The sequence below is a fragment of the Peromyscus maniculatus genome, chromosome 20 (genome assembly GCF_049852395.1).
Source record: "Peromyscus maniculatus bairdii isolate BWxNUB_F1_BW_parent chromosome 20, HU_Pman_BW_mat_3.1, whole genome shotgun sequence".
Lineage (NCBI taxonomy): Eukaryota > Metazoa > Chordata > Mammalia > Rodentia > Cricetidae > Peromyscus > Peromyscus maniculatus.
This window is the reverse complement of record NC_134871.1, coordinates 70,944,707-71,084,540: the sequence shown is the minus strand read 5'-3', so window position 1 is coordinate 71,084,540 and position 139,834 is coordinate 70,944,707. Positions and strand designations below refer to the sequence as shown.

The window sequence follows — 139,834 nt, the reverse complement described above, 5'->3', positions numbered from 1 at the left end:
CACTGGGGGTAGGGGAAGTGAGTAACGTGGGAAGTCCAAAACTAAAGATGAACACCTGAAACCCGCGGAGGGCAGGGAGAAGACATAACCACTCTGCCTGCCGACAAAAACCAGTGCTGACCAGTCAGGCCCACACCAGGGCCCAACCTACCGATGCACATCATCACTCGGCCCTAGGCAAGGTCCTTCGGCTAATTCCCAGTACCAGTTGCCACCACAGCCACAGGCACGCTGTTCCTCTCCCTGCTGGAGTCCTGCCTGGCCTCTCTGACTTCAGCTCCTGGGCCACCCAACTCCCAAAAAGCCTTTTCCCACTGGTGTAGGGAGGTAAGTCCAGGAACAAGATACTAACCAAGGACCAGACTTTGGGCCAAGATACCGCACCTGAATCCATTCATTCAGCCCTCTTCCTGCCCCAAGCTTGAAATCATAACCTGCATTTTATAAACAGATCCTCTAACTCCTGTTTTATGCGTATGCTGACTTGACCCCCGAGTCCTGTAAATCCACCGTAGAAGCAGTTACAGGTGTCTCTGTGGGTGTCTTCGGTGGGTCTGGAAGCATGCCAGTTCCTGATTCAGATGGTTGGGCCCCAAGTGTGTTGGCTCGAGGGGTCTTCAGACTACACTCCCAAAGCTTTTACCCTATGACAGCAGTTCTCAACCTGTGGGTCACGACCTCTTTGGGAGGTCTAAGGGCCCTTCCACAGGGGCTGCCTAAGACCATCGGGAAACACAGATATTTACATTACGATTCATTAACAGTAGCCAAATTTACAGCTATGAAGTAGCAATGGAAATAACCGTATGGCTGGGGGTCACCACGACACGAGGGACCGTATTGAAGGGTCGCAGCGTTAGGAAGGTTGAGAACCGCTGGTTTAAGTGGATGCAGCTGCAGCTGGACCTGACTGAGTTCAAGTTCAAGTGTATGTTTCTGAAATCATAGTAGCTGTTTCTCATTAGACGTGTGTCCTGTCCACGGTTGCTCAGAACAGAGGGAGCTGGCACGAGTTGCCCCGTATGACCTTAGGAAAGCATGGTGGTTCACATCTGTAATCCTAGCACGCAGGCAGGAGAATCACCGAAAATTCAGGGGCAGCCTGGTACACATATCCAGACTCGGTCTCAAAAAGCAGGATGAGGAGAAGGAAAACAGTATGACAGGGAATCAGAGACTCAAGCTCAGCCCCATCCTGTGAGGATCGCACTCTCCCCTTGCAAAGGGCCTTGGCTCTTCAGTGGTAAGTAGCCTGAGCTAGCAATGTCGACCATCACTCCTCAGCCGAGTTGGGTAAACAGGGAATAGGGAAGTGGACTCACACAGCCCTTTCCCACGATGCCCCTTGGGCTGGGCCCCACCCTGTAAGCCGGAGGGCAGGAACCTCCCCCCTCTTCTACTAAGGCGGTCCCCACCCACGGCCTCCATGCTCTTCCCATGGGGTGGGTCCAGGGAGGCGACCTCGTTTCCTCCCACCGAGAAGTGGCCCCGGGAGCTTCCCCGGCTCAGCCCCATGCTGCCAGCCCTGACCGGGCCACTTCCGCTTCCTGCCCTGGCAGTGGGCAGGGGATTTGTGTTGTGGGCAGAGAAGTGCTACCTGTGGCCTCAGGGGCTTCCCATGGCAGCTCTGTGAACCCAGGTGAAGGATCAAGTCCAACTCTCTGGCTCTCATCTCCTGGTCCTTCTCCAGGCCCTGCAGTGACCTTATATTTTTACCCCCTCCTCCCCTCCCCCCCAAAAAACAGGTTCCCAGGTTAGCCCATAAAACATGTCCCCTGCTCCCTCGATACAGGTAAGCTCTGGAAGAGCTCCAGGCCAGCAAATCTCCTTGTAGTGAAACCTGGCCGGGTCCCATGGCCCTTCGAAACCATTTCCCACGAGAACATCATAAGTTCCATTGGTGGGGAACTCAGTTCACTGGGGAAGGGAAAGGCTGAACACGCCAACAGAACACTTGGACCGGGATGCCAGGAACCTGCAGGGAACAGGCAGGGACAGGCAGGGACCAGGGTTATAGTCTCCCTCTCTGAGAACTAAACAGTAACCCCCTCCCCTCTGAGGGGCTGGGAGAAAACAGAAGATGCAAGAAGCTCTATACAGCACAGAGAAAATTCCAGGCTCACTATGCAGCAGGTGAGGGGAGCGGGGAGGACGGACAGATGGACGGACACAAGCTGATTACCGAAGGAAGTCAGCGTGGCCACAGAAGCTGCCTGCAATCCTGCAATTTTTCTACCCCATCTACCTTCCGGGCAGAAGAAATTAATACACAGTATATAGAAATAAGGTTAGACCTCAAGAAGAACTGGCAGAGAGAGCAGGAAAGCTCAGAGGAGGTCACAGTCCTCGGGAAAGACTACCTCATTTCTCCCTCCTCACAAGCTCTTGGGTGCATCGCCCCTGGCTAGTTCTCCATCTGGGAGGGGTCTCCCACCTTACAGGATTCCCACATCCACCAAACTTCCTTAGCCCTACCCAAGGTCTCCTCCCCACCCAACCTCCTCAGCAGAAAGCCAAATTCAAAATAAAACCTCCCTGATAAGGAGCCTCAGCCGGAAGGCCGCCACACTTTCCTATTGTTAAAGTATTTTTAGTGGCAGGCTCTGGATTCAGTTAGGGACCCTGTTCAGAAGGGGAAACTTTTTTTTTTTTTTTTTTAAGAACTGACGAGGAGAGAGTGTGGGAGCTTCCCACTTAAGAGGCTGCCTCTGGCCCAGGTCCCAGGCAGCTGGCTTCACTACAGCCTGCTTCTCAGCAAGGAGAGTGGGCAAGTCAGGGATTAGCAGATCTACCCCTCAGTCCAGCTGCCGGTTCCTACAGGACAGGGAACCTGGACAGAGAGCAACCTTGAGATAGCCCAACAGGACAGGGGGCCTGGGTCCCTAATCAGCAACCCTGAGATAGCCCACAGGGCAGGGAGCCTGGGTCTCTGCCCAGAAAGTAACCTTGAGATAGCCCCACAGACACCTAGCTTACTGCTTTCTCTGAGCAACCTGGAGGCCTCCACCTGGCCATATGGACAACCTGTGTGCAGTCTCTGAGGAAGGAGAGGGCAAATCTGTCCCCCATGTCCCCTCTGTCAGTCTTGAAGTATTCTCAAGTCTGATTTCCATCAGAGAATGTGCAGCAGCCCGTTCTCCATTTCCAGGTCTGCCTAACACCCTTTTCTTCCTCTTCTGCCCTCCCTTCAAAACCAAAGGATTCAGCATGCCATTCAGAGTGGAAACATCTGGCAAGATGGGCAGAGTGGGGGGAAAAAATCCCAAGAGCCCAGTTTTGATTTTTTTGTGCCTCAGTGTCCCTACTCCCCAAACTTACCAGCTCTCGTCCCCACAAACCCAGACGACAAAGGAAGAATCCAGGGTTAATGGGCTCTTTCCACAGCCTGGAGAAACCCAGTTGGGGACTGTGACAGCCTGCCCTTCCCAGCTGAGGCCATGTACTGGCTGAGCAGTCTCTGGATGGGAACTGTCTCCGAGCCAGTGTGTCCTCTTCTGTTTATATAGCAGAAACCAGAGCTGGCCTCTGGGGACGGGGAGAGCCGCCTCAGGGCCCTCTTGGCTGGGGCCTGACTTTGGCCCAGGTCAGCAAGAGCCCAAAATAGTCAGCTGACGGGAGCCCCAGAGTGAGCATGACCCTGGGCCCGTGCCCAGGCCTGGCAAACAGGTGCCCACGTCACAAGACTAGCAGCTCTAACACTCACGGGGCGCTGGCTGGCAGCCCCTCAGGGTGGCACTGGCAATATATTTGACATGGGAGTTCCACTTGGTCACGTCACCCAGACAACAGGGCAAATAAGAATGCTGCCCCCAATGGGAAGGCTGGGTGTTTAGAAAGCCAGGTCAGGGCCGGGGGGTAGAAACACGGGCCAAGAGGAGGGAGACACCTGGCCATTGCAGCCGTCCTGACTCACGTGCTTCCCGAGTCCAGATCTCCTCTGTGACCAGGGCCACCTACCCCTTCCACTTACAGTAATTCTCCTTGTCCCCAACCCCAGCTGGTGTTATGGAGCCTGCTGCCTGCCAGCAAGAAGCTGGCTCCCAGGTGCACACTCAGCCCAGCTCCCAGGAGCCACTGCCCAGGCCTCCCCTGCCTCCCCCGAGGCTGACTGCACACCCTGTCTTTTCCACTCCATCTACCCCCATGAGATCCTGCCCCCCAATCACCAGCTCTGCCTGAAGCAGCAACAGGGCCGAGGATGCTGAAGGAGCCAGCGAGTAGTCTTACAATCATCCAGAACCGTGGTTCTCAACCTATGGGTTCCGACCCCTTCGGGGGCAAACAACCTTTTCACAGGGGTCGCCTAAGACCACTGGAAAATACAGATGTTTACATTACCATTCGTAACAGTAGCAAAAATGACAGCTATGAAGTAGCAACGAAAGTAATTTTACGGTGTGGGGGGGGGGTCGCCACATCACGAACTGTGTTAAAGGGTCGCAGCGTTAGGAAGGCTGAGGACCACTGCTCTGGAGCATCCCAAACCTGAGGGATTGCTGCTTGAAGATGGCCCTACGTCCCAGGGAAAGAGGGAGGGCACCAGGGCCTATGGCCAGGACGCCACGTTGAGTCCCAGCTCCCCTAGGCATGGTGACCAAATCTTGAGTTCCCTTGGCCTCATCCCAGAGTCTCAGGTCTCAGGGACCCTGTAAGAAAGCCCACCCCGTCCCTTCCAGGTCCCCCATCTGAAGAAGGCTGTCCTCCTCCACCATCAGCCAGCCTCTGGGCTCACGGGGAGCCCCACGGACCTGGAGTCTCAGCTTCGCTCCACACAGTCTCCCTCCCCACAGGGCCATGAGAAGCTACTCCCCTATAACCCTCTCACAAGTGGAAGGGCAAATTAGATGGCCAAGGACACCTTGGGGGTGGCTACAGGTTTGGGACTTTCTTTCTAAGAATATCGGGTGAATAACGCCATGTTGACAGGGGTGGTCCCCATGCTTGGCAGGTAGAGTCCAGGACCGGTACCTCCCTGGTGCAGTACCTACACCCTGGAAACAGGCCAACCCCCAAACCCACACGCCCCTGCCATGCTCCCAGCCCTCAGCTCACCCGCCCCACCCTTCAGCTTCCTGGAACCATGCACAGGCCTGCCTTGAGAGCTGCAGTCACCTCCCTCCCTCATCCACCCATGAGACCAGGCCCCAGAGCCTCCAGCCCAAACTGCTAAGAACATAAGGCTTCCCCATTCCCCACCCCCGCATCACCCCACCTCTGAAGAAATCAGATGTTCCCATGCTTAGCAACCTCGCTCGCTCGCCTGCCGCCTCGGCAGGGCTTCCCCCTCCAGCCCCCCAGACCACATCCTCTCCAGGCAGCCCTGCCCCCAGCCCTGCCCCCATCCTACCCCACCTGCTCAAGGGCCCCAGGGGTGCACCAAGGACAGCAGCAGTACTTACCACTCTGGATGGGCCGCCAGGACTCTGTCAACGTTCACACCATCCCCTCAGCCTTCAGGGCCCAGCAATGCCGCCCAGTCACCAGGGCGGGGCGGGGGCTGGCCTCTGTCCATGGTGGCCTATGGAGAGAATTAGCGTGAGTGAGGAACAAACAGGGATGTGCTCCTGAAATAACAGAGCTGGGAAGCAGGGAGTCAGAATCAGGGCAGGACCCAGGTCACAAGGGTCAGAAGGCAGTCCAGGCAATGGGCTCTGGAGGACATGAAGGTGGCCAGGAGCTATGGACAGCATCTGGGTATGTCAGAGCCAAGAAGCCGCGCTACCACCACCACTGTGGCCCTGCTTCCTGCTGCTCCTGCCCGAAGCCCCTGGGAACACAGGGATGGGTAGCAGAGAGAAAGTGACCCCTGTGAGGACAGGCAAAGTGCCTGTCCCTCCTTACAGGGCTCCAGCTCAGCCCCAGAGTCCAGAGGTCTCCTCCTTTGTCTCAAGGAACCCAGCCTTCTAACCTAAGCAAGGAGACTCTCACCAATTCCTATGGCGGGAACCCAGTCCCTAACAGGAAGGTCAATTTCTAGTAACGAGGTGAGGGGTCCCAGGCTACCTATATTCAAATTGTGGCTCCAGCACGTAGTCCCTCAACAAATGGCAGCCTCTCCCTGCTTCTCCTTCCCCAGTGAAGAAATCACCATCTCTAACTGACATGCATCTCTAAAACTGGCAGCTGTAATTGGGGTTAAAATGTAGAGGGTTTACAAACGAACAAGCTGGGAGGCACAGGCAGGGGGATCTCTGTGAGTTCAAGGCCAGCCACGACTACACAGTGAGACCTATCTCAGAAAACAGATCCAAGCACACATATGGCGATGTGTCCTCCCTGGGACGTCTTAAATGAACACATACAAAAGCCAAGCGGGCCTCTTAATGCAGCCTGGAACCTCCAGTTTGTCAGGAGACTGAGACAGGAGAATTACAACCTCAGGGCCTGCCTGGACTACAGGAAGAGTTCAAAGCCGCTCTGGGCATCTCAGTGAGAGCCTGTCTCAAAACAGAATGGATAAAGATCATGGTAAAGGGCTTGCTTGGCAAAGCAAGGCAAGGTCCTGGGTTCAACCCCCCAGTACAGGAATCAAGAAGAGGTGGGAGACGGGGCGAGGAGAAAGATGGAAAAGGAAAGGCTAACTCCAGACCCCGGCTCCATCCTAGACACTTCTGGGCACCCGGCCTCTGCTCCCAGAGCAGAAGGCAGCTGTGGAGGCCAGCCCTGGACTTTCTAGCTCTCCTCTAGCACTGGCTATTGGCAGTGCCCACACCACACCCCCCCCACTCCTTTCTCTCACTGTGTCCTCATCCTCCCTCTAGAGCCCGGAGTGAGGGTAAAGCCGAGAATGTCTTCACAGCTATTGGACCGGGTTGCAGGCCAGGGGGCTGGGAAAAGAGAAGTCGGTGTTTCCACAAAAGTGGGTGGAAGAACCCTGACAGAGGAAGGCCCCAGGGTGGGTCACATGCTCCCGACCTCTGCCCCGAGGTCACCAGCTAAGGGACACTCCTGTGGCTGAGACACCCAGATTTTCCCTCAAGGAACTGCCAGCAATGGTAGAGGACCTGCCTACGGACACAGAGTGCTGGATTTGATCTCACACACACACACACACACACACACACACACACACACACACACAGTAACTGTCATCCCTCACATGTCTGGGAGGCTTCAAACCTGCTTCCCAAAGGGGCTGTGCTATTGCCCTCCCTGAACTAGAAACAGGACAAAACCTCCTGTCATCACAGGGTGGACCGGGCCCCAAGGTCTTCTCTCTCTTCTCGACACAGGGGCCAGAGCCTGGCACCTTGTACCTAGAAGTTGACTCACAGCTCTGGTGAACAGATGTCTTATCCCATCTCCTGTCCCTGGATCAAAATTCCCTCCTAACGGTCACATAGTCAGCGTTCCTGAACTACTGTGAGCGAGGCAGCGTGCCCAGAGCAGGGGAAGACCCAGGAGCCCTCGAGGTCTAGATCTTGGGCAGGCCGACACCCTGGGCCCAGCTGCACACGCAGGATTGAACCAGTCACAAGCCCCGTGCAGAGGCCAAGGCTGAGGCAGTTCAAAAGAGGGGAAGGTGGTCTCTAAGGAGGGGTACATTTCAGTACCAGCCCCCCCTCTTCTCCTCACTCAGCCCTCCCCCACGTGCTCCAGTCACCTGGGCCCCCTTTCACCACCCACAGCCTTGGCATGGGCTGTTCCCTCCACCGGGGAAGTTGCTGTCCCACATCTGTCTGTCTGTCTGTCTGTCTGCTTCCTCCCCAGGCACCAGGTTTCCATTCCATCTAACCTTCTCAAAGCCCTCTGCCCACCTCCCCACCCCCACACTAACCTGTCTTCACTCCACACAGGACGGGTGCAGATTTCCCACTTGTCTATCACCTGCCTCCCTGCTAGAAAACAGTGTGGTCAGCTCGGCACCATGGCATTCAGTTTGAAACAGAGACGGGCAGGTGCTGGGGCCTGTGGGTGTGGGGGACAAGGGATGACCCACACTTGAGCTGAGGGGGAAGGTCAGGTAGGTGAGGGGACGTTTCAGCTAAGGAGCCTGTCCCTTCCATTTGGGGACAGAGCCAACAGGAACATGAGTTTTCCTCCTGGTTGAACCACAAATTTGAATCAGAAAATCTTACCTCGAGGGCTAGTCAGCCCCTCCGGGGACCCACCAGAAACCTGCTGGCCCTTTCTACGGAGCATTTGAATGTTTTCTTAACTAAAATCTCCACTTGCAACAGGGCATGGACGGCAGCCTTCTGAAGCCCTTAGGGCTCTGCACACAGCTCCCCACTGGACAGTGGGCACAAAAAGCTACGGCTAAGATCTTTACTGGCATTCTCTCAACGCAGCCTCACAGGACTACAAGAAAGGGATTGTTTTTATTATGCACTGTGCAAGACCAGACCTTAAAAAGGTTCAGAAACTTGTTCCTGGTCATACAGCTTGGAACTGGCAAAGCTGTGGTTAGAGCCCAGGTCCCCAGATCTGGGAGCCGTGGCCAGGCATCCATCCCTTTTGCCGGCTACTTAGACCTGGGCATCTAGAACCTGGCTCCACTCCCTGGGGTAGTCTGAGTCCCTCCCAAGGAGCGGGTGCGAAGAAGCTCTGTGGCTGCGCATAGGTGAGCACCGGGCCTGAACTCCTGAGCTGGGCAAAGAAAGGCTCACCATTTCTTATTAGAGTGGTGTGAGCCATCTGTCTGCCCAACCGACACCATCATCGACATCATGGCCCATAGCACAGTGCATTGTTATTCTTCCTAGCCCTGGGTCACCACAGAGCCAGCTGGCTTCCTTGTCAAGTCTTCGCCCAAGTCACTGACACAAACATCCCCCTTGGTTGTGATGCCCCGGGGCAGGAGCGTCCATCAGCGCCTTTTGGGAACCTGCCAACCACAGCATGCCCATGTCACTAGCCCCCCATTCAGGTCACAACTTTCCATGAGACCACCTTTAGATCCTCCGGCCACTTATCAGAAAACGGACGCGTAAGGAGGGGATGTGTCCATGTCGGGGGGCCGAGCCCTGCATCCACGCAGACCACCCTCTGGAGCCACCGCTGTCCCCAAGCCCCAACAGACTCCTGGAGCTTGGTGGCGCCTCCCAGGCCCGGGTAGCCTGGGCTGCTGGTCTGGCTCCCGCGGACCGGGACGCGGAGGCATGCCCGGGGCCTGGCCGCGTCCAGCGCCACTCGCCCGCCCAGCCGCACCCGGGGCGAGCCGGAGAGGACGGCGGCGCTGACCCCGCAGCAGCTCGGCGGACGCAGGTCCCCGCCGCCCCGGCCCCTCACCTGGCCCCGCGGGCTGCGCTCGCGTCTCCGCCCGCGCCTTCCGGGCTCGCACCCCGCTCGGGCCCGCAGGGTCGCCCATGCCAGGCCGCCGCCGCCACCGCCGCCGCCTCCCGCTCTCGCCGCGCCCGCCCGGCGCCCCCGCCCGCGGTTCCGGCCGCGCCCGCGCCCCCCGCCCCCAACTCCTCCCCCGGCGAGCGGCCGGGCGGGGACCGTGACGCGCGCCCATTGACGTCTCCGGAATCCCGGCGGCGGCGGCCGACGCAGCCTCATCAATGGGCTAAAAATAGCGGCGCCCGGAATAGCCGCGAGCGTCCCGCCCCCCGTCCCCCGCCTCCCAAAGCTCTCCCGCCGCCGCTGCACACCCCGTTACATAACGGGCCCCGCCCGAGGGCAGGGTGGGGAGGTGCTGTTTCCAGGTGAGCCCTCTCGGGCCTCCCGGACACCACCCCGACATCCAACTCATAAATAAATCTACCCGGGACTTCCCCTGAGCGCTAGGTGGAAAAAGTGAGGCCCAGAGGGGTTTGGCTGCAACCCAAAGTCACACAGCAATTAGGCTGCTTGGGAGGTCAGGACCCCAGCCTACCTCTGAGCCTGTGGGCACCCCAAGGTGGCATGAGCCTCTCAGCCTGCGGGACCGTGTAACACCCCAAAGGCAGGGAACCTAGGTAGCAGGCAGGTTACAGGGCTCCCACGGGAGAAGGCAGCTAAGAAAGAGGACTTCTGAGAAGGTGACGTGTTTCCTGAAAAACTACTTTCCGAGGCAGGGGCATTCACCGATCTGGCTGCTGCCATATATATACCTGGGTGACCCGGGACAAGTCACCTAGCCTTCTGAGCCTCTACTCTGCAGCCACCTTTTGCAGTGACCAGACCCCAGCAGCTGTGGAGTAAGTGGTCTTCACACAGTAGGCACCCAGGGTTTGGTTTCCCCCACTCCTCTGGGGACCTTGTGACCCACAGTGTGGCTGCCTTCTGTCCTCTCCCCTCGGGATGAGGGGTCAAGGAGGTCCTAGGCCTCTGAAAATGAGACGTCCACCCTGTCCTAAGCAAGCCCTCTCCCCAACAGATGCCCATTCCAACAAGCCACACAACAGTTCCTGGGGAGACACAACACACACGTCTGCTCACCCCAGACAGACCACAGTACAGATACAGCCAGAGTCCAACTGGGTGAACTATGAGTTTTACTGGGGTTACTTGCAGGAATATGGGTGAGGGGTTACTCACAGGAGCAGATGTGACCCAAAGACAGCTGCATCACCAACCTCCCAACACACACACACACACACACACACACACACACACACACACACACACACACACACACGGCTGCTCCGGCGGGTTGGAGAGCGTCCTTTCCAGGTGCCCCAGCTGGTCTAAATCTCTTCCACAGCTGATCTGGTCCCAGCCTTCTTTGCCGTTCACCTCGTGTGAGTGTCTTCTTGGGAGCTCAGCTTCACTTCCTCTGAGCTTTTCTTGTGTCCTCGGGCATGGAGAGACCTAGTGCATCTGGTCTGTTTCGGGTACTTCCTGAAGCTATCTTGAGCTGTTTCCCTTTCTACTTCGAGAGCTTCCCTGCAGGGTGCAATGTTTCCATCTCAGAGGAAGCTGCTCCACAATGCTCCCTCCCTTCCTACGGTTCCTACATTCTCTCTGTCCCCTCTCTGCAATGGTCCCTGAGCCTCAGAGGGGGGTGACCGCAGATGGCCACCTTCGGCTGAGAAATCGGCCCCCATGCCTCCATGACAACCTTGTTCTCAGGAGCTTCACCAGTGGTGAGACTGCGAACTATCGATCTATGGGCGTAAACAGGCAGTTTGACAGGCGCATCCCATCCATCTAGTAAAACCATAGAAGCTGCTTCCCATTGGGACCGATGACCTCCCCAGTCACAGGTTTTTGTCCTAGATTTTGTACCAGATGTGAACTCTCTCTTGAGGAGAGGGCCCTAAATCCAACTGGAAGGCTGCTGGTCTTACTCATGACAACTGAGCCACTGTTTCATGAGCAGGCACGTCCCGCCTGGCATGTCAGTACTTCGGCAGGCAGGGTTGATAGTTAAGTAGCAATGTTGGTGAGAGTTCCCCACCAGCAGCCTGCGCGGCCACCTCTGGCCGTATGAAAGCCAGCCAGCACGCCGGGAGTTGCCCGTTCAGTCGCAGCTTGATTTCTCCACGTCCTGCAGTCAGAGCATGCACATGGGGTGTCGTCAGCAAGGGGCTTTTACCGTCTAGTTCTGGCACACAACCAACAGCAGTAACAATAGTCTTGATGGTTTGTGGGGCCTTGAGGGCTTCCCTGGCCAACAACTCATAGGGTAGCCTGCCCCTGGCACTGGGGTTTTCATTCAATAGCCATCGGCCTCTGGGAGTGTCCTTTTGGATTTTTTTTTTCCTTTCAATTAACCCAGCCCCAGTAGGGTTGTAAGGTGAGCAGAAGCACCATGGTACCCAAATGTCTCTCCAATGGCTTTCCAAATGTGCAAAACCCTCAGAGGTTAGCATTGCGTCATCTATATAACAAGACGACGTTTGCCAGAGGGTGGGCAGCCCAAGGCAACATCCCGAACCCCTATCCCGTAACAGTGGGGTTACAAAGGTAATCTTGGCGAAGCACTCTGAAAGCCTGTTGTCACCTGTTCTCACTGCCAAGTGACCCCAGAGGTTCAAAACGATATACTAAAGCAAACAGAAGCCAGCGTCCAACACGGCCTGGGAAGGTTCCATCCACCCATATCAACTGCTTCCTCACTGACCAAGGCTGCATAGGAAGCATGGACAGGAGGCACTAACTTAGTTAGCTCCCTGTAATCCTTCATCATTCCCTCTGAGCCGATACATTTCCATATCCCGGAGCTCTTCCCCGGAGCCCCCCTACATTTCTCCACACCTGATCCGCTCAGTGGGCCTGACTTAATTTTCTCAGACCTACTCAGGCTCAAGCGGGGAGCAAGGCCATGCTCTCTCAGCTGCACCTGCTGGCTCCGGGGGACACAGTCGCCCTGGGTTGGCATTGTGGATGTAGCTGTAACTGTTGCCTCTCCATCCACCACAGCTGGCTGTTGGGGGAGTCCCTGATTGGGCAAACCATCTCTACCCCTAGTATAATCTTTGCTGGAGGGAAATGCACACTCCTTGGTGTGTGTGTGGGGGATAACGACTCGGCCTTGGGTCAGGCGTGATGGGCTTCACCTGTATTGTTCTGCCACGCTGCCATCTGTGAACTGCTCCTCAGGCTTCACAGCCACCCAGAAGCTCCTCAGCACACAACTTGGCTTCTGTCAATTTTCCCCTTAGGAACCTCAGCTTGACACAAATCTTGCCACATTTACTGAGTAATGCACCCAGACGGTTTCCTCCGCTTCACCTTTTTACTGCCTCCTCTAGGTTGCTCTCACTTTACAAACTCTCGTTGCAGTCGAAGCCACTGAGATCTGCCAAAGCCTTTCCTGTTTATAAAGATCTTGTCCCACCAAAGGGCTCAGCAAAGTCACTAAAGCTCCACACCTGCCTTGAGGTCCCTGCTGGGTCAGCCTTTTCTTTACCTCCTCTGTGAACACAGCTCGACCTGGCCCAGGGAACAGGTTCCAACAGGACTTCTCTAATTCCTAGTTCCCTCAGTAGCCTCTGCCCCTCCTCTGTGGCCCTCCAGCTCCTGATGTTTACAGGGACTTCAGACCAAGATAACCAAATGTGCCTAATGGCTCTGATAAGCCAGTGCATCAGGGGCTGATTTCCCTCACAGGAGGCAGGTCATGCAGCTTTGGCTTTAAGGAGGGTTGGGAAGTTACATCACTCAGTTTTCCTGCGGCCACAGTCAGACTGATCCCATCCACTCCCACGTCCCACAACCTCACAAGCCAGCCGGAGACAGGATCCTCGGTGGCTTGTTTAAAAGTCTTCCCTAATTCCAGCAGCTCGAGGGCTGAGTATTTCTTGATCACACTAGGTTTTTGCATTGGATCATGGTTAATGCCCTGCATGCTGGATTACACACAGATTTCCCCTCATTCTTTACAAAAAGGTAGGGCTTGAGGGGCATCTTTTTTTGTCTTTATCGCCCCGATCTCATCCCCTTGTCTATCTAATTTAGTTGCCAATCTGGGGCTGACTTGGAGGAAGCTGACCACACTCCCCTTTCTTGTTGCAGCTGCCTCTTGACACCAACAAGCTCCCCCTTGGCCACCATCTCCGCCTCGGGCGCATTTCTAACGACACACAACCTCTGCCCCTGTTTACGGCTGTCCCAACTCTTGTCCGCTAATCTCAAAGACTACGACATTTCCTCCCGACCTGTAACTTTCTCAGGGCATCTCCATATCCACATGGTGGACCCCGATCATCAAGCAGCCATGCCACCCACAGCACACAGGCGAAGACTGCCACGCTTCAATCCTTCCCACGGACCCTCGCAATTCTGAGGGCTCAGCCTTAGTTGCATGTCTCACTATCCAGAGTAGGAACCATGCAACCGCTGTCCTAGCACAAAGGCACACTAACACACACACAGAGCAAAGGACGGCTCTATCAGTTTCCCTGGGGGATGCTCCCCCTCGGGCTCCTCAGCCTCAGGTACATGCCTTGCCAGCCATAGTCAGAACCATGCGCTCACCCCTCCCCAACTCATCTTTGGTTCTGTCGTGTCCCTGTTCAGGTGCCAGTTATGTTGTGTGACAAACTTTTCCTGGGGAGACACAACACACACATCTACTCAACCCAGATAGGGATCCCACGACAGACCAAAGAACAGATACCACCAAAATCCAACTTGGCAAACCAATGAGTTGTATTGGGGTCACTTACAGGAGTGTGGATGTGGGGTCATGTACAGGAGTGTGGATGTGGGGTCACTTACAGGAGTGTGGATGTGGGGTCACTTACAGGAGTGTGGATGTGGGGTCACTTACAGGAGTAGAAATAATTCAGCTGTGTCAGCAAGGCCCACCCCAGTATGGATGCCAGCTCCCAAAGCTGGGAACCCGGAGCACACTGCACAGCTGTACACAGCTCCATGGGTTGGCAAGCGTCCTTTCCAGGGGCCTCAGCTGGTCTCTTCCGGGCGGCCTTGACTGGTCTTTGCTTCTTCCAGACACCTCCGCGTGTGGGAAACTCATCTTGGGAGCTCAGCTTCACTTCCTCTGAGAGGAACTCTCAGCTTTTATTCTTTACTCTGGAAGGGAGGGGGCCTAGTGAATCTGGTCAGTTTCAGGGATTTACTGAAGCTATTTGGAGTTGGTTTTCTTCCTACTTAACGATCTGACTCTACAAGATGAAACGTTTCAATCCAAGGATAGCTGAGGGGTGGTTTTGTGTCTCTGCCCTACCCCTGCTTGACGGGAAGGAGACAGGGAGTGAGAACCCATCCAGAGATCCTGCTCTGTGCCTCTTCCACCAGCAGCTAGCTAGGACCCATGTGGCCGAGAATCCCTTCTGCATTCAGAGGTTTCCCTGGGACCTCAAACTCCAGAGGAATCACTGCGGGGTCACAATCTTCTCCCACCCCCCAGAAGTCCTTCTCTGGACCTGCCCTGCTCTCTGGTAACCCCAGGGCCCCTTCCTCACCTGCCTCACAGCCAACCCTGGAACCTCTGGTTTATCTCAAAATTCCAGAGTCAGCTCTGCTTTTCCCATAGTCAACAGGAGATCCATTTGCAAAAGAACAAGACAGTGGTGAGTGAGGGAGCCTCAGGCTGCCCCCCCCCAGTGACTAGAAGTGAGGGAGCCTCAGGCTGCCCCCCCACAGTGACTGGGAGTGAGGGAGCCTCAGGCTGCCCCCCCCAGTGACTGGGAGTGAGGGAGCCTCAGGCTGCCCCCCCCCAGTGACTAGAAGTGAGGGAGCCTCAGGCTGCCCCCCCCCAGTGACTGGGAGTGAGGGAGCCTCAGGCTGCCCCCCCCACAGTGACTGGGAGTGAGGGAGCCTCAGGCTGCCCCCCCACAGTGACTGGGAGTGAGGGAGCCTCAGGCTGCCCCCCCACAGTGACTGGGAGTGAGGGAGCCTCAGGCTGCCCCCTCCCTTGCCTTAGCAGCTCCTTTCCAATGGACTTTGGAAAGAGAGCACTGCCCTGCTCCCTCTTTTTATTTTTCCACAAGTCTTTTTGAAAATACATTCTAAAATATTTGCCAGTGTAGGAGAAATACATTTATTTAGACAGGAATGGAAAAAAATGCTGTTAGCAGTTTTTCCATGGAGGCTTCCAGCCCACAGAGGTCTCTCTAAAAATACTCTTACCCCAACCTGCCTCAATTATATATTAAAATAAAGCAGACAGCAAAATGTGAAGTGCTAACACTCTTGGATGGCTTGAAGAGACTGGCTGAGACGGGGGGGGGGGGGGGGGGGGGGGGGGGCTGAGGTCCAAGTGGCATGTGGTGGACACGGGTCACTGAGAGATCTAAGCAGCTGTGGGAGAATGGGGGACACAGAGGGCACCCCTGGACACGGATGGCATCCCCTGGACACAGAGAACACCTCCTGGACACAGAGGGCACCCCCTGGACACAGAGGGCACCCCCTGGACACAGAGAACACCTCTGGACATGGAGGGCACCCCTTGGACACAGAGAGCACCCCCTGGACACAGAGGGCACCCCCTGGACACAGAGAACACCTCCTGGACATGGAGGGAACCTCTGGACATGGAGGGCACCCCCTAGACACGGAGAGCACCCAGACTTAGCTCTCCTTGTTCTTCCCCAGGAGTCAGCCTCTCTGGCCTACCAGCTTCTAGCTTTCTCCAGATGTGGGATCTCAAAGGAGTGACTGGCCTGCTCTGAGCTCCTGTTTCCTCCTTGGAGACACAAGCATGGCCGCATACCTGTTTCCTCACACCCTCACGAAGACAGTGTCTTTGATAGCAGACATACAGCACACAGCCGTGGGGAGCAGGCAATGGCAGGTCTGCCGTCCATCCAGGGAGACTTGAGGGAGTGCCAGGGCTAGGATTCCTGTCTCGGAGCTGCTGCAAAGAGCTTGGCCTAGCTTTGCCCCGCTGGTGTTTATTTGGTGGTTCTGGGGGAGAGGGGTACACAGATAGGGCAATGCGACCTCTTAGTGTTCTAACAGATACCCCACAAAGAGCCCCACTGTGGTTCCCTTAACTGGCTTCCCCAGTTAGTCAGTGGCCAAGCAGCCCCACAGGCTGGTTTTCTAGCTCCCAGAAAGCACTGTCTACTCACGATGGTGTCCGTCGCCTCATCCTTCTGCCCAAACCCCAGAACCACTTCCCAGCTGCTCGGGTAGGCAGGAGAGCCAAGGGAGCAGGTGGGGCACTCACTCCTTTGTTAGAATTCACCTCTAGGAGCAGGTAAGGACAAGCACAGTCCTCACCAGTGCTGACCCACATTCTGGAGAGTTCCTAAGACAGGAAGGCGAAGTCCCGAGACAAAGAGCTGACTCTGCCGTGATGGTTGTCTGTACAGTACAGGCAGAGCTGCCAGAAGACAAGACACCTCCAGCTGACATGCACTAAGGAGGGGTGTGTAGAGGGTCAATCCCAGGGCCACCCTGGAGGAAGAGAATGTGGGGCACACCATGAAAAAGACAGACCTAGAAATGGAGAAAGAACATCCCATGGAGGTTAGGCTGTCCCAAATTTCAAGGTATGAAGGTCACAATAAACCATGGTGAGCCACAAGGCCTAAGGCCACTGACCACATTTGGTGGCCTGGATTCAGGCACCCATAGCTGGGGAGTCATCACCTCACTTCCTCCCTGCCTGGGTGAGAGGATATGGAGGGGTTAACTAACCTGCTGGGCCCAGAAGGGACTCCCCTGCCCAGGTCTCACCCAGAATTCGCCGGGGGCTGGAAAGGGGAATCCCCTTCCTAGGTCCCTTCCTGGTTCTTAGGATCCAGAACTACTTGGCTGGGGTGCCCCCACCTCTCCCGACACCTAGACAGGGTTTCCCCGGGGCTATCCCAGGGTTCAAGAAGGCCACTGGCAGAACGGTCTCTGTGAGTAAAAGGCCAGCCTGGTCTACAGAGTAAGTTCCAGGACAGCCAGGGCTACACAGAGAAACCCTGTCTTGGGAAAGAAAAAAAAAAAAAAATCCCAAACAAACAAAAAGCCACTGGAATAGGGTGGGAGCTAAGAGCCTCCTCGCTTCCAGGCGCTTCATCAAGTGTTTCCACATTTGTTGTCCTTTTTTTTTTTTTTTTCTTTTTTTTTGCCACTAAGGATCATCCGGGCATCCGGGCCAACATGAGAAAGTGGCCCAGGTCACCAGGCCGGAAACGGAGGAAGTTCATGCAAGATTTCCCACAAATCAAAGCCAGGAGGGCTCTTGATGAAAAACACAGCAAAATCCTCTGCAGCTTTAGAGTTACAAAATCGCGCTCGCTCCTGTCAACAGAAGCAAAGGTTGCAGGGCTGCGTCGCCTGACAACGTGACAAGCCCGTCATTGCACTCACTACCCGGGGAGCCGGGGCTCGGTCATCCTCCGGGGTCAGATGCCAGATTTGTCACCTCGCCCGAGGCCGGATCTGGCCCGAGCCCTCCTCCCCGGGACCCGCCGCGGGAACACCGGGCCGGAAGGGACACGGCGGTCCCTGCAGCCGCCGCAGCGCCGAGCCCGGGGCGGGCCAGGCCCCGGCGGCCCGCGCCAGGCCACGCTCGCCGGGTGCGGCCGGGGAAGCCGCTACGTCACCGCGCAGTCCGCCGGGAGCGCGCGGGGCCAGCCAGGATTCCATTACATCACCCGGGCGGCCGCGCTGCAAACACCGCTGCAGGCCATTGGCTGCCGCGCCGCCCTCCCAGCCAATAGCACGAGACTATGCAAATCGTCGCTGAGCCAACGCTTCCTTTGGCTCCGGCGTATGCAAACAGACGTCATTGCCTGGGTGGGGGTGGCCTGGGCCGGGGGAAATGAGGGTGTGTGGAAATTTGCAGCAGGGTTGGTTTGGAGACTTGGCATCCCAGATCTGTTCCAGCCAGTCCAGTCCCGAGGGGGCACGGAGTGCGATTAAAGGTGAATGCCCTCAATTCTGAGGCCCTTTTCCGTTAGGCCCATACAAGCAAGCAATGGTGCAAAAATGAAGTTAATTGCTGGGCGTGGTAGCTAGCACACTCGTCTGTAATAATCAGCATTTGAGAGCTGGCTCGCCTGAGTTACAAGAAACCCTGCCTCGAAAAGAAGCAAAACAGAAGGGCTGGAGAAATGGCTCCGCTGTCGAGAGCGCTGGCTGCTCTGGAAGAGGACCCGGGTTTGGGTCCTCACAATCGTCCTGGACTCCCAGGAGCTCCAACGCCCTCCTCGACCTCAGCGGCCACCAGGCATGCACGTGGTGCACATACATACATGCAGGCAAAACTTCCACTCATATCAAATAAGTAGATGTTTAAGGTTTGTTCGTTTTTTAAGGAAACAGCAAAAACTAAGACAACTTGGAGGTAGGGAGGAGAAAGGAGGAGAGATGACGAGGTACGGAAAGCTGGAACATGCTTCCGAGAATGCTCAGGTCAAAGCCCTGTGAGAAGACACTGCAGAGAACAAAAGAGACCCCTCTCTGCCCAGGAAGCAGTCAGAGCTCAGTTAGAGAGCCTGGTGTCGGGAGTGCCGTCTCGTTGATTAGGGCTTCTCCAGAAAACCAGACGCCATAGCACATAGTCAGATGTCCGGAGGAGCCTCACTGTCACAGGGGTGGGTTCCAGCGTCTCGGGAAAACAAGACAAAACTACACCTGTTATGCAGAGAAATCTTTTTCTTGTCACTATTCCCTAAATAATTTAGTATTACAATAATTCACATAACATTTGCAGCCCTAGACATTATCAGTACGCAAAACTTTAAAGTCTAAAGAAGAACCAGGTGCGGTGCCTTGTGCTGGTAATCCCAGCACTCAGGAGACTAGGGTAAGAGGATCTTGAATTTAAGGCCAACCTGGGCTATACAGTAAGACTGACTGTCTTAAAACCTAAATAATTATAGGAAAGAATGTGTATATGATATACATAAATATTACACTGTTTTGCATAAGGAACTTGAACGCCTCAGATTCTGGCCTCCTCGAGAGTCCTAGGATAATCCACAATGGATAGTAAGGATCTCTGGCTATAGAGATGTAGAGAGATATCTCTGGAAATTGGGGAACCAAGAATGCCCAAATCTACTGTATGCAAACGGGAGCCCCAGAGAAGCCAGGGGAACAGAGAACATCCCAATGTGATTCTGGAGAACCAGGAGTTCCGTGTGGAATGTGACTGCCTCGCTCACGATGAAGGTGAGCTCCTGTTGCCCACACACTTCTGCTCTGTTCAGGCCCTCTGTGGATCAAGTAATTCATATCTGCTTGCTGAATGAAATCTTATTTTTATTTTATTTATTGTTTACTCATTTTTATTTCATGTGCACTGGTGTTTTGCTTGCATGTATGTCTATGCGAGGGTCTCAGATTCCCTGGAACTGGAGTTACAGACAGTGGTGAGCTGCCATGTGGGTGCTGGGAATTGAACCCAGGTCCTCTGGTAGAGCAGTCAGTGCTCTTTACCGCTGAGCCATCTCTCCAGCCCCTTATTTATTGTTTAAAGTACATGTATATGATGTATGCAAAATAATTATGAGAGGAAGAGATAGGGAGGGAGGGAGGAAGGGAGGGAGAGCTAGGGTGTGTGCATGTCACAGAACAAGTGTGGAGGTAGGAAGACAATTCTTAAGAGTCAGTTCTCTCTCCATCCACCTGTGGAGACAGGCTCTCTCTCTCTCGCTTCTACCACTGAGCAGCATCCTCCAGGCTTGCGGGCTGGAAGGCTTCCTTTGGCTGCTGCTGCTGCTGTTTCTGCCTGCCGCCTTGCTGTAGGAGGGCTGGACTTACAGAAGTGTGCTCCCTCATCCGTCTTTGCACATTGATTCCAGGGACTGAACTCGGGTTCCAGGCTTGTGTGGTGAGCGCCTTTACCAGTTGAGCCATCTCACCAGCCCACTGAAGGCAATTTTGACCCAGTCTAGCCATCCAATGTGGCTGCCTTTCAGAGTCACCCTCTTGCGTGCCCAGAAACAATGTTTCACTAGCTCTCCAGCCATGCCTTAGCCTCCGGTCAGGTTGGCACATTAAAATTAACTGTGGTAACAATAAGAAGAAAATAGAATGTGGAAGGTCAATGAGACATTTAACTGGAAGTTGTTATTTAGAGAGGGATACGAAAGCGTTCCTCTGCTAAAGCTGTCTGTTGCTTGCTTCTACAGGATCTCTCTATGTAGCCCAGGCTGGCCTCGAACTCATAGAGATCCACCTGCTTCTGCCTCCCAAGTGCTTCTGGGATTAAAGGTGTGTGCCACCATGTCCAGCCTGAAGCAGTTTTTAAACAGAGGGGAAATTTTCCAATTCCAACCAGAGGACACAGTACACGAGAAAACCGGAGGTGGGACAGAGCCTAGCTCCTTGAAGCAGCTGAATAAGACAAATGGCTAGAGCTTGGTGACAAGAGAGAGTGACGAGAGACCTACCCCAGGAGGGTGTCCTGCTGGACCATGCAGGACCTTGTTGTGCCTGGGAGACCTACCCCAGGAGCTGGACCGTACAGGGCCTTGTGCCCGGGAGACCTGTCCTGCTGGACCGTACAGGGCTTTGTGCCCATGCTGGGCTGGCGCTTCCTTGCATCCTTCTTCTTTCACCTGCCCTGTGAGGTGAGCACTGCTTTGGTATTTAAGGAACTGTGCCCCCAAGAGGCTGTCACATCCTGAGAAGTAACAGGGCAGGGTTCACATGCCAGCCCCTGTGGTCTCATGGGCACACTGTGGCTGCTGTTGCCTCCCAGAGAGGAAGCTGAATTGGTCACTTCTGACTTCCATGTCTTACTACAGAGCTGGGGTCAAAAAAAAAATGTAATCTTTGCTCTGTAGGTGTTACTTGTTATTATAAGACCTCTGGCTGACTGGAGAGATGGCTCAGTCATTAAGAGCACTGCTGCTCTTCCGGAGGACCCAGGTTCAGTTCCCAGCACCTGCATGGCAGCTCACAACTGTGAGTACATTCAGTCCCAAAGGATTCAACGGCCTCTGCATAAGTTGCGTGCACACACATTCAGGCTGTCTTAGTTAGGGCTTCTATTGCTGTGATAAAACACTGTGATCAAAAGCGACTTGGGGAGGAGCTGATGCAGAGGCCATGGAGAAGTGCTGCTTACTGACTTGCTCCTCATGGCTTGCTCAGCCTGCTTTTTTATGGCACCCAGAACTGCCAGCCCAGAGGTGGCATCTCTCACAAAACACTATTCTCCCCCATCAATCACTAATTAAGAAAATGTGCCACAGGGTCGCCTATAGACCATTCTGGTCGGAGTATTTTCTCAACTGAGGATCCTTCTCTTCCCAAATGACTCTCGCTTGTGTCAAGTTGACATAAAAGCTAGCCACCACCTCAGGCAAAACACCCACACACACAAAAAGTTAAAATTTGAAAGAAAAGAGAGATAAGAGGGTAGGTTCGTAGCACATTGGTATGCAAAGTTCAGCACATGCGTACGCGCGCATGCACACACACAATTTTTTTTTTAGCTGGCGTAGAAATGATTCATGCCTCTGGCCAGCAGGGGGCACTCTGGAGGCTGTGGAGGACTGACCTGCTGGCAAAGGTGATCTTGTGTGCTGTCCCGGTTGCCAGGAGATGATGTTCCTACTGCTCTCGGCCTCGGGACCAGCTCTGGTTACTGCTGACAGGCCCCACCGGAGAGACTGCCTGAAGAGTCAGGCAGGCAGGAGCGTGCCAGAGGAGACAAGTCCTCCCGGTGCAGGCAGTGTGGTGTTCCCCTCAGGGAACCTGGGTTACCGTCAGTCAGTCCTCGGAAAATCCGGGACCCATAAACTCCCAGGGAAGGCACAGAGTACTGCGCAGTGCCTGAGCAGGGGCGGGTCTGGGGCTGAACGGGTACAGGAGATGGGAGAGAGCCCTGCGCTCTACCAACGGAGCTACTTCCCCAGCCTGGCTGGTTTGTTTTCTGTCGTTCTGGGGATTACATCCAGGGCCGCTCACGTTCTAGGCAAGTGCTCTACCTCTAAGCCATATCCCCGGTCTTTTTATTTTCCACTTTGAAACAGAGTCTATACAAGTTCTGGAGACCCGCATAGAGCTCACTCTGCAGCCCAGGCAAGCCTTAGATTTCCAATCCCCCTGCCTTGGCTTCAAGAGTAACTAGAACAACAGGCGAATATCACCGGGCCTGGCAGATATTAAAAGATACAGAAATAGGTAATCATAATCATGTTTTTTTTTTTTTTTTTTTTGGTACTGGGAATGAAATCCAACTCACCTTGAATTTAAGACCTGATGGTCTTTAAAAGTTCAGTCATGGGTCTCTAAGGAATAAAGGTTAGCACCTGACCCCTAGAGGGTGTGTTTGGCTCCACCCTCTCCAGTGGGCATCAGTGTGTGGGTACTTCCTTGTGTCTGGGGGGGGGGGGGACTATATCAGCCAGGATCCCTTCGCCCAGTTTCTTAGGTTCCCCTTCCGAGAGGCCTTGGCAGCGGACCCCGAAGAGCAGAGTGCCCAGATGTGCTGATGGCGTGGAAGTGCTTACTGTGGGGAAGACCTGGCCGTCAGCACCAGGAGGCTGCCGGTGGACTGAGCAAGGTGATCCGCCAGGCACTCACACCATACATGTCCAAACGCAGAGACACTTTAGGACTGTTTCCGGTAGGCCAGGCAAGGCCACCCTCCCAGGAAGGGCTGGGGAACCTGAGCTATGGCAGGCCCTGGGGTCACTTCAGGAGCGTCTGGTGGTCAGCTGATGGTCCCGGGGACCATTCATCATGCTCCCAGCCCATTCTGCTGAGCCCTGACTATTTCCAAGTGTGGACAGAGAGCTGGTTATGTAACAGGCTAAAAGCTAGAAGATGAGATGAGGGGTGTCCTGGCAGAGAGGGACCTTCCCCAGGCAGGGCGGCACCTCAAAGGTGTGGGAGGAGGTGCGGATCTAGAGGCACCACTGAGGACAGCTGCACAGCCAATCAGCCTGCTCACATGGCCCAGCCTCCCCTTCGTGAATTGGAGCCCTCAACCCCTAAGCTCTGCCTTGCTCCAATCTGCCCCTGGCTCTCTGGAAGAACCCGGTGCCAGTTCCCACAGCCTTCCTCCTCCTGTGGGTATGGGAGGTAGAGCTTCAGGGGTATGGTGTGGGCGGTGGGTAGTCTGGACTCGGATACGCTGGTTCACAGTGTGTTTCCAATGAGCTTTACTATTTGAAGTGGAAGGATATATTCTTCGAGGCATGGCTGTGAGTTAAGAGCATACTCCAGCCAGTCGCTCTGCTTGCCCCAGTGGTCTGCAACCAGTTACTTAAGCACTGCGAGCCTTACATGCCCGTGTAGAAACAGATCAGGGCTACCGCCTTTCTCCCTGAGTCATGAGGATCTGAGCAGTTTGTATGCATGAGGCAGTTAACCAGCTCCTGGCCCGAGGTCGGCCCTGTGTAAGTGTTGGCTATAATTAGACAATATTTGTGGATCGCTTTCCTCAGCCTTGGCTCCTAATAAGCTCTTGGTGAAAGGCACTGGTTATTTTTAACTTCTTTCTCCCGCACTCCCTTGGCCTTAATCCTTTCCATAAACCCACCTTCATTTAGCCTTGCGACGGTGAAAGTGTGTGTATCTTACAGTTCTCTAATGTTTATACTTGCAAAGCATTTCTGTTCCGACCTCGCAGCAAACCCGTGAGCTAGCAGCGCATACTAAAGCCATTGCTGTCGCTGTGCAGAGCCAGGGACAGGGTGTGATCTGCCTAGAGGCATCAGCTGCTAAGGGGTGTGTCCAAGCCACCAGGCCGGGTACTCTGACCTGAGGCACCAGAGCTTGCTTCTGAGTGATATGGCCAGGGCATGCCAGCTCCAGGCTGCCAGGACAGATTAGTTGGGGGAGAGAGGGTTCCAGTACTGGGAGCAATCATAGAGTGGGGAGGAAGAAGTCTATATAATATTATAATTATCATTCTTTCTAGTGCCTAGAGGCTTCCCAGGAGCTGTGTTGTAGTGCCCTCTACTGGCCATGAGTGGCACTGTTGACTTTTAGATGAGAGAAAGTTTATATGACTATCTATTCATAGTCATATAAACTACCCAAGGCCTATGGGGTGCCAGATCGTCTCCTAGGGACCAGAGAGATCAAACAAAGCTCCCAAAAAGCCCTGCACATGGGTCATGGGGGAGATAATTGATAAGGAGACTCAACATTGACCTCTGGTCTCCACATACACACACATGCAGGCATGTACACACATGAACATGCACACATACAAAGCACTGAACATGATGATATGTGCCTATAATCCTAGCACTCGAGAGGCATAAGAATCTCTGTGAGTTCAAGGCCAACTTGGTCTACATATCACATATTGATTTCTGGGCCAGCCAGAATTACACAGTAAGACAGTCTCAAAAAAGAAAGAAGGAAGGACTGGAGAGATGGCTCAGCGCTTAAGAGCACTGGCTGCTCTTCCAGAGGTCCTGAATTCAATTCCCAGCAACCACATGGTGGCTCACAACCACCTGTAATGAGATCTGGTGCCCTCTTCTGACCTGCAGACAGAACATTGTATACATAATAAAAAATATATATAAATCTTTAAAAAAAAAAAAAGAAAGAAAGAAAGAAAGGCCCTGGTCTTTCATGGAGATACATTCACATTCTGGGAAAGGAATCCAGACATAAATATATATGCCAGATTGCCATTTAATAAAAAAAAAAAAATTCAACAACCACAGTGGGGAGGGAGACCATGGGGAGTGGCAGAGAGTACCAGAGATTCAATGACTGAGGACGACATGGCTTATAGGAGGCAGCCGAGGATCAGGGCCTGGGTGACGTGCCACTCTGGACAAAGGCCACGGGGACAGAGGAAGAGTCAGAAGACGCTGCTGGGAAACCTGTGGCCAGGTGCGCTGGAGAAACAGTGTGTGCCGGCTGGGAAGAGAGCCAGGTCGAAGAGGCGGTGGCCTCCCACCACTTCCTTCCCTGGATGACACGTGAGGGCCAGGTGGCTGGAGACCAGTCCTGCTCGGGACAATGACCTGGAACGGCACAGATGGCACCGTGTGCAGGGTTTCACCTCAGCCTGTGCTGTGTGCAATCCTTCACGGCTGTGCTGAGGAAGGTCCTCGGGGCAGACATAATGATTTCACAAGGACTCGAGCCCAAGTTGGCCTGGCTTCAGCGTGCAGGCTTTAGGAGAGTGAAAGACAAAAGGCAGGACACGAAATGGCATTTAATACAAATGGCCCCACTTACCTTATTTTTGGCTTAGAAAATGAGCTGCCAGGGTTGGCGAGATGACTGGGGGGGGGGGCGGGTACTTGCCACCAAGCATGGCAACCTGAAGTTGATCCCCAGGACCCACATGGTGCAAGGAGAGACCTGACTCCCACAGGTTGTCTTCTGACCTCGACACGCATGGTAAATAAGTAAGATAATAAAAATTTTAAAAGGAAACAAACTGAAGTCCATATATTCTGTGGTGGTGTGGTGAGGCCCAGTCTCAAAAAAAAAAAAAAAAAAAAAAAAGGAAAAAGAAAGAAAGGGAGGGAGGGAGGTCAAGAAAAAGGGACTGAAGCCCAGAAGCCAGGGGCCGGGTGACAAAGGGAGCAGTGCCCGAGTGTGCCAGCAGAGGGCGACACGGCCCTGCTGCTCTGCTAGGCAGCGAGGACCACAGCTCTCGCTAGGCCCGGCCCTCGTGGCCAGGGAGAGATGGGTGCCTCCAGGCTGGGGCCTGGAAGTGGGAGGGAGGTTATCCCCTCAGGGGAACGCGATGCATGTGCAGCAGGAGGCCAAGCCCAAGGCGTGGAGTGGGGTGGACGTGGCCAAGGAGGGCCCGAGTGTGCAAGAAGGGCCTGGGTGTGCAAGAAAGACGAGTGTGCGAGGACCCGGGTGTGCAAGAAGGACCCGGGTGTGCGAGGGCAAGAGGCGCAGCAGAGGCGGAGAGTCCCTGTCACATCTCTGGGCTGCCTGAGAGGTTGAGATCGGCTGCTGCAGGGCGGTGGTTACTCACTTAGGCTCCGCCACCTGCTTCCCTCCCAGCTCCCAGTGAAACACAAGGCAGAGTCCCCATGTCCACCCACACCCCGCTCGCGGCGGCTCCGCCTCCAGGAGAGAGCCTGCCTCTGCAATTCAGCCGTCAGCCTCTCAGCCCTAGGGTGGGCGAGGGTGGTGAGGGCGATGCCCAGCTGACTCTCCTGGGGTGTCGCCTCTTTATTCCATCCCACTTTAACCAAGTCCAGAACTTGCATGTCAGCCCTGCAGTCTCTCCCGCAGCTGCTGGGGCGCAAACCTCCGGCACCAGCCCGAGTCTGATTTCTTTCTCCCAGCGCGCGTTAATTGTTGATCTACAGATGAGCCCCAGCTGGCTGCATCCAGACTTCCTGCAGGTCCCGCAGATAGATTGTGACCACCAAGCATCCAACTGGATGGAGATGCCGGTGTCTCCAAAGGCATCCTAGCCTCCCGAGAGCTTCATCCAATCTGTGAGAGAGGAGGGTTCTGGGCCAGTGGGAGGCATAGGTCCCCTGGTGCCCCACTTCCCAGGGCAGATACCCCACTAGTTCCGTCAGTACTTACAGTTCACGGTGTTGGTGGGAATGGGTTCAGAGACCTAGTGTAATCTACATTTAACACCTATCAATACATTCTTACATAATGGTGTTTTTTTTTTTTTTTTTTTTTTTTTTTTTTTGGTTTTTCGAGACAGGGTTTCTCTGCGTAGCTTTGTGCCTTTCCTGGAACTCACTTGGTAGCCCAGGCTGGCCTCGAACTCACAGAGATCCACCTGGCTCTGCCTCCCGAGTGCCATAATGGTTTTTTTTTTTTTTTTTTTTTTATTCTCTTGGTTTTGATTTTTTTTTCCCCCTTGCTTTCTGAGATAGGGTCTCAACATGCAGCCCAGGCTGATCTCAAACTTGAGATCCTCTGGCCCCAGCCTCTGGAGTGACGGGATTGCTGTACGTGGCCCTGCTCTTTCTCCTTCTCCTCCCCACCCCCATCCTCAGGGATCTTCCTACCTCGCCCAAGCTGACTGTAAACTTCCCTGCTCCTGTGCGGGCCTCCCAAGAAGCTGGAGTGGCAGGTGCCCACTGCTCTGCTCAGCCTTGGAGTGCCTTGAGAAACACTAACGCCCTGGTTCTACCCAGAGCGCCTGGACCAGAACGGCAAAGCAAGGGGAGGGGGAGGGGCCCACGAGTGCTGTCAGATGCCACCCGCTGCGCTTTACCCACCAGGCTGGTGCTTGTTTGACCAGAGAAAGCAGGGCTGGAGCTGACCTTCCATAAAAGAGGCATCTGGAGGGTTCCAGACAGTACTGTGCTTGCTGTGTAGGTAGGGGCTGTCCCCCCAAGAGCTTGCTGAGAGGACCTGAGAAGTCTTGTGAGACTCGGGGGAAAGAGACTCAAAGGCAACATTTGTATCGCTTTTACTTTTGGTACAAATGTATGCATGTTCTCTTTTGAAGGGCCAGCTTCCAGGAGGGAAAACTGTCCACAGGTGAGGTCTCCCCAGGGTAGAAATTCCAGTGTCTGGCAGGTGGGGTGAAGTTTGGGAACTCTCAGCCCCCCGTTCTGTTGGTGGAAATCAGGTACGTTCAGGGTCCTGGGTTTACTATCCGCTCCTCCACAGGGACAGAGCTCCCTCTGATCTCTAGCGTTGGGTCTCCCACTCAGTGCCAGGCCCTGAGCGAGCAGGAAGCAGGGGTGGATGGAGCAGGGGTCTCTCCCTTGGTAGCCTGTGGGCTGAGACACAAGGAGGGGCAATGGGAACCAGACAGGAGACGTCAGAGTGATTCCCATGAAAGACCAGCGGACAAGGAAGGCTCCGGATTCTTGGAGTGTGGAGCAGGACAGTGGGGGGGAGGGGGCGGGGGGGCAGGCAGGGACGCTGGGTGGGCAGGGCCCAGAGGTGCAGTACTCCGAGGTCACCATCAGAGATCAGCACCGTGCCGTGTGCCCGCAGTGTCTCACCTCGGTCTCCCTGTTCAAGAGCTCTGTCGCCTCTCCGAGGGCATCATTTCCTCTTTAAGGTCATTTCATCCACTCCTTCCTCTACGCAGGACCAGGCAGACTTCAGCCAGACAAAACTTGACGTCTCTCTTGACCCTGGGGAATCCCGTATGGCTCTCATCTCTCTAGCTCCACCCCCCCGCCGTCTGGTGGGCAGAAAGCACCTCCTAGGTCTCTGCCTCTGCTCTGGCTGCCACCCTTCTTAAGTCCTCTGGGGGAACCTGAAGCACTGAAAAATTCTTCTTCAGCAGAATTTTTCACAGGTGCCAACAAAGACCCTTTCCATACCCAAGGCCCTTTTATGCGCCCCCGGACCGCGTTTTCAGAGCCCACCCCTCTTCCCCACCTTAATGGGAGTGTTCTCATTGACGTCGAACTCGGGTCCCTCTTAACTGGGTCCTTCTGTGACCCGGCCCATCTCGGACCCGGCTCTGCCAAGTCTCACCTTTTGTTTGCCCCACCCCCACCCCTCCTCCACCCACAGTTTTACAGGCTCGTCCCAATCCTCGCCATCTCTTTGACGACGCTGACCTCATAGGCCCCTCCTCCAGGAAGCCGCCCCTCTCGGGGCCCAAGGTGTGTGTGTGTGGGGGCAGGACCAGGAGATACAGGGATGAGTTATGCAGGGGAAGATGGGGCAGGTGCCCAGCTCTGTGGGGACCTCGGACAGAATCTCATCTCAGGGGCTGTATCTTTTCCCACCGTGTGTGACACCTTCAGTGGAGCCCACTTTCCTCCGCGGAATTTCACGGGGGGGGGCGGGGGCAGCGGGGGGCGGGGCTCCTGGCCTGGGGCAGAACAGAAGGCTGGTAGGAAGGGGAAGGAGGTAGGGCAGGGAATGCCCACCACACAATATTGCAGTCCCTGCTCCTTCCCCGCACACCCCCACCCCCTCCGCCAAACACGATCCCTGGGTTAATTTTTAGCAACACAGCTCGCACATTAGTCACTCCCTGTCACCCACCTACACGGCAGGAGGCTGGTGCCGTCATCCATCAGCTGAGAGGTGGGATCTGGCCCCACCCTGGGCCACTCTCCCCCTCTCCTGGGTGTACGAGACCAGCTGGGTAGGAGCCCTTTCAGCCTGGGCGAGGGGCACTGACATCACTCCCGGGACCAGCTGCACGGCAGGGCAGGGCGGTTGGGAACCTACCCAGGGAGGAGGAAGCCAGGGAGGCTCAGGAACCCCGGTGCACCCAGCAAGAGCTAACCTGCGCCAGGCAGCTGGTCTCCTGGCAGTCTCTGGAAACAAAGGTGTGAGGGGCCTCCTCCTCCTCCTCTAGACCTGAGCGCTGGGGATGCTCAGCCCCTCTGCAGAGCAGCTGTTCAAACACAAGAGCTTCCTCATCCGATGTCCTCCCTTCCCAAACCAGAAAAGCCACAGTGGCAAGGTGCAGGTGCCACCATGGCAGCCACCGCCCGGCCCCAAAGGGACGTTGTAAGAGGAGCCCATAGGTGCCAGCTGCAGGTGGAGCAGAGGAGGGACCACCTGTCTCCACCCCTGGGGCTGACAGGTGGAGAGGCAGTGTTTCCCCTGATCCAGCTGTGGTCCCAGAAGACACATGACCCTCTTGAGCTTGTATTGAGCATTTGCTGTGGGTGGGCCTTGGATGGGGCCCTTGGGGGCAGCTGTGATAACTGACTCACACGTTGGTTTTCATCTTTATTATTTATTGCCGTGATGGGGACTGAACCCAGGACCTCACACATGACGTCTCTGGCACTGAGCCACGCCACAGCCCTGAGGTGCAACTTTGAATAAGGCTTTGTACCTAGCCCAACCATGGCAATACAAGAAGTCAATACGACTCCCAAGCTGGAGAAAGTGCCAGAAAGAAAACAAATGCCTCGAGGTAAAGAATAACGGGGACAGAGACCGATACCAGTGGGCCCAGAAAAATCTTTGAGGGGGTGTTGTTAAGTTGGGACCTCAGGACAAAGAATCAATCCAGAAAAGCATCCAGGCAGAAGGAACAGCACAGGCAGAGAGGCCAGGGGCCAGAGGAAACGTGCGGAGTTTGGGATGGGAGCAGAGAGTTTAGTTTAAATACCAGGGCCATGAAAGGGGAAAGAATTTGAGGTTGCAGGGAGAAGATTCCGTGAGGTCTAATGCAAGCCATCCCAAAGAAGTATGGATGGGTTTGTGTACCACACAGGGGTTCCAGTGGCTGAGGGACTGGGGCCATGCTTTTCTGTAATGTGACTGCCTAGAGTGAGGCAATGGGCAGGCCATGGTAGAGCTCAAACTTCATGCTTTTCTTCCAGGGGAAGCCGTGGTGGGTTTGAAGCCGAGAGTTGAGATGTGATTTTTTTTTTTACTTGTTTGTTTTTTGTCCTGAGACAGGGTTTCTCTGTGTAGCTTTGGTGCCTGTCCTGGATCTCACTCTGTAGCCCAGGCTGGCCTTGAACTCAGAGATCTGCCTGGCTCTGCCTCCCAAGTGCTGGGATTAATTTAAGTGTGGTGGCACATGCCTGTAATCTCAGCACTCAGGAGGCAGAGGCAGGAGGATTAGTGTAAGTTTCGGGACAGCCTGGTCTACATAGCAAGTTCCAGGACAACCAGGGCTATGTAGAAAGACCTTGTCTCAAAAGTTTCAAAAGAAACTTTTTTTAATTAAGAAAATGTGTATTTTTATTGTGTGTGTGACTTATGTGTTTAGTACAGTTGTATTTGTGCCACAGTATCGGCGCGGTGCCAGAGAACAACTTTCAGGAGCTGTTTCTTTCCTTTTATTGTGGTTCTGGGCATCAAACTCAGGTCGTTAGATGTATATACAATGAGTGCTTTTACCCGCTGAGGCATTTACCCAACCCTGATTTTCTTCCTTTTTGAAACGAGGTCTACTCATGTAGCCCAGAGGTCCACTCATGTAGCCCAGGCTGGCCTAACTTGCTGTGTAGTTAGCTGAACCTAATCTTGACCTCTTTGATCCTCTACCCGCCCCCCACTCCACAGGTGGTCAGGTGCCATCTCTGGGCTTGCTTTTGAAAGGGTCACCTGACCACTGTGTGAAGGACGGTTGACGCGGAGACGGGTAAAGAAGTGGGGTGCACACATGGAAGTACTAGCTGTGGGGTGGGGTGTGCCCGGGGAAGGGCCCACGTGGACGCCCTTCAAAGCTACAACTGAATGCTGGCCACCGCGCAGTGGAGTAGGGGCCTTAGGTGTCGCTAGCTTGCTGTGACTCCCCTGTCTGTCACCCCGCAGGCTGTTTGAAGGCGGGTGGGGATACCCTGGAGCTGGTTTGGAACACACTGTATTGAGGGTCCTGTGTGCTAGGACTGGCCAGGAGTAGAGCAGTGAATCCAACAGCAAGTCCCTGAGTCCTGCTGTGAGTGGAGAGGAGAGGCCAAACCCGAAACCCATTAAGTCAAGACACTAAGGGCACGGCCACACGTGACCGGGTGGGCGGGCCTTAGGGAGGTAGAGCAAGCACTGAAGGGGTCCCGTGTGGAAAAGCCAACGAAGAGACCTGGTGTCTGTAGCCAGCATCCCGAGCAGCAAGGGGCCCATGAGACGCTCGGGGGCTCACGGGAGGGGACTCACATGGGAGGACTGCGTGGGAACACCGAGTTCCAGAAGAATGGAGTGCCAGGAGACCGAACCTGTCACAGGTTGGGTGGACAGTGGCTTCTACTCAAGGCAGACCTCAGGCGCTCTACCCAGGGAGCCAGGCTTTCTCACAGGGACAGTAAGGGACTTTAGACAAGTGATCCCCCTGTCTGCTGTATTTAGGGAGGAAAGCTTCGGAAATGTACCTGAACAAGAGGGCCAGGTTCTGAAGAGGGTGTGGGGCCTCAGTGCAGGCCAGTACATGTTCATTAAAATCCCCTAGACAATTTCCCTGGCTTCGGGCTAAAAGAAAGATGTAAAATGCAGCCTGTGTGTGTTTGGATGGGGGCTGCACAGTGGAGGTGGAGTCAGAGCTTGCCTGAGCACAGTCCTCCCCCACAGGCAGTTACCACGCGGACACGGATGCAAAAAACCATCAATTTTATACAGTTTGTGGTTCAGAAGCAACATATGCCAAAAAAAAAAAAAAAACGGTGGCACAGTCCAGGCTGCCCCACCCCACCTGAACGAACTCCTTCCTGTTCCCCAAGGAGCACAGGACCCAGGACCACTGCCTGGCAAGACCCACTTAGTTACAGGCCCCTGGAGAGGGGCTAAGCCCTTAGGGGTCAAGGCTGCAGGGGAGCAACCAGCACCTTGCCCCCTGGATACCAACTGGTCCATTGGTGTGTGTGTGTGTGTCTGTCTGTCTGTCTGTCTGTCTGTGTAGGGCGGGGAATGACCCATCACGGATCTCCTCTCCCCAAGGCGAAGGGTTGGGGAGCAAGTAGAGCTTTTGGAGAGGGCTTCTTGGGACAGGGCCCCCACAAGGCACAACTGACCCAGACTGTAGGCCCGCACAGCCCTCTTTGGTCCCCCAGACCTCTCCCAACTCCCAGTGTCTCCCTCCCCCTGCAGAGATCCTGATGTGGTGTAGGGGAAGGAAGAAAGCAACCAGGCTCCCTTTTTCCTCAGCAGAGACAAGCCGTGCACCGACCAGACCGTCGGCCAGAGCTAGCCAAGGACCCTCTCCCGCAGCTTTGGGCTCCTGGGGTCCTTGGGCCGGCACTCGGCACTCCTGCCCCCACTTTTTGCACTGGCTGTTAGGACGAATAAATAAATAAATACCTCCCGCCTGCCCACCCGCGCCCCTACAGCTGGCTCTCCTCTTCCTCCAGGGAGCGGTTGAGTCCGGGGATGAACTTGAGCAGCCGCCGGCGGAAGCTGCGGTACTTGGTCTTGCGCAGGCCGGCGGCGCCGCACAGGGCCTGCTCGCGGGCCTCAGTCCAGAGCGCGCCCGGCGCGCCCCCGCCGCCACCCCCGCCCGGGCCCGCGCACCGCACGCTGGCGCTGCGGCTGAGCGCGGCGCGGGGTGCGGGACACAGCACGGACGCCGGGGCCGCGGCGGCGGCGGCGGCGGCGCCCGAGCCGGGCGTGCGCGCGGGGGGCGGCGGGGGTGGCAGCGCCTGCGGTTCGGCGCCCCCGAAGAAGCAAGTGTGGTACACGGCGTCGTCGGCGTCCCCCTTGGCGCGCCGCGCGCTCCCGCGGGGACCCCCAGGCGCAGCGAGGAGCGGCCCAAAGGGCAGCGAGCCAGGGAGCAGGCCAGCGCCGTAGAGGCAGGAGCGCACCGACTCCAGTGTGTCATAGATGCTTGGGTCCTTCACCACCAGGCCTGTGGGGACAGAAGTCCAGGGAGCTCCTGAATCCTGGGGCCACAGAGCCCTAGGCCGAGGGTCAGGGGGCATGGGCCGGATACTCGGTTCTTTCCTGTTGGCCACCTACGTGGGCCCTGAGCCCAGCCTTTCTGGCTCTAAACCTGGAGTTAATAAACTCAAGAGTGCCACTTAGGACAGAAGGGCACACGCAGCCTTCTTCTTTTTCTTTTTCGGAGACAGGGTCTCTCCACTTAGCCCTGGCTGTCCCGGGACTCAGCAATGTAGACCAGCCTGGCCTGGAACTCGCAGAGACCACCCCCCCCCACCGCACCCCCCTTGCCCCTGCCTCCAAGTGTTGGGATTAAAGGCATGTGCCAAATGGCAGTGCTCAGTCCTAACCTCCAGAGAGCCACTGAGAGAGCAACACTGTGTATCGGCTAAGGGCAACAATGTAGCGTCCAAAGCAGGAGCTGGGACTCTTCACTGTGGAGCGCAGCAGCCTGCTAGTTCTGAGAGGGGAGGAGAATGGATGGGGCGTCTGTGGGGACGACATCCGGCCCACTCACCATGTACTAGGCGCTGCTCCTGGACCATCAGCGACCGATACTCTCCCCACTTCTCATACAGGGTTTGCTGGAAGACACGGAAGACACGGGCGGCCGGCTGTCAGCAGGACACCAGCAGTGGGGACACAGGGGTCAGGGGGGAAAAGGCACAGAAGCCCGAGGGCTAAGCGGGGTTGAGAAAGATGAAGGAGTCCTTGAAGGAGCAGGAGCGGGCCTGGAGGCCAGGGAATGGGAACCATGGGGGAGAGCCCGGGCTTGCTTGGTCCCCACCTTAAGGTACTGCAGGCGCGCCTCCAGTTCTGCCTTCCGAATGGACGTCCCATACAGAGTTTCCAGTCTGAAGGATCGAGGGGACAAACGCTGAGCAAGCCTGAAAGGCCGAGGGGACGCCACAGGCTGAGCTCAGGAGCCCTTGGGCACTGCACCTAGACATAGGTACCTGAGAACGTTGCCGGATGCCTTGATGATATCAACAATCTCTCGGTGCCGGATGCCTTCCACATTGAGACCGTTGACGCTGGCGATGGTGTCCCCTGCCAGCAAGAGAAAGAGTCAGCACCCGTTTCCCAGGGCATGAAGGAAGGGCTCCAGCCAGGAAGGGCAGAACGGTAACCTGGAGAACTGCTCCTGGACCTCCCTTCCACAGGGCTGGGGAGACCTGGACATCTCATTCACCCCACTCAAAATACACAGAACCTAGCTGGGCTTGGGGGCGCACGCCTTTAATCCCAGCACCCGGGAGGCAGAGGCAGGCGGATCTCTGTGAGTTCGAGGCCAGCCTGGGCTACAGAGTGAGTTCCAGGACAGCCAGGGCTACACAGAGAAACCCTGTCTCAAAAAACAAACAAACAAACAAACAAACAAAGAACAACAAACACAAAACCATAGGCATTTCTCCCTGCACAGAAACCACCAACTTGTCTGGACAGAGCAATCTAGGCAAGGTGTGGGGATTGGGGAAGAGAAGAACTAAGTTATCAGGCACACCCTCAGGAAGTTCTGTCCCCCATGGAACCCTCCCAGATTCCCACGCTCCCCCTGGAGTTTGCTACTTCTGTTTAACCCACATCTGTCATAAGACCCTCTCAACACAGGGGAGGCACAGGGTTAGTGCCCAGCTGGGAGCTGGCACCGGCTCCAGGCATTCGAAGCTTCAGCTTTTGGAGGTCAGGCCCTGACCCTAGGCAGGGCATGCTGGAGACTTTAAGGGCTTGTTTGGGATCCTGGCTTTGGCTACATCAAGGATAATCAGGAACTACCCAGCAAAGTGTTGCTGGTGTGTGGGCAAGGAGGTAAGGGCTTTAGCAACTGTGTTGCTAACCAAATGGGTGTGGACTCATGTAGTCTCAGGCCGCCCCTGACTGGGACCCTGATTTCAGGGTCTCCCACTGGAGCGTCATTTCCTCAATAAAGGACATAGCACGGGTGCCCCAGCAGGAGCGGGAAGATAGGTCCTCGTGGACCCTTTTGAGGCAGACCTGGAAGAGTCTCTCTACCAGATTCTTTCTGCCCAGCTGGACTGCCCAGCCGCTCCGTGCCCAGGGAACCACCTCACCACACTGTGGCCTGCCTTGTTTTGCAAAAGAACTATGCAGGGTCCCACACTAAATGGCCAGTGTGCCCAAATCCAGAGTCCAGATTCTGTTCATTCTTCTGGCTTTCTCCAAGTTGGAGAATGAAGGAGGGAAAAAAAAGTATGCCTCTGCTTAGGAGTAAAGTTACATACCCTGTCCCAGAGCCCTGTATTCTGGGTTCAGGGTCTACCTGGTGTGAGCCCAGCCAGCTGGGCAGGGCTGGACTCGTGAACTCGGCAGACGAAGGTCACCATCTCTACACGCTGCTCCTCCCGGTGGTGAAGGCCGTAAGTCTGGGAACAAGCAAGGGGACACTCGAAACAGAGGCATGTAGCTCAGCCCACCCTCCGGACTGGCTCCTGACCCCTCATCCCTCTGTGCCCAGCTTTTCCTACCTGGATTTCAAAGCCGAAGGTCTGGTTGTCTGTCTTCTCCAAAGTCAGCACCTTCCTGCAGAAGACACCGGGGTTGAGATTACGAGAAGTCAGGAAAGTATGGAAGAGCTGGCTATGGTGGTCCATATCTGTAACCCTGGCACTTGAGAGACTGAGGCAGGAGGATGTCCCATTTGAGTATGAGCTACATAGTGAGGCCCTGTCTAAAAATACAGTAACAAAAACAGGAGTGTGGCAGCCCCACGGCTTAGCTCTCAAGGATGTAGAAGTCTGATCTAGAACATTCCAGAAGGACCCAGAGTCTCCGGCGACAGCTCATTCTTCACAGATTTTTGGAATGCCCTTCCCAAACCCAAATGAAATTGGCCTCAGGGAGCTGCACAGAATTAAAACAGCCTCCTCTGAGGGGAGGGAGGCATCAGGAAAGGCTGGCCCTGAGAAAGGACGAGCCTAGCAGCACCCTAGCCTTCGGGTGAGCCTGGCCACAGACCCACTCACTCACTGAGGCCCCCAATTTGGCCCCAGGGTTGGAGCATCCTGGCTCCTCTGCTTTGGGGAGAAGACAGCCCCACCCCCAGGGGCCAGTCACGAGGCTGGGCGCAGACCACAGCGGCTCCTCCCAGCTGTGGTGTGGCCAGCCCACCAGATGTGAAGGCTGGGGGAGGGGAGCCTGGGGCCACCCCTTCCCGAACTGAAGGCTGCCTGCAGGACACAATGGTCTGGAACCGCTCCAGATCCTAGCCTGCTGGGGGAGCCCAGAGTTTCCTCTGCCCACCCCCTCCCTTCCTTCCCGCCAGCCAGAGGCAGAATAAAGTGGCTCCTAAGGCCTCTTTGAGTCTGGCAGCCTCCAAAGGGCCCTGGAGAGCAGGCCTCCATCCAGCCCCTAGCCTGAGTCACACCCCCTGCCACCTAATGCTGTGCGGCACACTCCCCTTCTTTGAAAGGAGCTTTTAGCCCTGTGTTTTCTGGGGCAGGAGCAGGGGCCTGGAAGGCCTGTGTCTGCCCCAGTGCTTTCTGGGTTCCTGGAAGGGTCTGCAAACTTTTACTGCACAGAGCCAGATGGTAAATATTTCAGGTTTTGTGGGCCCCATATGGCCTCTGTCATGTATTATTCTTTGTTTTTACAACCCTTTAAAATATTAAAATAAGCCGGGCATGGTGGTGTACGCCTTTAATCCCAGCACCTGGGAGGTGGAGGCAGGGGCATCTCTGTGAATTCAAAGACAGCGTGGTCTACGTAATGAGTTCCAGGCAGGGGTCTATAGAGAGACTCTGTCTCAAAAGAACAAGAAAAACAAAGCCAAAAAAAAAAAAAAAAAAAAAAATTAAAGTAAGTTTGTAAGTGTGTGCACATATATTTTCTTAGTGGAAGAGTCAAACAGCCCCATCTGGCCAGTGGGCAACCGTTTGCTGGCCCATTTCAAAGGAAGCCAGGCCCGAATCAGGCATGAGATGTGGGCAAAAGGGAACCTGAGCTCCAGGTCTAGGGTGAGCACCTAGCCCTGTCCACATCTCAGATCCAAGTGCAGACCACGTGATTGGACCCACACGGGACTAAAGGTTGGGGTGTCAGACTCAAACATCTGGTTATAGAGTGTCTGGGTCCACTGAGGTGGGCTGGGTTGGGCTTAGGGAAGCCACAGAGGACATGAGGACACTCCCATGGTGCCTCCTACTTCCCACCCTCCACCTCTCACTAATCCAGCTCTTCTTCCCAGGAAGAGGCAACTGACAGAGATTGGGGGTGGTTAAGGAGCACCTAATGACTCAAAAGTGCCCCCCCTTATTCTGCCGCCCCTTCATACAGCCCACACCCCCACCTGCCCCTCAATCCCAGCAGGGAACTCATGCTCCAGGATGGGAGATGCCTCCCAGGGGGGCTGGGCTGAGATGCTGTGTGGGGCCCCCTCCCCCCAGCACCTCACTTTTCTGGACCACAGCAGGGGCTTTGGGTGGGGGTGACTCACCGCTGCTGTTCAGGACTCTGGCTGAAATTCTTCCGACGGAATCCTGAGCCCTTGGTGGGAAAATGGCCAGAAGACAATGAGAGGGTGCCATCCTTGAAGAGGTGCTGAGAAGCTCTCTCTAGGGGGACTCTGACCTGAGACCCAGCTCTGGACGCAGCACCCCACTTCCTGATGCCTGTCTTCCCTACCAGCTCCACCTCTGCTTTGCTGGTGTGACTATGTGCCAAGTGTAGCCACTACCACCACTCCCAGAGTTCACACCACCCCTGGGACCTCCGGACCTCCAGGGCACATCTGTCCTGGGCTCTAGACGGGCGAACTCTCTCTCTTTTTTTTTTTAATAATTCATTTATTTTTATTTTATGTGCATTGGTGTTTTGCCTGCATGCATGTCTGTGTGAGGGTGTCAGATCTTGGAGTTACAGACAGTTGTGAGCCACCATGTGGTTGCTGGGAATTGAACCCGGGTCCTATGGAAGAGCAGTCAGTGCTCTTAACTGCTGAGCCATCTCTCCAGCCCTTAGATGGGTGAACTTTAACCTCTACTGGTTAGCTTGGGGAAGTCTGTGACTCTAGAATGATCTTCACCACTGGGATCACGTCTGACAGCCCTGGCCTTCCAGGCTCCAAAAGCTGAGGCAGGAGCTTTTCCCTAATTGAAGAGAAAGAAGGGTAGGAAAAGCCACTGGGCTTAAGGTACTAACTCCAGGGTCCCTGCCAGCTGGGTCTGCCCATTAGTTCAGGCAGACAGTAGTCTGGGAGAGCAGAGAGTCAGGGGCCCGGGCAGGAGGCTGTCAACGCCAGCCAGAAGGTGGTAGAGGGTCAAAGCTCCTAAGGACAGGATGCCTGGGGGCTGGCTGTGGACTCCAGCTGCAGCTGGCCACGTCCTCCAGACCTGAGTCTCCCGATATGGCTGTGCATTTTTTTTTTTCTGAGACAAAGTATATAACTAAATAAACAAAAAATCTGAGTCAAACTTGCCTCACACTATAGTTGAGAAACTGGGGGCTCTTTTTTGGAGGAGAATGCCCCTAACTCTTTAGGGCTCTAGAAAGCCTAAAACAATCTCTGTGCCTCCTAAGATTTTTAGTTCTTGGAGGAAGTTCCATCCGGGACCAGCCCTTTCCCAAAGTGCCAAAACAACTTGAGGCCTTCCTGGGTTGTGTTCTGGCTAATACTCTCTAACTGCCAAGATGCCTCAAAGCAAGAAGAAGGGGACCCTCTTCCTCCAGAACCAAAGATTAGCCTCAGGGTGGGGACAGTACCCAAATGGGCCAAGGAGGAAGCACTGGGCAGCACAGAGAGACCCCTTTGTTTTTCAACACGATTTTCATAAAATGCAAATTCTCAACAAGCTGTTCATTGTGTGTAGTGGGGAGCCGGGGACCTAGGAGAGAAGGAGGGGGCCGCGTGGAAAGGCCGCCCATCCCTTCTCCTTAACCTGGGTCTTGGGTCTGAGCACTCAGGTCCTCCCAGGCCAGAGGAACAGCCTCTCACTAACGGGGACACGCAGAGAGCGGGTGCGGCCGGCATCCTTCCTGCCCTGTGACCTCTCCCACCGCGTCCGGTCCTGGCTGAACTCAAGAGGGCCGCGCTCTCGCAGCCGGCATCTCAGATGCGGGACCAAGCGTGAGGCCCTGAGCCCAGGAAGGCCGGCGTCCTAACGGAGGGGGTGTTCTCGGGAATTCGCGGCACTGCTTCCACCGGGCCATTAGCTTCTCTCCCGCCCAGGGCTCCGGGACCCTCAACTTGTCTGAGGCAAGTGGCAGAATTCCTTCCTTAGCCCTTCCTGCTCCAACTTCAGGAGGTGCTTGGGCGAGGGGGGGTCCTGGGAGTTCTAGACTTCTGGACACCGGCAGGCTGAGCGGGAGGCGGCAGAAAGCCAGATGGAGCGAGCTGGAGAAAGGGGGTGCTGGGGCGGAGTCAAGGCCGGAGAGTGGGAGGAGGTGGGGCGTCTGCGCGTGGGGAGCGCAGTGGAGTGGAGAGCCAGCCGAACCGGGGGCGTCGTGGTGGCGGGGACCACAGCTTTCCGAGCTGGGAGTGGGTAGGTTTGCGCCTTTGTGGGGACAGGGCCGAGCCAGGCGGGTGGCCCAGGGTCGGGGGGGTGGAGTGGGATGGGGTGTGCTGAAATGTGGCAGTCATCAGGCGCTGCTGCGGCGGAGCAGATCCTGCCGAAGGGACCCAGGGTACCGAGTCTGGGGACGCAGGTTAAGTAGGGGACGCACCTTTCGGCGGGGCAGGGTGCCCCCGGACACCGCGAGCGCACGGTACAGCTCCGCCGGGTGGTAGTCCTCCAGCGCCGCGTACAGCTCGTCTCCCGGGTTGGCTCCAGGCGGAGCGGCGGCAGCTGGGGGGCCCGCGGGGGCCGGGGCCGGGGCCGGGGCCGGGGCCGGCGCGGCACGAGCCGCTTCCGAGTCGGGAGCCCGGCCAGCGGGGTCCGGCGCGGCCGCCGCCTCCTCCTTCTGCTGCAGCTTCCTGAGTCGACGGAGGGTCATGGCTCCGGCGCCCGGCGCCCCTCGGGGGGCTGCGCTCGCTCCGCTCGGCTCGGCGGGGCTGGCTTCGGCTGGGGGAATCCAGCCGAGCGGGCCGCGTGTAGCCGGGCTTTATAGACTCCCGCGAGGCGTGGGGGAGCGGCCTCCGGTGGCCTCGCCCCCCGACACGCTGGCACCGCCCCCTCCCTCCCCCCGGGGAGAAGGGGGGGACCCCGCGATGGCGAGCCCCGCCCACAGCGCGCCGCGGACCGCCGGGCTCGGGAAACTCTTGGGGGGACTCGGGCGCTCCGTGGGGGAAACCTAGGCGCCCACGGCAGCGGGAGGGACGGGACATCTGGGGCGAGCAGGGGTTTGCGTGCTACCTGGAAGCAGTCCGTGAGGGCGCGTTGGTGGAGAGCAGAAGTTTGGGAAATGAACGAACGATGGCTTTAGTGGTTCGTGGAGATGGGGGTCGCAGTGAGGAGTCTTGGCAAATGAGCTGAGGGAAGCTTTGAGATCCGGGGAAGGTGTGGGGCGGGGGGTCAGACTGCAGACGCGGTGGGGAGACTGCAGGAGGTCCTGGACCGGGGAGTGGGGGGCGGGCATGCATGGGGGCAGGGTTGTGGTTTCTGAGGAAGGAACAGGGAGAAATCTCTGAACAGACCTCGCAGACAGAGGGGCTGAGGGTTTCCCCGACCACCTGCATCCTAGAGGAGCTAACTAAGGCTACCTTCCTTTCCCAAAGCCAGGGGGAAGGCAGACTGTGGAAACCTGCAAGTAGAAGATTTAATTTGGAGTCGTCCCCCCCACCCCCACCCCATGCTGGAGTTCAGGCTCCCTTTCCCCACGTGGGGCTCGGAATACGCCCAGAGAAGGTGCTCAGTGTTGGGGCATGGCGGTGATGAGCCATTCTCTAATCCTGACTTAGACACCACCGTTCCCCGTACTCCTGGTTACCATGGCTGCCAGGCTGCAGGAGAGGCGGATGACCCAGCCCATGTCTGTCGTCAGTGATTCCCAAATAAGAAGTGAGAGAGGGAAGTGGTCAGTGTCTAGCCACCACAGAGCGAGCCTGGGGCTCCACGTTCGGACGCGCGCCATTACGTGTGTGCCTTACCTGCATCACCACAGCCGTGTGAAGCGGGTACCGGTGTTGTCCCTTACAGACCCAGGCAGAAAGCACCTTGCTGGGAGGGCCACTCAGAGGCCAAGCTGAGGTCCCAAACAGGGCAGCCTGGTTCTAGGGCTCCGGCCTACCTACTCTGGTGACTTCAGTTCTTCAAGCCGAGTTTGAGCCCCACTCTGTACCAGGGGCTGGCTAGACACCGGTGTAAGGGGGAGCTTGGTCGGGCAGGGGGCAGCATGCTGTGCACGTGCTGCGTAAGACACATACCGTGGGGGGGGGGGGGAGGTGAGGGGGAAGCAAAGGCCAGAAGGCCAGGAGAGGAGGCTGTCTTCTGCCTGTTTTGGTTCACCACTCTGGCTAGCTCCCTGCCTCTTGCCCGCCCCCAGGCCCCTGCGCCCCCACCATAGAAGAGGGAGGTGGGAGGGGAGGGGTGCTCCTCCACAGTCAGAAACGGCGCAAGTCCAGATGGCAGGATGCTTTGTGGGGTGGGGGTGGGGGTGGCTTTAGAGCTAAGGTCTAGTTACCTTAATGCTTTTCTCCCCCCCACACACCCCCCTTTAACCACCTAGCGGCCATTAGTTGAGGGGCCAAGGGAGTGTGTGTTAGTGGGGAAACGTGACTCTACTGAGAGCGCGAACACGGATGGACCCCTGGACCGTCAGTGGCCTGCCCCTGACAGACTGCCTCTGTGTGTGTGTGTGTGTGGGGGGGGTTATAAAGGTAGAAGGTCCAAGAGTTTCTATTATATTCATTCCTGCGCTTATCCATGAAAGGACCCTCCCCAAGAGGACCCTGCACAACCTCTTCTACGAAGGAGCCACCTCCCTACTCCCGAGGATTACTTAGTCAATGTATGCCCAGCAGCCCCGCTGACACAGACCTCCTTCGGGCAGACACAGAGGCAGATCTCCCTCCCCACGCCCCCAGTTTGTGCAAGTGCGGCAGCCTCTGGCCCCCCAGGGAGAAGCCAGCAGCACAGGGAGCCGAAGTTTCTCCCCTAAGAAGGAAGGTGCTGGGAACCCCAGAGCTAGTGTGAACCCAGAAGAGGCAATTTCTATAAAGTCATTGGCATGATTTCCTCAAATCCTAGGATTTCAGAGCTGGAAGGGGCCTCACGTTCTGGAAAAGATGTGTGTGGTCCCAGCCCTGCTGCCGGTAACAGCAGCCAGAGAGGAGAGACCTCCGCAGAATGGGCTGGGGAAGCCAGGGCTCTTGATGAAGGCTGTAGCTGGCAGCTGCAGGAGACCGCCCCATGCCTGCCTGCTTCCCCGCCCGCCCCTCGGGTCTCTGGGGAAGGCTGGGTAGTCCTAGGTGCCTCCCTGTGGGATGGTGACGCCCTCTGCTGGTCACGAGCCTTGTGGTGGGAAATCTCTGGACTCAAAGGTGGCCTAGTGGTTGCCCGGACACCCAGCGGTGTTTTAGGATCCCACACGGCCTTTGTGCCGCTCAGGAGGATCTGTGCTTGGCTGGTCACGGAGGTCACAGCGAGGGACTGGTGAGGAGGGAGATGATGCAGGTGAATTGCACTGGAGACTGGCAGTGGCTGGGTTTTCTGGGGACAGTAACCTCCCTTCCCAGCACAGCTCCAGAGCTCAGCCTTCTGCTGCTCTCCCCGACCTCCTCAGAAGCCACACCCCTTGTCTGGCATCTGTTCTCTTCCTCCAATCTGCTGCAGCCTTCGGCAGGCCTTCTGGCACTCCAGAATGTCCCCTGCCCCTCGTGCCTCCCCGCAAATGCCCTGTGGATCTGCTCCTGGGAAATCTATACTCCGTCTGCAACTTCTGCAGAAGCAGGTGTCTTGTTCCCAGGGAGTTCAGGTTTCCCGGCTCTTGGCTCCAGCTGCCCTGGCTGAGATGGGCTGGGTCTGAGGAGGGACCTGGACAGTGTGGGATTAGTAGGGGATGTCTGATGAACAAAGCCTCTTCTCACTTATATAGGACAACCCTTTGCCAAGTCTCCCACCAACCCACAATCACCTCCTGTGACCTCACAGACCTGCTTAAACCCTGGGGTGCCCTCAGGAAGTTGGAACACTAGCGCTGTGGAAGTTCGGGCCTTCTAGAGCCTCAGGGAAGCAGTTATGTCAGGATCCAGAACTGGCAAGGATGAATAGCTCTGTGGATGCCGCCTCCGCTTCTGCCCTGGGGGTGGGGGGGTGGGGTGAGCAGGACAAGGCCTGGGGTTCCGCTGGCCCGCTGGTCCACCAGGAATGAGGGGCTGGGCCTTGGCTGCATGACATCGCTGCCCGCTCGCTCGCAGGAGGCCGCGAACAGCCGGTGGGCAGCTGGCTGGGCAGGGGATGCTTGTTTTCTTAATGGCTCCTGTTGCCTAACAATGTTCATGGGCGAGTGCAGGGGCCCCGCTAAGGAAGGTTCTAGCAGCAGGCCCGATCCAGCACAGCTCTGACTCCTAGGAGACAGGACAGTTTGTGTTGGATATGGGTGTCTCAGGGTCTGGTCCCATCCAGAGGCCAAGGGCCATCTGCCTCTTGATTGGTGGGTTGGAGTAACGGAAGGATTTTCCTCAGAGCAGCAGCACCTCACTCCTAAGACCTGGAGTACGCATTCTCTTACCCCTCACTTCAGCACAGGTACTCATGGGGAGGGAAAGCAGAAAGTGACAGCTCTCAGGCCCGGCTCCGCAGAGCTCTTCCCTGTGGGCAAACGCACACCTGTGGGCAAACGCACACCTGTGGGCAAATGCACACCTGTGGGCAAATGCACACCTGCGGGCAAATGCACACCTGCGGGCAAATGCACATCTGTGGGCAAACGCACACCTGTGGGCAAATGCACACCTGCGGGCAAATGCACATCTGTGGGCAAATGCACACCTGTGGGCAAATGCACACCTGCGGGCAAATGCACACCTGCGGGCAAATGCACACCTGTGGGCAAGTGCACACCTGTGGGCAAATGCACACCTGTGGGCAAACGCACACCTGCGGGCAAATGCACACCTATTCCTAGTGTAATCCTTGGCTTCCTCTCAGGGACAGCATTGTGCATCCGGCTCCCAAACCCCAAAACACACATGCTAGACCTTCAGGCCACGGCTCTGCCACCGACTCCTGACAGAACTCAGCTTCCCCTTCCTGCCACGGTTTGTGTCTGATCGTGTCCGACTCTGTGTCTCCTGCCCACCGGCTCCCCGTTTCGGTCCTGCCCAAGGTCAGTACAGACTTTCCCTACAGACAGGCAGGGCCACACCACTCCCCTGACGACAGTCCTCTGCTGTGTCTGAATGCTGGTGTCCCACAGACTCAGCCCTCCCTGTGACAAGGTCTTTAGGAGGTGGTTCGGTCAGCGGGGCTCTGACGTCATGAATGGGACAGGTGCTGGCTGGTTTTTATGTCAACTTGACATAGGCTGGAGTTGTCTGAGAGGAGAAAGCCTCAGTTGAGAAAATGCCAAGTGCCTCACTATGTAGCCCTCGCTCACCTGAAACTCACTGTGTAAACCAGGCTGGCCTTAAACTCAAGAGATCTGCCTGCCTCTGCCTCCAAAAAATGCGGAGATTAAAGGCTTGCCCTTGCCGGGCGGTGGTGGCGCACGCCTTTAATCCCAGCACTCGGGAGGCAGAGGCAGAGGCAGGCAGATCTCTGTGAGTTCGAGGCCAGCCTGGTCTCCAAAGCGAGTTCCAGGAAAGGCGCAAAGCAACACAGAGAAACCCTGTCTTGAAAAACCAAAAAAAAAAAAAAAAAAAAAAAAGGCTTGCCCTATCTGGCCCGGACTGATTAGCAACAGGAACAAACTAAGACACCCTTCAATGGCGTTATTCCTACATGAAGAGTGGGGAGTAAGGTTTTTTGTTTGTTTGTTTGCTTTGGTGATTTTGGTTTTTAAAAGGGTCTCATCACAGGGCCTTGAAACCTGTATATAGCCAACAATAACCTCGAGCCTCTGTTTCCTGCCTCTCCACAGGAGACCTATGCATCACCACGCACCCAGTTTTATACATTGCTGAGAATCAATGTGCACCACCAGCGCAACTATATTCCCAGCTCTAGTAGGTTTTAACTTATGGTACAGTAGGCATGCTAGCTATTAAGGAAAGTTTGGGGGCTGGAGAGACAATCCAGCACAGCAGTTAAGAGCATTGGCTGCTCTTCCAGAGGACCCGGGTTCAATTCCCAGCACCCACATAGTGGCTCACAGCTGTCTGTAACTCCAAGATCTGACACCCTCACACAGACACATAAAATAAAATAAAAATTAATTAAAAAAAGAAAAGTCAGGCTGGAGAGATGGCTCAGAGGTTAAGAGCACTGACTGTTCTTCCAGAGGTCCTGAGTTCAATTCCCAGCAACCACATGGTGGCTCACAACCATCTGTAATGAGATCTGGCTCCCTCTTCTGGCCTGCAGGCAGAATACTGTATACATAATAAATAAATAAATCTTTAAAAATAAAAACGAAAAATAAGAAAAGTTTGGAGACCAACACAAGAGGGAAATCTCCTGATCCGCAGAGGAAGTTGTCCCAGCAGAGGTAACAGAGTCCTACAGTGACAATTCTGCCATCCCGCCTCCCTTCTCAACTAGGAACAGCTTCAGGTGACTCCCCCTCCTTATATTCCCGGCTTCCCTGATGTGACCGGAATGATCATCTCTGGATTTGTGCTGTTGTTGTCAGGATTTATCTTTATGAGTGTTCTGCCTACATGTATGCAAGTGCATGCGTGTTGCCCACAGAGGCCGGAAGAGGACATTGGATTCTCCCAGAACCGGAGTGACAGTTGTGAGCTGCCATGTGGGCACTGGGAATGGAAGCCCAGTCCTCTCCAAGAGCAAGTGCTTTTAACTACTGATTCATCTCTCCAGCCTCCTGTTTATGTATTGTGTGTGTGTGGGTGGGTGTGTCTTAGCACCACAGTGTGAGTGTGGAGGTCAGGGGACAACTTGTGGGAACTGATTCTCTCCTCCCATTCTGTGGGTATCGGGGACCAAACTCACACCATCAAGGCAAGAGTCTTTACCTGCTGAGCTGTCTCACCAGGTCCCTTGGTTTTTGGTTTTTGGTTTTTTGTTTTGTTTTGTTTTTAGACAGAGTCTCATTGTGTATCCCTGGCTGGCTTGGACTCATTATGTAGACCAGGCTGGCCCTCTGCCTCCCAGGTTCTGGGATTGAAGGCGGTCTCCACCCTTCAGGACCCCCTTGTCTTTAGAGACAGGTGTTCTGTAGCTCAGGCTGGCCTCCAGATTACCTCAACCTCTTCCTTGTGCTGGAATTATAGGTGTACACTAGGCATGTGCTGTGGATATGTTCTGTATGCTGTGAATGTGTTGCTCTGATTGGTTGATAAATAAAATGCTGATTGGCCAGTAGCCAGGCAGGAAGTATAGGCGGGACAAGCAGAGAAGAGAATTCTGGGAACAGGAAGGCTGAGTCAGGAGTCGCCAGCCAGACACAGAGGAAGCGAGATGTAAAAGTACCAGTAAGCCACAAGCGACGTGACAAGTTATAGGTTAACAGAAATGGGTTAATTTAAGATTTAAGAACAGATAGCAAGAAGCTTGCCACAGCCATACAGTCTATAAGTAATACAAGTCTCTGTGTGTTTACTTGGCTGTGGGACTGGAAGATGAGACAGATTTGTCCTGACCATGGGCTGGGCAGAACCAGGAAAACTTCAGCTATAGGCATGTAGTATCTCTGCTTGGTTTTTAAAATTTTATTCTTTTACAGTTTCATGCAGGCATATATTTCAGTCACATCCTCCCCCTCTCCCCCCATGACCTTCTCTTACACACTCATGGATTTTGGACCGTAACATCCTTTTTTTTTTTCCCCCTGGAGCTGAGGACCGAACCCAGGGCCTTGCACTTGCTAGGCAAGCGTTCTACCACTGAGCTAAATCCCCAAAACCCGGTAACATCCTTTAACCCTCTCTTGCTCAGTCAGTAGGCCCGTGCCCATTTCAAAATATATGTCTCCTTTACCCCAACCTCCTCTCTTCCATGGTCGCCACTGCCCTGTCTGTTCTTGCCATGGTACTTCCTTCTCCCCCCACCCCTCAGCAGCCATCTGTTCTCAAGGAGGGAAGACCGTGGAGAGCTCTGTCCTTCTCCCCCCAGACATCTCACCTGTGGCTCTGGGATGCCCAGCATTGCTCTGTAATGGGGCTTGCCCTAATCTGCCTGATATTTGTACAAATGTGACCTCTCTGGATCAAGCAGCCCTTGAAGTCAGTGGCCTGGCTGACATGTCTGTGTTCTGCCTATTTTTTTAAGTCCTAAGGATACTCAGGAAATAGCTAAAAGCTCATCTGTTCCTGAGACCCCCAGAGCCCACACACCCATCTTTGGCTTCCAAGGAGCATCCTCAAAAGGATCCGGTTTTGGCTGCCACCCTCCACGGTCCTGGGACCCGTCGTATTGACAAGCTGCAGTGCCCAGTTGTTAGGTCAAGTATCAACACAGATGTTGCTGTAAAAGAAAGTTTTAGACATGATTAACATTGAAGTCAGTGGGCTTTTGTTTGTTTGATATGGAGTCTTAACCTACAGCCCACACTGGTTTGGAACTCACTCTGTAGTCAGGATGGCTTCCAATCTATGGTGATTCTCCTGCCTCAGTTTCCTGAGTGCCCGGATTACAGGTGTGAGCCACCATGCCTGACTAAATCAGTAGACTTTGACTAAAGCAGAATGACCTCTGTTATTGTTTTTGTGTTACTGTAACAAAGCTGGGCGGTGACTGACACACCCCTTTAATCCCAGCACTCTGGAGGCAGAGGCAGGTGGATCTCTGTGAGTTCAAGGCCAGCCTGGTCTACAGAGCTACACAGACAAACAGTCTGGAAAACACCAGCCAACAAAACAACCTTGATACATGTGAGATCACAGTTTTGGACGATTCAGTCTGTGATCGACAGCCCTGCTACCTTGAGTCTGGGAGGCAGGACATCATGGTGGGTCCATGAGGAGCAAAGCCCCTCAACTCAGCGAGAGGATGGCCATTCCCAACCTAATTTCTATCAAGTCCTATCAAGTCTCATCACCTTCCAGCTTTCAAGCAGTTTTGTGTCCTGGAAGGTTGCAAAAGTATGGGTCCCACAATCCGTTACGGAGGCTGTGCAGGCTGATGCTGTAAGAATGGGTCCCACAATCCGTTACGGAGGCTGTGCAGGCTGATGCTGTAAGAATGGGTCCCACAATCCATTACAGAGGCTGTGCAGGCTGGTGCTGTAAACTTAACAGGATCTACAGTCACCTCGGAACTAAGACCGAGCAGGCCCGGGAAGGATTGTGTAGACTAGGTTAGCCTCTAATGTCTGTGGGGGATTATCTAGATTATATTGAGGCGGGAGCGTCCACCCTCAAATGTGGGTGGCACCATCCCATGCACTAGGGCCTTGGACTGCATTAAAAGGAGAAACAAAGCTGAGCAGGAGCCGTTATTGTGGTTCCCGAGTGAGCAATGACACCAGTTGCCTCTCCAAGCTCCTGCCATCGGGACAGACTGTACTGTCATACCGTGAACCCTGACAACCTTCCTTAAGGTTGCATCTGTCGGTATTTTGTAACTAAGAAAATGTAGTTAACACAAGGACATATTCCCAATGACTTAAAGTCCCATCCCCCCCCCCATGTCCCAGTGGCGCTGGGACTGGAGACCAAGCTTTGAACGTGGACCTTTAGGGGACACTAACCTAAACAACAGCATTCCCACAAATGTGGGTTTTCTACAGCTGAAGGCCTTGAACTGAGGTGCGGAAGGAAGGACTCTGTCTTTAGATTCAAGACTGCAGGGCCAGTTCTCCCTTGGGAGCTCTGGTCTATTGGTCATTTTTCAAATTTTTTATTTGCTAGCCCTTACAACTAACTCAGTGCCTCAGTCCGTGTCTGTCTGTCTCTCTCTTTCACACACACACACACCTCTAAAAACTTCCTGTTATCATATTGGTTGTTTTGCTGCAGGACCCTCGTTCCACCATTTCTGGCTTAATCCAAGCCTTTCCCTCGCTCAGTCACTCCCACCCTCTTATGTCCCCCAGTCAGAGGCTTGAGCTGTAATTACTTCTAATTTTGCTTTGTGTTCAGCAAGCATATTTCCCAGGACTGTAAAAATGTGAAGCCGAACACCAAGGATGCCCCCTCCGGATGAATTCAATGTCTTCAGTGTCACAGGCCTTCCAGTGCCGACACAGCGACTTCCGAGAATACGGGAAGCCGTGCCAGGTGATCAGGCTGGCAAAGCTGACCCTGCAAATCATGCCTAGGTCCCAGATGGGCAAGAGACCGATCAGCCATGGGATGGGCTACAAGGAACCTGCATGAGGTCAGGGTTGAGTTCACATAAACCTCTGCCTTTCTTTCTAGAATAGGGCAGACCACATGAATCTCGGCAAGGACCTTGGGCTTCTGCCATGACCTTTGACAAGGGAAGTATGGCCAGGACATAAGGACAAATTAATCTGGGTTATTGGGGCATGTGTCAAACTTACAGCAATCTCCTAGAGATCTGCTGGTTGATTTTCAGCTTAGCAATCACAGATGGGAGAACACCAGAAAACCACAGGTGAGAACCAGGACTCCGTCCCCGGGAGAGCTGGAGCAGTGGGCTAAATTTTACAGGACACTGTGGTGAAGACAGGGACCTAGCCACACCCAGGATGGGGAGAGGCTGCCTTGTGAAGGGATGCGAGTCCGTAGTGTCCTGCTCTCCTGTGCGCCACTGACTACTTGGGGCAGTTCCCACCCTGGCCACCCCTGGCTCTAGTGAGGATCAGGAAAGCAGCCACCTTGGGTGAAGAAGACAGATGTGTGGAGGCGGGAGACAGTAGGTGCTACAGGGCTGCAAACAACACTCTTAGATCCAAGGTCTTCCCCAACCATGAGCTCATGGTCTCGGTCAATCCATTTCACTTTTCTAATAACCATCCACTTTATAATCCATAATGACAATAATGCCTACTTCATGTGGTTGTTTTTAGGGTTAAATAGTTAGTACATAAACCAATATTCGGATCTGGCACAAACAATCATTAGCAACTTTTGTTTTGAGACAGGGTCTATGAAGTCCCAGCTGTTCTGGAACTTGTTATAAAGACTAGGATGGCCTTGAACGCAGAGATTCTCCTGCCTCTGCCTCCTGAGCGCTGGGATTAAAGGCATGCTCAACCACACTCAGCTTTAGCAGTGTTTTAAGTTTTTATAATTTTTTTTTATAAATTTAAATTACTTTATTGTGTGTGTGTGTGTGTGTGTGTGTGTGTGTGTGTGTGTTTGTGCGCGCGCGCGCACATGTGCCACAGCCTGTAGGGGGTGGTTAGAGGATGGATTCTCCTGTTTCACTCTCCTACCTCACCATGGAAATCTTTTACCAACAGGGCCACTTCCCTGCTACACAGTAAGTTCTCCATCGGCCTTTGCTGGTATTAATTGAATATTGTTCATATTTGACAGCTACCATCTCCTTCTTCTTCTCTTCTTTTTCTTTCTTTTTTTTTGTTTTTTTGTTTTTTTTTAAGACAGGTTTCTATAACAGCCTTGGCTGTCCTGGAACTCTCTGTAGCCCAGGCTGGCCTCCAACTCAGAGATCCGCCTGCCTCTGCCTCCCGAGTGCTGGGATTAGAGGCGTGTGCCGCCGCCGCCGCCGCCGCCGCCGCCGCCGCCGCCGCCGCCGCCGCCACCACCACCACCAGGCCCTTTAAATGTTCTGTGGCCTTTACTTAAGTGGGAGGGAGAACACACTCTGCAGAAGGCACTCAGGAGCTGCAAGTCCCGTCCCCTGTCCCCCGTGTCCCCCCTCAGTTTCTTCAAAAACCCAGAACTGTTCTTGGAGTGAGTTTACATGCCCCTTCCAGGTATAGCGGAGAGACGTGAGCTTAACTCAGATTACCCATCATGACTGACTATTGCTATTTGTTCATAGGCCGCTACAGAACAACATGTTTTTCCACTTGTAGCATGTTGCTGTGATTGTATACAGCTTGAGCTCATGAGAACATTACTCAGGTGACCTTTCTTTTACCCTCAGGATATGAACTGTCTGATGCTCTGAATAAAGTTGGCTTTTATTGCATGAGACTTTACTCTGCCTCATTTTTAGGCCCCGCTTTTCCGGGTCCAACTACCAACCAGAGTGATGAATACCAGCCATACTCTGAAAACTGCAGCAAAACTATTGACTCAGACCTGAGTTTCCTAAAAACCCCAGAACTCAGTTACACGTCAGTCTAGGTGAGGGGACAGACGTAAAACTGGGCAAGCTCTTATTGTGCCTTGGAGAGTCAGTGGCCTGTGATTAACCAGAACCATCAATAAATATCCTTTTTCTGTAAACAGACCAAAATGCTAACAGATAACACAAAGTGGCCTCTCTACCTCAGGCTGCTCTGTCACACAGTAAGTCCCAGAAGACCTGACATGAGGTCGGCACTTCCGACCCTGTTCAAGTGCCACACACAAGGCACCCACCACCCATCCCCACCCTGGCCAAACCCTGGGCAGTTGTTACATATGAGGCAGATGGCACCAGAGCAACTCTGTGAATAAAACTTTAATAATGTACAGCAGAAACTGGACAGGCTCGTTCTTATATTAAAACAAAAAATTTCCTATATTACAATATATTTACATTTGCATACTGAAGAGGTAAAGTGTCTAAGTGGCTATTTTACAGTCCTTTCTAATAAATTGTACAAAAAACAAACAGAAGTACCGAGGACGCCGTTCAGGGGCCTGGATGGTGCCCTAGGAACGGGCTTGGACTTGGTCTGTGAATCCAGAATCCAGAGGTGCAGGTGCCCTGTGGATCAGGGCAGCCTCAGGGAGCCCAAACAGTTTCAGTGTCTCCCAACTCTCAGCTTACTGTAAAGAGTCGTGGGACAGGGTGGAGTTTCCCCCAAACCTGCTCACGTCTTCCTGAGAGGCGGCCGAGCCCCTGGGAGGAGGGTAGTGGCGCGGGAGTCACTGTGGGTGTACGCTGGCAAACAGCAGGACTCTACAGTTCCATCGTCACCTGTAATCACGAAGGTGCAGCTGCAGGGGGGGGGGGGAGTCAGCAGGGGTGGGTTAAGAGGTTCCCCCAATGACACAATTGGGACTCAAGGGAAATAGTTCAATGGCCAGTAAATTGGCCCAAAGAATTAAAGGAAGATCCCCTTTAATGCAAGGAAAGAAGTTACGAACCAGGAAATAAATAGAGAACACGGGGAGACCGAGGCAGGAGAAGCTGGGCTGGAGGCAGTACCCCTGCATGTACTCATGCCTCCCCGGGGGCAGGAAGGGCACACAAGGCAGGCAGTGCTTTGGGGTCTCACCTGGGTTTCTAAACTCCAGGCCTCCCCGTCCTCTGCCTGAGGGGATGCAGTATCCTCTTCCCTCAGTGGTCTTAAGAACAGGAACCCTAGGCTCAGAAGGCTCTCGGAGCAGCCGCAGGCCCTCCTGGTCTCCAGGCGGGTGCTCACGCCCTCCCGGGATGCGGCTCCTCCTCTGGCGCCCCAGGCGCAGCACCCAAGCCTGCCTCCTTCCCAGAGGTCCTCAGCAGGCACGCAACTCAAACTGCTGAGCAAATGTCGGGAAAGTGCAGCCAGGGGGCAAGGCCCCGAGGGCTGAGGCTGCTCACTGTGAGGAGGGTGTGCATGGGACCCAGGACACCAAGTCCCCGGGGAGGAGCTCTCACCGCTGAGTGGGAACCGGCTCAGGCGCACAGACAAACGTTTCCAGTGACTGAACTATGTGCGTTTGATTCTAGAGAATGTTTCTGTGGTGTTTTGTTTGTTTTCGGGATTTCTTTAAAAACAAACATACTAAGAGGTAATTGTCACATAGAGATGGTTTTCCTTTTACAAAAACTTAAGAGTATTAAAGTTAAAATCCTGACCCTCCCAATAAAATAAAATAAAATAAAATAAAATAAAATGAATTAAAACAAACCACTCCAGTTACAAGTTATGGCTTCAAAGTTATGATATACCTAAGATATGCTGACCAAATCACCACCACAGCAGGCTTCTAGAACTCGTTAAATACTACGCTTAGGTTAAACACCATATTCAACCCAGATCGCTCCCTTCAGTAGGGACCCTGAAGTGGATGCGAGTCTCTCCTCTTCCCTCTACCCTCCTCAGAGAATCCAGTACAAGAGGCTCATGCAGATGCCTCCCTCCCGCCCCTTGCCTCCCTCCCCTCCCTCGGCAGCCCATCCCTCCCCACCCCAAACCCACCACCACCAAAAATATACACTGCAGTCTGCAGAATCTGGGGTGGGACACACAGATGTTACATTCCAATCTGAGTCCCAAGATCTGGCCTCAGATTCCTTGGCCCTTCCTTACTGCTGCTGAGGAAGCTGCCCTTGGCTGGCTCATTTCCCATGGCTGATGCGGAAACACAACACCCAAGACTTGCATGACATTCTTTCTCTGCTCACCTCCCCGCCCCCCATTCTGACCCAAAAGCCTCTCACACCATGGACAAGCGGGCCAGCTTTGGTTCTGGTCTGAAATGGAAGAGGAGGGTCTGTGGCACAGGGTGGGCAAGCAGCCTGCTGAGAAAAGGGCCGCCCGACGGGCTGGGGACAGGAGAGACCTTCAGGAGGGCACCAGGTGAACAGATGCTGCTCACTGTGACAGGTGCCAGCACTCGGAGACAGTATGGCCACCACACCCTGGCCTGCACATGCACAGAAAGCTCAAGCAGGTAAGTGTGCACCTACACACACACACACACACACACACACACACAAGGGCGTGGCACAGACCAGGCACAATGTGGGACACACCTCGGCACATGCACACTTGGCTGGACAGACAGGCAGCAGGTGGTATCTCTAACGGCAGCCCCTCCAGATGTCCACGCGAAGGGGTGGTGACGCTCAGGACTGCCCGTGAGAGCGGCTACACTTCCAGCTCCTCTGAACACCTTGGTGCCAGGTTGACTGGTCCCTGGAGGAAAACCTGCAGACCCGCAGACCACAAGGTACAGGGGCTGCTCTGGGGAGAGCCCAGCACCCCGTCACCATTGCCGGCTACAGGCCGGATGCACTGGGCTTTGTGTGCTTCCCACTGTAGCAGTTCGACTTTCGGCATCGAGGTCTCTACATAACTTGCTCTCAGAGTCTCCATGCCATCAGGAGGTAAATATAAAAAGTGTCTGTGTCTCAAACCCAATGTGGGAGTGTCCGCGTCTCCCGGGCTCAGTCCCTCTTGCAGGCCAGGGCTCTGGTCAGAGGGCTGGGCAGAAACAAGAGGTAGGCCTCCAGCACTGAGCACGGCGGCTGCAGTCGTCTTCACTGCCCAGGTTCTGTGTGTAGGCAGAGGAGCAGCTTAGATTTTCACGTCTTCCTGCACGCTCAGCTGGGACAGCGTCTTCTTGATGCGCAGCGCCGTCAGGCGGGCAGCGCCATTGGCGTACCAGCACTCCCGCATCATCTTCCCCATCACCCGCAACGCCTGCGCAGAGAAACCACAGTGACCCACAGAAGCCGGGGCCGTTGGCTCAGGGCCGCCTCCCTGTCAGTCGGGTCCGATCCACCCCCGATGTTTGCATGCTTTCTTCCCCAGCTTTTCCTTCTCTAAGGGGCAGGTGTACAAGGGAAGGGAAGGCAGCAGCGGAAGGCTGGTTCTTCCAGCCTCACACTCAACTAAATCCACTTCAAGGTGCCCAGGGTACATTTTGGGAAATGCTGTTTTCCAACCCTGGCTAAAATGTGAGTCTGCAACTGTGTTCCTAGGTGTGGAGTCGCCCCCTAGCGGCCAGGCTCTGTAACAGTAGAGGCGAAGGAACTCTCCCTACTTCCAGAATCAGCAGAGCTGTGCCTTACCCTGGAATCTGCCCAGGATGTACCTCAGAGGTGATGGGCACAGCCGTAAAGGCAAGGGGGTAAATGACAGGTGTGTTCACTGGCTCGACTGTGGTACTGTTCACACCTACTCCGGATGCGTCTGGCACAGTGAACCTCAATGTAAGTTTGTTTGTTACAATGAAGCTACATAAATAAATAAAACAGCACCAAGAAAAGCAAGGCCGTGAGTGGCAGGGCCTGTGTCCTCTGCTAGGCAGACCACGTTCCCTCAAGTCTCCACGGTAGTTGGGGTCTATCACAAAACTCCCCACATTTCAGCTACCTCCCATTCCAAGTGCCCTAGACTGGAATTCGGGTTCTCCATCCGATTCACACTTCTCTTCCCTCAACCCTTTTATCTGCAGTTTCCACAAAGGCCACTGTCTCAGGCCTGCCTCTTTCTGGTACCCAGCCTGAACGAGGCTGAGCCTCCCTGGCCTGTGGCTACAGGGCCACTTTTCTAGTGTGACAGTTCTGTAAGAGCCATACTGAGTGAGGCTGGAACCCAGGCCTTGCACTGGGCGACACCCGCAGGCAATTTTGATAGGCCAACCAGTTCTGTTTGTTTTTGTTTGTCTTTTCCTGACTACCTCCCTCATGGCAGGGACTTCCTTTTCTTGTACGTTACCATTTCCAAAGGGACACTCTATAACACCAGGAAAATGACAATAGCCACAGAGGACTTGTGTGTAGAAAGGCACACACTGAGTACCCCGTATCTGAAATGCTTGGGACAGGAGGTGCTATGGACTTTGGATCCTCTCCGTCTATAATATCTGCATTTGCATTTACGCAGAGAAGGGACTAGAGCCACCTCTGAACAAGAAACTCACACTTCTTATCCATCTTAAACTCAGTCTCAAAGTGACTCTGTGTAATGTTTTCAGTGTGCCTGCATATGACTATGACCCGTCACCTGGGTCATAGGTGTCACATGAGGCCAGGTGTGGGATTGTAACACTATGTTAAAGATTAAAAAGTTTTGTATTTTGGATTTACAGACAAAAGATATACTCAAAAAGCAGACCCGGGAGTTGGTCCTCCCTTGGCCGACGGAGGAGTCTCAGGGGTCTAACAAGCTCCCTACCTCGTAACTCTGCCACCAGTTGGGGATGTTGGGCCGTAACTTCTGGTCACAGACGACCTTTCTCATTTCCTCAATGGAAGGGTCGGAGGGTACTAAGTCATAATACGGCAGTTGATATTCTTCATGGACTCCTAGGAAAAAAGAAAACCGAGTCACCAACAGAAGGAAGGGTGAGTTCCTCCAAACCCAAGGACAGCCATGCTTTGAGCGGTGACTTCTCACTACAGGGAGCTCAGTTTCTCTGGACAAGGCTGCTGGTTCCAGGCATGCTAACAAGGAGCCCCAGGAGCCCCAGGAGCCCCAGGAGCACCACCACACACACAGTCCGGGCCTCTAGTCCCAGCATGGGAGGCTGGGGCAGGCCGACTGTGAGTTCAAGCTCGTCTCATAATCCCATCTCAAACAGAAACAAGGCAAAAACAAAAATGACAAGCATAGCCAAGAAAGTCTTTAATCATTAAAAAAAAGAAAAAAGAAAGAAAAAAGGAGCAGAAAATGTTGGACTACTAGGGTCACGTGAGCATTTTCCAACGGACCGAGGTGGTGACATCTAAACAGACTACAGAGCCTGACAGGAGCACAATTTTATTTCATTGGATGTGAGGGCGATCTGGCTGCGACATCTGTCACCCCATCGATACCAGGGTTGATCAGGTGACAGGGCTGGCCAGGCGGGTGTCCCCTTCCACCCTCACCACTCCACGTGCGTCCCCCTGAAGCTGCGCCCTTCCCCAAATGGAGGAGGACCGGTCTTCGGTCAAGGGTACACAAGGAGCTGTTCTCCCCTGCGAGGACCTCCAAATAGGCTCCCAAGGTCCTGCTCTTGTCTTCTGAGACAGGGCCTCTCGACATAGTCCTGACTGTCCTGGAACTCACTAAGGAGACCAAGCTGGCTTTGAACTCACAGATCCTCCTGCCTCAAGCATGCACCACCCACCAGGAGGGAACAGTATTTTTTAACTCATCGGTTCACAGTAAGGCTAGAAAAAGACAGCTCCATGCTGCCGGGCGCCGAGAGGAAGCAGGTCTTCTGGAAGCCCTGGGGCTGGGAAGCAGCGCGTGGCTCCTGTGAGTCCTACTGTGAGCACACGGGGCGGGCCAACAGTGAGTGGGGACCTGTACCTCACTGTTTTCCCTTTCGTGGTTCCAGACAGGGTCTCATATGGCTGGCCTTGACGCCATGGTCCTCAGCCTCAGGCTCTGAGGTGGGCTAGGGGAGGGAAAGGGCCAGCACACCCCCTGGAAGTCTTCCTTCATAAGAACAAACACAGCTGACTCAGAGGAGGTAAAGACCTCGAATGAATGCTGGCATGTTGGATTTTTAACCTCCGGCTGTCAACATCATAAAGGGACGAACCAACATTCTGTACTTTGTATTAGAAGCCCAGACTAATGCCCATGAAATATTTTTGCTCCAAATAAACAAAAAAATTCCCAACCTGGATGTGATTCTAACACTAATAGTTTGGTAGATATACCAAACTACCAGTTCACAGGGAATGTCAGGAACAAGAGGCCACGGGGATCCTCCAGTAAGGTAAGAAGGGAGACAATGGGGAGCAGAGACTTCAGAGGTGCGTTCACATCCACAGTGACAGCATCTGCGCTCCGACGTGAACTCCTGTGGGTTGTCAGGACCCACAGCCTCACACACACTGGGCCAGCACTCTCCTGCGGACATATGGCCTACCCCATGCTGGCCTCAAAATTTCAATCCTCCTGTCTCAGCCTCCTGGGTACTAACTAGGATTATAGGTCTACATCACTACCCCCAGGCCACACGTAAGTGCTCTACCACTGAACTACATCCTAAACTCCCCTCCCCCTCCTGACAGGGTCTCACTAATTTCACAGGGGCTTCAACTGGGAGTCCTCTTGCTTCCACATCCCATGATTCACTTTTAAGAGTGAAGTAACTGTGGTATTTTAAATTCTTATCCTTTAGATTTACACATAAGAATCCATAGTTGCCAGGCGGTGGTGGCGCACGCCTTTAATCCCAGCACTCGGGAGGCAGAGCCAGGTGGATCATTGTGAGTTCGAGGCCAGCCTGGGCTACCAAGCGAGTTCCAGGAAAGGTGCAAAGCTACACAGAGAAACCCTGTCTCAGAAAAAAAAAAAAAAAAAAAAAAAAAGAATCCATAGTTAAGTGCAGGGCAGTGGTGGCGCACACCTTTATTCCCAGCCCTCGGGAGCCAGAGGCAGGAGGATCTCTGTGAGTTCAAGGCCAGCCTGGGGTACAGAGCGAGTTCCAGGACAGCCAGGACTACACAGAGAAACCCTGTCTTGAAAAACCAAAAACGAAAAAAAGACTGATGTGTGGTGGTAATCTAATTATACTGAAATGTGATTTTGATTGTATGTTAATAAATAAAGTTGTCCGTGGGTCAGAGCTATTAGAGCCATAGCAAAAGTGTGGCGGTGGTGGCACACGCCTTTAATCCCAGAAAGCCAGCCTTTAATCCCAGGGAGTGGTGGTAGAAAGCAAAAAGATATATAAGGCGTGAGGACCAGAAACTAGAAGCGTTTGGCTGGTTAAGCTTTCAGGCTTTGGAGCAACACAGTTCAGCTGAGAGCTATTGGGATGAGGACACAGAAGCTTCCAGTCTGAGGAAACAGGACCAGCTGAGGAACTGGTGAGGTGAGATAGCTGTGGCTTGTTCTGTCTCTTTAAATAGACTAACAGACAGGAAATAGAGCCCTGATTCGGGAAGCTGGGACACCGCAGGCGGAAGGGTGAGATTTTGGCTCTGAGCTCTGACCTCTCGGCTTTCTCTTTTGCATTATTTCTGTGTTTCTTATTTAATAAAACGGTTGGTTACATCTATACTGATGTATTTACGCACGTGCAGCACGTGCGTGCCTGGTGCCGGCAGAGGTAGGAAGGAGGAGTCAGCTCTCCTGGAACTGGAGTTAGGGATGGCTGCGGGCTGCCACAGGAACACTGGGAACCCGGTCCTCTGTAAGAGCAGTGGGTGCTCCTTACCACTGAGCAGCTCTCCAGCCCTGTGAGGTAAGATTTTTAAACAGAGGACGGGACCTGGTAATCATTTATCTAAGGGGCAGTCGGGAGCTGAGGCTCATGCCTCGGCCTGCTACAGTCTCAGCCACGTGACCTCGCACACTTTACTTCACCTTTCTTTGACTCATTTTTTTCATCTACAAAATGAGGGAAGACTCATGTCTGCCGTCACAGGTCTGCAGTGAGGACACTGAGCGTACACACGCAGCAAGCGCTAAGAGACGCTGCGGTTGTTACAGATTCAGCTCTAGTTCCTGGACGTCACTAGAGAGAAGACAGGAACTTCTTCACAGTTTGAGCGTTGTACGACAGGGCCAGGGAGACAGCCCAGGAGGTACCGGGCCCGTGTGTGAGCACGAGGACCCGACTCAGGTAAAAGCCAGGACACACCTGTGACCCCAGGGCAGGGGGACAGAGGCAAGAGTACCCCAGGACACCTCAGCCATCAGTCTAAGTCATGAGCTCCAGGAGTAGTGAGACACCCTGCCTCAAAAACATGAGGTGAACTCTGGCCTCCACACGCACACACATATGCACATACCTAAGGGAACATGTACATGTACATACATCAAACGCACACAATGATACTTAAAAAGACCCATGACAATTTTCTTTGTGGAAAGAGGATGCTGAGCTTACACAATACATACATACATACATACATACATACATACATACATACACATACACATACGTATACATACACACATATGTATGTGTGTATGTGTATTACATTCGAGCACTACCACTGAATTACACTCTAGTGCCGTAATTCTCCTAATCAACTTTACTTAGTTATACTGATCAAAATTAAAGAGGCCCAAGCCCGGGGCTGGAGAGATGGCTCCGCAGTTAAGAGCACTGGCTGTTCTTTCAGAGGACCAGGGTTCAATTCCCAGCACCCACATGGCAGCTCACAACTGTCTGCAACTCCAGTTCCAGGGGATCTGACACATATAATAAAGTTAAATAAATTATTTAAAAAAAACAAAAAGGAGGCCCAAGCCCACGAGGACCCGAGTATCTCCTCATTGCCCGTGTCTAACTACACACATCATGGCCAGAAAAGGGCGGGAACAAAAAAGGTCCCGCTGGAACATCCACCAGCTGTTTTTAATGCAGCTACTGCCACTGCCCAGGGCCTTTCACCGGACCAAAGGCTGAGGGGAGGGCTCTGGAGGCTCTGGAACCTGAGCACATGGCGGAATATTTGGAGGCCGTCATAAAACACTCACACAAGCTGACAATAAAAAACGTTCCCGCTAATCTTCTCCAAATTCTCTCATGAACAAGCAACTGTAACTGTCAGGTTTTGGTTTTTCAATTATGAGAGAAGAAAGATCTTTTTAAGAAGGTCCTAAGCACTCTTGTCAACTAGGAAAGTTCTACTCTTGGTGAAAGAAGGAAACCCAAGGCTCCCCCAGAGATGTGGCGAGGAGTGTGCCCGGGGGACCTACATGTCAGAACCAACTGCCTCCTTCTCCTAAGACCCCGCCTTGACCCTGGCCCACTGCATCCTAGGAATTCTCCTCCACTGTGGGTTAAAGATAAAGACAGTGAGGGAGGGAGGGAAAAAGAGAGTGTGTGTGTCACATGTCTAATGAGCTATCAAAATGATCATCACAAAGAACAACCCTATTCAACAAACTGGTCCCAGGGCCTAGAGTATGGAGGAATCTCATCCAGCATGAACAAAGCCCTCAGTGAGTTCATCCCTAGCCCAGCAAACGAATATGACACCCAGCTGGCCTCTCAGCACGGCACCTCCAGGACTCTGGCACCCAACACCCCGCAGGCTGTGGAGAAGTGGGGTGCCAGTACCACTGGGAACAGGAGGAGAAGGTACCTCCAGAGTTACATCTTCGAGCAATCTCCCAGTATACAAGCCCCAGCGCATAGATGTCGGCACACTTGAAGGAGTCAAAGTGTTTCATGTTGATGGTTTCATCCAGTACTTCCGGAGCCATGTATCTGGAATGTAAGAGAAAGAGTCATGCACACCTCAGGAAGTCTGCGAGGGTGAGAACGCTGCTCTGTCGCAGCTCTCGGGGAGCAGGAGTGAGAGCTTGTCTTCTACCATACAGCCTGCTTTGATCCAGAGCTGAAGGTCTCAGCTTCTGGAGTCTTGGCGAGGCCTGTGTTGTGGACCACACCAGTGGTGATGGCGGATCACTGCTGGGACCGTCACTTCACAGGGGAGACAGCGATGGCGTGAGCTGAGACTCATTCGGAGTTTCTTTATCTTACCTGATTTCAGATAGGTGAAAACCATTCTAGAGGTGATCAAAATCACACTCGGTGACTCTGAGCAGTAATTGTGTGTAATTACATGATGTAAGACGCCCCACCCACACTTTGGAGCCTGGGTAGATGCAATCTCAGGTCAAAAGGACAAAAAGGAGCAGCATGATTAACTCACTCAGACCCGGCAGACCCTCTCTCCCACCCTCCGTCATACGACGTCAGCTATCTAAGTTCCTTCTCAGTGAAGTGGGGAGCAGGCCGCACCCCTTCAGGTAGCCAGACCCCAGCTTCATTAGCTCTGCTCAGGCTGGCACCCCTGCTCTGCAGGATCAGACAGGACCCATTCCCCTCTCCTTCAAGGGGTTCCGCCAGCCACCCCTGCACCACAGTGCTGCCCCTGCCCCTAGCCAGGCCTGCTGCCTGCCCTCCCAAACTCTGCTCCAGAATGCTTTTTAGTTTCTTTTCTTAAGACAGGGTTTCTCCGTGTAGCTCTAGCTGTCCTGGATCTCGCTCTGCAGACCAGGCTGGCCTCAAAGATCCACCTGCCTCTGCCTCCCAACTGCTGGTATTAAAAGCATGTGCCACCACAGGCCAGTTTCTTTTTCATTTTTTTTTTTTTAAAGATTTATTTACTTATTATGTATATAATGTTCTGCCTACATGTGTCCCTGCAGGCCAGAAGAGGGCACCAGATCCCATTATGGATGGTTGTGAGCCACAATGTGGTTGCTGGGAATTGAACTCAAGACCTTTGGAAGAGCAGCCAGTGCTCTTAACCACTGAGCCATCTCTCCAGCCCCTTCTTTTTCATTTTTACATAGTTATCTTCATTGTTTTTTTTATTTGTGTATGTGTGTGTGTGTGTGTGTGTGTGTGTGTGTGCGCGCGCGCGCGCGCGCGCACGCCCCCACCAAGGTCAGAAGAGGACTTTGGATCTCCTGGAGCTGGAATTATAGGTGGTTGTGAGCCAAACAACTTGATATGGATGTTGGGAACCAAATTTGGGTCCTCTGCAAAAGCAGTATATGCTCTTCATCACTGAGTTATTTCTCCAGCAGTCCTTAACCCATTGGAGTCAGGGTCTCGCTGTGTATTTGAACTCACAGAGATCTGCATGGATCTGCCTCCTGAGTGCTGGGACTAAATGCATTAGCCACCAAGCCAGGCCTCCTGCTCCAAACTCTTCCTCCACTGCCCTTTGTGAGGCCACAGCACACACATGCTGTGGGGCAGGGCTCCTGGGATGGCACTGGTCAGCCACTGCTGTGCACTGTCCAGCATGAGGTGGGGACCAACACCTGCCACTCAAGGACAAGAGGACGTCTCCTCCCGGTTCCTCTTGTGTGTGTGTGTGTGGGGGGGTGAAAAGTGGGGCCAGAGCCCAGGGCCTTCCTACCGTTTGGTCCCCACCCTCTGATTTGGAGCGATGTCAATGGTGTCGGTGACTGCGTCATGCCGGACAGCCAGGCCCAAGTCTGCGATGGCACACATGCCGTTCTTCTTCACCAGGATGTTCTTGGACTTTAAGTCTCGATGAGCAATCCCAGGCTTCCCTGACAGAGACAAAACCAGGCACACTTAAGGAAGATGTGTGCATGGAACGCGCACAGGTCCGAGCCAGACTGTGGGCTGCCTCCTGGCTTTGCCTCCCACAAGCCAGTGATCCCATGAGAGGCTCAGCCTTCTCCTCTGGACAATTAGAATAATGGCACTTCATGGGGATGTGGAGAGGATAAAAGCATTCCCAGAAGTACCTGACATGCCTCAGAATGACATGATTATTGCTGAACATTAAAATACCACCACTCTGCAGCCCTGAAGAGCCCAGGTGGGTCGTCAGGTGGACAACTGAGCACACGGTGGTGCTGAGGCCTGGGACTACCATTAGTTCTGCAACACTGGAGCCTGCCTGTCAGGCTGGTTTCCTACCACATGCAGTGAGAGCCACTGCCCAGGGCCACGCAAGCCTCAGTGTTCACACCTGCTGCTGGGGCGAGCCTGGGCTCCAGAGCCAACAGGACAGTCTAGCAAAGTCTGGGTCCTCCTCCCGGAAAGCCACAGACAGGTGGGCCCCATGTCTTGCCACCATGAAATGTGCAAGGCAGTGCCCAACCTCAGCAGGAGATTACTACACTCCTTCTTCAGGGGTGTTGGTCTCTTCTTAGTTCCACTCTTCCACAGTGCACCCCAAAATGTTGTTCCCTAGCCAACCACTGAGTCTGTGCTAACAGCAGCCAAGCCCTCACCTCAGACCTTCCCTAGGGAAGGGCTAACGACAGGGCCGACGAAGAAACCCTGCTGGGCTTCTGTCCCTGCTCACACAGTTTGGCGCTCTGCTACTCAGATGAAGCCACCATTCCCGAAGTTTGGCCCCGGCTCCCTCAGTGAGGAGGACCAGATGGCGACGGGCAGGCCTCTGTCTCAAGCTTCCTGCTCTTCAGCTGAGTTCTCTACCCACCTTGAGTGCCCACAATCTCCATGTGCAGGTGCGCCAGCCCACTCTACCCACCTTGAGTGCCCACAATCTCCATGTGCAGGTGCGCCAGCCCACTCTACCCACCTTGAGTGCCCACAATCTCCATGTGCAGGTGCGCCAGCCCACTCTACCCACCTTGAGTGCCCACAATCTCCATGTGCAGGTGTGCCAGCCCACTGGCTGCAGACAGCGCCAGCTTAATCATCCCCTCGATGGTCACCGTGTATCGGTTCAGATAATCGAACAGGGAACCGTGCTCGTGATAGTCGGAGACAAGCCACAGCTGGGTCCAGGTGCCGTTGTCTGCAGAAAACAGAGGCGGTCTGAACGGAGGGAACAGCAAGGAGGGCGGTGTGCCCTGCAAACGACGCCAGGCTCGGGAAGACCCGCACCGACACTTCTCGCCTCTCAACTCTGGCTGTCCCTTGACCCCACCTCCCTACAGCGACCTCCAGGGAGGACAGGGAAGAGCATTGCTTTTTAGAACTGCTCGGTTACCCAGGTGAGTGTGGTGGTTTGAACGAGAGCTCCCCTCACAGCCTTGGGCGTCTGACTACTGACCCCCAGCCGGTGGCTGTTCGGGAAGCCTGGGAGGTGGGGCCTTGCTAGAGGAAGTGTGTTCCTGGGGGCAGGCTTTGAGGGTTCAAAAGGCCTGAGCCATCCTTCTGCTTGTGGCTCAAGATGTAAGCTCTCAGCTGCTGTTCCCGCAGCCGGCTGCATCCCCATCATGGACTCAACCTCTGAAGAGTGAGCACAAAGTCAACTCTTTGTAAGCTGCTTTGTTGTGGTGTTTTATCACAGCAACACACAAGTTGGCTGAGACACTGGGAACACTGAAAAGGACTGAGGACAATTCTAAACAATATCCATTTTAGTGCCAAATCTGCAATGTAGGGTAGCCAGAGAACACTATGTGCTTAGGGAAAGCAACAGGTCCATTTTGTCACAGCCCTGACTTTGTGAGACTCTCAAGGCTACACTCACCACTGCCGGGGAGGAACACCTTAAAGGCCTCTCCCCTCCCCGAACGATGTGTGGCCTTTTGATCGTAACCCAGCCCAGCACCTGTCTCACTAGAAATGTCTCCAGCCTGTGGCCATCCTCAGGCTGGGAGCTGGGACGGGAACATGACGATCTCCTTTGTGCATCACTGTTACAGAACCAAAGGTGCTTGAACAGCCCACTGTCAAGTATTCCCAGAAAGCTCATCTCGCCCTTCAGAGAAGCAGTGGAAGGGGGTAACATGCACTGTATTTTCCCTCTTTTTCACATGGGGGAGCAGGAAGGAGGAAGGGAGAGGAGGAAAAGGCCAGGAATCAAATTAGGCTTGTGCTGCTGTCACTGGGAAGATTAGAAACTGGACTGAGAGCTCCCACATCCTAGGCTGGTGCTAGTTCCACGGCATCATACTGAATGCACCACGGGAAAAAGGCAAGAGCAAAGAGCCTAACCCCCTCCTCCCTGGCCCTGTGCGGGTGTCCCCAGCCAGATCCCAACTCACATAAGCTGCCAGAATCAACAGAGAGCAACTGCTGGAAAGGTCTGAACTGTGGCACCTCTGATCCCAACAAGGGCCACACTCTAACCAGCAACTACTTCTTGAGGGCCCACTGATTTGTTACAAGAGGATGGTTTGAGCCTTCCAATGATTCTAAGATGTTTGCAAGAGCAGCCGCTTCCTCAGAGGGCTGAGATTCTCTTCTTTCCCTATATTCGAACCCAGAACTCTTCAGCTTAGGGGCAGTTGGGACCATCAGTAACTGCACAGCACCGTGAGGAATGAGCTTCTGTTGTTTCAGCATTTCCGACAGGCTCGGTGGACACACGCCACCGAGAGAGCTGTGCCACAACTGCCAGACTTCTAAAACCTGGCCCGGCTACCTCACCACCTCTGTGTTCCAGGGACAGTCTCTGCCAGCTGTCTGTCCCCTCTCCCCCGGGTCTCTGTGTAGTTGGTTTATATGTAAGGTGGTTTGGAAGACTGGTAGAGGCCCTGGCCCACAGTGACCAGTAAAGGCTATTAAATTGATGAACAGCATTCTAATCATTATCTGTGCTCAGCATCAAACGCAGGCCTTTCAGGGTTCCCTTAAAATGTCCGCTGTGCAAACACGAGGACCTGGGTTTGTGTTCCCGTCACTCATGTCAAAACCAGGCATGGCACATGTTCCGCAACACCAGCATTGGACTGGGGTGGAGACAGGAGGATCACAGGGACTTGCTGGCAGTTAGTCCAGCCGATCAGTGAGCTCTGGATTCTGTGAGAGACTATCTCAAAAAATAGGGCAGAGAACAATACAGGAAGACAAAGACACTGACTTCACACACTCGGGCACACGCACACGCGCGCGCACACACACACACACACACACACTCACACGCACACAAAGCCCAGCATAACCTGGTCCCTGCCTACCCCTCCATTACTTCTCCCTTGCTACCTGCAGAACCCAAACACACCTCACCTGTGCACATGCGCACACAGACTTCCCTCTGTCCGGTTCTGCCCTCTCTGTCAGGCTCATCTGTGACCTGCCTTCGCTATCACTCAACCTAGACTGGCTCGCGCTTGCCTCCTACCATCAGCTGTCAGTTTACCATCAGTGAGGGCCTCAAAATAGGGATGTGCCTAGGCACAAGCAAAAGCCTCCAAACTGCAGCAAGACAGCAAGGTGTGGTCCACACCCCTGGGAGGCTGAGACACAGAGACCACCTGTGAGGTCAGCTGTACTACACCCCAAGTCTCTGCCTCAACTCCCACCCTCCCTAACAAAGAAGCAAGAAAAGAGTGTGGAGGAGGAAAGGATCAGCAGCACCAACTCAGGGCCTTTTCATTGGACAGACCGAAAACGAGCTTCACAGCTGCAAGGGACACTCTGGGGACAGCAGGTCTCAGTTCTCTGGTGGCGGCTGCTGCCACAAGTGCTGGCTGTGTGGCAGAATGTGACTGTACACACTTTTGTCACTATTCTTTCCTGGGAGGGTGAAAATGTAATTCCTTAGTGTAGGGATTTTCAAAATAAATAAATAGGAGCCCAACAGGGACCACACTATGTGCAGGTCTGAGAGCAAACCAAGGAGGAGGAAGAGCCTGCAGGGTGAGGGCGAGGGCCTCCTTACCTGCCTAATAACCCAGGTTCCATGTGGGTTTCTCTCGGCATAGGCACACAAGGCTCCACATTTTCAAAAGGGTTTGAAACTGTTCTTATCCAGATTGCCTCTATGCGCTCTCTCCAGTGCCCCCAGCCCCAGGGCCCCTGACTTGGGGAGGTCTCTCCAGTGCCCCCGGCCCCAGGGCCCCTGACTCAGGGAGGTCTCTCCAGTGCCCCCAGGCCCAGGGCCATTGATTCTTGGACACCTCATACCTTTATTGTCAGCAGCAATGAATCCAAGGATGTTTTCATGGCGCAACATGACTGTCTGGTAGATCTCTGCTTCCCGGAACCAAGATCGTTCTTCACGAGAAGAGAAGATTTTCACAGCCACGTCACCACCTCTCCAGCGGCCACGCCACACTTCCCCAAATCGGCCCTTGCCGATAATCTCTTGTAAAACAATGGTTCGGGCCACCGTGCGCTGGACAAAAAGGGGTAAGCCTAAGGGCCCAAGAGTGAAGAGAAGTCTGACATTGTAAATCTGCTAAACTCCGGGCCTGCCACTCACAAAATGTCCCTCCAACCTCCCCTGCCCAGGAGCCAGAGTGTCACAGCAAGGCCTGAGCCATGCTAGGTTCACCACAGCGGGCTGAGAGCGAGTCATGTGATCAGCTGCCCCGTAGCCGAGAATGAGAAACTTGCAGGTAAATCTTTGACCACATTCACCCTCACTAGTGTCTGCTGTATTCCGATGGTCATAGAAAAAAAAAAAAAAGCAGGGCTCCTGAGGTGGGCGCGGCCTCCTGGCCACCCTGCTCACTAACCACTAGAGGGCGATGCTGTGTGCCCAACAGGACCTATGGTCTAAGCTCACAGGGTTCCCAGCTCTCTAGAGAGCTATTCACAGGAAGGCTTCAGGTGTAGACTGGAGACTACCCACACTAATTCATGACTCATTTTACCATCTTGTAGGGCTCATCATTGCTTCATTTGACTCACTCAGTGTCTGTCTGTCTGTCTATCCAATCACCCTTCTCATCATGATTGACTTTATCTTCTTTCATTCCCTCCCTGGACCAAATAACAGCTGTTAGTAATCCCTGGGTTTGGTGGATTTACTGTGTGCTTAATAAGCATGAGGCTCTAATGCGAGAGGTTTTACATAAATCACCCCATTTCTTCATGTTCAGTAAGGCAGGCGCTGCTATTGTCCCCATTGTACAGACAAGAACACCAGGAAGGCTCAAAAGGGAACGTTCCATATCTCGCTCGAATGAATGCAAACAGCAAAGAGCAGACTCGGCCCGTCCTTCCCTCACGCCTGTGCCCTGTCCTATTCTGTCCTTCCTAAAGACTTCCAACTGGTTTCCACCTCGTCTCACCTGCTTGTTCTACACACCCACTCAGCCCTGCTGCACCCTGCCCTTCCTAACAGGAGACTGGCAAGTGAATGGAACCATCCTCCACATCACTGCCAAGATCTCATTTCATCCAAAGGGGCAAAAGCATTTATTTGTCCATGGGAAAACTTTCAGCAGCAGCTCCGCCCTGCAAGACAAAGTGTGGCCCCATAGCCCTGTATACCTGGCCAGCCTGCCTCTGCCTGCTCTAGGCACATCATGCCAGACGCATTATTGTGAGTCTTTAAACACACTGTGAGCCTTCATGGGTTTTTGCTCTTTGCATTCAGTCTGTTCCGTGGCCTGGAATGTTCCTTGCCTGTTTACCTCACTTACAATCTCAACCTGTTCTTCAAGACTCCCTCAAATGTACATGCCTCTTTAAGATTCTTCAACAATCCCGTCAGCCTATCCAGTCACAGGCCAGTTCCTTTTCAATCTTTGTTTCCAGAGGGCATTCAGTATGCATTTATTACAAAGACCCAGAAGTCATAGCCATAACATGAACTTAATACTTTAAAGACAGCATTATTAAATACCCGGGCTAGAGAGATGATTTAATGGTTAAGAGTACATACTGAGCCAGGCATGGTGGTGCACACCTTTAGTCACAGCGCTCGGGAGGCAGAGGCAGGTGGATCTCTGTGAGTTCGAGGTTAACCTGGTCTACGTAGTGAGTTCCAGGCTTGCCAAAATTACATAGTGAGAGCTTGCCAAAAGAAAAGAAGGAAAAAAGGAAGGAAGGATGAAAGGACAACCATTCTTCCAGAGGATCTGAGTTCAGTGCCCAGCACTTTGTCAGATGCCTCACAAGGTACAGCTCCAGCAGATCACCTCTGGCCTCCCTCCAAGGGCACCTGCTCACCTGGACATACCCGCCCCTAACACACACATAATTTAAAAAACACAACTAAAAACAAGACCAACACCTTGGAAGCCCTGCACACTCTGTACCAAAAATGGACTGAATTACCCAAGGAGGAATACTCACTAACTGTTTTAGTCTAGACAAAATGTCTACCAAGACTCCCCAATCTCAGCTGGCTTGGATCTGAAAACCCTAGGACACTCAGACTCTCCCAGGCACTTGCAGCCACTGCCCTGCCTTTGGTGGGAAAGCACATGCCAGATCATATTTTCTAGGTTTCTAAAAATATGCAGCTTTTAAATATATTCATGCTGGTGCTCTGTGCTGCTGAGCTCCCCAGGCTAAGGCACTGACATGGAGAAGATGTCAGCGCTCACAGGAGGGCATCTGGCTATGGCTGACGGCACAGCTTCCATGCATAACCAGTCTAACCCACGGCAGGGAAACAGAGTCACAGTGAGACCCGGGTTCCAGCTCACGGCAGCACTGCCCTCTGGATGCTCTTTCCACGTTCAGAAGAATGGACTAGCTCTGAAATGATCGTTTATCTTCATTACGACAGCAACAATATCCTTTCAGTCATATGTGCATCTAAGAGTTAGCTGAGCTGGGTTTTTGAGACAGGGACTCACTATGTAGTTGTGTACTAAGTTGGCCTGATACTTGCTAGGCAGTCTGTGCTGGCCTTGAACTTGAGGCAATTGTCCTGCCTCAGCTTCCCCAGTGCTAATGATATATATATATATATACACACACACATATATATATAATATTCTATCTCAGCTATGCTCCACCACACCCACATACTTCACTTTCTCTGTTTTTGTTAGCTGAGCTATTTCCCGAGACCTGAGCAACCTCAGCTCTCTCCAGCCTGAGTTCTGGTCTCATGTCAAGGCCCAGTGCTGAGTTCAATGCCTCATCTAAGAAAGCCTTGGATAACAACAGACCCTCCAGGAAATGGAGGCCAACTATGCTGGAAGCCCAGGCTGCCTTTCCGATAACTCTTACCAAAGCCCACGGGCTGTGGAACAAGTCAATGATTCACCAAGTCTCCAGTCTAAGCTTTGCTCAGTGTCCTCAGAGATCAGTGATTAGCTGTCAGCCCCTCACAGGAATCCGGCACACTCTGGTTTCTCAAAAGGAGCCCTGAAACTGAGCAATCGGATGGAACCAGCTCAATTTTCAGACACACAGCTACAAAAGCTGGAGAGAGGCAGAGTTTCTGCAAGAGGAAGTTTTGCACTTGACCTCTGGAATCTTGGGGAATGAGAGATTTTGGTGCAGCCATTTTCATCTCTTATTACATGTCAGACTCCAGATGAGGAGAATTACGAAACCAAATGACTCGACACAGCAGGCCCGGCCTTCCTCATAAACACGCTCTCCTGCTGGGAACCAGTTGTGAGGGCCAACAAACACAGGGCCTGGAGAACCTAGTACCTGAGCCAGACCCTGACGTGGAGAGATCGTAGACAAGATCCTGGAGCGTCTTGTCTTTGGAGAGACACATCTCGCATGAGGGGTCCTCCATGTCCAGTCTCTGGCGGTTGTGGTAGACACGCTGGTGGTAATTGATGACAAGGAAAACGATGATGATGATGAGAAACAGGAGGAAGACCGGGCCGGCAATAATGCCCACCAGCTCCACAGGGCCCCACATGGAGGGGTGCTCAGGCTCCTTGAGGTGCCCTGGGAAAACGAGCGAGAAGAGGGAAGAAACAGTAAAAACAAGAGAATGCTGGGGTTCCATTTTCCCCTGAAACTGCACCATATGTAAAGACCTCAGGTGCAGGTTTCCCTGGTCCTCCTGGGCTAGCCTGGGCTAGCCTATGCCTCGATGCTCTCGAACGCCACCTTTCTCTCAGTCCACACACTCCAACAGTGGAACCAAAACCACTCTGGAAGTTCAAGGCATGTCAGAATTGCAAGCTGCAGGCTGCTCCAGGCTCTGGTCAGCCTCTCATCAGAAAGACCTGCTAAATGGCAGACCTGCCCAAGGAGGTGTCTAAAACTCTGCCACTGTGACCACCACCCTTCCTAACCCTAGCCTTCCTCAGACCGATTCATTCACACAGCTCTGCTGCTGATGTCCTCTATCCCACAAGTAGCCGGTAGCTCTGGGACTAACTGGGAAATGTGCTCTTCTCACCTTCTGAGCAACAAGCCTGACTAGGAAAGAAGCCAGGCCTTTGCCATCATCACCTCAGGGAGCGTCTAAAAACCACCTCTCGCTATCACCGAGCAGAATGGAAGGACGGAGTGCTTGACCTCCACAGTGAGACAATCCAGGGGTCCACTCACCGCTGGGCACCCTGAGGTCAATCTTGTTGCAGAAGTCAGTGTAGCAGCAGTGTGTGTTTCGCAGGTCCTCGGAGCTCAGACAGTAGAAGGGCTTTCCAGCAGGGACCAACTCCACCTTGGGGATGCAGGTGCGCACGTGGTGCTCCATGCCATCCAGGTTGAAGATGGAGACCATGCAGGCCCCATCTGTTTCACACGTGTAGTTGGTCTGCAGGCAGCTGGTACATGCACACAGCAGAGCTACAGGACACGGAGGGGCAGATGTCAACAGGAATGCACGTCTTCCTTCAGGTCCTTCTCCAAACTCAGAATGAGCCCCCCTCCCGGCATACTTATATCCCCAAATAAGCAGCTTCTATGGAACTGGGGACAGAAAGACGCCTCAGCAGGCACCTCTGCACCTCATTTAGCTCAGAGACAAGGCTCTGTAGGTCCTGCCATTCCTAACTGCTCTGTTCTCTGCCAGTGAAAGAGAGATGAAGCACCCACTCCTTCCAAATGATCCTGCAAGGTGGATGGAGCCTTCCCTTTGGAGAACAGGTGCTCCCCACATTCCACACAAAGCTACCCAAGATTCCTTGGGGCCAGTCTCATTCCATCTCTTCTTGGGCACCAGGCACCCATTTCCAGGACATGGCATGCACGCTCTCATACAGTCTTTCACTGCAATGTTGTTGACTTTCTTCCCTGCCCAAATCCTTCAAAATTCTGCTCAATTACCACTTCCATTGAGAAGCCTTCCCTGGCTCTCCATCATCACCTCCTCCCTTTAGTCCATGTTTGGTACCCAGCTCATGAGGGCCAAGGAAGATGTTCTCCTTAGAGAATTTGAATGCCCACTTCATAAAGTTATTGTGAGGAGGAAATGAGATCATGCATATAAAGTGTATAATAAATTTAACCCGTACCAAAAAGCCCCAGGCAGCACTCGGCATGCATATGTACACTCATGTACTCATGTGTGTGCAACACACACACTCTCTCTCTCCCTTTCCCCTTTTTTCAACTCTGCAGTAGACAAAATCCCCACTGGGATTAATGAGTTTTGCTGGGTATGTACCACACGTAAGTGTGTGCCACCAACAGGAAATCACCGTCAATGAATTTGGCGCCTCTGAAAGCTGTTGAGCAGCCCTGGAATCTGCAATCCTTTATTTATCTGACTAACAAGAATAGCACAGACAGTTGGTACTCCTCTACTGTCTCCCCAAGCCTAACCTCGCCCTGACCTCCTGGACGGGCACGAGTGTAGCTTTGGCTGCAAGACTGGAGCCAGCATTGCCAGTGCTGGGGCGCGCGCTCGCTCGCTCACTCACTCACTCACTCACTCACCAGGGCGGGAGGGAGGGCGCGAGACCTCCATGGCACACGCTGGCGAAGACCTGCACACTGAGCCTCTAGAGCAACAGGAGCTGTGGCCAATCCAAAGGAAAGCCTGGGCTTCCTACAGAGAGTCCCTCTTCATCTCTTCACCCAAAGACAACCCAACCTACCCCAGACTGTAAATAAGGCAACACTTTGCTGTTCCCATTCCAGGACACAAGGTACTGGGGAGGGATGAGAGGCAGGAAGTCGACAGGCCTTCCATGCAGGGCCTGTGTGTTTACAGGGTTTGAGGAGATTTCTATCTTCCGAGACGAATTCCCAAACGTGCAGCTACCTGCTTGGCCGCATGATTTCTTACGGCAGTGTGTTTGAAGTGGGCAACTGAGAGACAAGGACTCGTCATAAAAGGAGCTTTTCCAGAAAGTCTCTGGACCTCGGTGCTAACCTTCTAGTCTCAAGACAAAGAAAACTCCAAACTTGTGCTGCAAATTCTCTCACTCTGTTTCTGTTTGTTTGAGACTGGTTCACTCCATAGCCCAGCTGGCCTTGAACCCTCCACTCTCCTGTCTCTACAGTACTGGGATCACAGGCCTGGGCCTCCAAGCCAGGCTCTGTCTTACTCCTCTTAAGAGCTTAAAATTTATTCAAGTCTCAGAAAACTTGGCAGGACCCCCTTTTCTTCCTCCAAGAGTCCTGCTAACCCAAGAAGGCGCCTTTGATGATTCCCTTTTGTGCCCTTAGGGGCTCCCTACAGGGAGCACACCTCTTAGTACCCATGTTGTGACGTCCAGCAAAGAGAACAGCACTGGGTCTATTTGGGGACGCAAGAAAGGGAAATTAACAACTTCAAGGGATGACTATTCTGAGCCTGGTGAGACAGCCAAGCCCACAGCCGCCTCTGAAAAGCAGTCCCTTCAGAGTCCATCAATTAGTGGGCCCAGCAGTCAGGAGCCCCTGATTCCTCAGACTTATTCTTTTCTCGTTGGCCTTGTTCACAGTGATTCATCCTGGAGAATGAACACGCCCACACGGGGCTCATTATTTTTGGGAAGTACTTAGACGATCTTGGTGTAAGACAGAAAGGAGGAGAAGAGGAAATCTAGGTTAGAAGGGGCTGAGGATGAGCTAGAAAATGACCACGTGGGTCTGTGATAAGGAGCTGGGCAAGTCCCTGAGTCTATCTGGGCCTCAACTAGCCAACCAACAAACACCACTTATCTTACAGAGACAAGAGGGAAGTTAGCCAACGGCCTGCTAAGTGCTGGGGCTCCCCAGCAAGGCTCCCTCCACCCACTGTGTACATCTTTGCCTTTGCAGAGCAAGTGACGAGTCCCGACAGCCACACTTTGAAGATAACCATCGCCACTAGCCACACTCTGAAATATCTGACTTTCCATCACCAGGAGCGGCAGTGGGTGTCTCGGAGTAACAGGTCACGGAGACCTGAAGCCTGCACGCCAGGTCTAACACTGGCCACGTGACTGAACTACTCAGCTGGCCTCCTGTACCACCCACTGTACCAGGCTGACACTGTAGAGCAGACCTCAGGACTGTATCAACTAACATAAAAGAACGTGTGCTAGGATGCACTCAATAAACACCAACTCTGCTTTGAATGTAAAAATTGAAGTCAAAAAAGACGCAAGCAAGGAAAATGCCTCGTACACCGACTAGGAAGTGTCGAGTCACAGTCTCAGGAAGAAACTGCTCATTAGTCCTGTGGCTGATGTGGCTCTGGGTAAGTCACCTAACCTCTCTCAACCCCACTTTCCTCATGATTAACCAGAAAAGGGAACTGAACAAGACGCCTTCTCAAGCCTTTCCGGTGACAAGTTCTCCTCCAGGTCCACTCTTCAGAGCACCCTGAGTGTCCTCTGCTCTGTTCCACCCCAGCCTTTCCCAACGGCTTTAAAGACACGCCTGGGCTACTCGCCTGCTAATGTTTCTCACTGAAACAAAAGAAACACTAATAAAAGTATAAGCATTCTGAACTTACGATAAACTTGGTATCCTAAATTTAATTCTTCCTGAAAAGCTAAATCTGGGCTAATGACAACAGCCCCTGCAATGTTTCGGGATGACTCATCAGGTCAAAGTCTGCACATGTGTACAAACAACACGGCACACCTCAACCTCCTATTCCACCACTAAGCATGAGATGCCAGGCGCGGCAACCACAGAGGAGCTACCAGCGCACTGTGTGTGTAAACAAGTCAGGGCCAGCATGTCACTCAGCAGTAGAGGTTTATCTACGTGTGCAAGGCCCTGGGTTTGGTCCCCAGCACTGCAAACTAAAAAAAAAAAAAAAAAAAAAGGAAAGAAAGAAAAAAGAAAAAGAAAGACGAGAAAGCGGTCAGAACACGAGCAGTCCTCCATGGACAGACTTTCTCTTATTACGAGTCTAATTAGTCAAACCTGAACTAAAGACAAAGCTGTGCGGCAAGACTGGAGCATAGTTCAAAGTCTGTCTGACTGGAAGGTGGTTTGTGGTGGGATGTCAATGCATATCTGATTCAGAAGAAACGCTGTTTTGAGAAAAGCCAAGTCTCAGCTTGGGCAGGCTCTGGGGGCCGGGGTTCTGCAGAGCCTCGGGAGGACAAAGATGCTCCAGGCTGTGCTCAGCCAGGAAGCCTCAGGAATCACCAGGAATCACCGGGAATCACCGGGAATCACCGGGAATCACCGGGAATCACCAGGAATCACCAGGAATCACCAGGATCTTAGCCTCACGACCTGACAAGCCACTGCTGGGGTGCCCACAACCTCAGGGTCGGAAGCATGCTGCACAGCAGCCTGCTCTGTCTAGGAACCGGCCACGGACACACCGGAACAGTTCCCAAGCTAGAGCGACCGTGAGGGGTTGTGTCCGGTGGGTGCTCTTTTCTGATAGGCTGGTACTTTATACTTTTAGAATGCAAGGCCTCAGGCATGCTGGGAAAGAGCTTTACTAACGAGCCATGCAAGTAAGTTCAATAGAGTTAAGACAGACAGACAGACACCAGCTTTCTAGCACAGTGTGACGCTTTCGGCTGATGCTGCTCTAGGTGCACACAACACAGACCGACTCCATGATCCCATGTTGTCCTCATTCTCTCACACGGTCCCCACAGAGCTCAGGGCGGAGGCAGATGCAGCTGTCCCACTGTATGAGGAACAGGGCCCTAGAGAAAGTAAGGGGCTCACAAACAGTGTACCAGCAAGAGATAGTGCCCCTTCTCCAGGCTCCAGACTTTACACACAGGAGTTCCCCAGGATTCTCCAATGTCCCCTTGGCAATGACCAGGACTCCTAACTTTCAGGACCATGGGAAAAACCTTCCCAGTTAAACTCACCATCCTGCAAATGTATTCTCACCCCACTAGGTCAAATCTGCTCTTGTTTTCCTGAGCAGAGACCTTACCAAGCACATCACTGCAGCTGGCCATCCCTACTTTTCAAAGGCATGTCTATGACAGCTCCTATTCTGTCACCTCACATTTTTGTTCACAGACATCTTTACCTTCTTAAAAAGCTCCAAATCAGTCAGGCAGTGGTGGCGCACACCTTTAATCCCAGCACTCGGGAGGCAGAGGCAGGAAGATCTCTAAGTTCAAGACCAGCTTGGTCTACAGAACGAGTTCCAGGGTGGCTGGATCTATAAGGAGAAACCGTGTCTGTCTCTGTCTGTCTCTCTCACACACACACTCACACACGGCTCCAAACCTGTCGTGTCTTAGGAAAACCCCACAGACCACAGCCGTCTCTCATCACAGCTTAAACTTCACTACAGATCTAGTAAACAACTAGGACCTTCTGGAATCTCTTTATGAACAGGTGGACCAGGTCACTACAGTGTTCCAGCTGAAGTGCCATTTAAAGAGACAGACTATGCTCCATTCACCTCTGTGTCTCCAGGACTGAATATGAGTAGGCTCACAGTCAATATTTGCTCAGACAATGGCCATTGGACTGGTGAGAAGCCTCAGCAGGCCAGGGTGCTTGCTGCCAAGCCCGATGACCCAAGTTTGATGCCCGGAACTTCCACATCTCAGGAGAGGAATCCAGAAAGCTGTCCTCTGATCTAAACACTTACTGTGGAACCTCCTCCCTCAACACAAAATAAACGACCACTTATCACAACCATGCTGAAGTCCTTCAAGGTAGAAGGAAAAGCAGTTACTCCGGGAGTGCTAATGGACTGTCTGTCTTCTGTGCCTGGATTCTAACAGCCAACGGTTTGGCAAAGAAGGGCAGCTGAGAATCTTGTACAAGTCACATCTTAGACTGCTCAGCTTTGCCATTATTACACCCAAAGGAATAACAGCACTCCTAACATCTCCCCGTGCCGCTCAGTGCTCACACGTCCATCATCTTAAAGATACTTTCCAGAGCTGGTTTGTTCAAATCTGGACCAAAAAAAGTTTCACCGCACTTTGCCAAAAGCTCTTAAACCTGTCGGACCCCAGTGTTACTACTTTTAGGAAAATCACTCGCTGAGGAAGCCAGGTGGCTTATCCTGGATGTTGCTGGCTCCTGGTGGTGTCCTTTTAGGATGTACCGCCTCTGCAGTTTCTATAAACTCAGTTAGCTCTGAAGGTATGATCTGCATCCAATCCACTAATTTTTTTTTTTTTGCGCCCTTCTCTTTCTTTGAGATGGGGCCTCACACAGCCAAGATTGGCCTTGAATTCCTTGAACACCCCCCTTCCAGGCACGAGGGAGGTGTGCATCTTCACACAGGACTGCTCTTCTTTTAAGATTTATTACTTTTATTATTTTGTGTGTGTGTGAGTGTTTGCCTCTGTGGACATATATATACCACGTATGTGCCTGGAGCTTGTATAGGCCAGAAGGTGTCAGATCCTTTGGAACTGGAGTTATATATGGTGTGAGTTGCGATGTGGGTGCTGGGAACCCAACCTGGGTCCTCTGCAAGAGCAGCAAGTGCAGCTGAGCTGTCTCTCCAGCCTTGAACTTTTGACTTTTCAAGACAGGGTCTTGCTATGTAGCACAGGCTAGCCTTCAACTCCTTCTGCCTCAGCCTCTTGACTGATGGGGTTCCAGATGTTCCATGCCCAGGTGCTCACCACCATGCCCAGGTGCTCACCACCATGCCCAGGTGCTCACCACCATGCCCAGGTGCTCACCACCATGCCCAGGTGCTCACCACCATGCCCAGGTGCTCACCACCATGCTCAGGTGCTCACCACCATGCCCAGGTGCTCACCACCATGCCCAGGTGCTCACCACCATGCCCAGTGTCTGCCAAATTTTAACCAGGATATTAATGACACGTATAATTTCTAGATGCTCCTGTTGTGACAGGCCCTACTGCAAGCACTAGTCCTCCTCGGTACCATCTTCCTCTAGTTCAACAGGCACAGTTTTTGACTAAGATGAGGCACTCCCTCTCAGACTATGTATCTACTAGCGTCTACTCAAAACTCAGGACTGGATTCAATGTCTTTTCTTAGTAGCGCTAAGACTTAAGAGTGGACTCTTTAAAATACCTGCCTGTTTGTGTGAATCTTCCTGCATGCATGTGAGTGTATGTAAGAGGGGAGAGAGGGAGGGGAGAGAGAAAGCGCTTGCCCCCATGCTCGAGCGAATTCACACCACAGTGCGCATGTGGAAGTGAGAGAATGAGCCGAGGGCGTCCGTCAGCTCTCTACCCCATGTGGACCTCAGGGTTTGATCAAACTCAGCTTGTCATGCTCAGTGGCAAGAGGCATCCTGCCGGTCCCTACACACAGGCTCCTCCTTTGATAATGAAGGTCTGTAATCATGTCTGATCTAATTCTGTGGCTTGTCCAGCCTCATTACACTGGTCAGGAGGTCAGCATTCTATCCCTCCTCCTAGCCCAGTGGTTCCACATAAGGACGAGATCTTGTGAGGTCTTCGGGGTCCTTCCTGCTGTGCCTCAGGGTAGCCCACTTCCCACAGGTGTGCAGTCTGACATCCCCACACTGAGAACCCTATGCTGTTAATCAAAGCCCTCACTTACTACTAAGCCTCCCCACCCTAGTACTGCATACTGCAGAGTTACCTAGTAGACCGTCCAATCACTGTAAAAATTACTAAAGCGATTATAAACCCTGTATGCTATGTTTTGGTCTTTTAATGCACTTTGTCTTTTGAAAAATTTTATTATATGTGTGTGGGGGGTGAGGGAGGCGGGAATGTGTTGCTCAAGGGTAACCTTCGGTCTTCTTCCACTATGGGCTCTGGGGACTCAACTCAGGGCGTCGGGGCTTGCATGGCAAGTGCTTTTACCCTGAGCCACTGGACCCCGCGCACATTTTCTTCTCTCTTTGAGACAGGCTACACTCTGTGTAGCCCTGGCTGTCCTTGAACTTGGAGATCCACCTGCTTCTGCCTCCTGAACTCTGGGATTGAAGATGTGCACCACTGCTAGGCTAGTGATCAGAGTCATCTTTTCTTTGCTTTACACGATCCCTTTTTCCGTCTTTAAAATTGTCAGGCTGTAGGTCAACGATGGCGGCTCCCAGAACAGGAGCCGTGGCACAGCAGCAGTGGGAACGAGACCGATTTACACATCACCGAGTACAGGGCGCAGAGCCGGAGGGCCCTTCAATCAGTGCTCTCCAGTTACTAAGGATTCGAGGTGTAGTTCTCCAGGGTTTCTTTAATGTAGTAATGTAGTTAGTTGTAAGAGGAATCTTCAAAATAAATTCAGTAATACAAAAAAATTGGGAAATCTAATTTGTTCCTCCAAGATATAAATTCTACATAATGTATATTAAATACATCACCATATACACATTTTATTTATTTATTTGTCAAGACAAGGTCTCACTACATAGCTCTGGCTGTCCTACAACTCACTATGTAGATTAGGCTGGTCTCGAACTCACCTGCCTCGGCCTCCTGAGTGCTGAGATTAAAGGCGTGAGCCTATGCCTAGATATCATTCATATTTATTTATTTTATTTTTAATTATGTGTAGTTGTATCTGTGTGTTGGTATGTGCTCATGAGTGCAGGTGCCCTCAGAGGCCAGCAGAGGGCATCAGCTCTCCTGGACCTAGAGTGAGAGGGACTTGTGAGCGGCCTGGAGAGGGGCCAGGAGCCACATCCTCTGCAAGAGCAGTGCATAGTCTCTTCACTACTGCTGCAGTCCCAATTACCCTGTGTCATATAAATTATGATATATGTGATGAGACAGCACAATTACTATTCAAAGTGGCAATGCCTCCGACCCAGTGACAGAAAAGCTGACGGTAAAATTCATATAAATTACAAGGGATCCTGAACAGTCAAGCCAATCACAGAGGGCAGAAAGAAAAGAACAAAGCTGAAGGACTCACATTTCCCAATCTCACACTCTCACAAATCCATACTTATCCACTGCTGGCACAAGGACAGACATACAGATTAAAAAAATTTGAGGGTCCAGAAACAAAACCATATACATCTGTGAGCAACTGCTTTTCAACAGTTGTGCTAGAACATTCAAAAGAAAAAATGTCTCCTCAGCAAATTAACTACAGGGGAGAGAGCAGGAACAAAAACAAACCAACAAACAAACTAACTCCACTTGTAACCCAGTACTCAGGAGGGTGGACAGGAGGGTTGTAAATCCCAGGTCAGCGTGGGCTACATAGCAAGACCTAGCCTAAAAACATAAAACAAAACAACGCACTCGGGAGGCAGAGGCAGGCGGATCTCTGTGAGTTTGAGACCAGCCTGGTCTACAGAGTGAGCTCCAGGACAGCCAGGGCTACACAGAGACCCTGTCTGGTAAAACAAACAAATCAAAACAAGCCAGCAAGATGGCTCAGTGAGAAGAGGAGCTAGTCACCTGAGTTTGCTTCCCGGGACCCTCATAGTAGATCGCCACTGACTCCCAAAGATTGCCCTGGCTTCCACGTGTGCACTCCCACCCCCACAAAAAAAAAAAAAAATCAACCAAAAAACAAAAATTATTACAGCACTACAGAAAACTATCTGATCGTTCTTGGTAAGAGAAACAGAACCACCATGCAGTCCAGCAGAATTACCACATAACCTAGCCAAGTCTGTTCCTAGCTATTTACCGAAAAGAAACTGAAAACAAAATTACGTATACAAATAGTCACAAAAAATTCCAAATGTCCATCAAATGATGAGCGGATAAGCAGTGCAGTGCATTCATACAGTGGAGTCATTACTCAGCCACATGAAGGAAGCAATCACACACACTACAATACGGATGAATCCTGGAAACACTGCAGGGAAGAGAAACCATGGCATGTGGTTCCATTAGATGACGTGCCCAAACATGGACTTGGGGCGGGAAGGTGTTAGTAAGGGTACTGCAGCACTGGTTAATGAGTTTTCTCATTCAAAGTTTTCTTTTGGAATAATGAAAAACTTTTGAGAATTCCATAATGGTGATAGTTTGGATATTATAAAAGGCTTTAATGCCACCAAGTGTGCACTTTCAAGTGGTTAAAATAAGTGAATTCTGCTGTATGTATTTGATAACAATTTAAAACTACCATAAATCCACACACCCAAAGCAAAATGTGCGATATAATCTCAGGTACAAAACGAAACAAAAATCCTTATGTGTGCACAGGAAAAATATCCGAGGCACAGTGCTTTTCCAAGTGTTATCTAGGTCTTCTACCAAATCCCAAGAATCTCTGACCGCCACACAGAGGGCAGCCAGGGTCTGCCACCTTCTCTATCTATCTAGTACAGTCTCTGGTAAACTCAGTAATACCAAGTCGGACCAACACCATGTTTGGTAAATTTCAGCCCAGTAAGTTACATGCATTTCTAGATTGTCAGGTTATTTATATTAGATTTATCAATTTTATGTGTTTTGCTGGCACGCACACACACACACACACACACACACACACACACACACACACACACACACACACGTCTGTGTACCAAATATGTGCTTGGTGGCCATGGAGGTCAGAAGACATCAGATCCACTATAACTGCAGTTACAGATGGTTGTGAACCATCACATGGGTACTGGGAATTGAACCCAGGTCCTTTCTAAGAGCAACAAGTGCTCTTAACCATTAAGCAATCTCTCCAGCCCATACTGAGAGAGGGTCTCACTGTGTAGCCCTGTCTGGTTCAGAACTTGCTATTTAGATCAGGATGTTCTCAAACTCACAGATCCACCTGACTTGATCCTGAGTGCTGGGTTAAGGACATGTGCTATCCCCTACCCAGGCTCTTTTTACTTTTGAGAGGATCTCAGAGGTTCCAGGCTAGCCTTGAGTGCTGGGATTACAGTCATGTGCCACCCACCACATGCAGTTTTCCCAGGTGCTGGGCTTTCTCCATATCAGGCAAAGACTCTACCAACTGAGCTACACTCCCAGCCTCTATACTGTCCTTTTACCCACTGCTTAAAATATGAAAAACAGTAGCTACAGATCTAAATAATTGCCGAAACAGTTATGAAAATCTTGAATTGGGGGCAATGTTTGCTTTGCTTAGGGGAGAAAAGGGTGAGAAGGCAGTAGCTGGGGACAGACACTGAGCCCCAAAGTTCTAACTACACTGAGTAGAAAAATCTTGCATCAGCAAAGCAATTACATGTTATTGACTACCCCCTCCCAAATTTCATTTTCATCCTTCATGATCATCAAAAGTAAATTTTAAAACAAGACAAAAAGTTCTGAGTGCTGAGACACAATACAGTCAAAGCCACAACACACTTGGTGGGATCCAGAAACCTGTTGGTAGAGAACCACTTATGAAAAAATGTAACTGGCTTACTAAAGGGAGTTTTTGTATGGGGGCAAACCCCATCTGTTTAACAATAAAGACGTTTAATAAACTTGGCATTTGACTCCAGATCTCAGAAAAGATCTTGGAATGGAGTTCGCACAGGAGAAAGGTGTCTGGAAAGGCAGCCCCACACCACACCACTCTGTGAGCTGCCCTTTCTGAGATCTGCTTGGAGACAAACCCAACCCCAGAGAGCTGTTTAAACAAGTTCAACTTTAAGCCTCGGGTGTAGAGAATGAAAGCTTTGTTCTCACTCAGAAGAGATGTTTGATGTTTATGCTAAGGAGACCTGTCACTGCAGTTTAATTTATGACGATGGTAAATACCCAAACTTCACACACGGCCCACCTGCTGCCCAGAAGGCCAACTCCGCAGGCCTGACTGGGAGGGGCATGTGCAAAGCTCCAGACCCAAACACGCTGCAGACTCAGCTGCAGTTAAACATTCAGCAACTCGGTTTTTCTCCTTAACTTAGTTTATAACAAACACAAAGCAAGTGGAGTTTTGTTTGTTTGTTTTGGCTACACTCATGTAGACACACTTCTGGCTCATTAGAGCAGGGGGACATTTCCCCGGGTGTTCCCTTCCTCACCCACTTACCACAGTGTAAGCCGAGGCAGTGAACCTCACACCTGTGAGGGAAGATCGGGAGGGTAACTGTTTCTGTCAACAAAAGTAATGCAGGAGACACAACAAACAAAATCAACCAAGAGGTAGAAACTAACGAGGCCGAGATTAAGTTCACTTGGCCGTAGTAAAGTGGATGTGTAATATCACACACAGAAATCAGAGGTGAGGTAGGAAGAGAGATGATTATGTCCAAGTAACTCACAAACATCCACAGCATTTTTGAGTGACGTTTGAAAGAACAAAATAAAGCAAAACACAACAGAAGATGGGGCCAGAGAGATGGCCTTCTCACAAGAGCACCCGCTGCCCTCGCAGGGGACCTGGATTGGGTTCCCAGCACCCCCACGGCAGCTCACCACCATCTGTTACTCTAGTTCCAGGGGTTCCAACACCCGCTTTTGGCCTCCAAAGGTATCAGGCACACCTGAAGTACATATACAGACATGCAGGCAAAACAGTCACGTACATTTAAAAAAATAATTAAAATCGAATAAATTACAGCAAGACAGAATTGAAATTATTTACCTAGGATTTTACTGAGAGGATGAAAAATTAACAAATTCAATCAAACAAATTTATTAACCTCTTAAAATCCACCAGGTCCTATGCCCAGTGGAAGGGCCCACTGTTTGAAGGTCAGAGAGCAGAACCCTAACTAAGCAATGCGCCCCAGCACTACCATAAGGAAAGGTGCTGACCAGGAAAGCACAGGAGGATGGAATTCCCCGGAACGGAACGTTGTTTTAGCTAGGAAGAGGAGAGGGGAGAAGGAACAGGAAAGCACGAGGCCATAAAAGTACAAGGCCTACGAGGTCCACACTGAATGACAATGCCCATAACAGTGTCAGGGTTCCAGCTAGAGACCAGGGCAGCAGAGACCAGGGCCAGATGGCACTGACCATGCCCATCTAGGGGCCTGGGGGGAGCTTCGAAACACGGAGGCAGGGGCCGTGGGCCAGAGCAGGTAAAAGCCGGCAGCAGCAGCAGAAGCTGGAGGAAGCCGGAGGCGCGGCTGGGCTAGAGCACTCGGCAGAGCACTTGGCAGAACACAGGCTCCAGAGTCCAGCACCCAGGCGCTGCCCACCTCTTAAGGAGCACGGAGTAAAGACACAACTCGAGCTCAGCTCAGTGCCAGGAGCTACACTTCCAGCAGAGGAGATGCCTTCATTGCCACTGTCACCCCAGTGAGTGAGGAGGCTCTGAGGAGCAGTTCCACTGGAATTCCAACTAGCAAAGAAGAAAACTGCTGAAGGGCAAGGATAGCCCTCTTAACTCAGCTCTGGGCCAGGCATGCCCAGGTTTTCAGAAACGAGCATTGCTGCACTGAAGTGCAAGACACAAACACATCCTAAGGAGGCCTGGGGGGGGGGCAGAGGGCTCCTCCACACAAGCACATCCTAAGGAGGCCTGGGGACGGGGGGGGGGGGGGGGGGGGGACGGGGGGCAGGCAGAGGGCTCCTCCACACAAGCACATCCTAAGGAGGCCTGGGGACGGGGGGGGGGGGACGGGGGGGGGCCGCAGAGGGCTCCTCCACACAAGCACATCCTAAGGAGGCCTGGGGATGGGGGCAGAGGGCTCCTCCACACAAGCACATCCTAAGGAGGCCTGGGGACGGGGGGGGGGGGGGGGGGGGCAGGCAGAGGGCTCCTCCACACAAGCACATCCTAAGGAGGCCTGGGGACGGGGACGGGGGGGGGGGGGGGGGGGGCACCGGGCAGAGGGCTCCTCCACACAAGCACATCCTAAGGAGGCCTGGGGATGGGGGCAGAGGGCTCCTCCACACAAGCACATCCTAAGGAGGCCTGGGGACAGGGGGGGGGGGTTAGAGGGGCTCCTCCACACAAACACATCCTAAGGAGGCCTGGGTGGGGGGGGGGCAGAGGGCTCCTCCACAAATTCTTAGAAATTCCTCAGCATTCAACCCAACCTAATCTGGAAAGCACACAAATCCCATTTTCGCTCCATATAAATTCTAGGCCAGCCCTGAACTCAGGGTGATCCTCCAGCCTCAGCCTCCTGGCTGCTGTGAGTATGACATATGCCAGCACATCACTGAAAGGACTTTCACATTTAGCAATGGGATGCCAAGCTACTGGGCCACATCCTTGAACCCATCCTGGGCGACTGAACCCGTCATGGGCTATCCTCATCACCCCACTGTCTCCCTGGGCTATCCTCATCACCCCACTGTCTCCCTGGGCTATCCTCATCACCCCACTGTCTCCCTCCCCCTGCTGTCTGACTCACCACACACACGTTTAAAAACAAGAAATGCCTCCTTACTATTTCAGCTTCTATAGGTCAGAGTCCAAGCAGAGCGGCACTGTGTCAGCTAAGGTCGGATCCTCCTCTAAGATGAGGTTCTCTTCCAGCTTTAATGGTTGTTCTAAGATCCCCTGCCTGGCAAATCCAGGACTCAAAGCCCCGTTTTTCTCCTACTATGAGAAAAGGACCACTCTCGGCTCCTAGTCCGTCTGCCAGCCACGTGCCTGCTGGGATGGGAAGTTCATAACATGGGTGGTGGCTTCCAAGCCAGCTGGAGTTTCTCTGGATTCCTTTCTGCAACGGACTGAGAAATCATCACGCCCACCTACCTGAACACCAACTGAGACCTATCTGTCAAATCCCCAGGAGGCAGTACACCAACACCACCAGTGTTAGAGCGTGACTGGGCACAGGGCGCTGTGGGAAACAGGGTGGCTACAGGACGCTCCATTCCCTTCGCTGCCCACTGTCCATCTCATGTGGCAGAGGCAGGCACGGAGCGGAAAGGCAGCCATGCTAATGCTCGGCGCACTGAAGGGGGGTGTCACCAGTGCGCATCAACAGGGCCCCCTCAGTGCGCACGTCACCTAGGTGTGCGCCTTCCAGTTCTGGGGGCTGGGAATGTAGCCCAGTGGTACAGTGCGTGACCAGTATTCATGAGACCCTGGGTTCCATCCCCAGCATTGCCAGAAACCAATAAAGACTTCAGGTGCAGGGACACCACCAGGGACCTTAGGGACAGTGACAGAGCTGTTTCCTGCGAACTCGAAAGAACCTGAGTTCAGAAACCCAGCACCCACGTAAACGCCACGACTGTAACCTAAGGACTGGCAGGGAAACAGCCAGACCCTGTGGGCTTGCTGGCCAGCTAGTCTATCCGAGAGGCCCTGTCTCCAAAAATAAGGTGGACAATGATGGGAAAACACTTGGCATCAATCTCTGGCCTCCATATATACATGCATGAACAAGTGTGCCTGCTCACACATGTATACACCATACACATACACACAAAAAGGTGTCCTTAAAAGTTTACATGATGTCACTTATCTCTAGAACATTAGCTAATGAAATTGATCATCCTGAGTCTGATTCTATGCATAGAATTTGCCTACTTGCTAAAAGTTATCTGTGACCCCAAACACAATGCTTGCAGCACTTTCCTGGCCATTCGAGGACTCAGAGCAGTGAGACCTGAGCAGCCCAACACACGCGTTCCCACTGGAGGTCAAACAAGGCGACCCTCTGCTCTCTTCTGGCTCTCACACTGTAAACACATGGCCTCTGGGCAGGATAATCCTGCCATACTTTTCATTGATGACTTTGTATGTAAAACTGTCCCCAAGCATAGTGCTGAAGGGATGTCTGGTGTTCCCAAGCACAAGACAGTGATACATATGCCTTAGAGAGAATGATGTGTACGCAATCTCAATTCAAGAGCTCCATGTTATACCCCAACAACACGTATTAAATAGTGTGTCTACACAGAAGACAAGGTTATCTATGGGTCACCTGATGAGGAGGCTACAGAGGCTCTCAGGAGCCTAACCCTGTACTTCCCTGGCCACTTTAGAGACCCTAACTCGCAAGCAGTCTCAGGCCGGCTTTACAGAGCACCCAGTGAAGCAGAGGATGGAAGGGCCGCTCTGGGCACACTCTAGTCCATCTTCCTCGCAACACTCAGCCGGTAATTGTGTCTACTTAATTATTTTTAGTTTAAGCCACAGAGATTTTAGGTTCCACAACAGTAGGGATATGGGAACTTTTGTTCATCTTATTCTGTGTTATTTCCTCATGCCAAAAGCAGTTCTAGGCACACACCCAACTGAATGAATAAAGAAATCTCCTATATGTAACTATGCAGATAGTAGAGGCGATGTGATATTTGTTACTTTTATTATGTTAAATCCAAAATATTCAGTAGGACAAATTCAAGCTTGAGACTGGATAGAAAGAAGAAGAGGAGGAGGAGGAAGAAGAGACCATTACAGACTCGGGAGGCAGAGGCAGGCAGATCTAGCCTGGTCTATGGAGCAAGTTTCAAGACAACCAGGGCTACACAGAGAAACCCTGTCTTGAAGAGAAAAAAAAAAGACAAGACGACTACATGGCCTCAAGTGACTCTACCTCTGCGATCTGGAGGGAGGGTAAGCCCTGCTGGAATGGAAACGTCCCTGCTGAACCAAACTCTGGCAGGGGTAGAGAAGGGAAGGAGGTTGCTCCATGTCCCACTTATCCTGGACGGAAGCCGGAAGGGACACAGTAGACAAGAGTGGATGGAGATGGCGCCTCTGGGGTCCAGGCTCAGGGAAGCCATGCATGGGTGGGAACACTGAGATGAGCAGAAACAGAGAGCAGGTATTCAAACCCAGTCATGGAGCAAACTGAGAAACTCAAGTCAGACTGCAGAAGCCGAGCGCCAGAGAGCAGACGCTCCAAGGCTGTGGCATCCCGGGCTGGAGAGATGGCTCAGCGGTTAAGAGCACTGACTGTTCTTCCAAGGCTGTGGCATCCCGAGGAGTCTAGGTGGGGCTGCTGGCTGATGCACCTGCAGCTCAGCCAGCACCGGAGGCCTGATGAGGAGGATGGCCAGGACTTTGTGTAAATACCGAGAGGAAAAGGAAACAATGCCCCCACAACAGACAACACAAGAACTCAGCACAAAGAGGCAGGGTCTCAGAATTATTGTTGACTGCTGTTCCAAGGCAAACTTCAGAAACAGAGATTTTAAAATTAAAATACAATAACCATACCAGTATTCTAATTTAACCTTCAAAAATAAAGAGGATCTAAAGTGTCACGAGCTGAGAGAGAATGCCATTCCCCCACGACACCCTGTACTCCTGGGTACTTAGAACAGGCTGCAACGCAATTCAACTCATGTTCCAAAATGCAACATGCAGCCTCAACAGGCCACGCTGGAAGCAGCAGTGTGTCCCTCCTCTCCCGGATCCTCTTTACTGAATCATATTTTGGTAGCAAGGTTACAATTAGCTCACCGGTGGAGAATAAGCCTATTTATAACACAGCAGTCCCCCTGAAAGGCACGCTCATCGGAAAGGAGTTTTGGAGGAAAACGAAGCACAGCTTCTTCCCCTACTGCCTGCAGACTCCCAAGGTCCTTCCGGATGGAGTCCTCAGTCTAACCTTCCTGTGTTCACAGCCACCATCCCGGCCACCTCTCAGTCTCCATGTTCTTATGTAACATTTACATAGTACCATAAACACACCCAGAGTTGCATAACATTGCCAACCAATAAAGCCTAAAGCAGGTCACTCCCTCGGCCTGCCTTTGACTAGCCCAGGTATGCCGCCTGGCCTGTGAGGAAAAAGCCTGCCAAAGGCAGAAATCAACTCGAGGAAATGTGAACCCTGGCTACCAAAATGCAAAATAAGAAATGAGCCACACTGACATGTGGTGTGTCTATCAATCAAAGTATGTTATTCTGCCCCATAAGATAAAAAGTAACCCAACATTGCTTATTCACCAAAGTCAGAAACAGTGTCTAAAAATATCTCCCTGCCAACTGGCTATCAGTAAGTCAGAGGCTCACAACCGTCCCCATAAGAGTGACACACAGTATTTTCTTATTTCCAGAGGGAAAGCTGAGGCAGTAGCAGGTGAAGTTACTTGTTCAAGGACAACCTGTAAGGAAACAAAGTTCCCTGCTGCACACCAGCCTCCTCCCTCCATCTGGTTCTAACCTTTAACCAGAGCAACCATTTTAATGTGCTTTATCACATCTGCCCCAGGAGCTGTTTGAACAAGCTAATCAGAGGCTCCCTTTCCCTCCACAGGAGATCTCTTCCACTGCACTTCAAACCCATGCCCACTCAACAAAGTTACAAGGCTTGGATTGGGATTACATTTTTAGGCTGTTCGCAGAAATGCAAAATGTTCCTATCAGGACCTCAAACGCCTCTCTTGCCGCTTTCTGCCTTTAAAAAAAAAACGAATGTCATGTTCTGCTCCTAACTTAATTTTACATTTTATAATACTAATGTGAACATTCCTAAGAGAGGTCTTAAAACACATACACCTAGCAAAGGGGTGCTGCTTCAGGGTGACATCACTCTCCTTATCATGGGCTTTGTACAAAGCCCCAGCTTTCATTAATTACCAGAACACCTATCTCTTGCTGCCCTCACATGGTGTCCACACCCCAGCCATGAGAACTGCCTGGCTGTCACTTCCCCGGCCCACACAGAGCAGCACTGGATAGGAAATGCAGGGGAGGGAAAAAATCAACTTGTTATCCCAGCCTCTACTTTCCCAGAAGTGACGTTTCACTTAAGCTTTTGCAACAGTGGTCTCCGTAGCATACACTATTGGCAACTCGACGTGGCCCGGGAAAAACTACAGTGTCTGGCCAAGAAGTTTTAAGGCCTTGGAGAATGTTTACTGGACACACAACTGAATTTCCCATTTACCAAAAAAAAAAAAAAAAAAAAAAAGACCCAGCTCCCTGTCATACCCACCCACCCTCACCTCACCCCAACAAACATCCATTTTAGGGAGGGTACAAAACAAAAACAACCAACTGAATTCTACTGCATTCAGAACCAGTTGGATTACCAATTAAACATTCTTAACTATGTTAGCAACAAGAAAACCCACAGACAGATACACCAAATCAGTAGGGTTTGCTTCAAAATCTTGGAGATGCCAGAGGCAGGGTATGAATTCCACTGGAGGGACTTAAAGATTTATTTAGACACACATAACGTGACAGACCCGAAGACGGGACTCCTTGTTTTCACTCTCCCACTAAGAAACAGCACCGTACACGTTCCAGAAGCACGGCCCGTCGGGCCCAGCCAACGTTCTGATTTATGAAAACCATTCTCTCCCCCACGAGCGTTCCTACCCTCCGACTTGTTTCTCAGGCTCCACCACACAGTTACCTATGAGGGAGCAGCAACCCCGGAGGACACAGCACAGCCTCACAGAAGCATTAGCCAGTGAACAAAGCCCTGCTGCACAAGCCCCACCACTGGGGGAGAGAATACATCCAAGCAGGAGATAATGAACTTGCTTTTGAGACTCCAAAGTAGCATGGTGTCTTCTCCTGAGGGTCGGGGTTACTAAACCAAGACCCACCTGAGAATCGTGTGTGTGTGTGTGTGTGTGTGTGTGTGTGTGTGTGTGTGTGTAACCCCAGACACACACACACACACACACACACACACACACACACACACACACACACACGATCTCCCATGGCTGGAAGGTTGGGGACCACTGAGAGGCAAAGCAGCAGCAGGCTTTGTACAGTGGGTGCAGTCCGATCCTAACTGCCTCACCATATCCATCTGTGGGTCAATAATCGCTCCGAAGGCACTGCCAACTATAACCTTCATCTGCAACCCCAATGCCCAGACACATTTGAGGATACTACCCAATGAAATATTGTAGGGTTTCATGTGCTCTTCCCAGCCCCAAATGCCTCATAAACAACACAGCCGGTGGAGTGTCCCAGAGACTTGTCTCCACCTCAGTAGTGGGAAAGGTGGGGGTGGGCCTGGCCAGCACAAGGCCCCGAGGGTAGGAGGGTAAGGAAGGTGTGTGTGTGGGGGGGGGGGTGCTGGGAGGGACTGTGTGCCGCGGCAGAAGTACTAACCAGGGGCCGTACTAACCAGGGGCGAGGGAGATGGCCCAATGGTGGGGTCTTTAAATAACTGGGGGGGGGGGATGTTGGAAGATGTTCCAGGATTTCACCTGAAAAGCATTCTCAAAGTGATTAACTGAATGGGCCCCCTGGGGCGGGGTGGGGGAGGCCAGGAGCAAAGCAAATACAAATACACCTAGATTAACAGCTGGGAAACTAGGTTTCCCAGGGTTGGCGTGGTTCTGAGGCCAAGCTCCAAGAAGGTTTAGGGGCCTGCTCGCCCCATTTCCTCCAAACAGCTTTACAGGCATGCATATCCGAGGTGGTGGTGGTGGTGGGGGGGGGGTTGCCCTGCAGAACCAAGGGAGTGAGCGAAGGAAGGGGAACTGTGACTCCGGTGCCTTGAACATCAGGGTGGCAGGGGAGGGAGGGGAGGGGCGCCCCAAGCTGATGGGAAGGTTAGAGGACCCCCCCCCTACCCTTGTAGCCTAGGGTACGCGTGAGCTCTCGGCATCAGGTCACCTCGGAGAAACAAGCTCCCCCCTCGCCGAACCCCACAATCTTGGCGGGAGAAGAGGCGCCCCCGGGAGCATCTGCCGGCAGGGAATAACCCCCCCTGCACGGACGTGCTGAAGGGCAGGAGCCGGGGACCTCCACATCTCCAGGGAGCCTGGGGCTGCGAGCCGAGGCAGCCCAGAGGGTGCTGGACGCGCGACCCCCGGAGCGCCCCGGTCGGGCTCCGCCTGGGAGGGCGCGCGGGCCCCCGAGGCTGACCCCCGGCCACCCCGGCCCTCCGCGCCCCCCGCCCGGCCATGTTGAGCGGCTGGGGAGGGGGCGCGCCCGAGCCCCACGGCGGGCGCGAGGCCTCGCCTGGCCCTCCGCATCCCGCGCCGTCGTCGTCCCCCCGTCCCCGTCCCCGTCCCCACCCCAGCCCGGGACTCACCCTGGCTCCCCCGGGGCCCAGACCCGCCGCTGCCGGCGAGCAGGAGGACAACAAGGGGGAAGAAGGAGGAGGCTCCGGCCGACTCCGCCATAGTAACCGCCGCTGCAGCCCAGCGCCCAGCGCGCGCGCGCGCCCCCGGCGCCTCCCTCCCTCCTCCCTCCGCCCGCCCGCACGCGCGCCCGCACGCGCGCCCCCGGCTCCCTCGCTCCGCGCCGGCACGTGAGCTCCCGGGAGCCGGTGCGGCGGCGGCGGCGGCGGCCGCTGCTGCGCGCGCGCGCGCCCCCGAAGGGCGGGGCCGGGTGCGCGCGGGCGCCCGCCTTAAAGGGGAGGGTCTCTGTTAAAGGGGCGGAGGTTCTCGCCTCGGCCAACCTCGCGCGCCAGTGCGGGGGGACCCGAGCCAAGCGGAGGGCCGGGGAGGCGCGGGGTAGGGGGGGTCCGGGTCCCGCGCCCTCCTCCCCCCCTCCTCCCGCCCGCTGCCGCGCTGTGGCCGAGCCGGCGCTGGCCTCCGCCCTCCGTCCCGGCCCCGACCCCTCCGGCCCAAGGAGTCCCGCGGGGGGTCGTCGCCAGGGTCTCCGAACCCGCGCGCCCCGGTGCAGCCCTCCGGGCACAACCACCTACCTGTGCGATCGTCCTAGGCTTGGCGCGGCCGAGAGCCCGGGGGAGGGTGCTGTCGCCGGGAGAACCCTTCGGATCAACAGCGCGACCGTACCTATCTAACGCCTCACCGTGTGCATCGCATTGGCCCGGCATTTACCCTGGCTGTCTTCAGGAAATAATGAGGCTAAATATTTACGCAGAACGTTCCTTTGCTTATTTATCGTTGGGAAAGCTGGAAACTAGAGAAGCAATAATAGCTTAGATAAACTATGGCTCACCCATGTGAGGGAACACCAGTAATTAAAAATCGGTCTGCAAAACTCGAGGCATGAGAGAATGATATTTCATGTTAAATGGAAACGCGAAACACCAAACTTTACGATATTAAAATTTTGTGGATGATGTTTTCGTAGGAGAAAAAGGAAAGATATTACTCAGTATTACCACTAGGGGTTTTGTTGTTGTTGTTATGTTTGTGTTTGTTTGTTTGAGACAGGGTCTCACTATGCAGCCCTAGCTGCCCAAAGACTCACTATGTAGCACAGGCTGGCCTCAAACTTACTAAGAACCTCTCCTTCTGCCACCTAAGACTAAAGGTGTGTGCCACAGCGCCAGGCTGAAATAATTTTTTACATTTCCTTTAAATATTCCAGTAATTTCTAAGTACTTTCCAGATAAACATTGCTTTCAAATTTAGGGGAAAGCACCAGGCGGTGGTGGCACACGTCTTTAATTCTTTAATCCCAGCACTAGGGAGGCAGAGCCAGGCAGATCGCTGTGAGTTCAAGGCCAGCCTGGTCTACAGAGCGAGATCCAGGACAGGCACCAAAACTACACAGAGAAACCCTGTCTCAAAAAACAAAAAAACAAAACACAAAAATAAATTAGGGGAAAGTGCTTATAAATGGTAAAGTAAATGATCCCCTATCTTTCTGAAGAGTTCACTTTGTCGTCATTAAGAGGGTAAGGCACAGAGAGTCAAGAGACCCTGGGATCTGGATTCTGTTTCTACTAACCCACTGGGGAAACAGGCCACTTTTTAACCTTTCTAAGGTGTAGTCTCATGTGTGAGACCTAGGGGCAGAGAAGATGGTCATGAGGGAGGGAGCTGTTCTGATGCGTAATCCTCACCTTGCCTTATAAATTGTCTCCATCACAAAGGGCCTGAGGAAAAACAGGACTACAGACCTCACTCCCCGGGTACAACACACACAAGTGTAAGTAAAGTCACATTGGGGCTAGTAAGTAGCTGGATGAGTCAACACCATTATTCTTACTCTTTTTACCCTCGTCTGCTCCCTCAGAAGTCGCCTGCCTCCCCAAGTCCATCTAATTGACCTCCCCAACTGTGTTCCCTCCTCCTGAAGGTCCCCAGCCATAGTGGACTTGGTACTAAAGGCCACTAGACCAAAGCGGGCCTTCAATAACAAACGTATTCTCTCCCTCCCTTCTGAAGCCTAGCAATCCAAAACCACGGTGTTGACTGGGCCACAGTCCGTCAAACTCTTCAGAAATGACTCCTCCCCTGCCTCTTTGAGCTTCTGGTAGTTCCCAGAATTCTTGGTGCTCATCAGTGTCTGGCAGCGAGACTCCAATCCCTGCCTCTGTCTTTATGTGGAAGCCTTCTCTCCCAGTCTGGTTCTCTGCATCCAGATCTGGGGAGATGGTTCGGATGGTAAGGCATTTGCCGCGCTACCACGAGGACCTAGTTCAGATCCCCAGCCCCCAGATAAAAGCCAAGTATACAGCTCAAGTCTGTAGGAGGGCAGGGACAGGCAGACCCCCAGAGTCCTGCTAGCCAACCAGCCTAGCTGAACCAGCAAGACAGCTCCGTGGGTCAAGGTGCTTGTCACCAAGCCTGATGACTTGGAACCTGCATAGTTGAAGGAGGGAAGAGATGCCCACAAGTTGCTTTCTGACCTCTGTACATGCACTAGGGCATGTACACCTTTACCCCCAAGTAAATAAATAAATAAATAAATAAATAAGGGGAAGATCAATAGAAGAAGATGCCCACTGTTGACCAGAAGTCAACACCTTCACACATGTCCATGCAGCACACACAAGGTAAAGAAATAAATAAAAAATATCTCTCATCAGACTAGCAATCATCAACTCCCTCCCTGATCCAGTATCCTGAACTCAAGCTCTTCCTTCCTTCCTTCCTTCCTTCCTTCCTTCCTTCCTTCCTTCCTTCCTTCCTTCCTTCCTTCCTTCCTTCCTTCCTTCCCTTCTATTTATTTTGAAACAGATTCTCCTGTAGCCCAGTGAGTTCACTGTCTATAGGAATATGGCCTTGAACTCCTGATCCCCCTGCCTCTGCCTGGGTGTGTGGAGATGACAGGTGTGCTCTGCCATGCTGGCAGGCCAGGTAATCATAACTCGGTCGCGTTAGATCTGACTTCCTCGTAAACTCACATTCATACATTGAGGGGGCAATCCTAGTTGATCTGTGAAGTCAGTACTTCTGCAGTTGGGAAGGGGACACTCAGTCCTCAGGAATGCCACTCTGAGATCACCCTCCCTTATGACTTGCTACCACGGTGACCTCCAGACCCGTGGTCACAGAGGGAGCCTATAGTTGCTTTACTTCTAGACGGTCAAGCCAGCCTAAGCATACAGAGCAATGACCTGAATCCTAGGTCAGTCACCAGGTCAGCCCACCCGTCACTTGCTTGTCTGATAAACTCCTGACTTTGACCAAGGGGTTTTACCTCCCTAAACCTCAGTTCACTCATTTGTGTGCTCTGAGGATTGGTTGGGGTGCTGTATGTAAAGCACTGAATGTTGACTCTGAAAGGAATCCGTGTAAGAGCTGATCGTATCACAGCCTTTGCTACCATCCTGTGGAGTGGTTGAGGCGTGTCTGTGTCCGAGTATGCCCCATTTGCAGGTGGGGCGACTGAACCTTAGAGAAGGTACAACTTGCTCGAGCTTGCACATAATTAGTTGTTAACGCCACGGCCCACTGATCTTGCACTTTGTCCAAAACCACAACATTTTATGCTTTCCCAAGGACTAACCCTCAGAACCAAGCTGAAGATGAAAAATGAGATTTGCTGGGGTGGGGAGAAGGGATAATTCTATTTCTCACACCCCTTTGTGAGGGTGTGGGACATCTTGTCCAGTCAGCTTTCCCAGGTGACGCACCTACCTTCCCTCTAAGGCCCTGGGCTTCAGGGTGACAGAATGTCCAGCTCATACCCATGATCCTTTGCTTCTCTCTGTGGCTGGGCCCAAGGAGGCCTCCTCCTCGGGCTCATCACGTCACCATGCCTAAAGAAAAGTGAAGTGTCCTCGCTTTCCTGTGGTTTATAAAAAGTGCTTGTAGTTCGTGGCATGGTGACTTTTCTGTACATGTACGTGCTGTGTAATGGTGACGTCAGGGTAAACGGATCTTCTCAGACGTGGATCACATCTTCACAGTAGAACCCTTCCAACGCTTTTTCCCTGGCTCTTTTGGAGTACGGAAATTCTCCTTCTCTGCGGTCACTTCCTTGCTCAGCGGCACATTGGAACATCTCTTGTCTAACTGTCACTTAGTGCTGTTTATTGATCTCCCCCGTCTTGTCCCCACAACCCATGTGGCCACACTGTCCTGAAGCTCCTCAAACTGCAGGCTAGACCCTTCCATAGGCTAGGAACTTCTTGTCTCTACTGCTGTGTCTCCTTGACAGCCAATCAACCCCTCAGAACTCCTAGAAGTCACTTTCCTGGGGGGGGGGGGGAAGACGACGACACCTTCTTCCCTGTGCTCCGGTGACTAGACCACCCAGTGTTACAGCTTCCATCTTGGTCACAATTCACCCAGACACCCTTGAGAGGACTCATCCCAGTTCACCTTGATGAGCAGCGTGGGCATTTACAGAGCACCTATACTGTACGCCAGACACAACATATGTATGTGGTTAAGTCTTGGCTCCTTGCATCCATGAAACTTGTCCTCTTTTGCAGACAAGCATGGAAAGAAGACAACAATGGCTTTCGGACACTGTGGTGCAGGCCGCAGAGTCAGCGGAGCATGCTGAGGCTTCGGCGGGTCAGCTCGGCAGGGCGCAGCTGCAGAGATGGGAGTGACCAGGAAGAGGCCACACAACAGTTGGTTCTTGGATAGCCAGTGCTTCCCAGCCAGACGGGTCTGTGTGGAACAGGGCTGGGGAGGGGACTCAGAGGTTAAAAGCACCTGCTGTTCTTGCAGAGGACCTGCGTTCAGTTCCCAGCACCTACATCAGGCATCTCACAACCACTTATAATGTAGTCCTGGGGGCTCTGGTGCCCTCTTCTGGCTTTTGTAGGTACTAGGCACACGTGTGGTGCACATATATACCTTCAGGCACTCATACATGCACATAAAATACATGTCTTTTCTTTCTTTTTTTTTTTTTTTAAGATCACTTTGCTAATCCAAATAAACTAAAACTCGGTACAGAAGAATATTGGAGCGGGGCAAGATTGACAAGGGAACCAAAGAGGAGGAAGTTTCAACAGCTGAAACCGGAGAGGCAGGGGAGCGGATCCCAGGCAGCACCACCGGAAGGGGAAACGTGAAATGCATTCAAGAGACTAATTTAGAGAGGTGGAATCAAGACTGATGGATGTGGAAAGCGAAGGAGAGGATGGTCTAACAGAATCCCTGGTCGATTTGACACAGATAACTGGTACCTAGATTAGGGAGAGGGGGTGTGGGATGAGAGAAATGAAATCCCTGTCGGCATCCTGACTTTGTTAAGCATCATGTACCTGGAGGCACAGAGAGGTGGATTCAGACACCAGGAGCACAGCATCCAAGTTCAAACAGCTCAAGGGAGCGCAGAAGTGCCAGAAATACAGCAACATGGCAGAGGAGAGAGAGAGAGAGAGAGAGAGAGAGAGAGAGAGAGAGAGAGAGAGAGAGAGAGAGAGAGTGTCACGGGAGTGGGAAAATGGTCTGGAGAGAACAGAATCACAGACAAAGGCAGGAGAGGCTTCTAACAGGCCTCGAGGGTCTAGTATGGAATGATGTAAGGACGGAGTCTCTTCGGTTTGATTGTGTAAGCCCATTGGTGACTTCTGCCTGAGCCAGCTCAGCGGAGGACGGAGAGGAAGGGCATCCTGTGAATGGGTGGCAGAGGTTTAGGGAGACTTCTGTGTCATTTTTCACTTTGAAAGAACTTGGCTATGAAAAACAATTACAAATACTCAATAAACTAGGAAGGAAGTGAGAAATACTGAGCGGAAAAACCAAGAACAAGATGGGCTGTGCCTCAGTGGTAGAGCACTTGCCCAGAATGCCTGGGGGTCCATCTCTAGCTGCTTCCACTGAATTGAAACAGTCCCTCCTGGAAGAGGGAGCCGCCCAGGACCCAAGAAGTGAAATTTGTGAGAATCACAAGGCCCTTGCCTGAGGTTAGATAGACGCTAAGCAATTTCTGGGTGAGAGGAGACTCTTTGGTGAAGTTGCTGCAAGTTGTGTAGGGACGCTCACAGAAGTTGGGAGTTGTCTTCTAGGCTGGGGTGGAACTGTTCCGTGATGTATCTGCCTTTGAGTGACCTATGCTCCTTTAAGTAACCCCTGTTAAATCCATTAGCTCACCAAGCTAGATTTGGCTGGAGTCTGCCCTCCAGCTTGTCATTGCTCTTTCTATGTGTGGTGAATAGAAATAAGCTTTGTAGGAAAAGTACAGCAACCCCCGGCGGGATAAACAAACACCTAAGTAGACGGAGGAAGTCAGGTGGCTGCCTTCCACCTTGGGAGAGTTTGTATCCCGATAGCTGGAAGTATGGTTTTTGTAGGAGATGAAGCCTGGGTCCATCCGGATGAGCGACCCTCTGCACAAGCCCTGGCCCACAGAAGGTAATACAGTTAGTGTAAGAACCAACTATAAATAATTCATTCCTTTGCGACACCACAGAAAATTTGCCTGACTTGAACTTTGGTATTAGGTGAAAGTGGGGGCCAAAAACTTCCAGGAGAATTCATACATGCAAGCCAGTACCGTGGTATGTCTTCATTCAAAATCTACTCTACCTGGACAGTTGGGGAAAACACTCACTATTTAAATTCAAGTAACCTAGACCATGCATGGTAGTATTGGGGGAAAAAAAGATAAATAAATCATCTTTAGAGGAAGTCAACCCTTAACTATAGGAGATTCTCATAGTGAGTATTACAGTAAATATAGAGTCAAAAAGACATAATCAAATAGGACTTAGAGAAAAGTAAATCAACTTAGAACAATATATTCATAGAAAAATGCCTTCTTAAAACGAGTCAAATGAAAAATGTAAGTCATTGCTGACTTCATTGCATACTTTCCACAGTTAGGTATTCACTAGTAGAGAAGATGGAGTGTATAGTTATACAGGTTAAGAGAAGAGGAAATGGGAGGGGAAATACAAGAAGAAAGTAAGCAAGTAAATGAAAAGTGCACTAGAAATTGCAACACAAAGAAAGAACATAACAAGTAAAAATAAATCCAGATATAAGCATGGTTATAATAAATATAAGTGAACTAAATAATTCAATTTAAAAAGAATGACTTTCCAGACTGAACAAGATGGGGGGAAAAGGTGTCAGATACACAAAGTGAAAGGAGTGATCTTACTTGGTTCTGTTGCTTTCCCAAGAGCAGAGAGGTTTTAGCTTACCTCTAGTGAAGGAGCCAAGAAGAGTTCAAACACACAGGAAGATGGAGGAGCCAGAATCCAGAAGAGATGAAGAGCATCAGTTCCACATGCAAAGGTACAGGGACCAGCTTTGGCCTGGAGGAGAAGAGTACTGTCTCAGAGACAGAAGAAAGGAGGTGAGCAAAGAGAGTGAGTGTGTAAGCACACGAGACTTTATGTTCTCAGTCAAGGTACCGTCATCTGGAAGTAATTTGCTCATATAGCTGAATGGCTTATGATAGAGAGTGTGCTTGGAGAAAGTGGTAATGAGATGTAAAAATTCACTCTCATGGAAAAAAAAAAATGAGAGGGATATCCAGGGATTCAGAAAACCAGAAAGAATGTCCAAATGGCACTGGGAGTCTAGCAAGAATCATAAAACATAAAGAGGAACCCTAAGGGACCCTTTCGGATGGTACTATTTTTTTCTGGAAGTGTTCATCAGCCTAAGGTAGGGACAGATGAGTCCCTTGGAGCCAGAAAAGGTGGAGCTGGAGGATGAGAGCATGCGGGTGGATGGAGAGGGCAGCAGGCGAGGGAGGGCCCATCGGACAATACAGAGAACTTGCATGTGATATACCTGGTGGCTGAGGATGCAGACCGCCAGAGGGACTGTTATTTACCCCAAATGCCTAAAGACCCCCTTGGCATCCCGCAGCCTAAGTCTGTGCATAAGTGGTCCCACAGGAAGGAGCTGAGCTGTGACATTCCTGAAGAATATGCCTTTCCAGGCTCCCCTTGCTCCTCTCCACCCAGAGGCCGGCCACGTGACTTTAGAGGCGGGCTCTCTGTCTTCAGCTCTCACCCTGACCTTGTTCCACCCCGGTGCCTCTTTGGTAAACAGGCCCTGTGCCCTCAGCCGTGATGATTCATACTTGAGTTTCTACCTGAGCATGCCCAGTGGCCAAACAGGATTGCTCTCCTGGCCATTCCCCTGTTGTTGTGAACCTCACAGTTTCTTCCTGTCTGCCTGGTGCCCTTGTTCACATGCCCTCATGACATTCCAGGCCAGAGCCCCACAGCCCTGTGGACCTGTTGCTACCACAACCTCTTTATTTCCTGGTCATCCTTCCTCAGTGCTCTGGCCACACTACCGCATACCCATGCCTCTAGAGACCATCATGCACATCAAGCTCTCTTCTCCAGAACATACAGGCTTCTTTCTTGCTCAAGACCACCAAGTTCTAAATCTAGAAGGGGATTTTAAATCATTGTGTCTGATCTTGTTATTTTATTTTTTAGTTTTCCGGTGAGACAAGGTTTCTCTGCGTAGCTGTCTATCCTAGAACTCCCTACATAGACCAGGCTGACCTCAAACTCAGGGATCTTGACTGTCTCTGCCTCTCAAGTGCTGGGACTAAAGGCAAGCGCCACCACGCCTGGCTTTCATCTTGTTATTTTAGGGTGGAGAAACTGAGGCCCAGTAGAGACAAGTGTCTTGCCCAAATTGGCAGTTAATACCTCTCGCAATGAGAACTTACTGCTCATCTAGACTGGCCCCTGACACAGTCTCTGAACACCAGCTTGCCTAGGGAGATTTCCCAGATCATGTATCATTTTCACAACCACCGAGTAGTGATATCATTCAGCTCCCTGTAGAGAAGAGGAACTGAGCCCCCAGCCCAAGGTCACTCAGCAAATATTAGTCTAACCGTTTTCCTGTTGTCCTGGTTTCTCCTCCCTACCCTCCCACAACCCTAAGATCCCTCACATGAAGGTTCCCTCTCACCTGTCGGTCTAGAGTCTACCATGCTCACCAGCAATTCCTGTTTCTCCAGGGGGTGTGCACACGGGGGTGGGGGTGGGGTTGTATGATCAGGCTTCTGACCACAGCTGATGGTACCAGGGCTGGCGATCGGGGCCCAATGAAATGCAATGTAGAGACTGGCTGAGCTTGTGAGTGTCTGAACTAAGAAGGCAAGAAAACTGAGTTACCTGGATGGTGGCAGGCGCCTGGAAGGCACGCTGGGCCAGGCTGAGCCAGTGTAGAATGGGCAAAGGCTGAAGGTGAAGGAGCCGAGACAGGGAGGCTCCCTGGGGTGTGCTCACGGGTGTGTCTGCACACACACCCCCTCCAACCTCACCCTCCAGTCGGGTGGTATCTTTCCTAGCGAGGTCCTCTGAGATTTCCACGTCTCCTCATTTCAGTGTCTTTGTCCTTGAAGCCCGTGACCCAGCAGGCACACCAACTCCCATACTTCTAGCAGCTCAGGACTGACGACTCCTCCTCTGTGTGTTGTGTGTCTTCTCCAGGCCCCTCACACCCTGACCAGGGCAGCAGCCATTGCCTCCTCTCTCCCCGTGGTTCGGGTCTCGTTGGCTGATGCTCTCCGAGCTTTGTGGTGACATTTATTATCAGCTTTGTCAATTCCTCTATCACTGACATTTCATAGTCTAGTGATCCACGGGCAGGCTGTCATTTTTTTCCTCCTTGCGTACAGACTGAAAAAGTCTGTGAGACGAGCCTTGGGCCTAGGTCCTGGGAATGAGTGGGCTTTTCAGCTCAAAACCCAGGTGGGAAAACTACGGTCCTCTAGCCAAACTTGGGTGTCATGATCCCAGCTACCCTCTCGGATACATGATGATTCGTCCCGTCGCGTTGACACGGGCTATTTCCTGTTTTCTCTTTCTCATGGTTCATACACCCCCCGCCCCCCCCCCCCCCCCGTCATCATCATCCTGGAGTCCTCTCTGCTCCTCACTCTCCCTCTTTCTGATCGTCATTCTGTGGAGAGAGAGAGAGACTTCATACTATTTTAGGACCCCATCACTTTTCAAAAACCTGGTGGAGAACCCTGCCAAAGCTCCGGGGCTGGGGGAGGGGAGGCTGGGCAATCTGAGCCCGGGGCAGGCTGGGTGTCTGGGAAGCCAGGTTACAACCGCCAGCTGCAAAGTTCGGGCGCAAATCGCTCCGCACCCTTGACTTCACCAGCCCACTCAGGCCCAACTCGACCCGGTCCGACCCGACAGGCCCACCTCCTCTTTGGCACGCCCAGCCGCCGTTCCTCCCCACCCGTCACTTAGGACTCTGCACACCAGGCATCATGTAAAATTGTTGTGTTTCTGGAAACACACCACACGCCGAGAAGCCTTGAAATTCTTCTTGGAACAGGTCCAGGGGTTTATTTATGAAATTCCCAGGGGGTGGGAGAGACAGAAGTCTGGACTTCGCAGACTGAGTGCTGCGCCGCCGCCGCCGTCATCCCGCCCGCCTGCCCGCCCGCATGCATACCCGCCACTCCAGCCTGCTCTTACTACAGGCCCAGCTCCGGCTGCCTGGGCCGCCAGAGAGCTGGCTCGGAGGCCCGGGACTCAGGAGAGCCAGGGGATTTGGCCTTAGTCCCGCACTCTGACCTCCCTACCTCCTCTCTGCCAGCCCCCACCTCCCTTCCCCTGCCCTCCCCACTCTTCTGTAGAGGTCTCTTTAGATCACTGGGAACACAGCTCCGCAGAAAAGAGCTTGTCTAGTGTGCAAGAGCCCTTGGTTTCCATCCTCGACCGGCCCCAGGAGGAAAACCCAACAGAAGCGCTTGTCTTAATTTCCTGCCTTCTAGGGTGATGCCAAGAGGCTCAACCCCATAGAGTGACCACCCTCCACAAATGTCACCATCCGACGCAAGGACTTAATTCACTAATCTGCCAGAGATGCAATAGACGGTTTAGGCCACGAGTACTTGCCACAGGAGTCGGGGACCCTGAAAAGTCACAGGGCCCCATCCCCAAACCAGTAAAATCAAAGGACAAGACATAAAACACACTGAATACTGGTAGGACAGTACGGGGAAACGTCCTTTGAGGATGACGACCTCCCCTACCCCAAGTAACCTCGGCCTCTAACTCTGATTATTTAGAAAGCTCGCTCTGTTTGGAAAGAAGAAACCAAAAAGTTCAAGTGGCTTCACACACCTCCGGAAGTTTCCCCTCCCCTGGGAAGTCCCAGCCTGATTACACAGGATGAGTTGGGGTGGGGAGACAGGCCTGGGAATAGCCTCTCCCAGGTGGAGCGAGCGGGCAGGCGTGGGCAGGCACACCTGCCAGCCTATGTGAGGTAGGAAGATCCGCTCCTGGCTGGCTGGGACAGTGTCAGCCTGCCAGGGCCTGCATTTATGCCTGTGGGAACATGTGTGTACAAACGTACTAATGCATATGGGTAGGAAAGAATTGGCACAGAGATTAAGGTCCCGAACTATACCTGCGCATGCCCCGAGAGCTATCTCAGTCAGCTGTGGTTTCTGCCCAGGCTTATGGGTTAATATATTCATGGGAAAGTGTAAAAGTGAAGAAATATTTTGGGGGAACATGGTAGAGGAGAATCATGGCCTCCGGATGTAGACAGACATGGTTCAAACCTCAGATCTATAATTTGTGAGCTATGCAATTTGGGGCCCATCATTTAAGATCCTAATCTGTAATATAGATATAATTTCTGTATTTTTTTCTTTTGAGGCAGGGTCTCACTGTAGCCATGGTTGGCCTTGAACGCAGAGATCTGCTGCCTCTACCTTCCAAGTGCTGGGACCCAAGGAGTGCACCACCATGCTTGGTGAAATAATGATTTTTATTTTTGCATGTGAGGATAGAAGGAAATTGTCCTTTATCAGTTGCCAGAGACTGTAGAAATGACAGTTGTGCCTTCTGAGAGGCCAAGAATGCTGGTCCTGAAGTCAGGCTGCTGGTTTTAAACTTTACAATACCGCAGTCTTCCCACCCATGAGGCAGGAATAACAGAGGCCCCTGCCCCACAGGATTGTCGTGAGGCTCGCTCGCGTAGGTAGTATCCACAGCACGTTTAGTGTTCTCCAGGGGCCCGAGCACCTTGCACAGAGTCAGTGTTCACACTTCTCTGGTCCTTATCCCGGGACCCAATCCCGCTGCACAGCCCCTGTCCCAGCTTGCCCTGCCTGTGGCTTCAGGCCAGGTTTTTTCCTTACAGTAAAATCTGGTTTTTCCCCAAGCTGGTCCTTCCCAGGCGTGCTGTTGCCATGGGAACCTGCAGAGGCTGCCTCGCTCTGGGGGAGAAAGGGCTTTGTTGATGAAAGCCAAAGAATCCCACCACTGCTGTTCCAGCCACTACAATAGGGGGCTAGCTCTCACAACTCCAGAATGCAGCCAGCCACTGGGGGCCGCCTGTCTGTGGAGGTTCCCACGCACCCCACCTGCTGCCCCGTGCTCAGTGGGTCCCTAAGTGAGCAGCCGTGACTCGGTGAGCAAAATCCCTTGGTTCAAACTTCTCCACCACCATTTCTTCCCTCCTCCAGCCCACCCCCCTCCTTCCCCTCCTTCCCCTCCTCCTCCTTCTCCTCCATTTTGCTTTTCTTGACAAGGGGTCTCCCGTAGCCCAGGCCTCTAGCTCATGATGTAGCTAAGTAAGGCCTTGAGCTCTTACTCTTCGGTCTCCCTCTCCTGAGGGCTGGGATTGCAGGTAAGTGCCTGGCTTTCTCTGCCACCTTCCCTCCTCATTTCAAAGACAGGGCTAGTGCTGAACACCCTTGCCTCCTGGTGGGCTTGGAGCAGGGTTTCAGACTTAATCTGCTGCCCCTCTTCCCCTAGAAGACGATGACGTGTCTGCAGAGCGTGTACACTTGGCTTTGTGGGACAGATGGGCAAACTGAGGCCTCAGACACACAAGTGAGTTCCGGAGTCCTGCAGCCAGTAAAACAGAAGCGTCATCCTTTGAAGTGTGCCATGGCCTAGAAACGCTGGGGACCGCATGGAAGCAAGGTGCAGGACGGGGAGGACCCAGGAGCTGGTCTCCAGAACAGGTGTATGCCATCTAATTCCCCATTCAGAGGACGGTCTACGTCAGTGACTCTCAACCTTCCTAACGCTGTGACCCTTTAGTACACGTTGTGTTGACCCCCAACCATAAAATTATTTTGTGCTACTTCATAACTACATTTTTGCTACTGTTATGACTTGTAATGTAAATACTGTTATGCAGGGTATCTAGTATGCGATCCCTGTAAAAGGGTTGATTGAGCCCCAAGGGGGTCATGAACCACAGGTTGAGAACCACTTGTCTAAGAGGACAAAAAACCAGCCCATCTCCTCCTGTTAAAATTCTGCTCCTGAAAGCAAGGCCGTCCCCTGACCCCTCCCTCCCTCCGTCCCTCCCTCCCTCCCTCCCTCCCTCCGTCCCTCCCTCCCTCCCTCCCTCCTTTCCTTCCTTCCTTCCTTCCTTCCTTCCTTCCTTCCTTCCTTCCTTCCTTCCTTCCTTCCTTCTTTCCTTCCTTCCTTCCTTCCTTCCTTCCTTCCTTCCTTCCTTCCTTCCTTCCCTTCCTCCCTCCCTCCTTCCTTCCTTCCTTCCTCTCTCAGGAGGAGCAGAGCGGCAATACAGCAGGAACCTCTACAAATTTCATAAACTTTGGACCTCTTAATTTCACACCTAACAAATGTTCCCAAGACTCTCCACATGCTTTTTAAATTTTTTATTTATGATCTTAAATTGCACGTAGGTGTGCATGCCTGCATATGGATAGATGTGCATGAGTGCAGGTGTCTGTGGAGGCTGCCGGCATCAGAACCCCTGGGGTAGGAGCTACAGACAACTGTGAGCCACCAGGTGGATGCTTGGCTTGAACCCGGGTCCTCTGGAAGAGCAGCCAGTGCCCCCAACCTCTGGGCTATCGCTCCAGCACCTCCTCTTGCTTCTTGGCCCTGCAACTTTGGGGAATTCACCCCGAAAAAATACTGTGAGCAGACATGCTCCCAAAGCTGTAGACAAGTCAATGTTCACAGGGAGAGAACTGTTCTATAAGGTATAACGCCCCTCCCAGCAAAAGCCTGTAGAAAAGTATCTAACAGGGGCTGGCTGGGGTAGAGCTCAATGGTAGAGTTCATGCTTACCATCCACAAGACTCAAGAGTGCAACCTCAAGAGCACACACACTCAAAAGTAATGACATGAAAGTATGTTTGTGATATATAATTAGGGTTGGGAAAAACAAGTTATAAAATACATACAGTATAATCTAAAATTATACATAAAAGAGCTGTAAAGACATACAGCAAAATGTTTACAAGCTCTCTCTGTTCAGTGAAATATTATAGATAATTTCTTCTTGACTATATCATCAACATTTTCTTTCTTTCTTCCTTTCTTTTTCTTTTTTTCTTTTCTTTTCTTTTTTCTTTCTTTTTTTTGAAACAGGGCCTCACTACATAGACCAGGCTGGACTGAAACTTGCTATGTAGACCAGGCTGGCCTTGAACTCACAGTAACGGCCCTGCCTCTGCCTCCCGAGTACCGGGATTAAGAGTGTGGGCCACCATGCCCAGCAATACAGTCTTTTCCGAAGATGAGTATATCCTGTTTCTGTGATTAAAAAAGGAAAGCTATCCAGGTGTGTTAGCACACATCTTTAATCCCAGCAGGGGAGGTGGATTACTGCATTCAAGGCCAGCCTGGTCTACAGAGCAAGTTAGTTCCAGGACAGCCAGAGCTATCCAGAGATACCATGTCTCAGAAAAACAAATGGAAAACAAACAAACAAACAAACAAACAAACAAAACCAAAAAAACCCCACCAACAACGATAATAAAAAAAACCCAGCCTAACCAAAACCGAATTTAAAATAGCCTTACACACAAAGCACGATTATGCCAGAAAAAAAGAAATATGTGTGTACATATACATGTATATATATATATATGGATTTATAAACTACATAATAAACTGTTAAATATTATACTATCATTAAAATGATTACAAACGCTTTAGAAATATTTAAATATTTATGAGATACTGAGAAATGCCAGACACAAAATGGAAGCGCACCACAGTGGTAAGTATGTGCAATTCATATACAATGTAAGAAATGACTTCCATTTAGTAGGATGGAGCATGTGCAATTTCCTCCCTCGTTTTCAAAATCCAATACTTCTCCTTTTTAATGAAAAGCAAACAGCCGGGGCGGAGCATGATGGCTCACTCCTGTAATCTCAGCACTTATAAAGTGGAGACAATAGGATTAGGAGTTCAAAACCACCCTTGGCTGCATAGGGAGTTCAAGGCCATCCCGGGCTATAGAAGATCTTGTCAGGTAAGACAGAATGGTGCATTCCTGTAGTTCTTGAGGCAAGAAGGATCACTCAGGTGCCTGCTGTGTGGACTGGTACAAACATTAGGGGAGTAACCAACCACTTTTTGATTGTATTTCAGGCCCACCCCATGAGACTAGATAGGTCATAGGCCTGGGAGAAAAGCTGCTGCTATTGTTCTGATGAAGGAACAGAGCAATACAATGACTCCTTGTATGCTATCCTCATAGATCAGAGATTCACTCAGTCCTCATCAGAGAAGCTTCTTCTTGCGGTCCATGGTAATTAACACAGAGACCCATGTCTCAGTCACTTTTCTGATAAAACACCATGATCAAAGCAATTTAGAAAAGGAAAACAGTGTCTAATTTGGGGGCTTATGGTGTCAGAGGGCTAAGTCTGTGACCACCATGATGGGGAGTGTGGCAACAGGCAGGCAGGCATGGCACCGGAGCAGTAGCTGAGCTTACATATTGACCCACAAGCACGAGGCAGAGAGGAGCTAACTGGGAACGACAGCTCATGCCTCCAACAAGGCCACACCTCCTGATCCTTCCCAAGCAGTGCCACCAACTGGAGAACAAGTATTCCCACAAGTGGACAATGTTCAGAGAATGACAGACTTTGGAGGACTCGATTCCGAGTGGGATGTCTCCATCAAACCCCTCCCCAAGGCTCAGGGATCCATTTGGAAAAAGAGGTGAAAAGATTGTAAGATCCAGAGGTGTTGGATGATTCCGAAGAAACAGACTGACACACACATGAACTCAGAGCCCGCGGCAGCACCTGTAAGACCAGCACGTGTTGAAGCCAGACAGGGTCCCAGACCTGAGAGGGGAAAGTGAACCACTCTGAACCAAGAAGCTGTTTGCAACTGATACTCTCTGGCCGAGGAAAAACCAGTTTTCTCCAGTGGAGTGTCGCTGGGTACATCACCCACACTCCAGGGCAGACCCCATGCTCAGGAGTGGTTGGCCCAATACAAACTAACTCCATTTTGTCTTTGTGTGTGTGGCGGGGGAAGTCTTTTTGCTTCATTTTGATTTGTTTTGGGCATTTAAAAAAATCTCATTAGTTCTTTCGTCTTGATTTTCATTTTTGTGGGGGGTTTTGTTTGTTCAGGGGTTTTATTTTGGAGAGAGAAAGAGAATAAAATTGGGTGGGTAGGAGGTGGGGTGGACCTGGGAGCAGTTATAGGAGGAGAAAACATAATCAAAATATAGTGTCCGAAAAAAATTGAAAAGGAAGAGGGGAAAGAAAGGAATTTGAAAGCAAGCCGGGAAGCAGAGGAAGATGAAGAAAGGAACGAGGTGTGTGACCCGTGAACGAAGGGAGAGGGAGGAGAATAAAGGGAGGAGAGAATGCACTCACAGTGTGCAACAGTGCTCCTCCGCACTGGGCCGCATTTCTAACACATTTGTACTTCTTCGCCTCAGCCCATGCTGCACGAGTCCATTCAGTATATACCACCATTATTGCTACCTCTACGTATGTAAACATCTCATTTCTAGTTTTCTTAATTTTTTTTTTTTTTTTTTTTTGAGACAGGGTTTCTCTGTGTAGCTTTGGTGCCTGTTCTGGATCTTGCTCTGTAGACCAGGCTGGCCTTGAACTCACGGAGATCCGCCTGGCTCTGCCTCCCGAGTGTTGGGATTAAAGGCGTGCACCACCACCGCCCAGTTTTCTTTAAATTTTTTAACGTTTATTATCTTGCGACATGGTCTCATTCTGTATCCCTGGAGGGCCCGGCCCTCACTGCGTAGACCGGGCTGCCTTCAACTCTGTGGCAATGGCCACCTCCGCTTCTCAGACTCATTTCATCTTCCCAATGCATCTTGTTTGCTTGCTTGCTTTTGAGGCAAGGTCTCTTGAAGTCCAGGCTTGCCTCAAACTCACTATGTGGCCAAGGATGACCTAGAATTCCAGATCTCCCTGCTTCTACCTCCAAAGTGTTAGGATGGAAGGCATGTCCCGCCCACCACACCTGGTTTTATGTGATCCTGGGGATTGAACCCAGGGCTTTGTGTGAGCTTTGCAGGCTACCAAACGAGCCACATCCCTAGCCTCAACCACGGTTGTTTCACAAGATATGTAAGTCACTTAGGACTTTACTGAATTCCAGGGAACCCCCTTCCTCCTCCCTGTCTAGTCCAGAAATGCAGGATTTTCTCACAGTTCAGTGCAGCTGGCTTCAGTCAGTCACTGAGCAAGGATGTCAAACGCTGAAGAGAGTCTCTCTCTTGGCAGCCTCTTCCTCTCTGGGCCTCACTTCCTGCATGTGTCTGCTTCAGTCTCTACTCAGACCTGCCCTCTTTGCTGTCCAGCACCCTGTCTCTGGACTCCAGAGCTTAGTTTAAAAGCCAGGGGCTGATGTCCAGCCGCCTGTGGGGGTGGGCTGTGCATGCTGTGCTGAGTGTGAGGTTTCTAGGGATCACTGCCATCCATACGTGCAGAAGGAGGAAGGGATAGAATTCAGATGGGTAGAGGTAGGTTAAATAGTTGAAAAAAATCAATACCCATTAGGCCTGGAAGGTCTTGGTATGCCCTTCTCTACGGAGGAAACCCTGAGAAGTTAGCTGGCAGACTTAAAGTCATGTAGCTCAGAAACAGAGCCACCCTTCAAGGTCCGCTCCATCGCGCCACCCACATCTACTGATGAGTGCCAGTTAGCCAGGCTAAGCATGTCCCAGGCAGAGAGGACAGTGTGTACAGAGGCCTGGAGGCAAAAGGAACAAAGAGTGGACAAGAAACTCAGTGGGCTGGATGGTGGGAGGGAGGCGGCCTGCGGAGGGAGCTGGGGCCCAAGCTGCTGGTCACTGTTGTCAAGGTGTTCCTACATTTGCAGGCCTGAGTGGGACAGTGGCAGGCATTTGTAGCCGAGGGGTCGTTTCCAGCTGGGTGGACTAGGACGGGTGAGGTGAACAGGAACAGGGCCCAGTGGCCTAGGCAAGAGCGCTGGGAACTGAGGAGAGGTGGAGAAGGCCTTGGAAGGCAGGTGGACGAGCTTTCGGGTTCAGCTGACTGGCATGGGGAGCTGGTGGGAGGGAGCAGGAAAACATGAATGTAGGTTGTATGTTGGTTGAGCAGGCCACTCTCGGGTAGGGGCTATAACAGATTGGGGGGGGGATCGGTGTCAGACTTGATCGTGCCAAGGAACTGTGCAGAAGGGAAGTCTGGAAACCCCAAGCTCAGGAGAGAGAGGAGGGGTCATGACACAAATTTTGGGAGCTGAGGATGTAGCTCAGTTGCTATAGTGCTTACCTAGACACACGAAGCCCCGAGTTCAGTCCCCAGCACTGAGCAGGTGAGGCACAGCAGTGCGTGCTTGTCTCTCAGCACTCCAGGGCTAGAGTTAGAACATCTGGAGTTCAAGGTCATCCTCCGTTATAGAGTGCATTTCAGGCCAACTTGAGCTACTTGAGACCCCGTCTTAAGAAACAGAAACACAGATTTGGGGGTCCTTTCTACGCATTAACACCACATCCCGTTGGGAGGACGCAGGGAGGTGGTGCAGAAGGCGAGAGGTTCTAGGAACCCCCGCACGGGGCAGACGGGCACAGCGGTGAGTGGAGGGACAGACACCTGCAGCCAGGGGTGGGCGTGGTCAGTGCTGTTAAATGAGGAAGGAATGAGAAGGGTCCGCTAGATTTAGTAACAAGGAGGCCAGTGGTAACCTCCAAGAGATCAGTTTCCATGGCAAAATCCGAAGGCAGTAGGCTGAGGAGTGAGTGGGAATGAGCAGGCAGACACTTTTCCAATAATGTGACCATAAAGGGGACAGGAGGGAGAAGGAGGGGTGGGGTGGGGTGGGGTGGGAGATAGGAGAGGTGAGGGTGGAGGTTTTCTGCCTGGAGCAAGTTATCCATTGGTGGGAAAAGTGTGTGGATTCGATTAGAAGGGTGACCAGGAGCGAGGAATTTAGCCGGGAACGGACCTGCCTCTAGTCCCAGCTCTCAGGAAGCTGAGGCAAAGGATCCGCGAGCTCACAGGTTCGAGGCCAGTGTAAACCACATAGAGCTATAGTTACCATCCTGTCTCAAAAAATAGAAAGTGAGGTGAGGCCGGAGGCAGGGAGCCTGGAAGGGAAGGCTGTGTTGGAGGACAGCCTGGGCTTCAAAGCAAGAAAGCCTGGGAGCGTCAGTTGTGAGAGTTTAAAGTGTTGGAAAAACGCGTTGAAGGTGCTGAGAGTCTGTTTTTATGTCTTTTCCCTCAAATTCTCCAGTTTACACCTGAAATTTAAAAAAAAAAAATGTAAATCTGGAAGCATGGTGCAAAGGTGTCCTTTCTCTCTCTCTCTCTCTCTCTCTCTCTCTCTCTCTCTCTCTCTCTCTTTCTTTTTCTTTTGTCTTTTTTAGACTGGTCTTGAACTCACTATGCAGATGAGGCTGTCCTTGAACTCTTGTTCTCCCTGCCTTCTCCTTCAAGCTGTGCACCACCAGGCCAGTAGGAAAGGCCATGCTGAATGAGTGAACATTAGTTAAAAAGAAAAGAAGAAAGAATTAATTGTATTCATTTCAGGTATAAACAGAAACACAAACTATTACCTACTGGTTAGGAAAGAATACTTTGTAATTAGCATAGAAATTGTTTGCAATGTAAATTCGTGTTCTGAAGTACTGACTATACTTAAAAACAGTACTTTCATATTTTAAGAATCCCCTTGTGGGGTAAAACCACTTTGTGTCTATTTTAAGACCTTGTTAAGTCTGCTTAAATGTAGTTAAAAAAAAATTTTTTTTAAGATACTGGCTACATCAGAAATCAGCTTCTAGCAAGGTGAGGTCATTCTCCGCACGGTGCTCCCAAAGGCCATTGCCACCTCAGGCAGATCCGATGGCGCGAGATTGTTACTAAGGGAACTGTGGGGGCGTGAATGTAAATTTTGTTTCTCAAAAGATCTAACTAGAGTATTGATCCAAAGGGAGCAGCCAGTAAATGCAGGATGGAGAGCTCTTTGCTAATCCAAATAAACTAGAGAAATATACAAATACATATATGTAACCCTGGATTTCCCCTTTGAGCTGTTCTTCCTGGAGGGGGGGCGGCAGGGGCTGGAGAGCCAGTGACACTGAGCGGCGTGGAGCACTGTAAGCCTGAAGACAGGATGTTCTGCCACTGACATGCTGCCTATCTATCTATCTATCTATCTATCTATCTATCTATCTATCTATCTATCTATCTATCTATCCAATGTCTCAACTCTCCTGTAGCCTAGCCTGGCTTCAGATTCTCCCTAGGTAGCTGAGGATGATTTTGAACTCTTGATCCTCCAGCCTCGACCTTCTGAGTGCCAAGATCGCCAAGACTGTGGGCTTGCGTGCCACCTTGCCCAGCTGCTGTGACTCTGTCTAACAGGAGCCCTGGCCAGGCCCTGGACCTGCATGATCCTGGTGGCTCACAAGCAACCACCTCAGCAAGGCAAGGACATGGCATGCCTCCTGGTCTGTTTCCTGCCAGATCATGATGAGCCCAAGAGTGACTGAGTCAAGACTCAAGCTCTGTGGTCTGGATTCTTCCCCATCCCCACCTCCACATCAGCGTCAGGTGAATCAGGAGGTCATACGGTATCCTTCTATCCATTACATAAGGTGACAAGGCCTCTCTCGGATATTATTTTCCAATTCCTTTCCCGGTTCCATTTCCGTCTACACGTCTCCTGTTTCCCCACACCCCACAACACTCTAATGAGCTGCTCCATGTCCTGAAATATATGCATATCCTTGTTAAGGATGTAACGTTGTTTTGAATATGTATGCATTCTAAACTTAAATAAAAAGGCATTGTGCTATCGACTTCAGTCTTTTCTTTTGCCAATCAATTATGTGCATGCGTGTGTGTACATGTACACACATATATATATATTCTTTGTGTGTGTTTGCTTGCTTGAGGTCTCTCACTGGGTGGCCCTGGCCTGGCACTCACTGTACAGACCAGTCTGGTTTTACATGGCAGCAACCCTGCCTTGGTCGCAAGAGCTGGCACTGCACAGAGGATCCTTCAGGTCCAGCTTCACCTGTGTATTTTAAAGATCTCACTGTGCTGCTGTACACACATTAGCATGCTCGCGCGCGCGCGCGCGCGCGCGCGCGCGCGCGCGCGCACACACACACACACACACACACGCACACACGCACACACAGAGACATATCTGGCCCACTGCTTCCAATGCTCACACACTTGCTTCTGTCCATCACCCCCACAAATGCTTTTTGTTTTGTTGTTCAGACAGAAACTCCCTGCGTAGCCCAGGCTAGCCTCCACCTCAGCCTCAAGAGCTCTCACTTCATCTTTATATTGTTGTTATAGTTGTTTTTGTTTTTTTGAGACAGGGTTTCTCTGTGCAGCCCTGGCTGTCCTGGAACTCACTCTGTAGACCAGGCTGGCCTCGAACTCAGAGACCTGCCTCTGCCTCTCGAGTGCTGGGATGGAAGGTGTGCACCACAACCAGCTTGACTTCTTTGATTTTTGATGCCTTGCATCTGTACAGCAGTCCACAGGTGTGCCTGGGTTGGCTTCTGAGTTCTTTGCTGTTTCCACTTGTCCGCTTGCCTGCTTGTATTCTCTTCCCCTGTAAGCCATCTCATATCTTATTATCTGTGAGAACAGATGCCCTTTGCCAAATTCATATTCCCAGGAATTCCACTTTTCAGAGGTTACGTTATAGATTTACTTGAATGAGGCAAACTGATGTTTATACTGGTTTACTTGCTAAGAATGATGTAACAGCCAAAATTTGGAAAAAAATCAAAACTTAAAAAAAAAAACAAACCCAGACCAACAGTGGAATACTACATTGTGCTAAAAACAAGGTGAAAAGTTATCTATACTCTTTAGAAAGTCCTTGAAGACCTGACTGAGAAAAGTAAGGTACAGAATATTGTATATAATATGCTTATTTTTGAGGGACGAGGAGGCAAAAATGCATATTCAAATCCATTTGTGTAAATGTAAGGCCATTCTGGAAGGACAGAAGGAAGGACAGACTCACAAGAAGCTGAGACCTGTGGTTTCTGTGGGGTTTTGAGAACCCAGACAGCAGAGCAGCGAGGATGGGGAGCCGGCATCTCCCCGCCCACATTTGTATTAGAACTGCATGAATCCATACATTTTCCAAAGCAGCCAAGGGCTTGGGCCCCTTGGCCCATAGCAGAGATACTGCTTAACAGGCCTAAGGACTTGGGATTCGTTTCAGCACTGGAAAAAAAAAAAAAAAAGTAGCCTACAAATAAGGAAAGCAATGACTTCATGAACATTCTCCTCCATGTGAAAGTTAAATCTGTGGAAGCAGATGTTTTCCCTGCCTGTATGTCTGTGCATACATGCCTAGTGCCCAAGGAGGTCAAAAAAAGGGGCCTCAGGTCCCCTACAACTGGAGTCACTCACAGATGGTCATGAGCCACCATGTGGATGCTGGGAATCAACCTCCAGGTCCTCTGCGAGAACAGCCAGTGCTCTTAAACACAGAGCCACCTCTCCAGCCCCTTTTATTCTGTTTTATTTGTGGTGCTGAGGATGGGGACCAGGGCTCTGTGCATGCTGGGCAAATGTTCAACTACAGTGCTACATGCCCAGGCCAGTTAATTTTTAAACTTGGAGCACACAGAACCACCTAGTCCACTTTGTGTGTGTGTTTGCCAGCTTGCGTCTGTGGGGAGGAGGCGGGGGAAGAATTGCAAAACTGCAAACCGTGGTAACTTCTGTCCCTGAGTGAGGACACCCTCAAGTCCAGAGGCAGGCCGAGCTTCCTCACCCGCCTGGTGGCCTATCGGCTTAACTACAGGCAGGGTAGTTAGAAATCAGCTGCCACAAAGCCAAACCCTACAAGCCCAGTAGGGTTCGCCTTGAAAACTTGTTTGCTTGGCTTTGCTCAATGTCTGCCACATGTTTTGTCCTGAAGGATCATAGGTTCCAAATTAGGAGAGTCAAAAGTAATGAGACTTTCCATCAATAAGCCTGAGAATAGAAAGAGGGAAAAATCTACTAATTATAGACCAGCCAGCCACCGAATCACAACTTGGATCCAGGCAGGCCTCTGGGAAGAGGGAGATAAGATGGAAGCAGGGAAGAGCCCAGAGGGACCGACCTGTGGGACCATTCTTCCTGTGCCTCTGTCTTGCCCCTGGACTTGGGGACTCGGCACCCAGTGCTTCCTGCCTCCAAAGCTCCCCTCCCGGGACAGGCCGTGCCAGGGCTGGCTTCTGAGAACTATGTAAGTCTTCAGGCCAAATTCCTGGAACCTCCAGAATAAGGCCCAGTGTGGAGGTGGGGGCCTATTTTCTGCTTAGTTCTGGGAAGCAGTTGGTGGGGGAGGGTGGCGGAGGGGTAAAAAGCAGCAGACCAAATGCCCGTTATACCCGCCTGTCGATTTCCTTTTTCATCTCTTTATCAGTGTTTGTAAGGGAGCTTCTTATCAACAGGAAACGCCTGCCTGAAGGGATGAGGCAGGTCCAGGGGGATTGGACGCCAAAGACTAGGAATTCTGGGTAGTGCCTTGCTGCTGATCGGCTTGGCTGAGTTGCCTTGGGATTTCCAGGATCCAGACTCATTGCCCTGGTATCCAGTGAAGGCGGAATGTACATTCCAACAGGAACACCAGGCTAGAGTGTCTCCAGGAGGGAGCCCTGAGAGGAGCTCCAGCCCAGAGCCTCAGTGACCAAGGACAAGTCACTATAAAGTGAGAATTGTCTTTTCTTAAGCTCTGCCAGTCTCCCTCCCTCCTGGAGGAGAGGGGCAAGCACCAGCCAAGGTCATGAGGAGCTTGGTGACATCTGTCCCAATCAGCCCTTTTGGGTGTTTGCCTCTGAGCTCTTAGGTTGGTACTAGTGAAGGATATAGCCATGGGACAGGCTCAGCCAGGGGACAGGCAGGCGCTCGCTCAGCATAGACTGGCTGCTGGAGGGAGGAGGGACTGACTTCTTTCCAGACATCAGATGCTTTAGAGAGATCTGTCACCACCTGGGCATGGTGACATGCTAGTAACCTTAGTACTTGGGGAGCTGAGGCAGGATGGTGGAGAGTGTGAGGCCACCCTGGTCACTGTAGGGAGGAAAGGTTAAGTTCTAAACTCTGTCTTGAAAAACAAAAATCAGCAAATTAGGACTCTGGTCGCTCAGAGGGGGCCTCCAGGAGAGTGGCTGGCTGAAGGTTAGATTCGTTGCCCTAACATGATTATCTGGAGGCAAGCAAGGCTTTCTGGATGGCTCAAGCCCAGGTTAATCTATTTATCTATCTTGCTGTCTTCCTCCTCCTCCTCCTCCTCCTCCTCCCCCCGAACTGTCAGAAGGCTGAACATTCAGACTGGCAGGTTCTGGTAGCAGAGGCCGGAGAGGAGCCAGGGTACCTGAACCCTGTCCTTCATCTGCTGCTGTGGTTGCCCTTGAGCAACCAGCCGGGCTGTGGGTGATGGAGGTGATAAGAGCTCTGGCTTCTCCCTGGACGGCCCTCCCCCGCCCCCGTGTGCTCCTGCAGTGAGATGTAGGTCAGTAAGAGTGGGTGGGTGAGAAAGAACAGAAAAGAAACTCAACTCGACATGACACCCCTCAGGGCAGCGGTGGCAGCACTTGAACCTGGAAACTGCCTGAAAATAGACAGTGTGTCTATGACATTATGTGTCTATGACATTATGCAAATTGATGCAAAGTCAAGAAGCCCTCTGTCTCTATTTCTAGCAAACTGAATGTGGCCCTGGTGGAGGCAGCTTGTTCCAAAAGTCGCCCACCCAGAGCTACCATAGTCCCATCCCTGGGACACTGGACTGAGCACACACACACCCCCACACCCTACCTCAGGGTGGGCTTTCAAAGCATGCAGATTTTGCTGTCTCTTGGGCTGCTAATCATTTCTTTGTTCCTCTGTTGCCCGGGCTGGTCTCTGAAATAATTTTTTAGCTGAGGATAATCTCGAAATCCTGATCTTCCTCCCTCCACCTCCCAAGTGCTGGGATTGCAGGTGTGCACCGTCAAGCCTGGCTTTGGGCTGTTGGTTTTAAGGTGAGGGGTAAGCCAGAGGAAGCAGGGCACCTTCCCTACAGGCTAGTGTGAGGCCGGAAGGAAAGAGCTGTCCACGAGGGCCTGGGTACCAAGGGGCCTCGGCAGAGGAAGAGTTGAGCCTCAATATCAGCGCTACGCTGTCGGGGCCCCACACCTCCACTCCTGTCGTGCTGGAGCACCCTCACTTTTCAGATGGAATAAGGGAGTTGTTGGCTGGGGTCCCCCCCGAGGAAATCAGGGCAAAAAAGCAAAGAGGACGTCGGGGTTCTCTTCTTTCCAAGGCAGTAATGGGGATGTGTATGTGGCCAAGAGCCTGGGCCACAGTGACCTCGCAAGGACTCTCCTAACAGCATGGTGAAGGGTGGGTCCTGCCAGGTCCTGCCCAGCCTACATGGAAGCCCCCGCACTGCCCTCTTCCCACTACCTTTTTCCCAGTCCTCAACCACACTGTGTCCATCTGGGGGCCAGTGGGGCCGCCGAGCCTCGTGGGCTCTGGAGGAAGGAAAAAGTGGAATTCTAGGAACGCTTTTAGCATCCCCGTCGTCTAGGGGCTTCCTCCAGAGTCCTCTGGGTAGGTCTTGCCTGGTGTGTGTGCAGAAGGCTGCAGGTTTGGGCCCACGTGGAGGCACGCGGAGTACACCAAATTGTCTACCGCAGAAGGAACTAGGGCACCCTCCCTGTTTGCCTGAGAGAGGTTCAACACCCTCTCGTTAGAAAGTTTGCATTCCTGGGCTGGACAGTACCAAGAGGCTCCTTCAGTCTCTGTCCTCATGCCGCTCACCATTTCCCGTGCGGGGCGGGAGGGGGCATGAGGTCCTATCTGAGCTGGGATAGGTTTCCAGGTAAGGGGCGCTTTTCACTGTGGGGGTGTGGGCTGATTCCAGGCACGGGGTGGAGAGCATCTGAGGAGGGCATTAAGAAGGAACTGAGCAGGGAGGAGCGAAGCTGCCTCTGAGTAAGGACGCAAAGAGCTCCCCCGCTAGGTGTGGTTTCCAGGCGCAGTCCCCGCCGCTGCCGAGAACAGCTGAGCGCAGGCACGCACGCAAGCACGCACGCTGCGGCCGGCTGCTGGGAGGAGCCAGCCGGCTCCGGGAAGGGCGCGGGGCGGCCTCGGGCAGCGCGGTGGCCAGCAGAGGGCGACGTGACCGGCGTGGCTCAGGCTGCTCCCCACCCGGGCTGGGATCTCAAGTCTGAGCCTCAGCGCGGTTCTAGGTAAGGGAGCCTTCCAGAGCGGCCTTGTCCAAGGGCGATTTGGTGATGTGTGCTTTGGGACCCTCTACTTCCCGTGCCCTCGGGTTCTCTCTGGACCTCTGCAGCTGGACCACTGCGGAGATACTAGCCTTAGAAGACGAAGCAGGGACTCAGGGGTCAACTACGGTTTATTGAGGACCTACTACATGCGTGTGGCCGGCTAAGTGTGCCCCGTAAACTGTATCTCTCAGTACAGAAAGGTGGGTTCCACCCGCACACCTGCACTTAGAAGCATCTGGAGACAGTTGTCTCTGGAGAGCCCCCTGTCCTTTCCACGCACGTCCCCTGTCACTCAAACCCCTCCCTCAGATGCTCTCCACCTAGGATTTCCGAGCCCTGGAGGAGCTGGCTGTGGAGTCCAAAGATGAATTTGTTCCCAAGTCCAGTAGAAATAAAAATCCTTCAGGCAGGGAGGCGATTCCCTGGCTCCAGTGACCAGAGAGTCATCCGATGGGGCCCCGCTGGTCTGGGAAACGCTGGTCTACTTTCTGTTTTCATCTGGTTTCAGTTCCTGGTTTCTCCTTGGTCCCTGTACATGCCGAGATAGGCTTGAGAAACAGTAGTGGGGGGGGGGGGGGGGACACACAACAGAGGCACCCACAGTGTCACGGGGTGTGTGTGTATGTGTATGTGTGTGTATATGTGTATGTGTGTATGTATGTGTGTGTAGCGGGGCTAGCCGTCCTTTCCCTCTGCGATGATGGCCAAGGGTTTCTAGGCCAGGCCTTCCTAAGATTGAGGATGATCTTAGGCCTGAGTCCCCCACGCTCCTCCTCAAGCCTTGTCTACAGCCCACTTCTCCTCAGTCTGTCTGCCAGGCTTCAGTTTCACTTGTTCAGCACATGGGTGTAGACCCTTCACATTTCTAAATGCCAGGCTTTTGATGTTTTCCTAGGCCAAGTTCTCCTGAGGTACACTTTCCGAAGCCTGGCCTAGGGTGTGGGCTTCGGCCAGAGTCAAGGCCAGGAGGGAGCAGAACCTTGGTAGCTGGAGACGTCTTGACAGGAGCCAAATTTTCTTTTCAGCCTTGGAGAGCCCAGAGGAAGCCACCCCTGAGCCCTGAGACAAAGAAGGCCAAGCCACAGAGGGAATCAGGGGGTCCAGTGCTGCCTGAGTCCCAGGGTGGCCCCGAGTGTAGCTTCAGGCCAGAACTGGGGCTTGGGGAGTCGACCAGGAGGCCTTAGGCTGTCCTGGACTCAGTTATTCCAAACCCCAGCTTGAGGCAAGCAACAGGGAAGGGGCCGGTGACAAGGGTCCTGGGCTGAGCTTCCGTGAAAATCGGGGTCAGAGAAGCCTCAACGGACACCAGGGCCAAGTCTAAGATCCCAAGACAGCCAAGTCCCTCTCCTGTTGAACGGGGCGACGCTGGCTCTCCTCTCCTCCGCCTTCCTTCTCCTCACAGGACCCTTGGGTTTCGACACCCTAACAAGACAGCTCGGATGGTAAAGGAGCAGAGGGTAGCGGGGTCCGACGCCACCTCTCCTGAGAGACTGGCATTCACCAGCCAGGACGACTGAAAGGCATCGTGGAAGTGATAAGAACCCACAGTGGGAAACTGAGGCCTCGGCATCTTCCCCTGGGCCCGGGCAGGATGGAGTGTCTGCCGAAGTCAGACGGCCCCCGTGCCATCCTGGCTGCTCCGGTGGGTCAGTAAGGTTGACCCAGGGTAGGGGACAGTGCAAGCCCAGCATCTGGGCCCGGGATTCCCTGGCTTGGCTACCCTGCCCTGGGAGTGGTAGGGGTGTACCCTGCTGGCCTTGGGGCCGGGGAGCCCAGCCAGGCGTCAGAGAGCCGGCCACTCTGAGCAGGCCAGACGAAAGCCGATCGAATTTCAGCCCAGCTGTATTTTTGGCTGGATGGGCCGGGGGCCAAGCTGGGCAGGCAGGCACACACAGGGCCGCGTGCACACTCACACCACCTCTACCCAGCAGACAGGGTACGTCTGCTGCCCCACCACACACTTCAGGCGGAGGAAGTCCAGTGAGCCTAGGCTAGTGAGTCACTTTGGGTTTCTCCGGATGGTGGCTAAGCTTTTGCAACGTCTTCTTGATGCGCAGCGCAGTGAGGCGGGCAGAGGGGTTGGGGTACCAGCACTCCCGCATCATCTGGGCCAGCCCGGAGAGGACCTGGGGGTGAGAGGCAGGCGGAGGAGAGGAACATCAGTCAGGAGGATGGATAGGGGGCACAGGGTGAGGAGGCCATGGCTTAGGACGGGAGACACAGCAGGAGAAAAGCCAGGATGGGCGAGTGTTGGACAGGACAGAGGGAGAAGCGAAGGGTGAGGAGGGATGGACAGACGGAAGGGATGGACAGACGGAAGGGATGGACAGACGGAAGGGATGGACAGACGGAAGGAGGGAGAGGGAGCGTGCGAAGGGTGGTGGCAGACGGCAAGCAGGGGAGAGCAGGGGAGGAGGTGGAGGTTCGAGCCTGGTGAGCAGCCTCCGTGGAGCACCTGGCTCCACGCCCACCTCTTGCAGGATCCACTGCGAAGGGTGTTTCTGGAAGCCTGAGACCTGGTGCTCAGGGTACTGTGACTGTGAGTGGTGCAATGGTGGGCACTGCCCCCAAAGGGCCTCTGTCCAGAAGGAGCCTGTCCCCAAAGCTCAGTGGCCCTTGGATGAGGCAGCCTGCCTCCTCTGGGTCCTAAGAGTGAGGAGATGTGTGTGCACAGGAGAGCATCTGTGTGGCCTCTTAAGTACACGTCCATATATTCATTATCTTTCAGTAAAAATTCATTGAGTTTTAGTGTAATGCCAGGTACTAAAGTGGGGATATTAGAGTGAGCGGTTGGAGGTGGACTTCTTGGAAAAGGAGGGGCTGGGGGAGGGAGAATAAGAGAGGATAATAAGGGGAGAATAGTAGAAATACATTATGTTTGTATGAAATTGAAAGAAGAATTTTATTATTTATTTATTTATTTGAGACAGAGTTTCTCTGTGTAGCCCTGGCTGTCTTGGAACTCACTCTGTAGACCAGGCTGGCCTCAAACTCAGAGATCTACCTGCCCCTGCCTCCCAAGTGCTAGGATTAAGGCCTGTCCTGCCACACTCAGCTCTTAAATCTTAAAATGATTTTTAAAGGGCTACATAGTAAGACTTCTGTCTCAAAAAAAAAAAAAAAAAAAAAAGGGCCAGGCGGTGGTGGCGCATGCCTTTAATCCCAGCACTAGGGAGGCAGAGGCAGGCGGATCTCTGTGAGTTCAAAGCCAGCCTGGTCTACATAGCAAGATCCAGGACAGGCACCAAAACTACACAGAGAAACCCTGTCTCAAAAAAAAACAAAAACAAAAACAAGTAAGCTAAAAAACAACTTTTGTCTTCAAGACACCAAGCTTCTCCCTACATGTGTTTGTGTGTACATGTCTGAGAGTGAATATTTAGAAGCATTTATATTTATTATATTATATTATATTATATTATATTATATTATATTATATTATATTATATTATTATATATAACATATGTTTGTACATTCATATATTGCTTTGTGTAAGTATGGAATGTCTTGAAAAATAAAATAAAAATCAACAACAACAACAACAAAAAACCTAACAGGAGAAGTTTAGCAGAGGCCCTCTGATTCTCACAGGTAAGGTAAGAAGTTCTGAAAATCTTAGATTGACCAGAAGGTCCAAGAAAGGTGAGAGATGCACAAGCCAGGTATGTGGGGAACACCCAGAACACCCAAGATCTATCCAAGAAACAGAGGCTGCAGAGCCAAGATCCTAAACCCAGAAATCCCAGCTAAGAATCAACCCCAATCCATGCCATGCCATACCATGCCATGCCATGCCATCCCCAGCCCAGCCCCAGCCCAGCCCCAGCCCAGCCCCAGCCCAGCTCAGCCCAGCCTCAATCCAGCTCAGCCCAGCCCAGCCTCAGCCCAGCCCAGCCCAGCCTCAGCCCAGCTCAGCCCAGCCCCAGCCCAGCCCAGCCACTGCCCAGCCCAGCTCAGCCCAGCCCCAGCCCAGCCCAGCCCAGCTCAGCCCAGCCCAGCTCAGCCCAGCCCCAGCCTCAGCCCCAGCCTCAGCCCAGCCCCAGCCAGCTCAGCCCCAGCCCAGCCCCAGCCTCAGCCCAGCCTCAGCCCAGCCCAGCCACTGCCCAGCCCCCAGCCCAGCTTCAGCCCAGCTCAGCCCAGCCTCAGCCCAGCTCAGCCCAGCTTCAGTCCAGCCCCAGCCTCAGCCCAGCCCCAGCCAGCCCAGCCCAGCCCCTGCCCAGCCCCTGCCCAGCCCCTGCCCAGCTTCAGTCTAGCCTCAGCCCAGCCCAGCCCAGCCCAGCCCAGCCCCAGTCAGCCCAGCCCAGCCCCAGCCCAGCCTCAGCCCAGCCTCAGCCCAGCCCAGCCACAGCCCAGCCCCAGCAGAGGCCTTACCGGATCTGCAGCCAGCCGGTTAGGAATGGTGGGAGTCTGCTGGTCAGTGCACACCACCTTTTTCATATCTTCAAAGCTGGGATCATTGGGTACCATGTCATAGAAGGGTGGCCTGTAATCTTCCACAATGCCTGGGGATTCAAGGAGGATAGGGCGATTACTTGGGACTTAAGGAGACCAGAGAGCATCCAGGGGACAACCTTGCCTGGTTTCTGTCCCAAGGGACCTGGGGCTAGCTGCCTGACCATACTGCTCCCTAGAGGGGTCCTACCCTATGACATCATAACTGTATGCAGCGCATGGAATTACTGTGTATTTTGTGTTTCCCAGGCAGTCTTTGCTTTAATAAGCACATTGCACGCTTTCCCATTAGACCTCATGGTAGCTCCGCGCTGTGCGTAGTATACCAAGCCTGTCACGGATGAAGAAACTTAGGCTGAGAAGCACCAGACTCAGGGAGCCTAGCCAGTCCTAGCGGACTCAGGACATAAAACCCATCTCGTCAGCGCCCTAGGCTGGATCTCATTTCCACCTTCGGCTCTCTTCCATCCTGGGCCTGGGTACCACTCCCTGACTGATGACACTAACAGCTGGTGTCCCAGAGCACTTCCTGTGGGTCAGGAGGGTCCTTGGCGCTCTGCATGCCATCCTCACGGCAGCCTGCGGGGACCGTGACACTGTAGGTCCACTTCACTAACTAGAACAGTGGCTCTAAAGACTGTGACTTGTCTCTAAGGATCGACAGGTGGTAAGTGACAGAGGAGGGACTCAAGGCCGAAATCCAACACCAAATCTGTGCTTCTGGCATCTCAGCTGCATCTATGGTACATCTGGAATTAGGACAAAGGACAGGAAAAAAAAAAAAAAAAAAACACTTCTCCTAAGAGGAAAAGATTTATTCCCTGGTCTATGTACTATTTACTTACCATCAGGGAAGGCTCATGCCTCTGCAGATCATACAGCCAACAGTGTTGTCCCGTCTCCCCCCCACCCCCCACCACCACGTTATCCTGAGGGTACCTAAATAGGAGCCTTTTTGAAAGGTGTGTCTGTGGGGTCAGAGGCAGTCCCGTGCCTCTTCCTGCTCCCCAACCCCAGGCTGCTTTTGTGACCATGTAGCCACGACTTCAATGAGGCCCTCACCAGCTGTTCTCCCGGTGGCGTGGCGGGCTTCCAGGCCGCCCCTGTGCCGCTGGCGCCCTAATCAGTGATTTGCAGAGGCCCGAGCGTGTCTAATGAGCCTTTAATCAGTGCCGGGGCTGACACCAGATTACAGTGTTTATAATGCACTGGGAGTCTGTGGAGCTGACAGTTTCCCCTCCGCCCCAGGAGCCCAAGGCCGATCCATCAGCCCTTCCTTTCCTGCCTGCAGCCAGGCCCAAGAGTTCTTTGGTTTCATCCAGGTGCCCCTTCCCCAACTCCAGCCTCCCAGGGCTGATTCCAGCGGTTCATGCCCAGGGATTGGAACTCCTGGGAGACCCGAGGAGAGAGTGGTGACACCCGGATCTCTGCTGTCAACAGGGGACCACTGAGGAAGCGTGAGGCTGCAAAAGGCTGGCTCCCGGTAGACGCTCAGGAAACGAGAGGGCTCTAGTCTGGCCTGGGTTGTCCTAAACTTTCAGGACTCTGGCAACCCTGGTCCTAGACAGCCTCCACAAAAGCTATGCATTGCAGCAGTCAACCCGTGGTCCTCCACCTACCCTGGGACTGAGAGGCCATCAACCCCAGGGCTGCACAGGGCAGCACAGGACAGGTGTTTCTACCAGCCTTTCCAAGGCAGGGTCTCCCACGGCAATCAGCGGTAGCGATGAGGCCGCCACAGGCAGGCAGAGCAGACACCAGATAGCGTACGTGTGAGCAAAGAAATCAAGGAATCAAGAGTCAACATTTAATTGCCACAGTGACAGAGGGCACTGGCCCAGAATCAGGTGGCTGGCTTAAGACCTAATGCTGCCTCTAGTGAACTGGAAACCTAGACTCTTCTCATAAAACGAAATAATATTATGTAGGTACTTGTACACGGTGACAATATTTAGCTCCAGGCACTGTTTTGGTTTTTTTTCTTCTTTCACTTTTTTTTTCAGGGTCTCTCTGTGTAGCCCTGGTTGATCTGAAACTCTCTTTATATAGACCAGGCTGGCCTTGAACACGGAGCAGTACTTCTGCCTCCTGAGTACTGAGATCACAAGTGTGGGCCACCAAGTCCAGCTTCTAGATATTGTTCTAAATACTTAATTTGGATCAGCTCTGTGGCTACAGTTATGTTTTTAATTCTGATTTCACAAATGAGGAAGCAGGCAGGCACAGAGAGGCTAAAATGCTCACTGTCATAACAAAACCTGAAACCGAATCCAGGCAATCTGACTGACCAATGCCACCTCCTACCAAACAGGAGACTTCAATAAGACGACACCTTCAGAGTAGGTGGTGTGGCACACAGTTAATCTCAATAAACGCTAGCCTAGCTGCTGCCCTGCCCCACCCCACCCCCATGCTCAGTATCGAAACCCATGGCCTTGGACATGCTAGGCAAGCATTCTACCACTGAGCTATATCCCCAGCTCTGAATATTTATGGGTTTTTGTTTGTTTCTAACTCAAGACTTCAAGGTCAGATCCACACCCTCACAGGTTCAGATGAACCTTAAAAGTCCATTTGGGCTGAACTAATTGATACATAGCAGTGAAGGGATGCTGGGAGATCTAATCTCAAACCCTCAGGTCACAAGCACCAGCCCACATAAGGAAGCCCAGTCTCAGCCCACACACACACACCCTGCATATACTGGGTCCTCACCATTGATGATGGTCCGCCGGGCGATCTCCCACAGCACTAAGCCGAAGGCCCAAACATCTGTCCACTTGTATGACTCAAAGCAGTCAGTCCGGATCTGTTCATCCAGCACCTCGGGTGCCATGTACCTCTTGGTCCCCACTCGGGGGTTGTTGCCAATGTCCAGGTAATCACTCCCCTGGGAGTGCATCACAGCCAGTCCTGTGGGCAGTGGGCTCGTCAGTCCTCCAGGGCTCCCACAGAAGGTGGCCATTCCCACACTGGGAAGTCCAGGCTAGAGGCAGATGCAGAGGGGATGGAAACGGATAGACGCAGGACAGCCGGGCAATGGAGGCCTGCCCTGAGGTGGCCGGAGGGAGACCATCTGTCCCGTGTACCCTTTGCTTTATAGCATTCTCAGGCAAAGCATGCATTATGATACCCACTTCACACAGTAGAACTTTGAGGTGGGTTGAAAGGAGCTGTGTTCTCAGAGAAGTCAGGGTGAGACACAGGTTCCTACCTCCGTGTCCCTTTTCCGGAAGTCAGGTGAATGGTGGAAGGAGTCTGGGCCGGAAACAATTCGTTTGGAGACAGGGTCTTTCTATGTAGCCCTGGCTGTCCTAGAACTCACTCTGTAGACCAGGCTGGCCTCTAACTCAGAGATCCACCTGCCTCTGCCTCCTGAGTGCCCCGGCTTGGAAACAGGTTTTGAAGCACTAATTCTCTCCCCTACAGAAACGGGCAGAGCCGAGCATACAAGCCCCGCCCACCTGCGAAGCCCCACCCCTTCCCTCCTGCTCACCCAGGTCGGCAATGCAACATTGCAAGTCGCTCTTGACCAGCACATTGCGGCTCTTGAGGTCCCGGTGGGCGATGGCTGGTTTGCCTTGAGTGCCAAAGATCTCCACATGCAGGTGCGCCAGGCCGCAGGCCGCCGACACGGCTAGCCTCAGGGCCAGCTGCGGCTCCAGCGGCTGCCTCTGCAGAAAGTCGTAGAGCGAGCCGTGCTCGTGGAAGTGGGTGATGAGCCACAGCTGCGTGCTTGAGTTGCGCGAGGTCATGTCGGAGGCGATGAAGCCTGGAAGCAGAAGGTGTGAGTCAGCCAAAGCACCGAGGAGGAAGGGGTGGAGAGGGGAACCCAGGCGAGGGCTGAGGGTCTGGGAGTCGCTCAGGGTTAGACCAACGCGCAGAGCTCCGTGTCGTCCAGCCCTGAGCTGAGGGCTTGGAGCACCTAGGTGTGGAATAGCGGATTCTGTGTCCCCTCCTTGCCTAGGATGTTGTCGTGCCTAAGCAGAACTGTGTTGTAGATCTCCGTCTCCCGGAACCAGGACTGTTCATCTCGTGAGGAGAAAATCTTGACGGCCACACTCTCACCATGCCACGAACCACGCCACACCTCGCCATATCGGCCCTTTCCTGATCCAATGGCCAAGGGGAGAGCAAGGGTCACACACTAGAAACACACGGTCCTAGAAGCCCCACCCCCCAACTCTGGGTGCTATGAAAACCCCTTCTGCAAAACCTGAATTTTTACTAAACAGGGTCTCACTGTGTGTCACTGGCCGACTTGGAACTTGCCATCTAGACCAAGCTGGCCTTGAACTCACAGAAATCTTCCTGCCTTTGCCTCCTGAGTGCTGCTGGGATTAAACGCGTGAGCCCCCATGTCCAGCTGTAAAGAGTTTTTAAAATTACGTTTATTTCTTTGTGTGCGCGCATGTGTGTAGCGCACACTGACTAGGATCACATGTGGAGTGAGAGGACTACTTGAGGGAGACGGTTCTCACCAAGTGTGCACCAGGGGTTGAACTTGGCCCGTCGGGTTTGATAGCATGGGCCTTCACCTTCTGAGCCATAGTGCTCTCCCTGATCCCGAATTCATACGGAACTTAATCCACATCCTACCCCAGCTTTGGCTACCCTTAGCTTATCACCTCACACTTGTCCTTGCAGAAGGACCTTACCTTGGCCCGTAACCAACCCACTCCCTGCCCGGCGGAATCCCTTATTCTGGCTCAGGCTAGACCCACTCCCTGCCCAGCGGAATCCCTTATTCTGGCCCAGGCTAGACCTACTCCCTGCCCAGCGGAATCCCTTATTCTGGCCCAGGCTAGACCCACTCCCTGCCCAGCGGAATCACTTATTCTGGCCCAGGCTAGACCCACTCTCTGCCCAGCGGAATCCCTTATTCTGGCCCAGGCTAGACCTACTCCCTGTCCAGCAGAATCCCTTGTTCTGACCCCAGGCTAGACCCACTCCCTGCCCAGCGGAACCCCTTGTTCTGACCCCAGGCTAGACCCACTTGTGATCCTGGAGAGCAAGTGCTCCCCGACCTCTCCAGTCTTTGGTCCCCGTCCCCGGCTGGCTCACTGCTCACCCACGCACTCCACCAGCGCGACCTGCCGGGCCACCGTCCTCTGCACCAGGAAGGGGAGTCCCGAGCCACTGCCGGTGGTGCAGTCGCTGTCCAGCAAGTCCTAGGGATACCACATGGTCGCTGAGTGGCGGCCCTCATCAGCCACAGCCCCTTTTTCCACCACCGTCCCACGGTTACACCACGGCTAGGTTCTCACTGCCGTCTTTGGGTGGCCCCCTGAGATAGCTGCTCCTGTGGACATACCCACCCTCCACCCTGGGTCCCAGGCGGTCCATACCCCCAGCATGCTGTCTCCCTGCTCGGATGCCTTCAGGATGAGGCTGGACTCGCCCAGGTCACTGTGCAGACCCCGCTGCTTCTCCTGCCTTCTTCGGACACGCCACAAGCCCAGAGCACCCAAGGCCACCAGGACCAGCAAGGCCAGCACGGAACCCAAGATCGGAAGCAGCGGGGGGTTTACATCTGGCTCTTCAGAAGGAGTTTGGGTGGCTGTGGGAGGGGGATGTTGAGCCCCAGCTCCACCAGGCCATCTCTCCTGACCCTGAGCCAGACCACTCTGACAGGTGTTAGATCCCAGCATCTTGCCTCCCCACACCCTCTCTGTATGGGCCAGGGCGTGAGAAGAAAGCGGGGCAGAGAGGGCAGCGTCTGAGGCGATGGGGGAGAGCGGCAGGGCCCCTGGACATACCCTCCAGCACCAGGGACACGTTGTGGTTGCAGAAGGACCGGTAACAGCAGTGGTGGTTGACGAACTCCGTGGGGCGTCCCAGGCAGAGTTCCGGGTTCATGTTCCCGCAGCCCCGATGGACCTGGGGGTGCCCGCCCTGTTCTCGAACCAGCACCACGGTGCACCATGCCCCCTGGCAGGTCGGCTTCTTGCAGTGTGGGTTCTCACAAGTGCAGTTCACCAGCTGATCCCTGGAGGCCTTCACCACGCCTCCTGGGAGACACGAGAAATTCAGGCACTCCGAGGAGGCCAGCCACTTCCTCCTCCTGTCCCCTCTGTCTCAGAGGCAGACCCCTCAAGAGCTGGTCCTTCCATTCCATTCCCTTACTGTCCTTCCCTCGGAGCCATACCCCCGGCCACGCAGGCCGTGGAGACGGAGAAGCCAGCTTTGGTCTACCGCCTGTGCGAGGACCTCCTCTCCCATCTACAGGTCCCGCCCTGGTCCCGGGCTCTCCCTGTTCACACCCCTACTCCCTCCACTCAAGATGCAGGGTCTATCCTGGAAGGAACCTCAGCCTGCAAGTCAGTATCAAGATAAAAAGGAGGGCTGGAGCAGCTGGGGGTTGAGTCTATAGGCACCTACTGTCTACCCTCCAGCCAGACTCCTGGGGGTCGAGTCTATAGGCGCCTGTCTGCCCTCCAGCCAGGCTCCTGGGGGTCGAGTCTATAGGCGCCTCCTCCATTCAGACCCCTGTTTCCACACTGCCCCTCCCACACTCACCCCTGGTCAGGCCCAAGGCCACCAGCAGCATCAGAAGGCCCTTTCTGGGGATCTCCGAGGTCATGGTCCTTGGAGACAGGAGGAGAAGAGATACGGTGAGATCTGGTGAGATCTGCAAAATGTGACCACCGTGGTGAGCAAGGTCCCCTCCTACCAGGAGGAAATCACTGGGAGTTTTTTTGTGAGGGGGGAGGCAGGGCAGCCACCTCCCCACTCCTACGTCCGACTTGTGGGCGGGGCCTGCAAGGGAAGTCCTGCTTCACTTCCCCATGGAAACCATCTGTTGGGGGTGAAGGGTGGAGAGCTGTGTTTAAATGATGAGAGCCAGAGGGGACCCCGGCTCTGTGCCCCATTGCTGAGCTCAGACAAGAGCAGGCTGGGGCGGGGTCCCGGCTAGGCGCGCTGCAGAAGGGCACAGCTGCAGAGGAAAGAAGATCTCTCTGTCCTCTGCCATCTGCCCACCCCTCCAGCCTCCACCCCTGCCCACCCTTTCCCAGTGCCCCCCCCTCACCCCCCTATGCCTGGCTGCTTCAAACATAAACAGGCTCCTGTCTTCACTTCCTGCCATTCAGGGTCCCGCCAGGCCGGCAACAGGAATCAAGATTGTTTAGATTGGGTCTGGATAGGACAGGCTGGAGTCACGCACAGCAGGGAGCCCAGGGCAGGCTGGGAGAAGGACAGGGTCTAAAGGGGCCACCTGGAGCCGGGACCTTACAAACCATCAACCCCAGCTCCAGTTTTATGATTTTATTATTATGTTTTTCATATCATTCAGTTATTATTGCGCCTGTGTTTAAGGGCCCATGTGCCAAGGTACCAGCGTGGAGGTCAGAGGGCAGTTCTGGGGAGCTGGTTCTGTCCTTCTACCTTTACATGGGGTTGGGGAATCAAAATCAGGTCACCAAGCTCATGTGGCGTCGTGACCCCCTTGGTCGCCCTCCCCTCCCAGCTGCGGTTTTTGAGGAGGGGGGAGGCTTAGAACCCTCCCCTCCAGGTATTAGAATCCTCTTGCGGCACCAGGAGTCCCACAAGGCACTCTGGAACCCCCTCCCCCACCGGTCCTTCTCTCTGTCCTGAGCCAGTGGGGTCAGCACCCCCTCTTCATCCCCAGGCACGCAGCAGCCATGCCCAGCCTGACAGTGCCTAGGTGTATGGGGTCTGCGTCCCCCTCAGAGCCGTCTGGGCCCCCTTCTCTCTTCTTGTCCTGGGGAAGGGTGGGGGAGGGGCCAGTGGTATAGGAAGTGAAACACACTTAGGCACCGAATGTCTGACCTTGCAGAGTCGCCTGGGGTCTGACTCTTCAGAAGTTTGACGAACACTGGCCAGAGGAGTGATTCTGGCCTGTGACAACCCGGAACTCAGGACCCCGATCAGCTACGGCTTTAGAGCTGTGCCGATCTTCACTTCTCAAAGCCTCGGGACCAGAGGGTAGGTAGGGGCTGAGCCTGTAGCAGGAGGGCCAGGGGTCAGACAGAAACACAGACTAACAGTAGAGTGTACAGGCTGGATTCCCAGCTCAGGGAGCTAACACATGGAGTGTCCTGTGATGAGACATGAGAAGGGCTGGACACACAGTCACACACACTACAGAGGCCCATGTTCCAATCTTGGTACCAAACGAAGACCCAAGATGAGGGAGCAGGATGTGTAGGGTCAGGCCGGGGGGCTTGGTGGGCCTTTCTGGCTAGTGGCAGCCCTGGCCTTCCTGCCTGGGTTTCCTCTGCCCCAGAGGCCCGGTCCGGGGGAGGAAATAGAGACCTGGGCTGTGCAGCTGCGTTCCAGCCTCTGCCTGACCTTCTGCCTCTTGCCCCCGCCAGAGGCCAGTTAAGACTCTGACAAGCACTCTGCAGTGGTCCCGAGGCCATCACTGGCAGACTTCACCTGGCTGGAAAGTAGCTGAGGAGGGGCCATGAGTGGCTAGCAAGGAGACGTCCTTCTGGGACAAGCGTCCACCTCCCTGACTGCTCCCATGTGCCCCTGCCTCTCCCCCGCATATGGGAATCTTCCACGGTGGGCGAGCTATGTAGATCCTCTGCTCTGTCACCCATGCCACAGTGTCTGAGACCAGCGAGGAGCGTACTTTGGGTGGGTACGGTGGTAATGTGCCTGTGACCCAGCACTCTGGAGGCTGAGACAGGAGGATGGGGAATACCAAATAAGACTTCAAATGCTGGGGCCAGCCTCCGTGACGGAACAAGACCATGACTCCAAAAACCAAGGGAGAAGGGGATTTAAAAAAGGAGAGAAAAGAGAAGCATGTGTTTGCAAACAGTCCCCCCGGGGAATTCTGATCCATCTGGGTGTGCACCAGGCTTTGAGGAAGGTGTCTGGCACAGAGCCAGGCCTCTCCCCCTGCTTTCATTCATTTCACAGGGCATCGCTGGGTGGGTGGACGTGGGCCCCGGAGGGAAGAGGCCCTTGGTTCCTTCTAGGTGCCTCCCCATCTCTGTGGGAGGAAAGAGAATAACACAAGACCAGAGGCTTTGCGGCACTGCCGAGGAGTGAGGGCAAGCATGGGTGTGGGAGAGGAGAGTCAGCAGCCTAGGGGAAGGTCTGCAGTAACGTAGAAGTCACTCCTGGTCCAGCCCTGGGAACGTGATGGCACTGACCGCGTCCCATCCCAGGTTAAGCATGGGGCGGGGTGCAATCTGGGTCTTATGGTTCCCCTTTATTCCTTAGCAGAACTGCGAGGAAGATCCTCTGTGGACAGGAGCATCGCCACTGTTGGCCAGAGGTCGCAAATGTTAGATGACTTTCAAACGTTAAGTTAGTGCAGGCAAACTACTCTGAGTTCTCATCCTGTGCCAGGCACTGCCCCTCAGTGGTCCGTCTCTTCGGAGCCTCACAACCCCTACGGGAAACGGGTGCTGAACAGGACTGAGTGAACGTAGGTGGCCAACAGCAAATCCTTCTTAATCATTGCTATTCCCCTATTTGTCTAGAGTTAGGTGAGCCCCAGGACAAAGGCTCACGGGTCTCAGCTGACATTAGCAATGTGTCCCCCTGATGTCACTGACTGGTACCCTCCTCAGGTTTCACTGCACAGTGTTGCCATTGCCCAGACTGTTCATTGCCAGACTTCTCAGTCTGTGGGCCTCAGGTGAAGACCCAGAGGGAGGTGTGCCCGGATGGCGGCTGTCAGTCTTTCTCCTGCTTCCACCGGTGACAGGGCCCTTCCACACACTGTCCCCAGGCAGAGAGTGCTGTGATAAACTCAACTGCCTTCCACACTCAGCACTCACTGGGCCTCACAGACCCCGCTCTTCACAGGACTGCCTTCAGCACTCACCTCAAAGTCTATTAACTCTGCAGTGGTGGGCAGACAGCAGAACCAGCCTGGGTTTTAGGGATCTAAAACCTAGGTCTTAGGCATCTGCCAAGTGGTACAGTGCAATGCCCGCCCCCCATCTGAGGGGATGCATCTCCAAACCACACTGGGTACCTGAAACCACAGGCGGCCAAACTGCCTGTCCTGTTCCTCTCTGCTCATAACCATACCTACACTAAAGTTTAATTCGTATATTAGGCACAGAAGATAATTGACATCGATAAGAAAATACAATGACCACAATGACACACTTTAGCGTTTGTCTTTACCTTTGCCTTTCTGCTTAAAGGAAGCGCCTTAGTTTCTCCTTGGCGCGTCCGACCCGCCCACGGCATTGCGCTTGCACTTTGGGCCGTTGTTAAGTGATATAAAGGTTATGTGACCACAAGCGCAGCGATGCACGGTCAGTCTGATCACCCTGACAGCTACGGGGTGACCAGCAACAGGCAGGTAAAGTGTGCGGTGCGGATACATAGACAACGGTGATGCGTGTGGCGGGTAACGTGAGATTTCCCTACCCTCCAGAGACAGGATGCATTTAAAAATCCCTTATTTGCGGAAGTTCCTGTGAACTATTTTCACACCACAGTTGATGGTAAGTCACTGAAATCCCCACCGACAGGGAAACTGCAGATGGGGGAGGCTCCTGTGCAGGTCAGAGGTCAACATACCGGCTCTGACCAAGCCCGGCCTCTATTGCCCACAGTTACGAGATTGGCACAAGAACAGTGACGTTTCCTAGGCAAATGTGGAAGAGTTACTTGGCAATGTGTTAAGTGGCATGAAAAGCCAGGTGTGATGGCCAATACCTGTAACGGTAGCTCTCAGGGGCCTCCTGAGGCAGGAGGATTGAGAATCTGAGGCCAGTTCCATCTCAAAGAAACAACCCAGCCATGATGATGTCCCCCGGTGTCATTGACCAAAGCCTGAAGCGGGCCTCTCTTTTACAAGCGGGGACACAGTGATCTCCCACCTGATAGGTTGTGCGAGAAAAACCACACACTACATAGAAAGATAACTGAGGAGACAGGGAGCGGGGCAGGGTAGCTGAGGGGTCAGAGAGGGGGGACCCTAACTCTGAACTGAGGCTGCTCATAAACAGGAACGTGTCCACCGGAGGAAGGCCTAAGAAAGCAGCCAGCCTGAGCAGTCCTCTCCAGGACAGACTGACAGTCTGGGATCCCAGCCTTGGGGAAGGGCTAGGATTCCCTTTAGCCTGGATGGAAAGGACACCCGCGGCAGGGGAGTTCTGTGACCTTCTGGGGCTAGAGGTAAGATTCAGGAAGATAGCCTTGTAATGGCAAGTTCCTTAGCAAAAGCTGGTCTGGAAAAAAACGTGGGCTCTGTGAGGCGTTTCAGCAGGGTGGGAAGTCACCCTAGGTTAACCCAGCATCCTGGAGGGACATGGGAGCACCGCGCGGGGGAAGAATCCTTCGGCCTACTTTATTTTCACAGATAAGCATAGAAGAGAGAGTTAAGGGAACGGACAGGGACCGGGGAAGAGAAGCTAAAGGCCTCAGGACACCTAGCAAGAGTAAAAGTCTTTGGTTCCCCATCCGGCTCCCTCCCATTCTCAGGTGGGATTAAGAGGCAGGTGTGTGTGTCCACAACCCGGGGTGGGGGGGCTGCTGGCTCTCTCGTCCAGCTAAAACTGACCCCTCCACGCACCGCCCCGCCGCCGGAGAGGTCTCTGAGATCCGTGCGAAGGATAGGTCCACCGAGACCAGGGACCGGTCGTCCCGCTCGGCCCAATGCGACCTCGACTCACCTTTGGACGGGGCGGCAGGACCCCCGCCTCTCCTCCCCGGAGGCGCCCGGCCGGGGTCTCACGTCCGGAGCCGGCCTGGGGCCGGGGAAGGGCTCGATCCGCGCGCGCTGCTGGCGCGGCGGCCTCCCGGGACTGGGAAGGGGCTGGAGCAAAAATGCTTCTTATTCTAGCTTCTTCCTGCCTGGCCCGACTCCACCACTCCCTCCTAATAACCCGTTTCCTATTGCCCAGCACGCCTCCCGGCCGCAGGGCCTGGCGCTCCGGAGGGGCTGCACACCCCGGTGGGGCTGCCCCAGCGCCCCCACACGCCCCCGAAGGGGACGGACCTCGAACCTGGGCAAGGGGGTCCCGTGGGTCCCGGGGCAGGGCTGCAGGGACCGAGGCGGTAGCCGAGGCGTCACCCTGGGTCCCGAGAGGGGATGAGGGTAGCGCGCACCGAGAGGCAGAAACCTGGATTCCCGACTCAGGAGGGAGCTGCGCCAAGGAGCAGTCCACTTACCTGTCCTCACCTACCTCACTCCAGGTTCTGGGGATGCTGAGGCAGAGAGAGCCGAGTTTGGGCTGGGAGGGTCTGGTCAAAAGTTAGCTCCGCCCTTTGGGACTCCCCGGTTGGTCGTCTTCAGTCTTTCTGCCTCCCAGCTCCAGCCCCTTCACCCTCTTCTCAGTCCTGGCCATCAAGGGTCAGCCTAGGGCTAAAGAGGCCCGGATTGGTCCAGATAGGTCCATTCTGAGTCAGTCTCCTGCGAGCCCCTCAGGGCTTGGCAGTTGCCCTCTGCATCAGGGGAGGCCAGCATGGAGGGAGAGGCTGCTTTGGACTTTCTGTCCAGCAAGGGTGGGACCTCAACCACGGGATGCAGGGGTGAGGGGTGGGGGTGGATAACCACCAGATGGGCTTCAGAATTTGGGGCATGGAGCCTTCTGGGGCTGGGGCATGCAGCTAGGGAGCGAGGCAGAAGGGCTCCGGCGGTGATGATGAGGGACAGTCTTCCTCCCGACCCTGCTGTACAGGCTGGGAGTGTGGGTGAAAGTCTAGGCCTTCCTTGGCAAGACTTGAGTTTTGTTCTTAGCCTGTGTGAGTATCCACACTCTGAAGTGCAACCACCGGCTGAGAATCCAAGCTAGTTGCTGTAGCCCTAGTAACACACACCTCCAGGGGTTCAGCCCCCCCACCTCCGTGTTAACGAGCATGGTACACGGAGGACCATCTTACACACAGAGAAAGATGGTCCCTACCTTAGTTCCTCAGTCTGAGCCTCTGGCGGGAATAGAGGCTGGGGGAGACAATGGCTAGCAGCTCAGACTGAGGTCACTTCCTCTGCTGAACCTCCCCCCCCAACACACACACACACACACACACACACACACACACACACACCACACACACTGTGGCAGCTTCTTGAATTGTGAGCCTCGAGAATTTCCAGAGCCCCAGCACAACCTAATTTCAGCATCAGGGCAGACCGTCCTGCAGCCTGTAGGCGTACTGTGGGATCCCTGGACCCACGTTCCCAGGTGTGGAGGCCACGGTGGCCCACTCCATCAGCTGTGGAACCGGGAGCCTGGCTACAAGGCCATCTTCACACCCACTCCTGCCTGCTATGGCTTCCGGCCAACCTCTCTCGGTCTCCAGCCTGTGTGTCTCTGTCTTAAGGAGTGGGAGTGAGGGCCCTGGGACAGGACCCAGGGGACCTCTGTAGCCCAAGGCCTGCCTCCTTGGGAAGGCGGATCTAGGAGCTCAAGGTCCAGAGCTCCACAGTGGCTGATAAGTGTCGGTGGGGATGGGAGCGTTTCTGTGGGCAGGCCTGTGAAGTAGATTTAGGAGGTAGAAGAGAAGATGTGCATGGGGGTGGCCCCCCATACCCCCCCCCGCCCCAGCCTTCTGGACAATGTGCATTAGCAACTCTTGTGAACCCAAGCCTCCCACAGTGCACAGGGAACCTCGGGGGTGGGTATTGGAGGGAGGACACAGAGCTGGAGAAAGCACTAGGGCCTCAGGCCAGTGAGGACATAGAAAAGGAATTACAGACGCTGTCCAAGTCTACAGGAATTAATTGCTCATAGGGCCCAGCTGTTCCCCACATTCAGCAAGGACAGAATGGGATGAAACAGGCCCAGAGGATTCTGAGTTAGAATCTGAGGCACAGAACTTCCCAGCAGTGCGTGAAGCAGAGGTGTGGAGAACTTCCAGGAGGTCCTTTCCGGTGACTGGTGACAGTGGACTTGATGTGGAGGCCGGGCAGCGAACTCTGACCTTTCAGGGCCCAGCTGTGTGCATTAAGTTCTTAATTGTGGGGTTTTTGTGGGTTTGTTTTGTTTTGTTTTTTAAAGAAAGATCCCTAAAATCCAAGACTGGCCTTGAACATGAGATCTCATGGTCGCCACCTCACCAGAGCTAGGATTCCAGGTGCTTGCCCCAAACCTGGGTCAAGCTTCACTCTTGAGAGAGACCAAGGCCAGGCACGCGCAGACATTCTGTGCTTGATCTAACACTCTTCTGCTGCTATCTTGAAATTCTTTAAAATATTCTAAATGGTGTTGGGACAAAGGACACATAATTTTGTTTTGCACCAGGCCCTACAAAGTGTGTGCCCATTTTTATACCAGTGTAAGTGAGGCAGGGGCAAACCAAAGGAGGGAAGAGGCAGGGAAAGAGCTGAGTTTTGCTTCTCTTAAATTATGGAATGGAGCCGGGCAGTGGTGGCTCACACCTTTAATCCCAGCACTCAGGATGCAGAGGCAGGCGGATCTCTGTGAGTTCGAGGCCAGCCTGGTCTACAGAATGAGTTCTGAGAAGAGACTGAGGGCTTAAGGTGGCCATCGCTCACGGGACGGAGGGTCTCTGGGATCTGGGAGTAGGTAATAGCCCCAGCTAGGAGGGAGACTGTTTGGAAGAGGAGCCAAGTGGCTGGGTGAGGCCAGAGGCCAGAGGTATTTCCTTCAGCTCCAGCCACTCGGGAGGGTGGGACCGGATTGCTCACGCAGGACACAGGAATCTGCCTTTGTTTCCAGCTGGAGGGGAAATGCCATAAATCCTGCCCCTTTCCCACCCCTCCAGCATCCTTGCCCAGGCTCTGCCCTTCCCAGGACGGGAGGGCCTGGGACTGAGGGCCCTCAGGAAAGCTCTTGTTTCCTGGACCCCAAACCCACAGGCCTCTGTCCCTTGTTCCCCAGTACAGGTCTGGAGTAAACAGGCCGCAAGGAGTTGAGTCCGGGTCTGCTCACCTCTCTCCTCCCCTTAGCAGAACCACAGTCAAGGAAGCCACCTGGGGCTGACAGGAAGATGGGGACAAGCCTTGGGCTCCCCCGCGCCCCCCTCCCCGACTCCCGCGTCACATGGTCACACAGACTCTGCCCCACAGACAATGAGGAGAATAGAGCATGACGCCAGAGGCACAGGCAGGAGGGGCGGAGGGCCTGGGACCCCAGGAGAAGGGGGTGCTGCTTTCCACATCTATGTTTGTGTGCCTGCGTGGCTAAGGGGGTGCGTGTGTGCTTTGGGCTTGTAGGTGCGGCTTGTCTGTGTTCACCTGGGATCTGTGACATCCATGTCAACGTCACGTCTGTGATCACGCAGGCCCCTGCGGTCCTGGCGGATGGCATGTCCACATGGGGCAATACTGTATGAGTACGGCCCACATCTCTAGAAGTCGGTGTTGGTAGAGCCAAGGGCTCCAGAGAGAGAGGCCAAGCCTTGTCCACTCATTTCAGACCCAGAATATTTCTCCACAACGAAGAGTCCTGGCCTCAAAGAACAAAGACCAGGGGGTTCCGACCACGGCATGTGCTCCGGCCAGACAGGCTCCTCTGGCAGGTGAGGGGCCTGAAGGGTCGGGCAAGAAGTAAATTGGGGAGCTGGAGAGGAAAGGGAGACCAGGAGCAGGGTTCAGGGTTCAGGGTTCAGGGTTTAGCTGATTATTACTTGGATAGTGGTGACTCATGAGTGTACTTTTAGCCATTGCTATGGAGAAGGAGGTCAGTATCCTGTCCTGGTTCCCTGGTGTGGGCCACAGGGGTCCCCATCTGTTCTTCTGTCTTTCTCTCCTGTTTGTGCTCCAGGGTCTCCTGAGATGTTGCTGGCATGACTGGGGGGGGGGGGGGGGACACTGGCCGAGAGGTGGAGGCAGATGATTAAGTCTGTCCACGCACCGGGGCTCAAATGCACTGGAGCCCAGACACCATTCTATTCTACGTGCATTTGCTGTGGCAGCGGGGCTGGACAGGGACAAACATGTCCTTACCCCAACAGGAGTGAGGGGAGGTTCCCTGGGTGGCCCCCGCCCCAGCCCAGCTGATACCCTCAGAATTTGCTAGGATATTCAACTCTGCAGTCCCACCTATGAAGTCCTGGCCTTCCAAGGCAGGAACGGGGAGTGTGAGCTCCTTAAGAACAACTTGAGCAACCACCAGAACTGTGGTGACGGAGGAGAGAGGCGGGTGGCTAGGGCAGGGATGTCCCCCTGCGGCAGAACTGGTCTGAGGAGGTTTCCGGGCTGGTTTTGTTTTTGTTTTTGTTTTTTTTCCCACATTTCAGGGGCCATCAAAATACCATGCTCGAATCCTGGGAAGCTGTGGCTCTTCCATTGTCCCACTCAACAGAGGGCAGCTGCTTACCCACCAGTCACATCTGTACCTTGTATCCTGGGAAGTAGTTTAGTGTGTGTGTGTGTGTGTGTGTGTGTGTGTGTGTGTGTGTGTGTGTGTGTGAGAGAGGGGGGGGGTGGGCAGGACCAGGATGGAACTTGGGTCTACTGATCTCAAAGGTCTCAGTGTAGCTAATCGTTGGCATGACAAGAAGCAGCGTGTCTTAGCTTCTGCAGACACAGAGCAAGTGTGGAAAGCTCAGAGGCTGGGATGAGGCAGGCGACCTGGACGTTAGTGGGGAGGCTAACTTCAGGAAGCCCAAAGGAAGGCTGCCTTCTTTCCACTCTGCATGAAGG

General features: G+C 53.1%; 4 protein-coding genes and 3 long non-coding RNA genes across 17 annotated transcripts in view; 1 reads left to right on the top strand and 6 right to left on the bottom strand.

Annotated features, from left to right (window-relative positions):
* Positions 1–9,358, bottom strand: part of Nr4a1 (nuclear receptor subfamily 4 group A member 1) — a 19,898-nt gene extending 10,540 nt beyond the window's left edge. Inside the window, exons 1-2 of one of the 2 annotated variants that reach the window (XM_076556881.1) lie at positions 9,232–9,358; positions 5,400–5,518 (exon numbers count right to left, since the gene is read on the bottom strand). The gene's annotated coding sequence lies outside the window, so the exon portion shown is untranslated. Of the gene's footprint in view, positions 1–3,318; positions 3,476–5,399; positions 5,519–9,231 lie in introns of those variants that run through there. The other variant, XM_042264576.2, reaches the window with a different exon arrangement.
* A 17,896-nt stretch (positions 9,359–27,254) lies between these two features.
* LOC121824327 (uncharacterized) lies at positions 27,255–28,638 on the bottom strand. Its single transcript, XR_006066166.2, has 3 exons — positions 28,546–28,638; positions 28,161–28,295; positions 27,255–27,932 (listed from the first exon to the last, which is right to left on the bottom strand). It is a non-coding gene; the product is annotated as an uncharacterized LOC121824327 (long non-coding RNA).
* Positions 28,639–32,176: 3,538 nt separating this feature from the next.
* Positions 32,177–40,508, bottom strand: Tamalin (trafficking regulator and scaffold protein tamalin). Its single transcript, XM_076556880.1, has 8 exons — positions 40,135–40,508; positions 37,910–37,959; positions 35,943–35,997; positions 35,738–35,840; positions 34,413–34,506; positions 34,244–34,310; positions 33,974–34,040; positions 32,177–33,424 (listed from the first exon to the last, which is right to left on the bottom strand). The coding sequence occupies exons 1-8, from the start codon at positions 40,402–40,404 to the stop codon at positions 32,904–32,906; spliced, it is 1,227 nt and encodes a 408-aa protein (XP_076412995.1). The 5' UTR covers positions 40,405–40,508; the 3' UTR covers positions 32,177–32,903.
* Positions 40,509–51,995: 11,487 nt separating this feature from the next.
* Positions 51,996–93,048, bottom strand: Acvr1b (activin A receptor type 1B). 2 transcript variants are annotated; one of them, XM_076556879.1, is made up of 9 exons: positions 92,927–93,048; positions 71,795–72,034; positions 70,934–71,182; positions 67,493–67,723; positions 64,263–64,430; positions 63,048–63,204; positions 61,254–61,378; positions 56,386–56,516; positions 51,996–54,906 (listed from the first exon to the last, which is right to left on the bottom strand). In XM_076556879.1, the coding sequence occupies exons 2-9, from the start codon at positions 71,967–71,969 to the stop codon at positions 54,781–54,783; spliced, it is 1,362 nt and encodes a 453-aa protein (XP_076412994.1). In that variant the 5' UTR covers positions 71,970–72,034; positions 92,927–93,048; the 3' UTR covers positions 51,996–54,780. The 2 variants fall into 2 exon arrangements, with proteins under 2 accessions (XP_076412994.1, XP_076412993.1); XM_076556878.1 differs by lacking the exon at positions 92,927–93,048 and adding an exon at positions 92,309–92,467.
* A 9,323-nt stretch (positions 93,049–102,371) lies between these two features.
* Positions 102,372–105,447, top strand: LOC121824449 (uncharacterized). Its single transcript, XR_006066343.2, has 3 exons — positions 102,372–102,662; positions 104,506–104,753; positions 105,101–105,447. It is a non-coding gene; the product is annotated as an uncharacterized LOC121824449 (long non-coding RNA).
* Positions 105,448–118,939: 13,492 nt separating this feature from the next.
* Positions 118,940–135,034, bottom strand: Acvrl1 (activin A receptor like type 1). 9 transcript variants are annotated; one of them, XM_076556870.1, is made up of 11 exons: positions 134,898–135,026; positions 131,074–131,246; positions 129,802–129,913; positions 129,042–129,293; positions 128,631–128,842; positions 128,354–128,453; positions 127,246–127,392; positions 126,779–127,054; positions 125,998–126,195; positions 123,202–123,332; positions 118,940–120,955 (listed from the first exon to the last, which is right to left on the bottom strand). In XM_076556870.1, the coding sequence occupies exons 3-11, from the start codon at positions 129,863–129,865 to the stop codon at positions 120,821–120,823; spliced, it is 1,515 nt and encodes a 504-aa protein (XP_076412985.1). In that variant the 5' UTR covers positions 129,866–129,913; positions 131,074–131,246; positions 134,898–135,026; the 3' UTR covers positions 118,940–120,820. The 9 variants fall into 9 exon arrangements, with proteins under 9 accessions (XP_076412985.1, XP_076412989.1, XP_076412987.1 ...); XM_076556874.1 differs by having other exon boundaries at positions 128,631–128,821; XM_076556872.1 differs by having other exon boundaries at positions 129,042–129,290.
* LOC143269822 (uncharacterized) lies at positions 127,504–128,347 on the bottom strand. Its single transcript, XR_013046593.1, has 2 exons — positions 128,229–128,347; positions 127,504–128,182 (listed from the first exon to the last, which is right to left on the bottom strand). It is a non-coding gene; the product is annotated as an uncharacterized LOC143269822 (long non-coding RNA).
* Positions 135,035–139,834: the final 4,800 nt, after the last annotated feature.

Bases quoted from the DNA above. Each gene is read 5' to 3' on its own strand.
- Acvrl1 (XM_076556875.1), bottom strand. From the start codon at position 129,865: ATGACCTCGGAGATCCCCAGAAAGGGCCTTCTGATGCTGCTGGTGGCC. The intron at 129,294-129,801 runs GTGAGTGTGGGA...CGTGTCTCCCAG, and splicing joins GGCCTTGGGCCTGACCAGGG to GAGGCGTGGTGAAGGCCTCC. The intron at 120,956-123,201 runs GTAAGGCCTCTG...TCTCACCCCCAG, and splicing joins ACCGGCTGGCTGCAGATCCG to GTCCTCTCCGGGCTGGCCCA.
- Acvr1b (XM_076556878.1), bottom strand. From the start codon at position 92,399: ATGGCGGAGTCGGCCGGAGCCTCCTCCTTCTTCCCCCTTGTTGTCCTC. The intron at 71,183-71,794 runs GTGAGTGGACCC...TCGTTTTCCCAG, and splicing joins TGACCTCAGGGTGCCCAGCG to GGCACCTCAAGGAGCCTGAG. The intron at 54,907-56,385 runs GTAGGGAGCTTG...TTCTCTGCGCAG, and splicing joins ACTGGTGGCAGAGTTACGAG to GCGTTGCGGGTGATGGGGAA.
- Tamalin (XM_076556880.1), bottom strand. From the start codon at position 40,404: ATGACCCTCCGTCGACTCAGGAAGCTGCAGCAGAAGGAGGAGGCGGCG. The intron at 37,960-40,134 runs GTGCGTCCCCTA...TTTCCCACCAAG, and splicing joins GCACCCTGCCCCGCCGAAAG to GGCTCAGGATTCCGTCGGAA. The intron at 34,507-35,737 runs GTAGACCCTGAA...TCTTGCTGGCAG, and splicing joins GCTGGCTGGGCTCACACCAG to GGGACACCATCGCCAGCGTC.